Genomic DNA, 142,133 nt, shown 5'->3' on the forward strand with positions numbered 1-142,133 from the left:
TTTTATTTATTTATTTTGTAATTTTTACAGCTGTGGGAATTTTGATCTTGTATATACATACCGTTGTGAATAACTGTAACATGGTGGGGTTGATAAATACTGCAGAGGTGCATTCTTTCAAAAAAAAAAAAAAGTTACTTTCTAAGGTTATATTAGTTTTGAGATTGTCAGTGCAGAGAATCATGGTAATTTTAAAATGTACATCATATTTATAAACCAACACCTCTTGTCAATGAATGCCCTTCAATTTACGACTACATGGCACAGAAAACAACTGCAATTATTCTGATGCTCGAGGATTTTTAAACAGTCTTAAATAATCAGTTCTACTTTGCAGCTGGTCTTGTGAGACCAACAAGACCAAGAAAGCTACATGTAAAAGCAACAAGAACTCCTGAACTAACAATTTAAAGGTAAGAACGCTGAAGGCATCACCACAGCCTCTTCTCAACTGGTATCTGACTTAACGCTGTCTTCCAACAACAACAAAAGACCAAAGCCAGCCATGAGATGTAACTGTTGCAGCAGCTCATGGCAAGATTTTTAATGCATTAAAATTGAAAACTTGTGTTCCTTATGTATTTCTGCTAAACTTACCCAAGTGAAGAGAAGGGAAGATCTGAACTTGTTTGTCTCTCTGTATGATATACATACTGAGGCACAGTGTTAATTATATCAAGACACAGAGGTGGAACTCTAACAGAACAACACTGACACACTTGAAACTCCTTGCTCTTGTGCTGATTGTTCTACTACTTCATTCCAAAGGTATTAACAGGCAATGTATCCTGAGAAAAATTTCTGAGTAGAAACTGAGTACAGACTGAAAAATTATTCCTCTTCTTACATTACTGCCAAAGCAAATTACACAGTAAGTAAGGAATAATTTTGGTAAGTCTGAAGGAATGCATTTTCCATTAGTTTTGAAAGTTTAACTTTTAAGTTCAGTAAAAAAAAAAAGTCTTCATGCTCCACATGCACAAATGGAAAAAATAAGAACTCAAGTAGCCAAAAAAAATCCTGCTTACTTCACATGGCTTTGAACCATTGATTTTAAGGTTTACTGCATAACTGTCTTTCAGTTATTAACTCCTGATAGCACACACTAATTAAATCATCTGTAGTTCCTTTTCCTTTAGTATCAGACTATTGTTTTTAAAACAGTCCTCTTATCTCCGAAACACTGAGCATTTCATAAAATAAACAAAACATGCTACATATTCAAATACCTCTTTGCTGAATAAACCCAACATTAGTTTAGATCTAATGAAAAAAAAATCAAGAATAGAGAATAAATTGGAACAAGCTAGGAGTAAGTTATACACATTTTTACTACTCATTCCTAATGATTTTGTTGGAAATAGAGACAAGGCAGCTGTGGAAAATCTGCCTGCTGGTCAAAGTACTATTTTTGAGTTCCCTAGGGGTTTTGAAAAATCACAGGCCTTTTAGATTTTCAATTCACATAAGACAGAGTAGCTCTACTAATGCTACTGGACTGTGATTTACACCAGTTGATGTTCTGCCCTTTACAAAATCTCATACACAGAATAATCATCCTAACAGCTATTTCTTTCTCTCTTACCAGATAGCTTCAAACACAAGATCTTTTCCTTTGTTCTTATAGCACTTCTTTTCTTCCCCTGAACATTAAATGGTCATTTATATAGCAATCAATATGGTCATAACTTCAAAGAGCAAATATATAATTCATATAATCAGAGAAAAACTAAAACAGTTCCTTAACTGAGACAAATTTTAAACTGTCACAGCTATACCAAGAAAAGTCAATGATGATGCTTTCTCATAAGCCTCTTCCCCTATTGCAATGGCTTGCTAAGCCTGCACAGCTGCCGTGCTGCCTTCTCCAGCTTTTAGCTGCGCTGTAAGGATGAAGACCAACTGTTTTATAGATTCACAAGCACTATTAGAAGTGTAAGATGGGGGACTTTTTGCCAAGGAAAAACAAACTTGTGCACTACAAAACAGTGCTTTTTAGCATACTAAGCTGGTGAAGGGCCTGGAACACAAGTCCTGTGAGCAGTGGCTGAGGGAACTGGGGTTGTTTAGTCTGGAAAAGAGGAGGCTAAGGGTAGACCATATTGCTCTCTGTAACTACCTGAAAGGAAGGTGTGGGGAGCTGGGAGTCGGCCTCTTCTCTCAGATGAGTAGTGATGGCATCAGAGGGAATGGCTTCAAATTGTGCCATGGGAGGTTCAGGTTGGAAATTATAAAACATTTCTTCTCAGAAAGAGCAGTCAGGCATTGGAATGGGTTGCCTAGGAAGGTGGTGGTGTCACCGCCCCTGGGGGTGTTCAAGGACATGTTGGACGTGGTGCTTAGGGAAATGGTTTAGTGGGTGACATTGGTGGTAGGGGGATGGTCGGACCAGATGATCTTGGAGGTCTTTTTCAACTTTAACGATTGTGATTTGTGTTTGCCTTTTCTTTCCAGTTGCAAACAATTAAATATATCGGTTTGGAATGGCTATGATCATGGTATTATAAGCTGCTGGTATCACTGTATCAGTATGATACTGTCCTTAGGCTATATAATTGCATCTCCCAGTAAGGCTAATGAGTTCAGGTAAGCAAACAATTTCACGAGTATACTGGTTTTAAACTTGACTCATCTGAAGATAGAATGGATGGACAGAGTCTGTACAGCTCAGAGCTGTACATCATGTCTTATGTCTCCTATTCTTGGAGATCGTTTTTTTATTTCTGTCCCACCTGGGGAAATTGACAGTGAACATAATCATAGAATATCTTGACTTGGAAGACACCCACAAGGATCATCGAATCTAATTCCTGACTCCACAAAGAACTACGTAAAAATCAGACCATGTGTCTGAGAGCATTATGCAAACACTTGAACTCCAGCAAGCTTGGTGCCATGACCACTGCCTTGGGGAGCCTGTCCCAGTGCCCGACCACCCTCTGGGTGCAGAAACTTTTCCCAACACCCAGCCTGATCCTCCCCTGTCCCAGCTCCATGCCGTTCCCTCGGGTCCTGTTACTGTCCCCAGAGAGCAGAGCTCAGCGCCTGCCCCTCCACTCCCCTCGTGAGGGAGCTGCAGGCCGCCATGAGGCCCCCCCCCAAGCCTGCTCTGCTCGGAGCTCAACAAACCAAGGGTCCTCAGCCGTTCCTCCTGTCTTGCCGTCTGGACCCTTCACCATCTTTGTAGCCTTCCTTTGGATACTCTCTAACAGTTGTATGACTCTTATTATATGGTGCCCAAAATTGCACACAGTATACTGAACATGATGCTGCATCAGTGCAGAGTAGAGCAGCACAATCACTTCCCTTGACTAGCTAGCAGTGCTGTGCTTGATGCACCTCAGGATGTGCTTGGCCCTCCCTGTCATTTACCAAATTCCTTTCTGCAGAGCTGCCCTTCAGCCTTTGGCCCCCAGTCTGTACATACATCCAAGGTTGTCCCTTCCCAGGTGCAGAATCTGGCACTTCTCTTGTAAACTTCATATTGTTGGTGATTGCTCAGCCCTCTATGATATTTCAATGATATTTTGAGCAAAATGCATACGTGCAAGTGTGATCATCACTTACACTTGCAACTTCTTGACCTTCTTTGGGAGAAAACACCAGATCATTAATGTAATCTGAGTGGCCATCAAATGTCTGTCAACCAGAAAAAAAGAAATATTTTTAACTTTGAGCAGACTGTTCCACCATTAGTTAACAATATATTCAACAGAACCACTCAATGAAAGATTTGAGTGTACAATAAAGTTATCATTTCTACATGGAAGGGAAAAATATTCATTAGTAAAACCGGAGATATTTAAAACCTCTAACGCTTGTGTATATTTACACTGTAGGTGAACGGAACCCCACTGCCTCCTTGTCATTACCACAGAGGTCAGCTTGATGCTCTAGTAAGTGGATCACACCACAACTTCTTATTCTTTTTCAACCACTGAATTTTGAAGGTAGAAGATAATAAATCTCAGAAAAAAAGAGGAAAATCAACAGGAAGTCAATGTACACATAATTTATATATTTTAAAGAACTCCAATTATTCATAAGTAACTCATCTCTAAACAAGAGTTTTTAATAGGAATTCCTGCAAGCAGCAAGAGGGTTTTTTTTCCTGAAGGAGCAATAAGCCAATCACTTGTCCAGTATATTCCCTTTCCCAAGCAGTCAATATATAAATTCCTCAAGAGCAGATATCCACCAGAGATGGCAAAGGACCAAAAAACTACCTTTAGAATTGTGGTGGTTTTACCGTGCTGGGCAGCTAAACCCCACAACCGCTCTCTCACTCCCCCTCCTTTAGATGAGGAGGGGGAGAAGTAAAGCAAAGAACAACTCATGGGTTGAGATAAGGATAATTTAATTAAAGGGAAACAATTATAATAATTAAATAAAGACTACCATGAACTAAACAATTTAACTAAGGGGAAATAAAAAGGGAAAGGGGAAAAGGAAAAATAAAAAGAAGGGAGGAAAACAAACAAACAAAATAAATGAAGGCTATATGGAAGTGCAGAGGAAAGAAATTACTCTCTACTTCCCACAAATGAGCGATGATTGACCACGTCCTTGAAGCAAGGCCTCAACACACACAGCCAGTGTTGAGAGGAGGACCGATGTCTTCTCAACGAGAGCCCACCCCTCCCCTCTTCTTCCTGTTTCCACCTTTTATTGCTGAGTGTGACATCACATGGTATGGAATATCCCTTTGATTGCTTTAGGTCAGCTGCCCTAGTGATGTTTCCCTCCTCACTTTTTGCCCACCCCTTAGGAGGGTTAGAGAAAGGCCCAATGCTGTGCCACTGCTGCTCAGCAGTAGACACAACACTGGTGTGATGGCACTGCTGTTCCAGCTACAAGTACAGAGTACGGCACTGTATGGGCTGCTGCCGGGAAAGTTAACATTCCAGCCAGACCCAGTACAAGAATAAAAAGTGAAAAAAGTCTCAATGAAACAAGTAACAATGCATGCTGAAGGCTTCATGAAAACTAAAAGTGAGGAACAACAGCACGTGAAAAACAAGCTGGCCACACAATATCACAGCAGTTAATCACAGTTTCTGTTAAACATTTGAGAGAAACTAACATAGTACTTTATGCTCTTTGCTTTATATACTCTTGTACTGAAGAGTAAGGAAAATTGGGCATAGTGCACACTGTGAAAGTAATAGATCATCCATTTTCAAATAATAGGATATAATTACCCATGGTGTGAATGTACATATGAACTAGCAGTCAAAAGCAAACATTCACAGTTGTATCAGAAAGCATGAAGTCATTTCAAAGGGAACTATTACTATGTAATTGTCCTCAGCTGAAATGTATTAATCATGACATTTTTATTTCAAAGTACTGAGAATAATTTATCTATAATGAAAACCAACTTAGTAACATAGCTTCCCTGAACGAGAAGCAGAATCACAGTTTTCAGTAAAAGTTAAAAGGATATTTTTTACATATTCGGAAGGTTTTTCAGCTGTCTTAGCCATAAAATCACAACACCATTTTCTTCTCAATTCCGTTAAGTGTTTTGTACTTATCTACAGATATCAGCAATCTTTTGAGCTTTACAATATCTTCAAACATCTAAATTAAAGATCAAATGCACATTCAGCATTAAGCAAGCAGGCAAAACTCATCTCATTTAAGCTGAGTCTGAAGTACTTTCAACCCTGCTGAAATACTTTTTCAACCCTGCCCAGAGCAGGGGGGTTGAAACTACATGATTTTTAAGGTCCTTTTCAATCCAGGCCATTCTATGATGTTATGATTCAAATTCATTCACATGTTTGTTAGGTATGAGTACATCATCTCTGATCTCATTAGAAAATCTGTAGCTAGTAAGTATCAGTTTGTTCAATCTGAGGATTCGTGTGTGTTTTCTCTCACTATGGTCTTTATGCCAAAAAAATCAATTATAATTACTTAAATCACTTAAAATTTGAAGTCAATTATTTGAAGTCCATATGTAGATGCTGGATCTATTACTGTTTCATCCTCTTTACTCTCACTGAATAAGTCACTAGGCATAGATGCTATTGTTTTGCCCAAAGTATCATAAAAAGGACCCAAAAATATCCACTGGAGAATGGCATGACATGAAGAGATGGCAAGGAAAAAACAGGTTGAATGAAAACAATCACTTCTCAGCTTTCTGAGAGAACAAAATACTGTTCTCTGTGTTTGTTCCTCAGAACGAGCTATGCAACTGATCAAAAAGAAAAAAATAAATCTGTAAACCATGCACAATAATGAAGCTGCCCCTTTAAAAAGTTATGACTGTTCAATACATCAGTTCAATACAGAACCACTTTCAGCAGCCAAGTTATTTTTTTCCCCCAACAGCCCATAATTTCAATAAAACCTTGTGGATTTCACTAGAACTAATACATCCTAAGATGATGCCAAACTCTTTAGACAGAAATGCAAGTCTTTTGAAAATTTTCAGCATTCAGAATTCAAAAATCCTGCCTCATTTTACATACACAGTTTTGATGAAATATGCTTTTTATTAAGCAAAATCTGAAGCAGGAGAAGAAAGCCACAATTCATTTCCAAATGAAAACCTGAGAACAAGAAAAGATTTCACGAAGATCCATCAACTGTACTTTACCTTTTGTTTCTTGTTCTGGGCTTGATCCAGCCCATAAATTTTGTATTAGTTGTGTTGACAAAGTAATGGAAAACTCAGTATGCTTGAAGTTCCTTGTTGATAATTACATCAAGACAGTTTTTCCACTGGGAAAACAGAGCAAGATTATTCTGCCTATCCCTCCAGAAGCAACACATACTAATTGTTTAATATAAAAGACAAAATGTTCAGAGATTACATTTTGACTGTAATGACATACTTCCCTCAGCTTTTTTGCACATTTTGTACCTCTCTTGAAACCTCACGTGTAAAGTGTGCACTGTACAATGGATCAAAGTCTTCCATGTGTTCACTATGTATTCAACCTTAGGGTCATGAAATAATTTTTCTGAGGTTTTGATTGACTAATACTAAGAAACCATTCTATCAAACTGTTTAGAATTAACTCGGCATAGCTCATAGAATATTTGTGAACCTCTGAGATTTCCAAATACTTTAGATGGGAGTCAGGTGTTATTTTTTTTTTCAATCACAAGAAGTATATAGCTCAATGATCATCCAAGTATAAGAAACTATGATGACTACCTGGAGAAAGTATTTTCTCCACTTTTTGTCAAAGCAACAACAAAAACACACACACACAAAATCAATCAAACAAACAAAAGCCTGGAACGTGCTTAAAGACATTTTTACCAAAGAATCACATAATGTTAGGGATTGGAAGGGACCTTGAAAGATCATCTAGTCCAATCCCCCAATATAAGCACACTATTCCTTTTCACTAATGACATTCTCACTGTTAGGTAATAATCCACATTTTAGGCTGTTTTCTGATCATTTTAAGAGCAAGCCCGATCCAGTAAAAACAGGAATTTTTACTTCTTCCTCAGTCTCAGTATACCCTTGATGAAGTTCTTAGACTAAGTTCCAGTGGTGAAATTGGCATAAACAGTGCTAATAACTTCATTGCTAAACTGAAGCCAAAACTTCTCATTTGCATAGCATAAGCCCCAAATGGTCTTTAGTATTCTGTTGCGTCAAAAATAAACCATCTATTGTAGCTTCATCTGGCCACACAGTTGTATTGCCTCTTGTATTAATACATCCTCTGTGATCATTACACTCACAACTTGTCGTATTTTTTTTTCAGATGTGTTACGTAATTGACATACTTTTGCAGTAGAAGCTTGTAACTGCAGGTCAGCACAGTTTGTGTTAGAAAGAAGTCCTAAGGGTAGAAGAATCAGTTCTCCAAAGAATCTTTTTGTATGAAAAATAATTGCTATCTTAATAGAAATATAAGTGTGGCATTTTAAATTTATTTGTAGGCACCCAGACAAAGCTACTGTGTAATATATTCCGCTAAATTAGAAATACATGTTTTAAAGTTTAATTTGTGTTGGTCACATAGCAGAAAAAAAAACTTGTTAGACCTGGGAAAAACAGTAACCCACCACAGAAATTCTATTTTGAAAAAACAGCATTTTTTCAGAATAGAATAGAATAGTTGCACAGACTGTGCTACAGCATTGCCTCCTTTGCTTCTATGGTTTTAATATTGATCATGCATTGACAGTAAACTACAAAATAACTGTCTCATCAGATATATTCAAAATGATTATTTTAAGTGTGTTTTTTTTTTTTTTTTTTTGGTAATCTTATATAATTCAGTAATAAACAGCCTAATATAATTCTTCATTAGAATAAACTTGCTTATTTAAACTTCTATTTTTAAAAAAGTTTAAGTTCATAATGCATCAAAAATGCATTTGTGTGAAGTTGTAATGCTGAATATTTATCATATGTATTTATTTAACTGGAAGCAATGGGTTCCTATTGAGGAAAACAGCATATCCCATTGAGAATTCCTAGCGTTAGTCTGGAAGGAGTCCTAAATCAATGTGCAACAGTCTGAAAGCTAGTATAGACATGAAGTCTGCTCTGGAATGTATAAAAGAGCACCTTCAGCTAAAGACCAGATGATAAGAGACAGGAGACAAAAAGAGGTATGAAGGCTATGAACTATCACAGCTGTCACTTTTTCACAATTTTTGGCAAAAACACAAAAATTTGTTGGTTGTTAACACCCAATAATTAAAGCTTTCGTATTCATTACATAAGGAAAAAAAAAACACTCATTCATGCCTTGAACCATGCTGAAATGAAGAGACTAGTCACTGATTTTAGCAGACAGTCCGTCAGGCCCATTGTTAATCCAAAAAAAAAAAAAGAGAGAGACACTAGACAGCTGAATGTAGAGCCTGTGGTACCAGGTTCTTCTATGTGTTTGATTATTTCCACTAATTAACCATTCCATTGTCTATACTGTTATTAATGACTCTACCTATTCTCTTTCTTCCGCGTGCTTATAGACAATTCTATAAATTTCTCGAATTAAAACAGACACGTAATGAGTAAAGTAACTTTATATTCTGCTAAAAAAGTTAAAAGATTAACTCACACCATCAAAGCTGCTTGTCTACAATATCATAAAACTGACAGATATTATATAAAATGGTAACTTTGGTTAAGGAGTGACACACATCAACTTACAAGCAAACAACGTTAACAATTTCTAGAAATATTCTGCTAGAAGTGCCAGCCAAGCTCTTTGCAACCATGTCAGTTATCCTACTTCCTGGCTGACGAGGCCATACAAGGTGATGGACCAAGCACGAAGGAAGGAAAAAATGGGAAGGTGCATGCATGAAGTAACATAGAACATCTTTTCTGAAATTAAAATACTTTTTATTTTTTAGTAATGTCCATTTTTACTTATATATAGCTTTACTCACTCCATTATTATTTGACCAAGAGTGACATCTGCAATTAATTTACTTTCTGTATGACAAATATTGTCTTACTAATACATACTGCCAAACCACAAAGGAAAGCCAGTTCTTTTCCCCTGCATATTGAATACACAACTCTCAGAGGCATTATCATACTCCAAAGCACTAAAGAAGGAACCCTAACCCCTGATTTTTCAGCATTGATTAGCTTTGCTTGTTCTTGTCTGAAACCTCAACAAAACAAATTCAAACGAACATCTAATTAATATTAATATTTGGACTGGGGTATCGTTTCAAAGGCAAAATTTTGAAGAGTATGTACATACCCAAGTGACGTAGGAGTTACAAAGACAAGAATGCCTTACAAACAACAGAAATCTCTTAGACCCGACACCTCTTAACATCACCGGTGAAAGAACACTACACTGAAAGAACAGGAAGTGAAGACGTATTTGAAGGAGTCATTCCCTTTCTTTTTATTTTAGACATAAACAAGTACTGGCCCATGGCCATGTTTTATATAACTGTCTGCAGCTACGTACAAAATTCAATATTCTTTCTTTAAATCTTGTACTGTACAAAATGGTTTCATTGCAACTTTCCTGTTTCCCAAGGAAAGAGACAAAGCATTAAATTTGCTCTCCATAAAGACAAGTCTAATAAACAATACCACATAATATTTTACAGGTCTCTATGTAAAGGAACCTTTTCCAACACAGTACTTCAAATTCACCTGTAGAATATTTTTAGACCATGTTTTAGACCACAAATAAACCTCTACTTACTTTTTGTCAATTTGGCTGTTACATAAATACTTTTAAATCAAAATATAATATAGCTGATAATTAGTTATGCCCACTTTAAAGATATAAAGGTATATTCAATACACTGATCTTTGCTAGAGATGATGGGTCTGCCAGAGTTTAGTGTTCTACATCATACTGTACATTAAGAAAAGTGAAGCACAAGCTCAGTGAAAGATTAGACTCCATTAGAGACTAAAGAAATATTCAATATCAGCTCAGTTACCCTTACCTTATATTCATTCTTGTCCTGCAGGTCTGAAGTAAATAGCCTTAACTTCCTATCAGAAGCTGCTGTACAAAACCTACACTCAACAGAAAAAGAAAAGCCCTTCTGTCAGGTAGCACTGCAATTTATTTTTTTTTTAATGTTAAAACAACAACAACAACAACAAAACAAGAACAACAACAACAAACAAACAAACAAACAACAACAACAAACAAAACAAAACAAACAAACAACAACAACAACAACAACAAAAAAAAAAAAAAAAAAAAAAAAAAAAAAAAAAAAAACAGAAAAAAGAACAAACCAAACCAGATCAATCAAGAGTTTCACCCCATTTTAAACCTGCAAAATGACATGCAAAAGGAAATTTAGATTTTCAATCAAACGTATATTCTAATTTTTCTGCTTTGGCATCAACCATTCAGAGTTATAATTGGAACTTGCCTATAAAATACGGTGTATCAAGTGCCAAGAATACTTTTTAATGGAAAGTAATACAAAACATTTGACAAAGCTAAATCTGAATCAACTATGAATTACCTGAAATCTCTCTTATAACTGCCACAGAATTTACCTTGGAGGAAGTGGCTGATAGAAAAAACAGAACCCTCATCATCAGTGTTTTAAATTACCTAGGCATTAATTTATTAACCAGTCTCCAACTTATTTTAAACAAAAGACTGTAAAAATATGCAGCAGTAAGCAACCAGTATAGTTTTGAAGAGGCTTACAAGCAATTGAGAGCATCTGAATTCATGTTAAGTGCATATTTAATAATTGACCATTTTTCTAGACTTACAGCTTGACAGGTCTCACAAATAGCATCCGACTTACTCCTAAACATAGCCCATACTATGGAGAACATCCCGTGTAATTTTACAAAGCAGGCCATGATACTAGTATCATTCTTACAATGATACATACACATTATACAGATACATACAACAAAAAGACTAACTAGATTACAGGTCGATTAAAATCTAAAAATCTAGTGTCTACTGTGAATCTACTGTGGGGAGGAAAGAGTAAGGGGCTCAGGAAGCAGAACAAAATATATAAGGATGACTAAGAATTAAACTGTTGTTCCAATGGTGTTCACAGACTTCCAACAGCAATTTCTTCAGAGTTAGATTTCAGCTGTAAGCATTAAAGTTAGTTCAATACTAAGGACTTAGAGAAAACAGATATGAGAAAACAGATATGACACAAGGACTCATTATAGTAATTTATTCGAAATACCTTATCTGGGGAGGTAAAGCATCAAGTCTAGTTTCTGGACTCCTTGCTATGGCATCAACACTGATTCCATGACAAAATGTTCATAGTGTCTAATATAGCATGCCTTCCACTTCTGCATCCTCTTCCTACAGAAATACTGTAGTTAGCTAATTCAGAATAACAGGTTGATGACTTCTAACAAGTCAGATTGATATGAAGTTGAAAGTTAGATGTGTCTGCTGCGATAAAGAAAGTATTTACTTGAAATATGTAAGTAAGTAAAAATCCATGAAATGATTGCAGTTCCAAACCAAAGTCAACATAGCAAAAAAACAAACCTACACTGCACAAAAAGATTTGCCAGAGGGACATGCTGAGCCCATTCTTTGGGCTCAATATCAGCATAGATACAACTAGAACCACTGACAACAGCATGATAAGCACACACTGCAATGCAAAATAATGGGAACAACAGCAAGGAGGCCATGTAGTCTGTCCTCTCTCCCAGTTGAGTTTACTTTATGGAAAAATGCTAGAACAACCTGGTTGGTCTGGAAGAACAGCAGCAGGTAGAAAGGTACCCTTCATCATTTAACATGACCAAAATTACTACCTTGGCTATTCTTCCCAATGGTGAGGGAACTGGATGGTGACAAAGATGAAACAATTGCTGGGATTGTGGACTTAATGAATCAACTGATCTCCAAAAAGTTCTCAAAACATCCTGCGTACTACCTCAAAATGTAGGAAGGCTATTTTGATGAAATGTTCTCTATGGCACAATTCTGCTTTAAGGAAAAAAATCTTTCTGTATACACTCTGCATAATGTAGATGCTAGGAAGGACCTAGGTGATTTTCAGAAAATTTCCAACACTAAGACTTTGGGGAATAATAAAGACCAGTTATACTGTTTTCTATATTAGATAGTAAAGTATAAAAATAGTACCATGTAAAGGAGAAGTGAGCTCAAGAAAAAGAAAGTAAAAATAGATTCCAAAGATGAGAGTGTTCTACTATCAATTTTCAAGCACCCAGGGGAAAAAAAAAAAAAAAAAGGAAAAAAAAAAAGTATTACATATAAATATACACAGTATGCTCTCTTACTTTTTAAAAATTTTCACGATATGGTGACCGGAAATGATGTGAAGGTAAAAAAAACTATTTTACTGTTTCTAACAGTCTGTGAGAGAGATGTAAAATAATAACCTAGAAAGCAGATGTATATTAAGTAACTATTTGCCACTGTCCTTCCTTGAAACAAATGTCTCTAAACTTACTTTGGAAATTTTAATTATTCCTTTCTATTCCGGGAATTTGAAATCTTTGCTGCTTTGATAGATACCTGAAAGCCTTAAAAAAAAGCCTGGTGGAGTCTCCGCTCCACCAGGACGCACCCAGCACTGTTTGCTTACCTCTATTCTTTTATATTCTTTTCATAAATCATCTTTTTTATTTAATCCTATTTTGAAGATTGAGTCATTTCTAACAACACCATACAGCAAATGTTAAGTTACATATTTCCAAAGCTAACTGCTTAAGTTCCCAGGTAGTAGTCACAAATATTTGCAAGAAATACTGAACTGGGATTACTCTTCCAGTAGAGCACTCCTGTTTTCATTGCAGCCTACTCAAAAAGAACTTTACACCAGCAGGATGCTAATACCAATATGTATTTATATATACATTTTTTTCTCTTTAAGACCAAATATCCCAAAGTCATTAATGTAATAAAGGAGTAAAACACTTCCTGGCAAAATGGGGAAGGAAAGACGCAGGAAAGTGACTTTAGTCTTTGTCAGAAGACATGCTGTCAGTTTCAGGAAGCAACTAATAAAAGCAATAAACAAAAACTAACCTGAAATCTACGTGTCCCTGCAACTACATAGTTATTGCCACCATATGCAATGGGGGAACATGCATCTCCACTATTAAATGGATTGAATTTTATCATATGCACATAACCTTCACAGTCCACCGTGTAAGCAGCATTTCTAGTAGACTCTTGCTTCATTTCCAGGGGACTATGTCAAAGTATCGTGGAAGTGATGTCTTCTTCAGGATGGAGGTCAATGTTCCTATAGGGAAAGTATTAAAAAGCATGCATTATGTATTTGCATAAAGAAAAAAAAGTATTTGTGGCGCAACAACTCAAGATTTCTTGTAACACCATATTTATGGACACAAAAGGTCAACTTAAGCTCATTAGATCCAGATTTAACACCTAATTCCAACTATCAAGAGATTAACTAACCTAACTGACCTAATTCACTAACAGGCATTCAAAACTTTTTCTACAGACATCAGTAACAACTGCAGATTTTGTGCTACTGATGGCAATCTATCAAGACATGGGATTAAGTAACTCTACGTACCAGAAAAGTCACCCACGTAATTTTTAAAATTTCAACCAAATGACAACAACATATCTATTATTACCTTCAAATTCTCTTCCCTGGTGTACCTCTTTAAAGGACAATCGGTATCTAACTAAAAGCAGAATTAAAACCACCAAACTCTAAATGCAAACACGATTCTGCAGATTACTTGTCTCATGGCATAAGCCAGCCCAACTGCAGACAGTGCCTCTATGCCTCTGTACTTGCACAGAAAAAGTTCATTTTCAACTGGATCAAAAGTATACCGAAACATTAATGCTTTACTCCATTCAAGCACTTTCCAAGAAAATCAGACTCCTGTGCTTGCACACAGGACGCTGAGATACACAACTGATTTGGGGATCATTCCTGATTTGACATCAGCGTACACCTTTTGAGAAATGACCATTTTCTCCACGTGCAGCATGGAAAGATAGCTTCCAACTTCAGACCCTTGTCATATTTTGTTGCGTTAATGACCTGAAGGGCTCAGCACCGAGGCTGAACATCATGCCTGGGAGCCACCACAGTTTGATGGCGCTATCAGCGGGACTCAAAGAGGCTCTCCACGTTGGTAGCGTGCATTTATTAACCAACACAACAAACCACCACGTTGACAGAAGGACGTTAGCCACATAACTCGCATCGCCACGCTCCTAAGGCCAAACACAACTCCTCGCCACCTCGAAGGCTCCCCACCACGGCAGACCCCATGCCTTGGGGCAGCACCAGGGGGACAACCCGGCCGTGCGGCTCAGCCCCCCTCCCCGCACCCTTCACCTTCCCGCTCCCTCCTTTTCCCTTGGGGGCCCAGCAGCTGCCCCAAAGGAGCCCACACCACACCTTGCGGCCCCACAACGCTACCCCCTTTTGGGACCAGATGACCCTTGAGGTCTCTTCCGACCCGAACGACTGAGGACTCTAATTAGCAGAAGCCCCCCCATTCCCAGAGCCCCCCCATTCCCTGACACGGCCCCCCCAGAAGCCACGGGCAGCCATCTCCCCTCAGCCCCTCGGTGCTCCAGGAGGGAGCACAAAATGGCCGCCCTCCCTCAGGGCCCCTCAGCCTCCGTCCTGGGGCTGCGCCGGGAGGGGGGGGGGGTGAGGCTGGGCCCCCTTTTGGGGTCTTCTTGACCAACAAAATGGAAATGTTGAAGGACTGGGGTGGAAAAGGGGATTTTGTGGTTTTACAGCATGCGGGAACGTGCAAAATGTCAAGAAGTTGCATGGAAAAAGGAGGGATCACACCCCAGCCCCGTATGGAGAGAATAAAGTTTTAGTTTGGTATATTTTGTTTTGAGAGGATAAAGTTTTGAGAAGACATCCTTTTATTTCGGTCAAGATTGATTTTGGGAAAATCCAGCCTTTTCAGCCCAAAATCTCCCTTGGAGGTCAGAAAACCTCCTTAGACTGTGCCCGGAGCAGTTTAAAAGGTTTAGGGCTGCGCTTTCATGAGGCACTGCTCCAAATTACATGGAGAGATCTTTCCAACCTTCAAGATTTTAGAATTCCAGGCTCAAAAAACTCGTTTAACATCCAAACACCACTTTATTAAACCCACTCCTCCCTTTCCAGGACCCCAAAACCTCACTGCATGATTAAACCTCCTTTTTCACACCAAATCCCATTTCTCAGTGCGAGGGGACCCGGTTTTTAGGGTCCAAATCCTCATTTGTGGGTTTCAAAACCTTTTCTTTCAATTCTAAGCCCATTTCTGAGGGCTTAATGGGGAAACCCTGCACCCCATGGGGGGGATTCTGCTGCGTCAGGAGGCTTGGGGGAGATTGAGGGGTTTTGGGGTGTTCCGGGAGGCCGACGAGGCCGTGAGGTGGTGGGGCTGAGGCTGGGCCCCCATTTTGGGGTCCCGTATCCGGGTGGTGCCGTTGCCAGGGTCCCTTTGTGACGTAGGGGGGGGTCCCTTTGTGACATAGGGGGGGTCCCTTTGTGACGTAGGGGGGGTCTCACTTTAAAAGCCGTGGCAGCAGCTCCGTGCCCTCATTGCCTGTCACGACAGGGCAGGAGCGAGAAGGAGCGAGCCGGAGCGCCCTGAGAGCGTTGCTTGATCGCGTCCCTTCGCGCCCACCCCCCCTTGAGAGCCATGTCAGGCAAACCCCCCCGTCGGCCTCGCGTGGCCTGGGTGGACAGCTGGGCCACCCCCATCGACGAGTCCTCCTACATCACGCCCGAGGATGAGGAGGAGGAAGAGGTGGCGGTGCCGCGTGGCCGTGAGTGCAGGACCCCCTCCCTTTCACAAAGGCACCCGGCTCCCCCCCACCCCCCGGGGGGGTCGCCAGCACCCCCCCTGATCGCCCCCCTTGCTCTCTGCCCGCAGCCTTCGACGACCTGGAGGTGTACGTGCTGGAGGAGGAGGCCGTGCACACCATCGACGAGTTCGTCAAGACCTGGATGGAGGTAAAAGCTGGGTGCTGGGGGGCTGTGTGTGGGGTGGGGGGGGTGCTCCCAGCTCTGGGGGCCCCCCCTGACCACTGGGGGTTTGTGGCGCAGATCCCGCAGGGCGAGGAGCAGAAGATGAAGTTCCTGGAGAGCATCTGCAGCGTCTGCACCACCGCCCGCGAGTCGGGGCTGTCCGGCGGCTTCGCCGACTTCTGCAACCGCTGCAACTTGTGCAGACATCTGCAGGTGAGCTGGGGGGGGGTGAGACAAGGCGGGGGGGCACCCGAGGGGACCGCCGCACCCTTGGGTGCCAGCTCCCACCCCCTCTCTCTCTCCCCCCGCAGCGGCTGATAGAGAAGGAGCCCCTGGACCAGCTGGAGACGGCGGTGCGGGAGCAGGCCATGCTGGCTGTCGCTGCCCTCAGGTAGGCGCAGGGCGCCAAGGGGGGGGATTTTGGGGACGGAGGGGGGATTTTGGGGACAGAGGGGGGATTTTGGGGTTGGGAGGGGGATTCTGGGGAGGGCCTGGCCCTGGGGGCCACGCCTCAGCCCCTCTGTGCCCCCCCCGCAGCTCGCTGCAGGTGATCTCTGAGGACAGCATGCAGCGGCTGCTCACCGCCTGCTTCAGGAGCGTCTTCATGCTGCCCCCCAAGGAGAAGCTCAGCGCGCGCAACTTCGTCATGGTGGGTGCTGCGCCCCCTCCTCGTGCCCCCCCCCATGCAGGGTGTGTGTGGGGGGGTCCCCGGGGTCCTTCCCGGGGGCTCACCCGTTGGTTTCCCCCCCACACAGACGATGCACGCCATGGACAGCATGCTGCAGCTGCTGCTGCTCAGCCCGCCCACCACCAGCTTCCCCTCCAAGCTGCAGAGCATCGTGAAGGTCTGGCCCGTGCCGGGGGGGCTTCTCCTCACCTGGGGGGGGTCTCCTCACCTGGGGAGGGTTCTCCTCACCTGGGGAGGTTGTCATCACCTGGGGGGGGTCTCATCACCTGGGGGCGGGTCTCCTTATCTGGGGGGTTCTCGTCACCTGGGGGGGGTCGCATAACCCCGGGGGGCTTCTCATCATCCTGAGGGTCTCCCCACCCCCCCCAAGTTGCCCCCCTGCTTTCTGAGGGTCTCCCCAGCCCCCCAAGTTGCCCCCCTGCTTTCCGAGGGTCTCCCCAGCCCCCCGAGGGTCCCCCCCCCGACCCCCAGCCCTCATCTCCCGTCGTGTCCCCGCAGGCACTGCTGCGTTTCTGCACCTCGACCAGCGCACTGCCCCGCCGCCGCGCCATGATGCGGCTCCACAAGATCGGCGACTTCCTGGGCAAGTGCTCCTCACTGGAGGTCAGTGGCTTCTCCCCTTTCCCCGTGCCCCTCCCCGCAGCCCCGTGGCCCCCCCTGGCTGAGCTGTGTCCCCCCCTTTTCGCAGCCCTTCGGCAGGTACCTGCTGGAGCAGCAGCGCACGGACCTGATGCTGACCTGCCTGGAGGTGGTGTCACATGAGGTGCCTGAGGAGGACGAGCAGTGGGTCTCCTTCTTGCTGAACGCGGCGCGGGAGGACCCCATCAGCTGGTTTGCGTCGGTGAGTGCCCCCCCAAACCCTAAACGAGGCCGGGGAAGGAGAGGAGAGGCCACTTCTCACCCCCCGTGTGTGTGTGTGTTTGTCCTCTTTGCCGCCAGGTCCCGCACTTCGTCATCTTCTTCCGCAAGAAGCTGGTGGAGGAGCTGACGCCCGCCGTGCGCCAGAAGCTGCTGGAGGTGCTGGTCCTCATGACACGGTGCTATCCCCACTCCGCCACCATGTCCATACTCTTCATCTGCCCCTCAAGACTGAGGTACCGGCCCCCCAGCCTCCCGAAAACCCCACAGGGCCCCCGACACCCCGCAGGGCCCCTCAACAGCCCCTGTCTGTGCCCGCAGATCCTCAATGGAGATGTGGGAGGAGATTTTCAGCACGCCTGGCATGCCGAAGAAGCTCCTGAACGAGATTTGCATGCTGCTGCGCGACAATACCATACGTGCGCACTTTGGGATGACCGAGGACTACGAAATCCTCCAGCTCGGCCTCATGCAGACCCTGAGCCCCGAGGACCCCATCCCCGCCGTGCTACAGGACGTGGAGTGCCTGAAGAGATGCATCAGGAACACCAACTTCCACCTGCTCTGGATCGCACTCAAAGGGCTGGCGGCGATGCTGGAGAGGCCCAAGATGGTGAGCGCACCCCCCCATACCCTCCCCCACACACCCTGCCCTTCCCCATCCCCATCCCCATCCCCATCCCCATCCCCATCCCCATCCCCGGCGGCCTCCTCACGCCCTGGGCTCGCTGCTGTCATTGCAGGGGCTAACGGGGATTATCCTGCTGCCTGACGTCCTGAAAACCCTGCGGTTCGGCAACCCCCACATCACGGCGGCGGCGCTGGCGGTGTGCTGCAGGGTCCTGCGCGCCCTGATGAAGAAGTCGGCCAGCATCACTTCCCTGCGGCTGGTCGATCTGCTCACGCCTTACTTGGACAACGTAAGGGGGGGGGCGAGGCTCCTGCGGCACCCACCCCGTGCCACGGCTGGGCGGGCGAGGATCGCTCAGCCTCCATCCTCCTCTTCCTCTTCCAGGAGGCCGACATGGTACGGGAGAATGCCATGAAGCTCTTCAGCGCGTGCATGGAGCGTGTGCTGTGGAAGCACCGCAGAAAGATGTGGAAGAAAGTGCACAACGTCCTGCTGACCCTCTACCTCCGCATGAGCGAGGAGAACCCGAGCGTGGCCAAGGTGAGTGGCGCCCATGGGGTGGGGGGGGGCTCGCGGCAGGGCCGGAGGCAGGCGGCGAGGAGCCGGCGCCAATTCCCTGCCTCTGCTGCCCCGCAGGCTGCCCAGGAAGCCCTGATGGCCGGGTCCGAGCTGCTGTGGTGGGACGAGCTGCAAGAAGTGGCCCACATGAACCAGACCTGGAGGATCAGAGCCTGCCTGGTGAGGGCGGCCTCCGCGCTGAGGCTGGAAGGGGGGTGGCCGGGGGGAAAGGAATGAGGCCGGGGGAGGCTGACGGAGCCCCGCGGCCTCTCCAGCTTCAGCAGGACCGAAAACGGGTGGAGGAGCGTCTGCAGAGGTGCCGGGCCTACCTGTCGGATCCCCAGGCGTCGGTGCGCAAGGAGGCCGTCAGATTCATCGGTGAGCTGCCCCCCGCCTGTCCCCCCCTGCCCCCACAATGGCCCCGGGGCCTCCCCTCGCCCTCCCTGGGGCGGAGGCTGACGGGCGGCTTCTGATCCTAGGGCTCGCGGCAGAACATCACCGGGACCAGAGTGAAGAGAAAGTGTACGAAATAATTGCAAGTGAGTGAGGGGGGACGGGGTGGAGGCCAGGCCTCGGGGAGGCTGGGGGGGGGGTGCTCACAGCAGCTCTCCCCGCCTTCCTCCCGGCCAGGGGGCTCCTGGAGGGGTCTCCCCCGGCCCAAGCAGAGGCTGCAGCCTCTTTCTGTCCTCCCGCAGTCCTGGAGCCCATGATGAATGACGCGGAGCCCTCGGTGCGTGAAGAGACCACCCGCACCATCCGGACCGTGAGGCAGCATCTCCACTGGCTGCAACGCCCGCGGGATCCCTGGTACATGCTGGCGGTGCAATGCTGCTTGCCTCGAAGATTGTGGCAGGCGCCAAAGCGGAAGCCAGAGCCAGAGCCCGAGCCCCAGAAGAATCCCGAAGAAACTTCGGGATCCGAAGACTCCTCCCTGGATTCATCTCCGTGCCAGAGCACGGACAGCTAGTGGGCCTCCAGCCCACAGGGGTTTTGGATGCCTCCAGGAAAGGAGCCTCCAGAACCCCCCCCCACCACCACAAAGAAATTAAAGAAATTCCATCTGTTTATCCAGAGCCTCCTGGGGTCACTCCTCAGCGTCCTCCACAGCCCCCCGCATCCTCCCAGCTCCGCACCCGCCTCCCTCGAGCAGCTCCCGTCCTCCTGGAGCTCAGGGCCCAGACCGGGACGCCATATCCCCCTCACAGCCCCACAGGGGCAGAGTAGAGGAGGACGAGGACCTCTCCCCACCTCCTGAGCACCCCCAGGAGGAGGAAGGCCCCGCTGCTCTCCTTCCTCACCTTGCTGCCTGCTGGGACGCTGCGAGCTCGGGAGGAGCCATCCCCGAATCCCTCCCGACTCCCCCGACCCCCTTGTCCTTCGAGCGCCTCGTCCCACATCCTCGCGTTCACGGCCCCCATCCTTCAACTCCGTCCCAGGACGTGGTCAGGGAGTCGCAGGGAGCCAGGAGGTCTCCCCGGAGCCTTCTCCAGACCAAACAAAGCCCGGTTCCCTCGGCCGCTCCTCACAGGACATGTTCCAGAACCTTCCCCGGCTCTGTTGCCCTGCTCTGGGCATGCTGCGGGGGCTCCATGTCCTTCTGGGAGCGAGGGGCCCAAAGCTGAATGCAGTGCTCCGAGGCAGGACGCGGTGTCACCTGCAAACCTCCTGAGGGCAATTCCCTCAATTCCCGCATCCAAACAATTAATGAAGATCTTAACGAGGATGGGCCCCAGCACTGGGCAAACACCACTGCCGACCAGCTCGATTTCACCACCGCTCTCTGGGCCTGGCCACCTGGCCAGTTTTGAACCACATTTTGAAAGAAAAACATGCTTTTTTTTGGTGAAGCGGGTACTTGTCACAGCCCTGGGCTGCAGCTTCTCCAGGAGAATACTGGGGCAGGCCGCACCAAAGGCTAAGCAGAGGGCATCAGCAGCCCTTCCCTCAGCCAGCAGGGACACGGATTGGACTAGATGATCTTCTGAGGCCCCTCCCGATCCCCCAAATTCTGTCATTCTGTGACATTTTGCCATTCTGTGTCAGTCGGTGGCAGCCGGGCCGTGGCGGCTCCGTCAGCTGCCTTAAGCGGCCTCGCTGCAGGAAAAGCCCCGCACGCCTCGATCCCCCGCTCTGCAGCATTACACAACTGCCTGGGAGGGTAATTGGGGTGGGGAGAGGGTAATTAAGGGGGTGCTAATTGGGGGGGGGGCGGTATTTAATTTATTCTCGCCTCACAAAAATAAGATTTAGCAATCTCTCCACAAATATCCCTTTTACATCCCAAGCCAAAATAGTAACACCATTAAAACACGATGATTTTACATTAACTTCAAATAAGCTAAAGACTTTCAACACCTCACCAGCACCAGCTTGGATTCACTAATTTTTCCCTGTTGGTTCCCTGGGATTTCAATAACAGAAGTCCCACTGATTAAAGTTTTCAGGTTTATATTAAATTACAATGCAGCTCTACCCTTATATCCAAAAATATAAAATTAGAATTACTTATATTGCAGTTCAGGATCCTATAAGAACAAAATTCTCAGAATTTAAGAATTGATAGTTTTGTCATAAGCAAAGAAAGCAAAGACAAGAAAAGGCCATTAAGAAAAGGAAAGATATAAAGCTTTGGTAGCTGTGGAATTTCTTCTTATTCAACAGGAAATATGACAAATGTAAGCAGTCAAAAAGAAGGGGCCAAGAATATTTTTATCATACATGTCACAATCAGAGCACCAAGTGAACCTATTGGTAGAAGTGCTATCTAGGGCATAAAGTCAGTAACAAAGAGAAAAGCACCCAAGGGAATTTTACTGAAACACTCTTATCCTGATGTCAGATTGCTGGGAAGATGCTTGCTCACTTGTTGGGAACTATGTTGAGTTGTACCCAAATATTGTACTGAAACTGACACTCAAGGAGGAAAGCAACCTTGGAAATGACTTAAGCTTCACCATTTCAAACACTGTTAGACTGATACTGTTTAGGTGGTTGAATCCAGTATCCCAACAAAGTCCTCAGTTGTCTACTCCAACAGATCGGCATTGTCTGCATTTCTACAGCTACCACTACAGTTGGTGCTCAGATTTCTTCTGAAAGTAAATAAGCGTTACTTAAGTTGAAAAGTTAAACCTAAATTTCTCTCTTACCATTTCACTTTGCAGCATCAGGCAAATTCTTTAACTCTCAGTCAAGACAGTATTTGAATGATAATATACTTGCAAAAAATATGTATTCCCTACTGTTTAAAGGCAGATTAAATCTACGTCAAGTCCCTGCCATAAAAGGACTGTCTCCCAGGGAATAAATTTGTGCACTTGCCCCATGCACACGCTCATACCAAAGAGATACAGAGCTTGAATATACTTTAAAAAAACAATATCTTAATAGAAATAACTGGAAAAGGAAACCTGTATTTCATCTTCCATTAAATTTTCCATATCTAAAAAGCATTGAAAAAGAATTTATTATATTTATATACATATATATATGTATATATATATTTTTTTTTACCTTCGCATTGCTCTGGTCCTGTGAAGGCACACAGCCTCTATTTTCTGGTACATTCATTATGCCAGTAATAAATTCTGGCAGTTGAACCTTTAATAAAAAGAAGTGAATAAATTTAAATACAAAGATGACTGAAACACAAAAGTAGTACTAACACCAAGTAAAGCTACGATTTTCTCCAGCTTGCTAATGTTTTGAACACCAAAAGCTACTTTTTCTTTAGTCTTTAGAAATACAACTGTTCTAAGAGAGAAATGACATGCAAGACTCAAATTAACTCAGGACAACCTTTACAGTTACTGCCCTAAAAGCAGCTGCCTTTTTTTTTTTTTTTTTAAATAATGGCCTCATGTGTAGTGTTTTTTGTTTGTTTTTTTTTTTTTTTAAAAAAAAAAAGTTAGCACTATGCCATAATTATAAAGAACTCATTAATCCTCCAAAGTTTTCTACCTTCCCCATGGAAGTAGGAAAAAAATAAAAGAAAAGCAATTGCATCTTCCTGAATTTTAGTCCTCCTTTATGTCTTTTGTAGAACTGTTTGAGTGCAGATTCTCTAAACTTAAGTAGGCAAGTTTGTTACAAGCATACCTGTCAGACTCATACAACAATTTAGGTTAGAAGGGATCTTTTGAGATCACCTAGTCCAGTTACTTGCTTGAAGCAAGACAAGTTAGACCAAGTTGCTCAGTAATGTCTTATCCCTACAAGACAAATCCCTTACCCCAAGCCAAAGTTAATATCTCTAAAGGCAAGATTCCACATCTTCTCCGGGCAACCTGTTCCAGTATTTGACTACTTTTTCATGGACACAGCTTTATTCCCAACTCAGGAGGAAGAGTTACTCCAAGCAATTGAAATATCCTGTCCTTTACTGACTAATTTTTCCTCTAATAATGCATGTTACCTTCCTGCAAGCAGACAGATAACTCCTCTCTGTAATTTTTGTTACAAGCTAGAAATAGGTGCAGCTAATTCCAATGTTTACTATTTTTTCATTATAAGTTTCCTTTGTCTTTTAATCTTCCCATGCTCTAGAGAGCACAGAATCAAATACAATCATGTGGCATGCTTGTATTTTAAACTTCCTTTAATTGCTACTAATACACAACCATCAGACCCAGCAACACGGGTTCAGGAAAGTCCATCTCACTAATTTGATATCCTTTTATGATAAGATCACACTCTTAGTAGAGGAAGGGAAAGCAGTGGATGTAGTTTTCCTGGATTTTCACATGGTTTTTGATTTTGTCCCTCATGGTCCTTCTAGACAGATTGCCTAACTGTGAGGAAAACAGACTCACAGTAGGACATTTGGACTCAATTTTTGCAGGTCCCTTCCAACTGCATCCATCTTATTCTGATCTTTGTTACCAGATCAAAATATACAACCAAATTTTTGTTATTTCCATAGTCAGACTGCAATATGTACTACAACTTCTCTAGCCTGGAGCATGGCCTCATGTGTAGCGTTATAACATCTGAAGCACAAGAAACTGCAACAGATGCTTGACTGAGGAGCTGAAGTGGAACCTCTTGCGGTCTCTGGAAAAATCTAACATGAAGATACATGAAGAATATGGAGATCTTTTTTTGCCATTAAGAGCGAGGTATTTTTCAAAATGAAAACCAAAACTATTTGGACTGCCTATCAACATATATCCAAAACTCCATGACACATTAATCACTAAGCTTTGATCCATCTACATCAAGTCTCTACAATTCAGTTTTCAGTTCTGTTTGTGAGAAAGAACAAGATACTCAGTGGAGCTGTGATCTACCCATCCAGCAAGACAGCAGAAATATGCAATTTTTGAATGGATCTAAGATCTCTTAAAGATTTAATAATTTAAAGTCATCTGTTCCTCCAGAGAAAAGGAAAGTCATTTGTGACTAATTCAAGACTTCCGTATATATTTTAGATGCACTGTAAATCCATAACTGGAATCAGAAATATGGTAAAACAGAGATCAAACAAACAAAATACTTACAGGGGCTATGCTTTCCTCTTCAGATACAAGTGCAAGAGCATAGCACTTCTGACATATATCTATGATATCTAACATATTGCTGCTTGCTAAGAAGGTATCTGTTAGAGGATGCACGGCCGAAAGCACGACAGACACCAGTAGAGTCAGATCATGCTGCTCCCATTTATTGCCCGAATAGCCTCGCTTTTATAGTGAACTTAACAGGGGCGGATAGTGTCTCACACAAGATTATTGGTCAAAAGCACTCAGACAAACTACAAGAAAACAACCCCACCTGCAAGAAAACAACCCCCTTGTGATTAGCAGTCACATAGACCTTGTCCTTGAAGCCAGCTACTGGTAACAATATTTTTCTGAATTCCTCAATTGGGCGATGTGGGAACACTGTCATGGGAACTTCTCATAGTTGCCCTGGTAGCTTGGTTTGCTCAGCTACAGCAGGCCATGAGATTTTCTAAGGCCTACTCCTGGTTGCTTAAGGCAAGCTCAGATCGAACAATTGTTCCACGGACTCACGTCCACGCCCTGTATGCCAATTCCCAACAGGTATCATAGGCTTTTTTAACGCCAGCATAATTTTCTGGCTTTTCCATGTTTTCATGTGATAATCCTAGTTTGTCATGTAACAAATATTTCCAAGTTTCCATCACATCATTAAGTAATACCGTGAAATCTCCGTGGTGCTAATAGGACAGAAAAAACAAACAAACAAACAATGTTTTATGTTCAGCATAGCTTTAAAAGTTACTTTAAAACAAGATACATATATATATATCTTACAGAACAAAATTATAAAGTAAATATTTGCATTTGTAACGAACAAAGTAGTACTTATAATTGAAGTTATTCCGGTGCTTTGGTCTTAGAGCTAACTTTTTGAAATAAAGTCCTTTATCCTGATCTTTAAAATGCCAGGCATATATTTTGAACTTTACTCATAAGAAAATAAATTGATTTTCACAGGACTACTGCATAAATACAGTTAATTATTTGCAGAAATAGCGTTCATCACAGCAGACATTTACCTTCCAAAAGCAGTAAATAATATTAACATGGTTCAAGTAGTGATCTGGGAAAACATACACCATCTCCCAACCAAAATGAACATTTTTCCCCCCTCCCACGTTAATACTTTACTATAATGTTGATAGCACTGCTACACAGATCTAACAAATGCATTAAAGCAACACACACCTAATTATATCCATATATCCCTTACTAGTATCATAAATAACATCAACCATATGACACTATCTTACACCCAGCTTTGGGCCCACACTCCCTTACAGAATGATTAGATTACATTCCCATGCACCCATCTGCCTCCTTCCCTTTAGTCCTTCCCCCCCCCCCCAAATGAAAGAGAACTATAACTTGACAGTCAATTAGAAGATTTAATAGCAATTAATAAAGTGCAAATAAAGTAGGCAAAAAAATGACATAATGTGGGTAGCACAATAACTACCAGCATGTTTTCAGCAACTGAAGAATCTTTCCCTATTCTAGGCAAAAAATAAAATTTATTTTATTTTTTGTATCCAAGTAATGTAATGTATCCAAGTAATGTAAGAGGCTGGTTTCACAGCTGCAGTCCCTTTCCTTTTTCTACTCTCGAGAGAAGTGCACTCCGTTGACCTTTGATAGACAGAAACAGAAAATACATCAAGAGGAAGGACTAAAATCACATTTGATTTATCTATCAGTTACTTTCCCCCTCCCCTCCCCCCAAAGGATTTACATCAAAATAAGGTCATCTGCTATAAATGCATTTATAAATAGGGGTGCGTCCAATAATGATCCCTAAGCACTTCTGAGATGTGCAAACGCTTGACTGTAAAGCAATAGCTTGCAGTTTTATTATGCAGAAGCCAAAAGGGAAAATATAGAAAATGCTTCTTATTAAGTCTTTACACGGAAGAACCGAAGAGACTAAAAATAAAAGACTAAACATGGGATTATGGACCGCATACAATCTTGTAAATAAGTGGAAAACTTAAGGACCAAAGTTGTTAGCAAAGGTGCCATAGTCGGGGCACATAGACGATCTCTTATTTAAAGGAGATGAGTATTGTCAGTGGTTAAAGACTGCAATAATGAGGAAGCCATAAAATAAGTTCAATCCCTTTAAGCAAAACTACATTCACAAAGAATTACAGTCAGAACCTGACTGTAAGTTAAAATACATAGCAAAGGCTTCTGCTACTCTTCTGTCCCCCCCCCCCCCATCACAAGAAGGGCATAGACCTATTACAATGAGTCCAGAGGAAGGCCACAAAGACAATCAAGGGGTTGGAGCACCTCACCTACAAAGACAGGGTGTGGGAGTTGAGACTGTTCAGAAGAGAAGGCTCCAGAGACCTTAAGGGGTCCTACAGCAAAGCTGGGGAGGGACTCTATCAGACAATGTAGGGATAAGACAAGGGGGAATGGCTTTACCCCAAAAGAGGGTCGATTTAGATTAGACCTTAGGAAGACATTCTTTGCTGTGAGGGTGGTGAGGCACTGGAACAGGCTGTCCAGAGAAGCTGTGGATGCCCCATCCCTGGAAATGTTCCAGGCTGGGTTGGATGGGGCTTTGGACAACTGGGCTGGTGGGAGGTATCCCTGCCTGCTGCCAGGGGAAGTTGGAAATAAATGGCCTTTAAGGTCTCTTCCAACACAAACCATTCTATGATATGAACTCTTTCCACTTCAGCCCCTCCAAAAATTAAATATATAATATTATAAGCACAACTCAAAGAGATTAGCAGTTGGTCAGAGAAAAAAAAGAGTCTCATTTTAGCTTGGTACTTGTGGAAGAATTTGTTTCAAAACAAAGTAGAACTTCAATATAGTATTTAGTAAACCAAAGCCATTCCTTGCAAGACAAAGGACATGCAGAGATTAGCAAAGTTTAAAATATTTTTGCAGCACTAATATAAGTAAAATTGCACTCCAGGTATTAACTTTCACGATCAGGTGCTCACTGTGGCAGTGTATTCTATTACTTACACAGTCAATTGTCGCAAGTCCGATGTTAAATGAAAAAATAAGTGCGTGATGGTTTCCAACAAGCATATGCCAGCTAACTAATGTCTAAAGGAAGTTCAAAAAGTTCTGGACTTTCATTCCATGATAGACATTGCAAATATTGTGTTTCATGGGCATAGAAAAAACATGTTATAAAGCATCTTCACTTCCTGTGCTTCTTGATAATGTAGCACATTAAATCTCCTTGGACTCCTATTTTAGCATGTTTGAAATCCAGTAGCAACATTTCATGCCTAAATACACCTTTTTAGTATCGCCTAGGTATTGTGAACTTTCTAGGGCTAACTACATAGCAAAGCCATTTCTATTTTGCCATAGAGTTGTTAAAAAAAACCAAAAAACAAAAAACACACAAACATGATGCATATTCCAGCAATACTATGGTCTCTCCTACCTTCCCTAAATTAATGGTCATTAACCACTTTTCAAACATGTGCTTTCAAGGTTGCTGTGTTTAACCACCATCGCGGTGTTGTCTCTAATTCTAGTTTTTCAGGCATACTCCTAGATTGCAGTATTCCTGTCCGGCACTCTTCCTGATTTGTGAGATTCTGCAATCTGGCAGTCTCCAACCCTCCACTGAGCTTTTAGTGCTTGCATGTGCTCTCTTCTAAGAGGGAGGCTCCCAAACTGTGGCCTATAAAGCACATTATGCAATATAAAGCAACACTTCAAATGGGTTTCCTATTCCAGGAAATGTTGATAGGGCTGCATGCAGGTTTAGAAACCCATCCGTGTAAGAGCAAATCTAGAGACATAAGCATCTGATAGCTGTGACAGTGAAGTCTGGCAGAAGCAAAGGCAATGAACTTTCAGGCCAAGATCCCAGGCTTAGAAAAGCCAGTATAACTTGCACAGCTAATGGTTTGGGACTGCACAATGTTTTAGAGGGTAGTCCTCAGTACAAGAGGCACACTGACATACTGAAGAGACCCCAGTGATGAGCCACAAAGATGATCAAAGCACCCCTCCTCTGAAGAGGGGCTGAGAGAGCCAGGGCTGTTCAGCCCTGAGAAGAGAAGGCTCAGCAGGGAATGTGTCAATGAGTACAAAGAGCTGAACAGAGGGTGCAAGGAAGGGAGCCAGGCTCCTTGCAGTAGTGCCCCACTGACATGAGAAGATATAACAGGCACAAACACAGGAGGGTCCATCTGATCATCAGGAAAGTCTGTGAGGGTCACTGAGCTCTGGCACAGCTTGCCTAGAAAGGCTGTTATAAATGGCTCAGGATTCAAATTAGGATTAAATAAAAAATAGGATTTATTAAAAGAATAGAATAAAAAAATAGGATTTATTAAAAGAATATAAAGGAATACCTCTATCGGTGGGATAAGAACATCCCAAATGCTACTTACCTCACTCTGCTCTACAGAGAATGAGAAACCCTCAGCAGAAATACACTGAAGTTGCACAAGCAAACAAAATACACTAGTATTTAAAGCTGAAGACTCGCATACATACTTAAAACACTTCTATCCTCAGCTTGATTTAAGTTATGAAAGCTTTATTTAAGTCATGAAAGTGATCAGTTAGTTAACTTTTAACCTATTCTCCCTTGTCTTATCATCACACTCCTTGATGAACAGTCCCTCCTTCTCTTTCTTGCAGGCCCCCTCCAGGGGAGTGAAGTTGCTTTATTTTACCCCATTTTACTTTGACATGAGCAAAAAGCAGGAGCCATCGCAAACAAAACTGTTGGATAGGTCCAAATCAGCCTAGGGCAGGCATAACAATCTCTCGAGAAGGGGTTGCTACCCCCTCACTCTCCTCAGCGGGAGATGCTTCTGAGGAACAATACAAGTCACTGGGAGCCAGCAGCCACCCTAAGAACCCCAAAAAGCCCGCAGGACAAGCCCTGGACCCTATACCCGGCATTACGAGCCGGCATCGCCGCCAGCACCCGGGACCCACCCCGAGCTCCGAGGGTCCCCCCGCTTCCCCACCGCCCGGCTCCCCGGGCACGCCGCGAGGCCCCAGCGGGCTGAGGCTGCCCCCGCTCACCCAGCTCCGGCCGTCGGGAGGCCGCGGCTGCCGGCAGGGCTCCGGTCCTTTCCGCCGCTTGGAATTGAAATCCTCCGCTGCCGCCCAATGAGGGAGCGCAGGGCCGCTGCCCCGGACGGACAGGGGGTGGCCCGGGGCTGGGAGGCGCTGCCGGGAAGCGCGGCCGTGCGGGGCCGGAGAGGTGCGTGGGGAGGGCCCGGGGGAGCCGCAGAGGGCTCGGGGCTTTCCCCCGGGCCCGAGCAGGAGCGGGGCTGCGCCGGGGGTTGGGCCCGGGCCCGGGCCCTTGCTGGTAGCGTTGTGGGGCCGCACGGTGTGGGGTGGGCTCCTTTGGGGCAGCCGCTGGGCCCCCAAGGGAAAAGGAGGGAGCGGGAAGGTGAAGGGTGCGGGGAGGGGGGCTGAGCCGCACGGCCGGGTTGTCCCCCTGGTGCTGCCCCAAGGCATGGGGTCTGCCGTGGTGGGGAGCCTTCGAGGTGGCGAGGAGTTGTGTTTGGCCTTAGGAGCGTGGCGATGCGAGTTATGTGGCTGACGTCCTTCTGTCAACGTGGTGGTTTGTTGTGTTGGTTAATAAATGCACGCTACCAACGTGGAGAGCCTCTTTGAGTCCCGCTGATAGCGCCATCAAACTGTGGTGGCTCCCAGGCATGATGTTCAGCCTCGGTGCTGAGCCCTTCAGGTCATTAACGCAACAAAATATGACAAGGGTCTGAAGTTGGAAGCTATCTTTCCATGCTGCACGTGGAGAACATGGTCATTTCTCAAAAGGTGTACGCTGATGTCAAATCAGGGATGATCCCCAAATCAGTTGTGTATCTCAGCGTCCTGTGTGCAAGCACGGGAGTCTGATTTTCTTGGAAAGTGCTTGAATGGAGTAAAGCATTAATGTTTCGGTATACTTTTGATCCAGTTGAAAATGAACTTTTTCTGTGCAAGTACAGAGGCATAGAGGCACTGTCTGCAGTTGGGCTGGCTTATGCCATGAGACAAGTAATCTGCAGAATCGTGTTTGCATTTAGAGTTTGGTGGTTTTAATTCTGCTTTTAGTTAGATTCCGATTGTCCTTTAAAGAGGTACACCAGGGAAGAGAATTTGAAGGTAATAATAGATATGTTGTTGTCATTTGGTTGAAATTTTTAAAATTACGTGGGTGACTTTTCTGGTACGTAGAGTTACTTAATCCCATGTCTTGATAGGTTGCCATCAGTAGCACAAAACCTGCAGTTGTTACTGATGTCTGTAGAAAAAGTTTTGAATGCCTGTTAGTGAATTAGGTCAGTTAGGTTAGTTAATCTCTTGATAGTTGGAATTAGGTGTTAAATCTGGATCTAATGAGCTTAAGTTGACCTTTTGTGTCCATAAATATGGTGTTACAAGAAATCTTGAGTTGTTGCGCCACAAATACTTTTTTTTCTTTATGCAAATACATAATGCATGCTTTTTAATACTTTCCCTATAGGAACATTGACCTCCATCCTGAAGAAGACATCACTTCCACGATACTTGGACATAGTCCCCTGGAAATGAAGCAAGAGTCTACTAGAAATGCTGCTTACACGGTGGACTGTGAAGGTTATGTGCATATGATAAAATTCAATCCATTTAATAGTGGAGATGCATGTTCCCTCATTGCATATGGTGACAATAACTATGTAGTTGCGGGGACACGTAGATTTCGGTTTATTTTTTTGTTTATTGCTTTTATTAGTTGCTTCCTGAAACTGACAGCATGTCTTCTGACAAAGACTAAAGTCACTTTCCTGCGTCTTTCCTTCCCCATTTTTCCAGGAAGTGTTTTACTCCTTTATTACATTAATGACTTTGGGATATTTGGTTTAAAGAGAAAAAAATGTATATATAAATACATAATGGTATTAGCATCCTGCTGGTGTAAAGTTCTTTTTGAGTAGGCTGCAATGAAAACAGGAGTGCTCTACTGGAAGAGTAATCCCAGTTCAGTATTTCTTGCAAATGTTTGTGACTACTACCTGGGAACTTAAGCAGTTAGCTTTGGAAATATGTAACTTAACATTTGCTGTATGGTGTTGTTAGAAATGACTCAATCTTCAAAATAGGATTAAAGAAAAAAGATGATTTATGAAAAGAATATAAAAGAATAGAGGTAAGCAAACAGTGCTGGGTGCGTCCTGGTGGAGCGGAGACTCCACCAGGCTTTTTTTTAAGGCTTTCAGGTATCTATCAAAGCAGCAAAGATTTCAAATTCCCGGAATAGAAAGGAATAATTAAAATTTCCAAAGTAAGTTTAGAGACATTTGTTTCAAGGAAGGACAGTGGCAAATAGTTACTTAATATACATCTGCTTTCTAGGTTATTATTTTACATCTCTCTCACAGACTGTTAGAAACAGTAAAATAGTTTTTTTTACCTTCACATCATTTCCGGTCACCATATCGTGAAAATTTTTAAAAAGTAAAATAGCGTACTGTGTATATTTTTACGTAATGCTTTTTTTTTTTTTTTTTAACGAGGCACTTTGTTTTTCCCCCTGGATACCTGGCCTCCTTGCTTTTGTTCCCATTATTTCGCATTGCAGTGTGTGCTTATCATGCTGCTGTCAGTGGTTCTGGTTGTATCTATGCTGATATTGAGCCCAAAGAAAGGGCTCTGCATGTTCCTCTGGCAAATCTTCTTTTTGTGCAATGTAGGTTTGTTTCTGCATTTCTGGCGGCAGAACGCTGAGGACCAGAGCTGATGCAATAGAAGGTGTTTGGAGCAAATTTGCCAATGACACTAAACTTAGAGGAGCTGTGGACTCTGTTGAGGGTGGAAAGGCTGTGCAGAGAGATCTGGACACATTGGAGAGCTGGGCAATCACCAACCACATGAAGTTTAACAAGAGCAAGTACCGGCAAAGTACCAGCAAGTACCCTCCTTTATCCAGAAGTCTTTTGAGAGCTTCAGTATTCAGCCCCCAAGGTAACTCACTGAAGTGATAAATCAGAAGTCAGCTGTTTTCAGGAGAATGTCCAGTTAAGGTCTCAATATGCTTCCATGCTTCAACTTTTTTGGCAGTGCTGAACGGTTTGTTTTCGTAGTAGTAACAAGCAATTTCTTCCAAATGGATAGAATCCAGAATATCTGTAGATTAAACCTATAAGCAACACCTTCAGTTTTCCTAGCTGATGTTTTAATATGAGAAAACAGTTCAAGAGTGCTATGATTTTACAAAGTTGGGTTGCAGTGGTTTTGTTCAGAGTTTTCTGTACAAGTCACCTTGACCAGATTGTAAGCAAGAAGGGATTATCTAGTGGAAGTCAATTGTAATATGTTGCTTGGAAACCCAGTTGTTTCTTCCATCTGCTTGCTTTTGCTATTGCTTTTGCTTCTTTCTTTTTTTTTTTTTTAATCTGAATGCAGGGCATTGCTTTGCCTTCCAGGTTTCTCACTTGCCATCAGCAATAGATGGTCTGAGAGACCAAGCCCAGGAACTTAACGCTTTTGAAGGGAGAATTAAATGCTTTGCTGTCGGATTCTGCCTTTTGTGAAAGCAAGCCTATGTGGCTTGTGACTGAACAGTGAGCTGGTGATTCACCGTTGAGGCCATTCTGAGATTCTGTGCTGACCTTTGCTCGTTTGGCTCCATTTTGCTGTAATCCCCCGTTTTGTCAGCAGTTTTGGAAGTGTCCTTCTGGGACAGTACGCTCTTGTTTGAAGGTTTTGTACACTGGAGTGATCCCCCTTTTTCATTCCTCTGGCTGAAAAAAACAAGTTTTCCTGTGAAATCTTGTGGGAATGCAGAACTTGTGTCTGTTTGGACTCTACCTACACTTCAGCTATTATTGCTGTCTTAGGCATAACGTGTTTTGGTTAGGAAAGACGAGTTGTTTGTTCTAGAGACTATGATTGTAAGAGGTACTCCTCACGATGTTTTTTTCCTCTCTGAATCTTTCTTCTTACGGAGGCTGTTTATTCTACGGCTCCTCAGGAACGGGAAAGACGCTGGTTGTTCGTGCTCTTGCTAACGAATGTGGCCGAGGTGAGAGAAAAATATCATTTTTTATGAGAAAAGCTTTGGACTGCCTGAGCCAATGAGTGGGGGAATCAGAATGTCAGCTTTGCTCATTATTTGAACAGGTAAGGTTGAAATGTGGAATGTATTCTGTCAGAGTTGAAACCGTCATTTTTAAAGGCCAACATTTTTAAGTAGAACTTGCTTTTTTTTTATCTATTTTTTTTATCTTCTTAGTTTATTTTCCACTGAAATGGAAATGTGAGTGGTTCCTTTCTCAGTGCCTCTGTACTTTGGACCAGGGGCTTGAAAGTGAGTTGTGTGGGGAAGGAACAAAAGGAGAAAACCTTGCAAAGGGAGGTTTTTCAAAGAGCGGCTCCAGCTCAGAGCTGTTGGGGCGAGCCCTGCCTCCAAGGGATGCTTTTAGTGTATTTTAGGTATTTGGGTATTTCTCTTATCTCCTTGAGCTGTTAGATCATAATGCAGGAAATGAAAGTGCTGCATGCTTAAACAGGGTAATAAAACATATGCACCTGAGGAAGAGAATTAGGACGGAATAGTTTTTTTGAACGGTTAGAGTTTTACATGAATGGCCTGAAAACACCTTAGAGAAAGGTGTGGATTGTTTTCACTTTTCCAAACAAGAAGTAACTGGAGTAAGCTCCCTCCTGCGTGGAACAGAAGTTGCACATTTGTTTTTGTCAGACTAGCTTTCAGTCTATGAAGAAGTTTCTCTACAGGTGACGCTTTGAAGTGGATAGTTTGAAGTGGATAGCAGAATGATAAACAAGAGGAATGCAGTGGTCATGACAAGGACTTGTGATTTGGTATGGAAAGAAAAATGAATCCGCTTTGGGGTGTCTTTTGTTTGTTGGTTTGTTTCCATTTTACAAGAGCAATGGTGCAATCAAGATAATCCCATCTTTACTGTCTCAAAAGATTGTATTTGTTTCTGCATTTCAGTTGGCGGAACGCTGAGGACCAGAGCTGATGCAATAGCTGCAAGGCAAGTGCGTGGAGAAAATGGGAATTTGGAGCCGAAGCTGCAGACTTTGAGGAAGTCGCTACCCTACTACAAATCCATCCTTTCTGTTTGACAGCCTTAGAAGAAAGTAAGTCACCTGTTCTTGCAAAGCTACTCAAATGATCTTTCTTAGCAAGCCTTTGTGCTATGGTATGATATTGGCCTCGACTCGCGCTTTCTTTTGCCAGCAGAGAGGTATTGTCAGTCCTGGCATTGGTAGTTGAGTATATTCGGGGGTAGGCTGAGACTTCCTTAGGTGCCCCCGTGCATGCGATGCGTTGCTACTGGTAACTACTGGCCACCAGTGACCGTTAGTGGTCATGTGTCACAGGCTTTCGGAATGTTTGGTCCGAGCACTGCAGTGCCTAGCAGTTTTCGTGGTTGGTGAGCGTGGGTGGTGCTCTCTTCGTTGCTCTACTAACAGTGGGCTCTTGGCCTCCACAGGTATGTCCTGCTGTCCTTGTTAATAGATCGATTCCTTGAAGTTGTGGTCCTTTGTAGCTTATTGCCCCACTGTTGAAGCTGACTTCTTTGGGATTGGGTAGTCATGGCTGGTTATGTCTGCCTGGCCTGAGAGGGTGTGGGAGAGGATGAACTTGGCAGGTGCTTCATGTCTAAAGAATTTGGGCCCAATTGGTTTAATTTCCGCTGAGGTTGTAGCTGTGGGATTGCCGTTTGAAGAGAGATCTTCATCCTGAGCATCTTTTCTATGTGGGCCTAGTGGGTTTCTGGGTTGTCTTCTGAACCAAAACGCTTACTTTCCCTGTGACTTTCATTAGATTTAACCTTCCCCGCTCCATTTTTAAATTCATATAGGAAGCTTGCGTCCCGAACCTGTAATTGAATTAAGTTCGGACCCCTACCCCCTTTTTTTCTTGTTTGTTCATTTTTTATGGTAGCCAAAACGCTGTAGCAAGTACTGGTATGATTTGTTTCCAAATCATAAACTTCAGGTGATTTGAAAGGATCATTGAAAACAATACTCCAACCCTGATATCAGCACCCGGTGTGTGTTAATGCACCTATTTTTTTATGTCTTAAAATGAGTCTTGTCCTTAAATGCTTTTCCTTTCTGACTACTCATGGAAGAAAGTCATATGGAATGGAAAAAAATGTACCTAACTTGCAAGTATAATCTATGTTTTTCTACTAGTGCCATTGTCTCAACACTTCTGGATGGCATAGACAACAGAGGGGAGATTGTGGTAATCAGAGCCACCAACAGACCAGGTTCTATAGATCCTGCTTTACGGAGACCAGGACGCTTTGACAGAGAGTTCCTCTTCAACTTGCGAAATAAAGAGGTGAGAACTTCAATTCAATGTTAATGCTAATGTGGCAAAGTCCAACTTTCTAGGAAAAAAAAAAATTACAACGTGAATAAAAGAGTGATATGTGGAGACACTGTGTCGTCCCGTGGAGGGCAAGTCTGGTACTGGATATATATGGTCAAGATGATAGCATCAAGTAGTTAGTTCTAGAATCAACTCTTTGATTCCCAAAGTTTGCTTAATTAATTAATCCGCGTAGGCGCTTTCATCTTGACATTGTGTTCTTGGTCTCAGTACTCCTGTATGAATGGATAGGGGATGTATTTGCATTTGATTGTTTCCCGGATCAAAGGTAGTAGTTTGAGTCATAATTATTTTCTTCTTTCTAGTAATTGTAGCAGCTTGAAACATCGTGCTCGAAGTGCTTTCTGCAAATTTACTGACTGAAAAGCAGATTTGATGAACTAATGAGACTGCCACAACGCAAGTTTGCTCAATTTTTGAGATTTTTTTGGAGAAAAAAAGATCTGTTTCTGGATCAATTTTTCGTTACAGTATTTTACTCTGGGTCATTAGGTCTCATATTTTGGAAGCTTATTGCAGAAGCTATAAATGCCTTTTCTTTCATTGCAGGTCCCTAGAAAAAGTTTGGTGTAACAAATTAAGAAATACTGGATTTCCAGGTTGAAAATGCAGAGTGTATATTACATAACTGTACAATACTGGAAAGTTTTGCAAATAAGAAAAGTGTATTACTGTATGAGGGGTTTTGAGGCCCCTTCAGAAAGAAGGGGCCTTATTTTAATAGCTATTCATCAGCTACAGAATTTGTTCCTCATTTTCTTTATTCTAAGGGGGGAAAAAAATCACCAACAGAGTAGCGTACCTTATACATACACATCAGTGGGACCTAAGACAGCTTTATAGAGACTTGTGCCGTCTCCTTAGATCTGTGGTGGGATGAACTGTAGGAAATAGCATTCAGTGTGTGCCCTCAAATGAAGAAAGGGTTTTGGCACAGATTTAGAAGCTGTCTTAATGCAAGAGAAAGAGGCACAGGCTATTCAGGAAAGTTAAGAAACCTCTTTTGTCTTTCAGGAAATGTAAATCCTATTTTACAAGCTGATATACTTGACAGTGATGCCGACGCATCCTTAATGTCTGGAGATGAACTACCAGGTAAAATGCCTGACAGACCAGAGGAAAAGTTCCTCTGTTTCAGCAGGCAAAGAAAGATGGGTCGCCATTATGTTTACATTGTCAGGACTGCTGAGTCTTTGTAAACAGTTTCAGCTGTTAGAAGTGTGAGGGGTGGCAGATGAAAGGGGAACATCAAGTTTGTGTGTTGAAGGGTGCTCGCTATTCTCAAGAAGAAAGTGAAGGGACTAAAGTTCTAATGAAGTGGGTTGCTCTAAATGATCCAAGTGAAAAGCCCAGGCTTCTCCTCCTAAGCCAAAGTGATCCACAGACTACTAGAAAAATCCATGGCATTCTTTGAAAGACTCAAGACCACATAAATGTGCCGTCTGTCCTTTTAGCTAAAAATAACCAACTTCCTGGGTTTGCGTTGCCACCTTTTGCCCTTCTGTTACCCAGGACTGTTAAAATGAGTAGCGAACTCTGTAGCAGAAAGCAAACTGAGAAATGGCTTGTTAAAACACCTGGAGAAAAATTCAAAGTGTTTTTATTTGTTACCATTAAACCACCAAATTGTGTTATCTTTTGGTATTTTAATGTGGAAGTCACATAAGCCCACGGTTGGAAAGTTAGATTATGTTGTCACAGTCGGGTCAGTTATTTTTCTCACTTCCTGTTGCTGTGCTGTCCAGAAAATGTGCTGACCCTTTGAGCAAGGTTAACTCTCTAGCATCTTGGATTTAAGGCAGTAAAGGTACAACCTTAGTGTAGTGGGAAAAAAGCAAATGCTTCTTGGGAATGTATTTCCTAGTAGGAAATCAAGATTGCCAGGCTATTAATTCGCAATCTTGGGTTAGTAAAGAATAGGAAACATAAGGGAAGAAGATGAAACAATTAGAATGACTATGAGAATAAATTAACTGGAAATCTTACATGTGTTTCATGTATTGCTGTCATTGAACCAATCCAGTTATGCCCTGCTTTAGATATGGCCCACATCCATTTTTTTTCTAGAAAAGCTGTTCTGCTCCTTTCTTGCTACCTTCTTCAGTAACGAGGGCCACATTTCAGCTAAATTTGACAGATGTAGAGATCTCTCGGGTACTTAAACTTGAGACCTTCTGAAGATTGGTGTATATAGGAAGCGATGAGATGCAGAGTGGTGTGTGCTGAGAGAGAAAGTTGCTGTGCTCTCCAATATCAGGTAGCAGACCGGGTGTCATCTGTGTATTCGGCTAGACAGTCCACGTGTACACTTGAGGAGTCATTACTTAGCCCAGCCAAATGAATAGCAGACGCGGTAGAGATGGGCAGGATTTCTCAGGGGGAGGTATGGTGCAAGATTGTAAGAAAACGGGCTTTAATGGTCTTCCTGATCACAGAACAGCTTATTACTTGCTGGAATATGGAGATTATTTGGGGCGGGAGGGGGAAAGTATCTAGGAAAAGTACTTGGAACATCTGTGTGTCTATTCAGCACCTCATTTCTAAACTTGTTTTCTTATGACTCTTGTTCTAGGAGTGCTTACTAGAAACCGACATCATGTGAGCCTCATCTGCTAATAACAGGAGAAGAGGGATATGGCCAGGTTTCTTATTTGGCACCCGCGGTGTTGCATGCTTGGGAGAAGTCTCCATTCACACCCTGACCCTATCCATTCTGTTCACAAACGTTGCACCGCCAGAAGAAATATGCGGAGAGGTCTCTTTTTTCTTTTTATTCTCATAGGATTTGTTGACTGTATGTAAAGGATCAATTGAGTTGCAAGTAAGGTAAGCAAAATTCATTGGTAATGGAGGTGGCCTTGTTTTCATGTGCTGTTACATTTGCACTGAACTACCACGGTCAGGGATTCACCAATAACGTATAACCAGAAAAGAAAAGAAAGGAAAGAAGGGAGAAGCCAAGTATTTCTCAGTGAAGATGGTAACAGTGCTGTCTCTGTATTTGTAGAAAGAGATTGTTTTGCAGGTACAGGATACTTCACTGAGACTGTATTCTACATAAACCGGAAACCTGACTGAAGAAATTTGTGTCATTCCAGATTCTTACAAGCTTCAAATGGCTCCTACTGGGCATTCCCAGGTAGAACAGCACCAGATGAGTGTTGAGACCACCGTGGAAGCTTCTACAGAGCCAGACAATGTAGTTATTGTGCAGCACTATGAGCTCAAAGTATGTCAAATTCCAACTTTTTTAAATGCTCAAATAGGACATATTCTTGTGACCTGTACAATTACAACTTAAGTCAGTTGTTAAGCAATGCCAATTAAAACAATTAATTGGAAGGACATACAGATTGTGAAGTAATTCAACCTATAATGCACTGTGGCTGTTTAGTTTCCACACCTTGTGTAGATTTCTGTAGGCCACCGTTTGCTTTTGGTCAACTGTAGTTGAGGAGACAGATTCCTTGCCTAATTTTTAAGGTAAAAGGCCTTGTTGAATTTTAAAATACCTCACTGATGACCTGCTAGTACTATTGGTTATGATTGTTGTTTTAACAATTTTTATGATGGGCTTTTATTTGGGGATGTTTATTATGAGTTGTTGTTTTTCTGTTTGTTTGTTTGTTTGTTTGTTTTTTATGCTTTGATGTATTAGGAACATGAAAAGGATCTTTATTTCTTTCAGAGATGATTTTAAACCTGAAGTTAGCAGGTTGACATAAACAGGGTAGCCATGGATAAGTGACTACTTTTCTGAAATTGCTTCCAAATGCAGTATTAGAATTTCCCATCCATACTATTGCAGTGTACTGAGGGTTTGCCAGTCTCTCCTGGGAGGAAAGTGGTTATCCTAGGCTCCAGCGGGGGAAGTGGGTAAGACTGGCACTAGGTACGTGAAGAAGAACGTTCCTTTGCAGGAGTTGGAGAGGGCATAAGTAAGGACCGTTGTTATAAATGGCTCAGGATTCAAATTAGGATTAAATAAAAAAATAGGATTTATTAAAAGAATATAAAGGAATAGAGGTAAGCAAACAGTGCTGGGTGCACCGGGAGTCTCTGCTCCACCAGGACGCACACCAGTTACATCAAGCAGCTGATTTTTATGCACCTAGACTAATACATATTCATTACTACTTCTAAAAAAAATAGATTATTATAATTAGCTTCCGGGGTCCAGTTCCTCCTACTGGAGCATGCGCATCAGTCTCCTCTGGGGGTCTCTAGGGGTCTTTCATGCTGAAGGCTCGTAGTCTTCCTCTCACCCTTTGTACTTACTCGGCACTATTCCAAGTTTATGGAATACTCTCTGTACACTCTCCACAGGTCTTGTCTCCCAACCGTCCTTCAGCTTCTTTTTTCTTCCTCTTAATCTCTTGGCCCCCCCTGGCCAGATACCAAGGATCCACATAGTATCTCATAACAGTCACCAGCAGTCACCAGTTATTATCAGTTGTTCTGAAACTCCCAAACAGCTTGACGACGCACGAGCAATTAAAACATTCTTTCCCAGCTATTCACAGTCATCTATATAACATCTATAGCAGTGTTAAATCAATCTCGAAGAAGATAGAAAAAAAACTGTAACTGTTAGAACTAGAAGTCAGGAATAACAAAAGCAAACAGGTTCATAAATTTAAGGAGTGTTTTCTGAAGACGTGATAAATTGACTGGAATGAGGGGGAGACTGGGACACACTGCATCTGTGGTTCAAGAATTAAATTGCCAGTGCAGGGCCCAGAGGCAGACAGGATTCAAACAGAATTATTCTTTATGGACACAAATTTATGGACACAAATTGGAATTGTTAAAACATTCCTCACAAGATGACAGAGCATGTTAAAAGAAAATTGTTATCAGCATTACATCAATTTAAGAGTTGCTTATCACAATGTTAATTTTTTTGATCTTGGGTCTGTTGTGCTTGTTTTCAGAATAGTGTTGTATAGCACATTATTAAATGTATGTGTTCCCTGTCATGTTGTTTACCATTTCTGGGTGTGGGTTTAAGGTTATTCTTTTGCTGTATTGGATAACACTGACTTATAATAGGATACAATTATTGGTCATGAGACTAATCTCATACTTGTACCGGGCATTGCCATCACCTCCATACCTTGGGAACCATATATCGGAAGCTATTCAGAATTACACTCTTGACCTTTTTTCCTCAGGGTGTCAATCGGGGTGGGCAGTGGTGGGAAGGGAACAACAATGGGCATCACTTCTTCACTCCCTCCTTCTCCTTCACCTCCTCCTTCTCCTCCAGGCTACTTACAATAGCTCTGCAAAGCTTTGAATATACTTGGGATGGTCAAACCAGCATGTTCATATTGTGATGTCAAGTGAATGTGTTTCAGCTTTTGTTTAAACAAGTGCTTAAGAATGTCATTAAGGGATCTGTCCCCAGGCAAGAGAGTTAGGAATAGCAGGAAGTGTGGGAGAATATGGGCAGGCACCTAGAGCTGTGGTCACCTCCAGTGCTTTGGAACTTCTCCCCTAGGCAAGCACAGAATCCTAAAAAAAACTGTTGAAATGCTTGAAAAAGGTGTGTCATCACCCCGGCATTTCCAAAGAGACACAAATCGCTGGAACATGCTTGGTCTTGGCCTATGTTTACCAAGTCTCAATCAACACCACTCCAAAACCTGTGAGAGATCCTGCAGCCACTCCAGCACCTGTGACTGGCCCTGCAGCCTCTCCAACACCTGTGATAGTCCCTGTGGCTACTCCAACTCCCGTGACAAGCCCTGCAGCCCCTCAAACACCTGCAAGGGGCCCTGCAGCTATTCCAACTCCTCTGAAAGGCCCTACATCCACAAAGATGAACCCTGCAGCCACTTCAACACCTATTACACACCCTGCAGACACTCCAACTTACTGTCACAGCCCCTGCAGTCACTCCAGTCCCTGTGAGATATCCTGCAGGCACTCCAACTCCTGTGATAGTCCATGAGGCCACTCCAACTCCTGTGACAGGCCCTGCAGACACAATAACTCCTGTGACAGGCCCTGCAGCCACAGCAACTCCTGACATGGGCCCCACAGTTACACCAGCCCTCGTGACAGCCCCTACAGAAACTTCAAAACCTGTGACAGTCCCTACAGACACTCCAACTCTAGTAACAGACCCAGCAGCCGCTCCAACCCTGTGACAGACCATGCACACTCTCCACCTCTTACCACAGGCCCTACAGACACTCCAACATCTGTGACAAAAACTGCAACCCCTCCACACCCTGTGGTGGGCCCCATGGCTGAACCAGAAAACCAACCCGCTCCACTATCAGTTGCTCCTATATGCATGAGAAAATAATGGATGTGATAGTCAGATTTTTTTGTTGTTGTTGTTGTTTTTTTGATTTTTTTTTTTGTTTGTTTTTTAATGGAAGGAAACTCCTACCCAGACAAGAAAGGAGGAAGAAGATGAAGCAGGCTACTCTAAATCTGGGCTATAAAGGTAGGAGGAGGATGAAGAAGAAGAAATTAACCACATGATTTCTATACCAGAGTGAGCTATGAGATATGTGAAAAGATTTCAGCCATCAAGCTGTGTCATGGTTTAACCCGGTTGGCAGCTAAACACCACACAGCCATTCGCTCACCCTCTCCCCTCCCTCTTTGGGATGGGGAAAAAAATCAGGAAAATGAAGCCTGTGGGTTGAGATAGAGTCAGTTTATTAGGACAGAATAATAATGATAATGATAATAATAGTAATAATAATAATAATGTATACGAAACAAGTGATGCACAATGCAATTGCTCGCCACCCACTGACCGATGCCCAGCCTATCCCTGAGCACCCAGTCCACCCACCCCGGCTAGCCACCCCTATATATCGTTTAGCATAACCCCAGATAGTATGGAATACCCCTTTGGCCACTTTGGGTCAGCTGTCCTGGGTCTGTCCCCTCCCAGCTCCTGCTGCACCCCCAGCCTGCCTGCTGGCAGGACAGAGTGCGAAGCTGCAAAGTCCTTGGCTTGGTGTAAGCACTGCTCTGTGACAATTAAAACACCAGTGTGCTATTAATATTATTCTCATCCTAAATCCCAAACACAGCACTATAGCAGCTACTAGGAGGAAAATTAACTCTAGCCTAGCCAAAACCAGGATATTCAGCACAGGGGGAGGATGCCTGGTCCTGCAGGTCACTGTCAGAAGAGGGAACCCTCAATGATCTGCAAGCAATTCTTGGTGGCACATGCTTTAGTCAGGGGCTGTGCTCGTCCCCAGCACAGGGCTCTTGGAGCACCCAGATCTATCAGTGTGACAGAGTTAAGTCCTTCCAGACTGCTGAGCCCAGAAGACATCCCACAAGATTCCAGAGGAGCAGAGTGAGGACAAGGCCCTACCAAAGTGAAGTCCTGTTTGAAGTGTAGCAGTTCATAAACATTTATTTGGGTTTCCACAGAACTAAAGGTTTATGTCCTCATGAAATAGAATTATTTAAGTATACAGATCTTTACTGCAAATATTTTTACAAATGAAATATACGTATTTTTTTTCTTTTTAAATGGCTCTAAAGAGAACGATATTTGTGAATCAGTTGATTCATTTTTCATATAGGGGAGATAATGAAGCTCGGTCCTCTCTTTAGATTTCGGTTGAATGCATGTCATGATATGATCACTACTCAGCCCGCAATCAGCTTGGATCTTTTGATCGCAGTAAGATGTAAAACCCTTGAGCGTGCATTAACTTCTCCCATTTTCCTTGGCTCCTAAAAAAATAGCATCAACTGCAAGACAATATTAAAATTTATGGAGCCATTTCCTGGGCCTGCATGCAAGAGCAGCCCTGAGAAGAGCTGAGAACAAGGGAGGGCCCTGAGCCAGCATCACCCAGCCGGGGGCATGACATCACAGGAGGACCCTTTGTGACACAGGCCAGTGTCATCTGGCAATAGCCGGTGCTGGCACAACGGCCCCTCCAGTGTCCGTCAGGACAGTGAGGGGATAGGACAGGAGCGAGTGGGACTGGTGAGGTGCCCCCAAGTGCAGCCCACGTCTTTCCGCACTGCCTGTGGCTGTCCCGAGCCTGCGCCCTCCTGACTCTCTCATCACTCGCAATGGAGGAGAGACCCCCCAGCCGCCCCAGGGTGGCCTGGGAAGCGAATGAGAGCTCCCAGGAGAGCAGCTCTGTATTGGAGCCCTTTGCGGTGTGCGAGGTGGAGCCGCTGCAGTCTGGTGAGTGAGGGTCTACGCTGGGGTGGGCAGGGCTGGGGCCAGCCGTGCCCCCTGCTTGAAGCCAGTGCCCCCTTCCCTTGCTTCATCCTGAAGCCCCTCTACAGTAATCCTTGCTCTCCTTCTGTCTTAGATGCTAGCTGGCTACCTGTGTACGAAGAGGAAGAGGAAGCTGTGGACTTCATCAAGGCCTTCGTCAAAAACCCAGAAAGGGTAAGAGCAACCCTTTCCATGGCGGCTGTGCCTGCATGTCCTGGCCATGCCCCGGCTCTGCTGCCAGGCTGCTGGAGGGCTGCTGGCTGGGCAGAGCTGCTGCCCTCCAGGCGTCCCGCACAGCTCCGCACCCCACAGTGCTGCGGTCCTGCTGGCTGTGGCTCCCCCCTCACGCTCCCTCTTGGTATCTCTGTGGCTGCCAGGATGACGTGCAGAAGATGAAGTTCCTGAGGAACATCGTCACTGTGTTCACAACCGCACAAGAGAAGGGCTTGTTAGAGGGCCTGGACACCTTCTGCCGTGAAAATAAGCTGACAGCAAACATCCAGGTGAGGGGACGTCTGGCGGGCTGGGGAAGGTGGCGAGGCTCCCTGGGCATTGGGCAGGGGTGTTTGGGAGCAAACATACATGGACACCCAGCTACCCCGAGTGGGATCTCGGGTGCTGCTGGGACCTCAGCACTGCAAGGTGCAGGGGGGCACTTTTGGCTGGGGATACCAGGACTCTGCCAACCCTGCCAACAGTGCTGGCTCTGCTGGCGCTGTGTGCCTGTGGCTGCCAGGTTCCATCTAATTTGTGCTCTCCAGGCGCTGTTGGAAGAGAAGCCTATTGATTACCCGTGCACAGACTTGTGGGAGGAAGCCTTACTTGCTACTTCTGCCTTGAGGTATGTGCCCAACCCCATCGGTGGCTTGGCTAGCACAACCCCAGGGCATGAGCCAGGTGACCCTGACCCTGGCAAGCACACATCCTCCATCCGGGCAGGCCTTTGCTTTTCCATGCTCGGGACTTGTCCAGAGGGAAGAGGGAGCCTTGCAGCTTCCTGACTCATCTCAGCCTTTGCCCCAAAGCAGGAGGTGTCATGACTGTCCTCTGGCCCAGGCCAGCCTTGCAGAAGAGGATACATCCCCCAGCTGGGCTCCCCATCCCTCCCACAAAGTCCTGCCCATGGGAGGATGTGGCGCGGAGAGGATCTGGAATCTGTTTGCTTTCCTGTACAACTGTTGCAGTGAAGAGGTAAGGAGCCAGGCACCCACCAGCCAGGCCATCTCCCTTTCCCTTCTCACGGATTCCTGCGAGGCAAACCTGGGCCTAGCACAGGTGGGGGCCATGAGCACGGCTCTGCCCTGAAGGGTCTTTGTTCCTCCTTTCCCCTGACTGAATGTGTCATATCTTCCTTCCTTCTTTCCATAGCCATTTGGAAAATACCTCCAGCCTTCTCAGAGGACAGCCATCATCCTCAAGACTCTTGACACAATGAGTAGCTACAGCACCGAAGATGATGAGCATTTTTGGGCCGAATTCATGGTGGACATAGCAGTTGAAGACCCTGCCACCTGGCTGATGGATGTAAGCAGCCTGTGGCTGGATTGCCCTGCCCTTGAGCCCTTTCATCCCTCACTCATCCTGCCTCGAATTCCCAGCTCTTGGGCAGCAGTTTCAGTGGTCCCTGGGCAACTGGCTGCAGTCCAGTGGCAGCTACATTCTCTCCCACATCTCCTCCAGGTGCCAAAGATTCTGAGGTTCATCCATGAAAGCCTGAGCAACTGCAGAGATTCAGACCACCAGAAACTCTTCTCAGTACTTTCCACAATGGCCAACCAGTTTCCTAGGGAAGTGCTCCTAAGCATCTTGACAGACCTCCCGACACTTGACAGGTACCAGCCCCAGAAGCCCTGGGGGCTTTTTCTATGTGGGGAGAAGGACCTGGAGAATCTCTGGCCCCTCCATCGCATGGTGCGCATCCTCCCAGTGGAGTGGGCCCCTCCATCGCACGGTGCTCGCCAGCCCTGTTGGGGCAGCCAGGGTCTCAGCATCCAGACCAGACCAAGGCAGCCCAGAGACCCCATCACACTCCCTCCTGCCCCACAGGGAGCACCACCTCAGGCCCCTCCTGCCTGCCCAGCCTGGTCCCCCAGGGCTCCCTAAGCACGGGGTGGCGAGGTCCAGGGCTGCAGGACAGCCCGGGGCCTGTGGGGTTGGTCTGGGTCATGGCGCTGTGACCAGGGCAGCCCTGCCAACAGTGTGTTCTGGGCTTGCAGCACTACGCTGGACATCTGGAAGGCGATGCTTTCCCTTCCAGTGACTTCAGAGAAGATCTTGCAGGAGCTACGGAATGTTCTCCAGGACAACGAAGTGTGCAGCTTCTTTGCAGTCAGCGCCGCGGACTTAAGCATCTTTCACTTTGCTGTGAGTAACCAGACAACACACCTTGTTCCCCTTTGGGGCTATGTGTGCTCCTCCAGGAAAACAGGCACAGTCCTCTCCCCATCCCATCTTCTCCAACCTGTCACCTCTTCCAGGACACAAGGACACAGCCCCTTAGGGCCAGCACCAGCCCCCCTCCACCAGCCATGCGGGGTCCGTGTGCTCAGACATGAAGCCTGCCCCTTTCCTGGCAGTGCTGTCTTTCCCCCGGCTCCTGGCAATGACTGGGGCAGAGTCAGGACAATGTCTGGGGCTGGGGCAGAGCCATGGCCTCTGCACGGGCTGAGCAAGCTGTGAGGCCAGGGACTAGTAGCACCTGTAGCCACCTGCTTCCAGTGCCTGCTTTGTGCCAGATGGTGCTGGTCAGTCGCTCCTCAGAGGTGTGAGACCAAGAGGCTGCGGATGGCCAGAGGGAAGGAAGAGCAGGCAAAGAAAGGATGCTCTGTGTTGCCAGGCGCAGGGCACACAGGAGCCACACACTCCTCCGCAGGCATGGCTGCTCCAGGAAGGGCTGCGTGTCCCTCATGCCCTGCCCTGAGCTGCCAGGGGAGCCAGGAGCTGCAGGGCGCAGCCCGTAGGCTCTGCCCATTTCTCATGGCTGTGTTCGTTTCAGATGATGAACCCCATGGATCAGCTACTAGTGGATTTATGTGTCCCTGAGACGCTTAGCATGTGTCTGAGGCTTCAAAGCCTGCCAATGCTCTGGATGATGCTCAGAGCCCTCGACATCTTGTCAGAGAGACCTGAGATGGTGAGTGAGATATTGCCAAGTGAACCTTTTGGCAACCTGGTGCTGGGGCAGGAGGCAACGCCATGGCTTGGCCTTGGCTGGGAGGCAGGAGGTGGGGTGGGTTGTGGTGTGGTGGGTTGTGGTGGGGCCTGGTGGCTGCCAGCTGAGCTTTCCAGAAGCTTTCCCAATGGGTTCCCTGGAAGCAGGTGGCAAAGAGGGTGACTCAGCAGGGGATACAGGATCTTTGCTCTCTTGAAGTCCCTTCCCTGTGCCCTTCTGTCCCCACAACACAGTCTGTGCTACCAGGAAACAGGGCAGGAGTCTGGTGCTCCGTAATCAGATTATTTTGGCCAGGATGGCCCTTCCCCTCTTGACTAAAAGCAAATGGTGTCATTCTGTACAGAGAGGAAAATTGTTGGTCCTGCTGCCGGACGTGATGAATACACTGCAGTATGACAACACGCACATCACCATGAAGGCCCTGACTATCTTCAAAAATGTGATTCGTCATCTGGAGAAGAAGGAGGCCAGCCCCATCGCTCTGGCACTGGCTGGGAGACTCCTGCCTCTGTTTAACGATGTAAGACTGCTGTTGGTGACTGAGCCCCGCAGATGGGCACCCTGCAATGGCACTGCCCTTTGGCCCAGGGCTGTGGGCAGCACTCACGCCGGGCCTTCCCCTCTCTCTGCTCCTCTGGGTTATGGTGGGCTGTCTTCTGGGCTCTGCAGTGCAGCAGGGCTTCTCCTTGTCGAGTTGAGAGCTCTGGACAGCCAAGGGCTTCTGTTCTGGGGGCAGGAAGATGAAGGCTGAGTAGTCTTAGAATGCCCCAGAGGAATTATCAAAGGCCAGCTATGTCTCCTCCTCAGCCCGTTCCCAGTAGAGCTTTGCTTTGACATGGCTGGTACAGCTACTAGTAAAAGTGGGCCAGCTGGGACTGCACTCTGAGACACAGGCACCCCGTGCAGGAAACCTGTTGCTTTGCCTTGTGCAGGCCTTTAGCTCCTTTGTTCCGAACACAAGGCTTCACCCTTCACATCAGCCACTCTAAGGCCCTTGCTCCCCATGGACAGGTCACTGGCTCCCCACTAACGGTCACTGGTGGCCAGTAGTTACCAGAAGCACGGGGGCACCTAAGGAAGTCTCAGCCTACCCCCGAATATACTCAACTCCCAATGCCAGGACTGACAATACCTCTCTGTTGGCAAAAGAAAGCGCGAGTCGAGGCCAATATCATACCATAGCACAAAGGCTTGCTAAGAAAGATCATTCGAGTAGCTTTGCAAGAACAGGTGACTTACTTTCTTCTAAGGTTGTCAAACAGAAAGGATGGATTTGTAGTAGGGTAGCGACTTCCTCAAAGTCTGCAGCTTCGGCTCCAAATTCCCATTTTCTCCACGCACTTGCCTTGCAGCTATTGCATCAGCTCTGGTCCTCAGCGTTCTGCTGACTGAAATGCAGAAACAAACCTACATTGCACAAAAAGAAGATTTGCAAGAGGAACATGCTGAGCCCATTCTTTGGGCTCAATATCAGCATAGATAGAACCAGAACCACTGACAACAGCATGATAAGCACACACTGCAATGTGAAATAATGGGAACAACAGCAAGGAGGCCATGTAGTCTATCCTCTCTCCCAGTTGGTTTTACTTTATGGAAAAATGCTAGAACAACCTGGTTGGTCTGGAAGAACAGCAGCAGGTAGAAAGGTACCCTTCATCATTTAACATGACCAAAATTACTACCTTGGCTATTCTTCCCAATAGTGAGGGAACTGGATGGTGACAAAGATGAAACAATTGCTGGGATTGTGGACTTAATGAATCAACTGATCTCCAAAAAGTTCTCAAAACATCCAGCGTACTACCTCAAAATATAGGAAGGCTATTTTGATGAAATGTTCTCTATGGCACAATTCTGCTTTAAGGAAAAAAATCTTTCTGTATACACACTGCATAATATAGAAGCTAGGAAGGACCTAGGTGATTTTCAGAAAATTTCCAACACTAAGACTTTGGGGAATAATAAAGACCAGTTATACTGTTTTCTATATTAGATAGTAAAGTATAAAAATAGTACCATGTAAGAGAGAAGTCAGCTCAAGATAAAAAAAAGTAAAAATAGATTCCAAAGATGAGAGTGTTCTACTATCGATTTTCAAGTATCCAGGGAAAAAAAAAAAGTGCCTCATTAAAAAAAAAAAAAAAAAAGTATTACGTAAAAATATACACAGTACGCTATTTTACTTTTTAAAAATTTTCACGATATGGTGACTGGAAATGATGTCAAGGTAAAAAACCATATTTTACTGCTTCTAACAGTCTGTCAGAGAGATGTAAAATAATAACCTAGAAAGCAGATGTATATTAAGTAACTATTTGCCACTGTCCTTCCTAGAAAGAAATGTCTCTAAACTTACTTTGGAAATTTTAATTATTCCTTTCTTATTTCGGGTATTTGAAATCTTTGCTGCTTTAATAGCTACCTGAAAGCCTTAAAAAAATAGAACACCATACAGCAAATGTTAAGTTACATATTTCCAAAGCTACCTGCTTAAGTTCCCAGGTAGTAGTCACAAACATTTGCAAGAAATACTGAACTGGGATTACTCTTCCAGTAGAGCACTCCTGTTTTCATTGCAGCCTACTCAAAAAGAACTTTACACCAGCAGGATGCTAATACCATTATGTATTTATATATACGTTTTTTTCTCTTTAAGACCAAATATCCCAAAGTCATTAATGTAATAAAGGAGTAAAACACTTCCTGGCAAAATGGGGTGGGAAAGACGCAGGAAAGTGACTTTAGTCTTTGTCAGAAGACATGCTGTCAGTTTCAGGAAGCAACTAATAAAAGCAATAAACAAAAACTAACCTGAAATCTACCTGTCCCTGCAACTACATAGTTATTGCCACCACATGCAATGGGGGAACATGCATATCCACTATCAAATGGATTGAATTTTATCACATGCACATAATCTTCACAGTCCACCGTGTAAGCAGCATTTCTAGTAGACTCTTGCTTCATTTCCAGGGGACTATGTCAAAGTATCGTGGAAGTGATGTCTTCTTCAGGATGGAGGTCAATGTTCCTATAGGGAAAGTATTAAAAAGCATGCATTATGTATTTGCATAAAGAAAAAAAAGTATTTGTGGCGCAACAAATCAAGATTTCTTGTAACACCATATTTATGGACACAAAAGGTCAACTTAAGCTCATTAGATCCAGATTTAACACCTAATTCCAACTATCAAGAGATTAACTAACCTAACTGACCTAATTCACTAACAGGCATTCAAAACTTTTTCTACAGACATCAGTAACAACTGCAGGTTTTGTGCTACTGATGGCAACCTATCAAGACATGGGATTAAGTAACTCTACGTACCAGAAAAGTCACCCACGTAATTTTAAAAATTTCAACCAAATGACAACAACATATCTATTATTACCTTCAAATTCTCTTCCCTGGTGTACCTCTTTAAAGGACAATCGGTATCTAACTAAAAGCAGAATTAAAACCACCCAACTCTAAATGCAAACACGATTCTGCAGATTACTTGTCTCATGGCATAAGCCAGCCCAACTGCAGACAGTGCCTCTATGCCTCTGTACTTGCACAGAAAAAGTTCATTTTCAACTGGATCAAAAGTATACCGAAACATTAATGCTTTACTCCATTCAAGCACTTTCCAAGAAAATCAGACTCCCGTGCTTGCACACAGGACGCTGAGATACACAACTGATTTGGGGATCATCCCTGATTTGACATCAGCGTACACCTTTTGAGAAATGACCATGTTCTCCACGTGCAGCATGGAAAGATAGCTTCCAACTTCAGACCCTTGTCATATTTTGTTGCGTTAATGACCTGAAGGGCTCAGCACCGAGGCTGAACATCATGCCTGGGAGCCACCACAGTTTGATGGCGCTATCAGCGGGACTCAAAGAGGCTCTCCACGTTGGTAGCGTGCATTTATTAACCAACACAACAAACCACCACGTTGACAGAAGGACGTTAGCCACATAACTCGCATCGCCACGCTCCTAAGGCCAAACACAACTCCTCGCCACCTCGAAGGCTCCCCACCACGGCAGACCCCATGCCTTGGGGCAGCACCAGGGGGACAACCCGGCCGTGCGGCTCAGCCCCCCTCCCCGCACCCTTCACCTTCCCGCTCCCTCCTTTTCCCTTGGGGGCCCAGCGGCTGCCCCAAAGGAGCCCACCCCACACCGTGCGGCCCCACAACGCTACCAGCAAGGGCCCGGGCCCGGGCCCAACCCCCGGCGCAGCCCCGCTCCTGCTCGGGCCCGGGGGAAAGCCCCGAGCCCTCTGCGGCTCCCCCGGGCCCTCCCCACGCACCTCTCCGGCCCCGCACGGCCGCGCTTCCCGGCAGCGCCTCCCAGCCCCGGGCCACCCCCTGTCCGTCCGGGGCAGCGGCCCTGCGCTCCCTCATTGGGCGGCAGCGGAGGATTTCAATTCCAAGCGGCGGAAAGGACCGGAGCCCTGCCGGCAGCCGCGGCCTCCCGACGGCCGGAGCTGGGTGAGCGGGGGCAGCCTCAGCCCGCTGGGGCCTCGCGGCGTGCCCGGGGAGCCGGGCGGTGGGGAAGCGGGGGGACCCTCGGAGCTCGGGGTGGGTCCCGGGTGCTGGCGGCGATGCCGGCTCGTAATGCCGGGTATAGGGTCCAGGGCTTGTCCTGCGGGCTTTTTGGGGTTCTTAGGGTGGCTGCTGGCTCCCAGTGACTTGTATTGTTCCTCAGAAGCATCTCCCGCTGAGGAGAGTGAGGGGGTAGCAACCCCTTCTCGAGAGATTGTTATGCCTGCCCTAGGCTGATTTGGACCTATCCAACAGTTTTGTTTGCGATGGCTCCTGCTTTTTGCTCATGTCAAAGTAAAATGGGGTAAAATAAAGCAACTTCACTCCCCTGGAGGGGGCCTGCAAGAAAGAGAAGGAGGGACTGTTCATCAAGGAGTGTAATGATAAGACAAGGGAGAATAGGTTAAAAGTTAACTAACTGATCACTTTCATGACTTAAATAAAGCTTTCATAACTTAAATCAAGCTGAGGATAGAAGTGTTTTAAGTATGTATGCGAGTCTTCAGCTTTAAATACTAGTGTATTTTGTTTGCTTGTGCAACTTCAGTGTATTTCTGCTGAGGGTTTCTCATTCTCTGTAGAGCAGAGTGAGGTAAGTAGCATTTGGGATGTTCTTATCCCACCGATAGAGGTATTCCTTTATATTCTTTTAATAAATCCTATTTTTTTATTCTATTCTTTTAATAAATCCTATTTTTTTATTTAATCCTAATTTGAATCCTGAGCCATTTATAACAGCCTTTCTAGGCAAGCTGTGCCAGAGCTCAGTGACCCTCACAGACTTTCCTGATGATCAGATGGACCCTCCTGTGTTTGTGCCTGTTATATCTTCTCATGTCAGTGGGGCACTACTGCAAGGAGCCTGGCTCCCTTCCTTGCACCCTCTGTTCAGCTCTTTGTACTCATTGACACATTCCCTGCTGAGCCTTCTCTTCTCAGGGCTGAACAGCCCTGGCTCTCTCAGCCCCTCTTCAGAGGAGGGGTGCTTTGATCATCTTTGTGGCTCATCACTGGGGTCTCTTCAGTATGTCAGTGTGCCTCTTGTACTGAGGACTACCCTCTAAAACATTGTGCAGTCCCAAACCATTAGCTGTGCAAGTTATACTGGCTTTTCTAAGCCTGGGATCTTGGCCTGAAAGTTCATTGCCTTTGCTTCTGCCAGACTTCAATGTCACAGCTATCAGATGCTTATGTCTCTAGATTTGCTCTTACACGGATGGGTTTCTAAATCTGCATGCAGCCCTATCAACATTTCCTGGAATAGGAAACCCATTTGAAGTGTTGCTTTATATTGCATAATGTGCTTTATAGGCCACAGTTTGGGAGCCTCCCTCTTAGAAGAGAGCACATGCAAGCACTAAAAGCTCAGTGGAGGGTTGGAGACTGCCAGATTGCAGAATCTCACAAATCAGGAAGAGTGCCGGACAGGAATACTGCAATCTAGGAGTATGCCTGAAAAACTAGAATTAGAGACAACACCGCGATGGTGGTTAAACACAGCAACCTTGAAAGCACATGTTTGAAAAGTGGTTAATGACCATTAATTTAGGGAAGGTAGGAGAGACCATAGTATTGCTGGAATATGCATCATGTTTGTGTGTTTTTTGTTTTTTGGTTTTTTTTAACAACTCTATGGCAAAATAGAAATGGCTTTGCTATGTAGTTAGCCCTAGAAAGTTCACAATACCTAGACGATACTAAAAAGGTGTATTTAGGCATGAAATGTTGCTACTGGATTTCAAACATGCTAAAATAGGAGTCCAAGGAGATTTAATGTGCTACATTATCAAGAAGCACAGGAAGTGAAGATGCTTTATAACATGTTTTTTCTATGCCCATGAAACACAATATTTGCAATGTCTATCATGGAATGAAAGTCCAGAACTTTTTGAACTTCCTTTAGACATTAGTTAGCTGGCATATGCTTGTTGGAAACCATCACGCACTTATTTTTTCATTTAACATCGGACTTGCGACAATTGACTGTGTAAGTAATAGAATACACTGCCACAGTGAGCACCTGATCGTGAAAGTTAATACCTGGAGTGCAATTTTACTTATATTAGTGCTGCAAAAATATTTTAAACTTTGCTAATCTCTGCATGTCCTTTGTCTTGCAAGGAATGGCTTTGGTTTACTAAATACTATACTGAAGTTCTACTTTGTTTTGAAACAAATTCTTCCACAAGTACCAAGCTAAAATGAGACTCTTTTTGTTCTCTGACCAACTGCTAATCTCTTTGAGTTGTGCTTATAATATTATATATTTAATTTTTGGAGGGGCTGAAGTGGAAAGAGTTCATATCATAGAATGGTTTGTGTTGGAAGAGACCTTAAAGGCCATTTATTTCCAACTTCCCCTGGCAGCAGGCAGGGATACCTCCCACCAGCCCAGTTGTCCAAAGCCCCATCCAACCCAGCCTGGAACATTTCCAGGGATGGGGCATCCACAGCTTCTCTGGACAGCCTGTTCCAGTGCCTCACCACCCTCACAGCAAAGAATGTCTTCCTAAGGTCTAATCTAAATCGACCCTCTTTTGGTGTAAAGCCATTCCCCCTTGTCTTATCCCTACATTGTCTGATAGAGTCCCTCCCCAGCTTTGCTGTAGGACCCCTGAAGGTCTCTGGAGCCTTCTCTTCTGAACAGTCTCAACTCCCACACCCTGTCTTTGTAGGTGAGGTGCTCCAACCCCTTGATTGTCTTTGTGGCCTTCCTCTGGACTCATTGTAATAGGTCTATGCCCTTCTTGTGATGGGGGGGGGGAGGGGGACAGAAGAGTAGCAGAAGCCTTTGCTATGTATTTTAACTTACAGTCAGGTTCTGACTGTAATTCTTTGTGAATGTAGTTTTGCTTAAAGGGATTGAACTTATTTTATGGCTTCCTCATTATTGCAGTCTTTAACCACTGACAATACTCATCTCCTTTAAATAAGAGATCCTCTAAGTAGTGTTATATACTGGACCCAAGTGCAGCATTTCCTAAACTCTCCCGTCTTCTTGCTGACAATGAAGGTTGTAGGCTGCAATCCAGTTAAGACCTCATTCAGTTTTACTCAAATAAGAGGGATGTGTCACTTACTCTTTCTGATTTAGAACTGTGAATTCCATCCTTATTTGTTCCTGCCTTCTGTGACTTTTACCTTTTTGCTTTTCACTTGTGCCCTGCTGTTGTTCTTGTAAACCCCGACTATGGCACCTTTGCTAACAACTTTGGTCCTTAAGTTTTCCACTTATTTACAAGATTGTATGCAGTCCATAATCCCATGTTTAGTCTTTTATTTTTAGTCTCTTCGGTTCTTCCGTGTAAAGACTTAATAAGAAGCATTTTCTATATTTTCCCTTTTGGCTTCTGCATAATAAAACTGCAAGCTATTGCTTTACAGTCAAGCGTTTGCACATCTCAGAAGTGCTTAGGGATCATTATTGGACGCACCCCTATTTATAAATGCATTTATAGCAGATGACCTTATTTTGATGTAAATCCTTTGGGGGGAGGGGAGGGGGAAAGTAACTGATAGATAAATCAAATGTGATTTTAGTCCTTCCTCTTGATGTATTTTCTGTTTCTGTCTATCAAAGGTCAACGGAGTGCACTTCTCTCGAGAGTAGAAAAAGGAAAGGGACTGCAGCTGTGAAACCAGCCTCTTACATTACTTGGATACATTACATTACTTGGATACAAAAAATAAAATAAATTTTATTTTTTGCCTAGAATAGGGAAAGATTCTTCAGTTGCTGAAAACATGCTGGTAGTTATTGTGCTACCCACATTATGTCATTTTTTTGCCTACTTGATTTGCACTTTAACTCTATTAATTGCTATTAAATCTTCTAATTGACTGTCAAGTTATAGTTCTCTTTCATTTGGGGGGGGCGGGGGAGGAAGGACTAAAGGGAAGGAGGCAGATGGGTGCATGGGAATGTAATCTAATCATTCTGTAAGGGAGTGTGGGCCCAAAGCTGGGTGTAAGATAGTGTCATATGGTTGATGTTATTTATGATACTAGTAAGGGATATATGGATATAATTAGGTGTGTGTTGCTTTAATGCATTTGTTAGATCTGTGTAGCAGTGCTATCAACATTATAGTAAAGTATTAACGTGGGAGGGGGGAAAAATGTTCATTTTGGTTGGGAGATGGTGTATGTTTTCCCAGATCACTACTTGAACCATGTTAATATTATTTACTGCTTTTGGAAGGTAAATGTCTGCTGTGATGAACGCTATTTCTGCAAATAATTAACTGTATTTATGCGGTAGTCCTGTGAAAATCAATTTATTTTCTTATGAGTAAAGTTCAAAATATATGCCTGGCATTTTAAAGATCAGGATAAAGGACTTTATTTCAAAAAGTTAGCTCTAAGACCAAAGCACCGGAATAACTTCAATTATAAGTACTACTTTGTTCGTTACAAATGCAAATATTTAGTTTATAATTTTGTTCTGTAAGATATATATATATGTATCTTGTTTTAAAGTAACTTTTAAAGCTATGCTGAACATAAAACATTGTTTGTTTGTTTGTTTTTTCTGTCCTATTAGCACCACGGAGATTTCACGGTATTACTTAATGATGTGATGGAAACTTGGAAATATTTGTTACATGACAAACTAGGATTATCACATGAAAACATGGAAAAGCCAGAAAATTATGCTGACGTTAAAAAAGCCTATGATACCTGTTGGGAATTGGCATACAGGGCGTGGACGTGAGTCCGTGGAACAATTGTTTGATCTGAGCTTGCCTTAAGCAACCAGGAGTAGGCCTTAGAAAATCTCATGGCCTGCTGTAGCTGAGCAAACCAAGCTACCAGGGCAACTATGAGAAGTTCCCATGACAGTGTTCCCACATCGCCCAATTGAGGAATTCAGAAAAATATTGTTACCAGCAGCTGGCTTCAAGGACAAGGTCTATGTGACTGCTAATCACAAGGGGGTTGTTTTCTTGCAGGTGGGGTTGTTTTCTTGTAGTTGTTTGTCCGAGTGCTTTTGACCAATAATCTTGTGTGAGACACTATCCGCCCCTGTTAAGTTCACTATAAAAGCGAGGCTATTCGGGCAATAAATGGGAGCAGCATGATCTGACTCTACCGGTGTCTGTCGTGCTTTCGGCCGTGCATCCTCTAACAGATACCTTCTTAGCAAGCAGCAATATGTTAGATATCATAGATATATGTCAGAAGTGCTATGCTCTTGCGCTTGTATCTGAAGAGGAAAGCATAGCCCCTGTAAGTATTTTGTTTGTTTGATCTCTGTTTTACCATATTTCTGATTCCAGTTATGGATTTACAGTGCATCTAAAATATATACGGAAGTCTTGAATTAGTCACAAATGACTTTCCTTTTCTCTGGAGGAACAGATGACTTTAAATTATTAAATCTTTAAGAGATCTTAGATCCATTCAAAAATTGCATATTTCTGCTGTCTTGCTGGATGGGTAGATCACAGCTCCACTGAGTATCTTGTTCTTTCTCACAAACAGAACTGAAAACTGAATTGTAGAGACTTGATGTAGATGGATCAAAGCTTAGTGATTAATGTGTCATGGAGTTTTGGATATATGTTGATAGGCAGTCCAAATAGTTTTGGTTTTCATTTTGAAAAATACCTCGCTCTTAATGGCAAAAAAAGATCTCCATATTCTTCATGTATCTTCATGTTAGATTTTTCCAGAGACCGCAAGAGGTTCCACTTCAGCTCCTCAGTCAAGCATCTGTTGCAGTTTCTTGTGCTTCAGATGTTATAACGCTACACATGAGGCCATGCTCCAGGCTAGAGAAGTTGTAGTACATATTGCAGTCTGACTATGGAAATAACAAAAATTTGGTTGTATATTTTGATCTGGTAACAAAGATCAGAATAAGATGGATGCAGTTGGAAGGGACCTGCAAAAATTGAGTCCAAATGTCCTACTGTGAGTCTGTTTTCCTCACAGTTAGGCAATCTGTCTAGAAGGACCATGAGGGACAAAATCAAAAACCATGTGAAAATCCAGGAAAACTACATCCACTGCTTTCCCTTCCTCTACTAAGAGTGTGATCTTATCATAAAAGGATATCAAATTAGTGAGATGGACTTTCCTGAACCCGTGTTGCTGGGTCTGATGGTTGTGTATTAGTAGCAATTAAAGGAAGTTTAAAATACAAGCATGCCACATGATTGTATTTGATTCTGTGCTCTCTAGAGCATGGGAAGATTAAAAGACAAAGGAAACTTATAATGAAAAAATAGTAAACATTGGAATTAGCTGCACCTATTTCTAGCTTGTAACAAAAATTACAGAGAGGAGTTATCTGTCTGCTTGCAGGAAGGTAACATGCATTATTAGAGGAAAAATTAGTCAGTAAAGGACAGGATATTTCAATTGCTTGGAGTAACTCTTCCTCCTGAGTTGGGAATAAAGCTGTGTCCATGAAAAAGTAGTCAAATACTGGAACAGGTTGCCCGGAGAAGATGTGGAATCTTGCCTTTAGAGATATTAACTTTGGCTTGGGGTAAGGGATATGTCTTGTAGGGATAAGACATCACTGAGCAACTTGGTCTAACTTGTCTTGCTTCAAGCAAGTAACTGGACTAGGTGATCTCAAAAGATCCCTTCTAACCTAAATTGTTGTATGAGTCTGACAGGTATGCTTGTAACAAACTTGCCTACTTAAGTTTAGAGAATCTGCACTCAAACAGTTCTACAAAAGACATAAAGGAGGACTAAAATTCAGGAAGATGCAATTGCTTTTCTTAACTTTTTTTTTTTTTTAAAAAAAAAAAACACTACACATGAGGCAATTTTTTTTTTTTTTTTAAAAAAAAAAGGCAGCTGCTTTTAGGGCAGTAACTGTAAAGGTTGTCCTGAGTTAATTTGAGTCTTACATGTCATTTCTCTCTTAGAACAGTTGTATTTCTAAAGACTAAAGAAAAAGTAGCTTTTGGTGTTCAAAACATTAGCAAGCTGGAGAAAATCATAGCTTTACTTGGTGTTAGTACTACTTTTGTGTTTCAGTCATCTTTGTATTTAAATTTATTCAATTATTTTTATTAAAGGTTCAACTGCCAGAATTTATTACTGGCATAATGAATGTACCAGAAAATAGAGGCTGTGTGCCTTCACAGGACCAGAGCAATGCGAAGGTAAAAAAAAAATAAATATATATATATATACATATATATATGTATATAAATATAATAAATTCTTTTTCAATGCTTTTTAGATATGGAAAATTTAATGGAAGATGAAATACAGGTTTCCTTTTCCAGTTATTTCTATTAAGATATTGTTTTTTTAAAGTATATTCAAGCTCTGTATCTCTTTGGTATGAGCGTGTGCATGGGGCAAGTGCACAAATTTATTCCCTGGGAGACAGTCCTTTTATGGCAGGGACTTGACGTAGATTTAATCTGCCTTTAAACAGTAGGGAATACATATTTTTTGCAAGTATATTATCATTCAAATACTGTCTTGACTGAGAGTTAAAGAATTTGCCTGATGCTGCAAAGTGAAATGGTAAGAGAGAAATTTAGGTTTTACTTTTCAACTTAAGTAACGCTTATTTACTTTCAGAAGAAATCTGAGCACCAACTGTAGTGGTAGCTGTAGAAATGCAGACAATGCCGATCTGTTGCAGTAGACAACTGAGGACTTTGTGGGGATACTGGATTCAACCACCTAAACAGTATCAGTCTAACAGTGTTTGAAATGGTGAAGCTTAAGTCATTTCCAAGCTTGCTTTCCTCCTTGAGTGTCAGTTTCAGTACAATATTTGGGTACAACTCAACATAGTTCCCAACAAGTGAGCAAGCATCTTCCCAGCAATCTGACATCAGGATAAGAGTGTTTCAGTAAAATGCACTTGGGTGCTTTTCTCTTTGTTACTGACTTTATGCCCTAGATAGCACTTCTACCAATAGGTTCACTTGGTGCTCTGATTGTGACATGTATGATAAAAATATTCTTGGCCCCTTCTTTTTGACTGCTTACATTTGTCATATTTCCTGTTGAATAAGAAGAAATTCCACAGCTACCAAAGCTTTATATCTTTCCTTTTCTTAATGGCCTTTTCTCCTCTTTGCTTTCTTTGCTTATGACAAAACTATCAATTCTTAAATTCTGAGAATTTTGTTCTTATAGGATCCTGAACTGCAATATAAGTAATTCTAATTTTATATTTTTGGATATAAGGGCAGAGCTGCATTGTAATTTAATATAAACCTGAAAACTTTAATCAGTGGGACTTCTGTTATTGAAATCCCAGGGAACCAACAGGGAAAAATTAGTGGATCCGAGCTGGAGCTGGTGAGGTGTTGAAAGTCTTTACTTATTTGAAGTTAATGTAAAATCATCGTGTTTTAATGGTGTTACTATTTTGGCTTGGGATGTAAAAGGGATATTTGTGGAGAGATTGCTAAATAGAAATAGCCAACTTTAATAGCTGGAGATACAGTTCTCAAATATTTTGTGAATACTCAAGTATAGTATAAGTAGTGGTATGCCGAGTACTGCGTGCAGTTTTGGGCACCATAGTATAAGACACAAAACTACTGTAGAGCCTCCAAAGGAAGGCTACAAACATGGTCTAGAGGGCAAGACAGATGAGGAGCAGCTGAGGTCCCTTGGTTTGTTCAGCCCAGAGCAGAGCAGGCTTGTGGGGGGGGGGGGACCATGGCGGCCTGCAGCTCCCTCACAAGGGGAGTGGAGGGGCAGGCGCTGAGCTCTGCTCTCTGGGGACAGCGACAGGACCCGAGGGAACAGCATGGAGCTGCGACAGGGGAGGATGAGGCTGGGTGTTAGGAACTGCACAGTAAGGTTCTGCACCCACAGGGTGGTCAGGCACTGGGACAGGCTCCCCAAGTGTCATGGCACCAAGCTTACTGGAGTTCAGGTGTTTGGGTAATGCGCTCAGACATGGTCTGAATTTTGGTGGTTCTATGTGGAGCCAGGATTTGGACTCAATGATCCTTGTGGGTCCCTTCAACTCTGGATATTTTGTAATTCTAATTTTAACATATTAATCACGCTTGCCTTTGTCAATGCTTCCATAATCGCATCCATAATTATTTTTCGTGTGTGTGTCTTGGGGCTGGGGGGGGATTGAAAGAAGATCTAATCATTTCCTTATTTCAGAGTAAGTGTCTAAACTTTAAACATTTTTCTTAAAAAAGTTTAATTTTGAAAAGCAAGTGGGGTAAGCTTTTAGATTTTGAGGGTGTTCCTTGTATCCCAAGGATATTTAGTACCTTGGAGAGCTATTGTAACAAGTTTGGAGGATAAGAGGGTGGTGAAGGAGAAAGGGAGAGTGATCGAGTAAGAAAAAATATCTTCCCCTTTCCCCTCCACAGATTGGATCCCTGATGAAAAAAGGCAACAGGTATAATTGCTAATAGTTTCCGAGATACGGTTTCCAAAATAGAGAGTCGACGACGTTACTGAGTACAAATACCAAGTTAGAGTCATGACCAGATATTTCATCTTCTCATAAGCCACTGTTACAACACACAGTACCATAATGATCTGAAACCAGGGCCCGGAGAGGATAAACAACATGACAGAGAGCACATACGGAAAATAATGTGCTATAATACTCAATTTGGAAAACAGGAGCGGCAGACAGAATTTCTAGGTTGGAAGAGACCTCAAGATCATCGAGTCCAACCTCTGACCTAACACTAACAGTCCCCACTAAACCATATCCCTAAGTTCTACATCTAAACGTCTTTTAAAGACCTCCAGGGATGGTGACTCCACCACTTCCCTGGGCAGCCCGTTCCAATGTCTAACAACCCTTTCGGTAAAGAAGTTCTTCCTAACATCCAACCTAAAACTCCCCAGGTGCCTGTCAGCAGGCACGTGGGAGGACAGACCAACCCCCACCGCGCTACAGCCTCCTTTAAGATACCTGTAGAGAGCAATAAGGTTGCCCCTGAACCTCCTTTTCTCCAGGCTGAACAAGCGCAGCTCCCTCAGCCGCTCCTCGTAGGACTTGTTCTCCAGACCCCTCACCAGCTTCGTCGCCCTTCTCTGGACTTGAGATTAAAGCAATCAGCATTATGACAAGTAACTATTAAGCAGATCTAATACTGATACCAATTTTAGTTTAACACTCTCTGGTCAGATCTGCCGTTATCTCAACCTTTCAGGCCCCATGTTGGGTGCCCAAAAGACTGTCATGGTTTAACCCGGCTGGCAGCTAAATACCACACAGCCGTTCGCTCACCCTCCCCCCTCCCTCTCTGGGACGGGGGAGAGAAATGGAAAGTGAAGCCCGTGGGTTGAGATAAAGACAGTTTAATAAGACAGGAAAATAATAATACTAATAATAACAACAATAAAAATAATACAATGGTGATAATAGTACTACTACTAATAATGTGTACAAACAAGTGATGCACAATGCAATTGCTCACCACCCGCTGACCAATGCCCAGCCTAACCCCAAGCAGTCTGGCCCCACTCCCCCGGCTGGCCACCCCTGCATATTGTTTAGCATGATGTCAGATGGGATGGAATACCCCTTTGGCTAGTTTGGGTCACCTGTCCTGGGTCTGTCCCCTCCCAGCTCTTACTGCACCCCCAGCCTGCCCGTTGGCAGGACAGAGCAAAAGGCTGAGATGTCCTTGGCTTGGTATAAGCACTGCTCTGCAACAATTAAAACATTGGGGTGTTATCAGCACTCTTCTCATCCTAAGCCAGAACACAGCATTCTACCAGCTACTAGGAAGAAAATTAAATCTGTTCTAACTGAAACCAGGACAGGGGCACACAAGTATCTCATTGGAGATGGGAAGCATCTCCCTTGGAACCCCAGAGCTTCTGCAGGGGGCAGGAGCCCCTCCCTGGGTCACTCAAGTATGTCAGCAGGGCACCCAATCATATCCCCAGGGGACGTAAGCATTTTCCTGGTGGACCCATGCATCTCCTATTGGCACTCAAGCATCTCACTGTGGATGCACTGAAAAATTCTCCCACACCACAAAAACATCTCCTTGGAGAAGTTAGGATTCTACCTAGAGCACCAAATCATCTCCCTTGGGCACCCAAGTACATCCTTCAAGTATCTCCTGTTGCATCCCAGAACCTCTTTGCGTTACCCAAAAGCATTTCCCCTTAGAAAAGAAGCATCTCCTTGGAGGGAGGACCCAAGCACCTCCCTGGGAAAGAGCAGCATCATCTGTGGGCATCCAACTGTGTAAAAGGGGCACCCAAGAACATCCTTGTATCACCCAGGCATCTCCCTAAGGTAAACCAGCATGGGGCAGCCAAACACCTTGCTGGAGAACGCAATCACCTCCCTTGAAGACCAAGGATCTCCCTGGTGTACCCAAGCATTTTCCTAGGGCACGCTGGCATCTCCTCAGGGCATCCAAGCACCTTGCAGGAGCATACCATCTTCTCCTGGAGGCACACAAGAACATGCCCAGAGTGCCCAAGCCTAGATTTGGGGCAAGGAAGCACAACACAGGGGCACCCCGGCATGTCTCTGGAGCATGCAAGCATCTCCTTTGTGCAATGTAACAGCTCCTCAAGGTATGCAAGCACGACGTCCAAGGGCATCCAGGCATTTTCCTGGGGACCCGCAGCACTTCCCTGTGGTCCACAAACACCTCCCAGGGGGACACGAGTTTGTTTCCAGTGAACCGGTGCTTCTCATCTGAGGAAACATGTATCTCCCCAAAGCACCCAAACATCGTTCTCTTTGTTCCTGTCAATAACAAACTCGAGCAGTGAGAATCGAAAACAAACGAGAAACACCTTCCTCGCTTACACACTCTTCTACCTCCTTCCCACAAGCAGCACAGGAGAATAGGGAAGGGGGGCCAGGGCCTCCTGCTCCACTGTGGGCTGCTCTCCACAGGCAGCAGCTCCACTCCAGAGTCTGCTTCTGTGGGGCCTCTCCATGGACTGCAGCCTCCTTCAGGACAGATCTACCTCCTCCTCCATGGGCTTCTCTGGCGGCAAGTCCTTTTTGGAGCCCTCTGGGGATGGTCTTCGCTTGCCTTGCAGTATCCCCTGGGCTCTTCTCACACAAGCTGCCCCTGCAGAACCCCCCTATCAAAACCTGGCCACATAAGACAAATACTGAAGGATACCAAGGGACTGGTCGTGTAGTTGCAGTTTTATTCAGAGAGATCTTCCCCAGGGAAGCTTTGCGGCTCCCTATCTTTTCACGGCCAGCAGCGCAGTGCTTTTAGCCTAGCCCATCTTGATGCGGGTTGCTGCTGTACTTGACGTTGCAGGATCTCTATGGTCCCAGCTGCCAGGATACGGATCGATGGATGGGTGTCACATTGCATTCGGAGGACTGCGACAGAAAGACACAGAGCAGAGATGCAACCTGTTGACCTACAGAGACCATCCAGCATCACTCTGGACCATGCCAACCCCATCATATACTTCTAGGGCCAGCAGGAACAGGTCCGGCTAGCATGTCCCTTTGCCCCTGCAGCATTTCCCTGGAGCAGGACAAGGCTGCAGACTGCATGGGCTCTGCCCCCTGTCACTTGGTCCCAGCACCCCCAGCACTGCCCTCACTCACAGGTGATGATCACATGCAGGTCTTCTTTGTCTAGGTCCCTGGAGTGCATTGCAGCAAACGCTAGGAAAAGAGCACCAGTCAGATCCTGCTCCCCATCACAGCCCCTGGTATAGACAGGCGCTGCCCCCCGCCCCCAGCCCCCCTGCAAGCACAGTGCCCAAGGAGGAACCTGAGCAAGGCACACCCCAGGCCCACCTGCATGGGCAGGGGGCTGAGGGAGACACAGGGCTCCTGGGGGTACAATCAGGGGCTTCAGGGCCCACAGGGCTGGGCCTTGCTGCCAGGGCAGGGCCCAGACAAGGCAAAGCAACAGGTTTCCCGCACGGGGTGCCTGTACCATGGAGTGTGCTACAAGCCAGCCCACTTTTACTGGTAGCTGCACCAGCCACGTCAAAGCAGAGCTCCCCTGGGAAAGGGCTTCGGTAAGGCTTCTGGGGCACACTCTGTCTCCTCAGCTTCTGCCTTAGCACAGAGAACTTTTGGCTGTGCTGAGTTGGATACCTGACAGCAAGAAGCCCTGCTGGACTGCGGAGCCCAGAAGACAGCCCACCATAACCCAGAGGAGCAGAGAGAGGAGAAGGCCTTGCCCGAGTGCTGCCCACAGGCCTGGACCAAAGCGCAATGCCATTTCAGGGTGCCCGTCTGCGGGGCTCAGTCACCAACAGCAGTCTTACATCGTTAAACAGAGGCAGGAGTCTCCCAGCCAGTGTCAGAGCGATGGGGCTGGCCTCCTTCTTCTCCAGATGACGAATCACATTTTTGAAGATAGTCAGGGCCTTCATGTTGATGTGCGTGTTTTCATACTGCAGAGTCTCCATGACTTCTGGCAGCAGGACCTGCACGTCCGTCACCTGTACAGAAAGACACCGTATGTTTTTAGTCAAGAGGTGGACAGCCACCCTGGCCAGGATGCTCTGGTTCCAGAGCACCAGCCTCCTGCTCACTTCCTGGCAGCTGCCATGGGAATCTCACCAGCAACCTTCCATCAGGCAATGGCCACGAATGTGGTGATTAAGTAGCTGGGAGAGCAGGGCATGGGGAAGGGAGGTGATGAGAGCAAGGGCTCCGTTTCTCCCCTGAGTCGCCCGCTTTGCACATGTCCCCCAGGGAATCCATCTGGAAAGCTCCTGGGACGCTGCACAGGCAGCCACCAGGCCCCACCGCCACCATCACCCCACCTCCTGACTCCCAGCTAATGACAAGCCATGGTGTTGCCTCCTGTCCCAGCACCAGGCTGCCAACAGGGCTTTGTTTGGCAAAGTCCGACTCACCATCTGAGATGTCTCCGACAGCATGACGAGGGCTCTGAGCACCAGCCAGAGGATCGGCAGGCTGTTAAGACTCAGAAGCGTCAGGAGCTTTTTTGGGTCACGTAAATTCGATAGTACATGTTCAGTTGGATGCATCATCTGAAAAGACCACAGCTGTGAGAGATGGGCAGAGCCTGCAGCATGCCCATCACCACGCAGCTCCTGGCTCCCCTGGCAGCTCAGGGCAGGGTGCGGGGGACATGCACCCAGGTGCCTGTCCAGATGCTCATCCTGGGGCAGCTGTGCCTGCAGAAGAAAACAGGGCCCCTCTGTGCCCTGTGCATGGCACCACGCGGCACCTTTTCTTTGCCTGCTCCTCCTGCCCTCTGGCTGTCCGCAGCCTCTTGCTGCCATGCCTCTGAGGAGCAACAGAGCAGCATGAACTGGCACAAAGCAGGCTACAGGTGCTACTTGTCCCCGGCCTCACAGCCTGCCCAGGCTGTGCAAAGACCACGGCTCTGTCCCAGCCTCAGCCATTGCTGTGATAATACCCCTGGCCCTGCCACTGCTGCAGGTTTCCATTCTGAAGGGCAAGGTAGGGGGATGCCGGAGATGGAGAAAAGTGAGCACTGCCTGTAAAGGGGTAGGCTTCGTCTTTGTGCACAAGGACCCCGTATGGCTGATGTAGGGGGGCTGGTGCTGGCCCTAAGGGGCTGTGTCTATGAGTCCTGGAAGAGGCGACAGGTTGGGGAGGATGGGGCAGGGAGAGGACTGTGCCTCTCCTGGAGGAGCGCACACAGCCCTGAAGAGGAGCAAGGTGTGTTCTCTGGTTACTCACAGCGAACTTAAGAAGGCTGGTGTGCACAGGCCGGGCTTGCAGAGACCCGCACACCCGTTTGTCCTGGAGAACATTCTGTAGCTCCTCCAAGATCTTCTCTGAAGTCATTGGAAAGGAAAGCATCACCTTCCACATGTCCAGCGTAGTGCTGCAAGCCCAGAACACTCTGTTGGCAGGGCTGCCCTGGCCACAAAGCTGTGACCCAGACAAGCCCCGCAGGTCCCAGGCTATCCTGCAGCCCTGGCCCTGACCCGCTGTGTGCTTAGGGAGCTGTTGGGGTGGTACCTGTCAAGTGGCGGAAGGTTGGTCAGCACGCTTAAGAGAGCTTCCCTGGGAAACTGGTTAGTCATTGCCTTCAGTACTAAGAAGAAGCTCTGCCGGAGTAAAGATGTGCTGTCGCTCCTTTTCAGGTTTTCATGGAGGAATCTCAGAATCCTTTCCACCTGGAAGGGACACAGGAGAGAATGTGGCTGCCGCTGGACTGCAGCCAGTTGCCCAGCTGCCACTGGAACTGCTGCTGGGTATGAGAGGCAGGATGTGAGCAAGGGATGAAAGGGCTCAAGGGCAGGGCAATCCGCTGCTTACATCCATCAGCCAGGAGGCAGAGTCTCTCGCGGCCACTTCCAGCGTGAACTTGGCCCACTGATTCTTGTTGTCGTCGGTGCAGCAGTCTCTAATGGTCTCAAGTGTCCTGAGGACAATGGTTGTCCTCTGAGAAGACTGGAAGTATTTTCCAATTGGCTATGGAAGGAAACAAAGGATGAAAGGGAGGAAGGGAGAAGGGAAGGGAGGGAGGAAAGACAGGACACAATAAGTCAGAGAGCAGCACCTGGGGAGGGAAGATCAGGGGGAAGGAGAAAGAAAGACCCTCCCTTCAGGGCAGAGCTGTGCTGGCGGCCCCCACCTGTGGCCAGCTTTGCCTCACAGGCACCCCTGAGCTGCAGGCTGCTCTGGAACATAGGGAAGGGCAGACGGCGTGGCTGGAGGGTGCCTGTGTCCTTACCTCGTGATGAAAACGGGTAGAAATGAAACCAGTCAGCCTCCAGATCCTCTCCGTGGCTCTCTCCTTTCCAACTTTGTTCTGAGAGCTCGTGAAGCATAGCAGCACCTGCAGGAAGCAAAGCTGCTGGTGTGCTCTGGGAGCTGACAACTGCTCCAGCAGAAGCAGCACTGCTGAACTCCTGGCTGGAGTCACAACGTTCATTAGGGATTCCCAGAGCTGGAGCAAAGCCCTCAGTGGGTCACTGAGCCATGGGGTCCCTTCACACAAATCCCAAGGCCAACCCTGTAGCCAGGCAAGTAGGCAGATGCCATCCCAGGGAAGGCCTGGCTCCTTCCCATTGCCGCCCCCAGAACACAGTTCTCTGTCCCCTCTCCATGAAGGCTGGCTTTTGGAGCAGTGTCCTGGTTTCAGCTAGGATAGAGTTAATTTTCCTCCTCCTAGCTGGTGTGGTGCTGTGTTTTGCATTTAGGCTGAGAATAATGTTGATAACACGCTGATGTTTTAATTGTCGCAGAGCAGTGCTTACACTAAGCCAAGGACTTTGCAGCTTCGCGCTCTGTCCTGCCAGCGGGCAGGCTGGGGGTGCAGCAGGAGCTGGGAGGGGACAGAGCCAGGACAGCTGACCCAAAGTGGCCAAAGGGGAATTCCATCCCATCTGGCGTTATGCTGAACAATTATAGGGGGGGCTGGCTGGGGTGGGGGGAGCGGGTGCTCAGCGATAGGCTGGGCATTGGTCAGCAGGTGGGAAGCAATTGCATTGTGTATTATTGGTAGTGTAATACACCAGAAATGTTTGTTCATTGTCTTTTGTATTATAAAAACTAGGAGTTCCGTTTGAGGAGCGGGAGTTGCGAGAGCTCCCTGCTGAAGTAAGGAGCTGTATAACGCTTGGCTAGACGCTAGTCTACAGGCAGTTAATTTACAGTGGTCTGATTTTACTTGTGTATCTATATATTGTGGATTTTGGAGGGATTGGGATTGACTAGTAAAGAGCTTCTAGGAAAACGGTGGAATATTGACCACTGTAGATTACAATAGGAAAAGTTCAAAGCAAAGAAATCCCGAGGAAAAGCCCCCTAGGATGTATACTAACACATTGGAGGGATATAGTGGGGTGAGAGGGTACCGAGAGTAAAAGAACCCTTATCAAATATTGTAATCAGTGGTGGCCACTTTATAAACTAGAGGATGGAGCGGAGTGGCCCCTAAATGGAACTACCAATTATAACACCATATTACAGTCAATGTTGTTTTGTGGAAAGAAGGAAAACAGGATGAAATGTTGTATATTGATGTTGTTTCAGCATCTTGGAGGGAAAAGGTACGGAATTAAGTTGGCCCCTGACTGAGCCTTTGATGTCGGCATTAGAAAAGTAAAGGCTAGAGAAAGATAAAGGAAGTGTTAAAAGGTTTGTTGAAAGTGTTAAAGGTATTCGAAGTTGAATGAGCAGGGAAAGGTGATGTAGGCATTATCTAAGTAACAGTCTAGAAGTTTTGGTATATTTGCATATTTGCTGTGGTGTTTGTTCAGTTTCCCAAGCATCGGGGAGGGGGCAACAGCCTGCTCCACCAGGGGCCTCTCCAGCGGCCGCAGGGGGGCTTCGGCTCCAGCGCCTGGAGCGCCTCCTCCCCCTCCTTCTGCACTGACTTTGGTGTCTGTGGGGGGGTTTCTCGCTCTCCCAGCTGCTGTTGAGCAGCAGGTTTTTGTTTGTTTCTTTGTTTGTTTGTTTTTGTGGATGTGCTCTCACAGAGGCACGGACTGTGTTGCTATGGCTTGGCTCTGGGCAGCAGTGGGCCCCTTTAGGGCCAGATGAACTTGTCCCTTATCTACCACGGGGAGGTTTCTGTGTGTTTGTTTGTTTGTTTTTCCACGGGGGCTGCCACTGCAGTTTCCCACCCCCACACCCCTTGAACCTTGCCATCAAACCCAATACACTGGGACAGCTAAGTCCTTACTGACTTGTAAAGTATCAGGGATTAAATTAACTAATGAAACCCTAAATGTGATGGGGGTAGAAGGGACTGGGATAACAGTGCCACTTTGGGGGGATACCAAGCTGAGACTAGGGGATAAAATGATCACTGGGTAATTATTGTATGTATCCAAGGCAGAGACTAACTTGTTGGGAAGGGATTTGATGATTAAATTGGGCATTCAACTAGTAAATTGTTAGACTGGAATAACAGTGTTATTAATGGAGTGCTCTCTGGCCCTGAGAGCAAACATACATGGATATTCACCTCTGACTGGAAAGACCCTGAAATGGGGGTGGAAGCGACAGTATAGGTGGACAATTTTACCTCAGGGGTTTACAGGGCCACCTATCTATTTGGGTAAATTCTAAAGATTTTGGAGCAATTACAACCTCCCAAGGAGGTATCAATGTTACAAATATGTGGATCATTTTAAGGAAAATCGATACTCCCTAATGGGAGAGAAATGCTGAATAAAGTGATAATGAGGCAAATATTAAGTGTTTTCCATCAGAAGAGTCATTGGGAGGTGCAAGCAATGTGTGATGTTGTTCTAAGAAAGCATGTCTGTGTAGGAATTTAGGGAAGCAGACATGCAGAGGATGTACTACTATATGTCGAAGGGTAAATAAAAAGGTCTTCTGTAACCTATCTAGAGGGGGACGGGAGCCAGGGCTTTGACCTTTCCAAAGTATACAGGTAGACTTTACTGAGTTACTTGTTTGTCCTAATTGACCACGTGACTGAATGGGTGTAAAGCTTTACTGCAAGGATTAAAGCAGGCCTTAGCGATTGAGTGGGATTTTCACAGCCCCTGGCACCCCTCCTCTTCTGGAAAGGTAGAGCGAATGAATGGTGAAATTAAGAAACAACTAACAAAACTTGTGCTGGAAACTAAGGCTTCTTGGGTAAAATGCTTACCCCTTGCACTGTTAAACATATGGACGCAGCCCAGAACTGATGTAGGAACTTCTCCTTTTGAAAAGCTATATGGTATGCCCTATGACTTGGAATTGCCACTTGATCACCCTCAATTCTAATTAAGATTTGGAAAGAGACTTCTTTAACACCACGATGGGGAAGGCTCCTATGTTGTTTTGCTTACCACAGAAACGGCTATTCGAACTGCAGAGAAAGGATGGACGCATGCCAGCCGTGTGAAAGGACCAATCCGGGAAGGTAAATGGGAGGCAGCTCCAGGCCCTGACGACTTGAAGCTGACACTAAGACGGACTCGATAAGTATTGTATATTATCTGTGTATTGTGGGAAGGTGAGGAGGCCCTGTTTCAAAGGCTCCCTAGTAGGTTCCCCTGAAGAACACTGCTGCTGGCAAGAAGAACCAATACCTTGTAGTTCGCTGCAACCGAACTGACAAGCGAGGCAGAGAAGTGAAAACGGTGGGGGACTGAGGGGCCGACGATTTAGATGGGCTCCGACCACCTCCTACGATACATGGGAGTCAGTATCATCGTTTTGGTCAGCTATGGGTCTGCGCATCCCCATCAGCCTTTTAAATGGAGCTTGATCAGATGGGAGGATCAATTCGTCATCCAGCAAGCAACGACAGTGGGTGCTCCCAGTTTCTGCATCACATTATGTGACCTGGTGTCAGTGCAGCCATGCTTAAACCGATCAGGATTTTATTTCTGCCCAAGTTCTAACCCAGAAAAGGGGTACTGTAAATGCCCGAACGTGTATTATCGTGCATACCGGGGGTGTGAAACCATTGCTACGGACTGGACACTCAGGGCTGGTCGGGATACATTTTTACAAGTGGGATATGGGCCGCAAGGTTGTAACCGACAAGCAGATCCGCTTTACGGGTGGCGAGGGCATGGTATAGGGTATCCAGGAACCTTCCACGGAAATAAAGAAATTTGCAAGGTTCTATATATAAATATAACAAACTTGGACGATACTAGCTGGGTACTAGGAAAAATGTGAGGTGTCAGATTTTACAAACACCGAACAGATAGGGGAGGCCCCATACTAATAAAAAGGAGGATGCTGATAGGCCCCAGGCAGTAGGACCAGATGAGGTATTGTCAGAAAGTGTCCAGGGAATCCAGCCTGCAGAAAATACTACAGTGCCAACCCTCGGCAGCCCTACGAGCTCAGGTAAAGCTGAGAATGATAACATAGCTGAGAATAACATATGGGGGGCTCATGAATGCCAGCTACCAATTATTAAACAAAACAAACCCAAATGTAACAAAACACTGTTGATTATGCTTTAGTATAAGGCCTTCATATTATGATGCTATCGGGAATCCTGGGGAGCCCTCCCGCACAAATGAGAACAGCCCTCTACATTGCAGTTGGGGAAAAGACATAAGGGTAACACTAACACAAGTCACTGGAGGTGGTAGGTGTGTGGGCACGGTTCCCAGTGGGAAGTGTCACCTATGTAATATCACGGAGAATGGAAAACAATCAACCGAGTGGCTAATCCCAGCCAGCAACGCTAGGTGGGTTTGTTCGTCAGTGGGCGTAACTCCTTGTCTATCACTAAAACTCTTCAATGCGTCTCGTGATTTTTGTATACAGGTGATAATTATACCAAGGATTCTATACCACCCTGAGGATTGTATGTACACCCAGCACACAGTGGCAAGGCATCATCTGGAAAGACGGGAACTGTTCACGGCTCTAACTTTGGCCACCCTAATAATCCTGGGAGGAGCTAGAGTGGGGACCAGGGTAGCCTCATTGGTTAAACAAAATCAAGAATTTACTTCCTTACGCATTGCTGTGGACGAGGACCTGACCCAAACTGAACAATCCATCTCGGCCCTGGAAAATCTATCAGGCCGTTTTCAGAGGTAGTGTTACAAAATCGTAGGGGATTAGATTTGGTATTTTTTACAACAGGGCGGGCTGTGTGCAGCCCTGAAAGAGGAATGCTGTGTGTATGCTGATCACACTGGAGTGGTAAGAGATACAATGGCAAGACCCAGGGAAGGGTTGGAAAAAAAAAAAAGGAAACGGGAGAATGAAGCCCAACAGAGGTGGTATGAATCTTGGTTTAATTATTCACCTTAGCTTACTACTTTATTATCAACAATAACAGGACCTTTGTTGTTCTTAATAATAGCACTAACTTTTGGACCATGTATTTTTAATAAATTGATTGCGATTGTAGAGGGACGTTTAGAAGCGGCACATTTAATGCTCATACATGCCAAATAAGAGCCATTAAGTACCAGCGAAGGAATCGAGGAAACATTAGTTCTTAGTAGCCAGGCATTGCAGAACTTCAATGAACAAAATGAGTAACTAAAAGAAAAAGGAGGGATTGTAATACACCATAAATGTTTGTTCATTGTCTTTTGTATTATAAAAACTAGGAGTTCCGTTTGAGGAGCGGGAGTTGTGAGAGCTCCCTGCTGAAGTAAGGAGCTGTATAAGGCTTGGCTAGACACTATGAAAATTCTTTTGCTTAATGTAACAAAAAAGAGAAGCCCCTCCCCTTCTCTCCTTCTGCATCTCAGTTGCCTCTTTTGTTCAAAGACACTGTTGCAAAGCTCATGTAACATCTCCTGGTAAATTGTTAACCTAGTGTATCAACATCCTGCCTTCCTGTCTCACGCTGGGCCAACATGACCAAATATAAAAAAGAAGAAGTTGAACCACAACGCCGAGGAAGACTATGGCCTTCATCTTCACGACCACCAGAGGGACAGAGACAGCCCCCCGGCAACAGTGCGCGCAGCCGCAGAATATACCAGGATGTGCTGCGTAATCCCGGAATTACCAAGATATAAAAAGGGACCCTGGCGGGGGTGAGGTGCGCACTGTTGGCGGAGCCGGGACTCCCCGGCCGCCCAGGGCTGTTTTGCTTGCTGTTGGCTTACTCGATAAATTCCTTTCTATTATTAATGCAATGCTCTCTGAAAATTAATTAAGGGGGCAACTTATAACACTGGGATGAAAAAAGGGTTTTGTGGTTGTAGAGTACGTGGTAAACACAAAATTTCAAGGATATGTGTGGAAAAATAAGGGATCAAACCCCAGCCCCGTTTGGAGAGAATAAAGTTTTAGTTTGGTATATTTTGTTTTGAGACGATAAAGTTTTGAGAGGATAAAGTTTTGAGAAGACATCCTTTTACTTCGGTCAAGATTGATTTGGGGAAAATCCAGCCTTTTCACCTCAAAAGCTCCCTTGGAGGTCAGAAAACCTCCTTAGACCGTGCCCGGAGGAGTTTAAAAGGTTTAGGGGTGCGCTTTCATGAGGCGCTGCTCCAAACTAGGGGGAGAGATCTTTCCAACCTTCAAGATTTTATTTTTTCAGGCTAAAAATACTCTTTGCTTAAGGGACTATAAAATGGCTGCCCTTCCTCAGGGCCCCTCAGCCTCCCTCCTGCACCGGGAGGGGGGACCAAGGCTGGGCCCTCCTTTTCGGGGTCTCCTGGGCCGGGTGTTGCCATTGTTGGGGTCCCGTCATCGGGATCCCTTTGTGACTGGGAGTTCCCTTTGTGACAGGCAGCTCTGCTCCTGGGGCTCACTGCAGAACATCACCGGGAGTGAGGGGAAAATTAGAAAGATCATTGAAAGTGAGTGAGGGGGGATGGGACGGAGGCCAGGGGGGCACAGCGGGGGGCTGTGGGGCGCTCGCAGCGGCTCTCCCTGTGTTCCTCCCAGCCGGGGGGCTCCTGGAGGGGTCTCCCCGGCCTGAGCAGAGGCTGCAGCCTCTCTGCGTCCTCCCGCAGTCCTGGAGCCCATGATGGACGACGTGGAGCCCTTGGTGCGTGAAGAGACCGCCTGCTGCAACATCACCACTGGCTCCGGCGGCTGCTGGCCTCAGAGGCACAGGTGGAGGCTGAAGCTGGAGCCACAGCCTCCAGAGAGGCCCAAAAGCTCCGGATCTGAAGGGACCTTCAAGGATCCCCCACCTCATTTCTGGGGGGGGGGGGGGCTATCTCTCACCCCAGGGGGCTCCCCAGCACTCCGGGTATCTCCCCGTCAGTCTGAGGGGCTCAAACCATCCCGAGGAGCTCCGCAACACCCCGAGGGGCCCCCCTGCATTCAGCTTTTGGGACCAGATGACCCTGGAGGTCTCTTCCGACCCTAACGACTGAGGACTCTAATTAGCAGAAGCCCCCCCCGTTCCCAGAGCCCCCCATTCCCTGACACGGCCCCCCCAGAAGCCACGGGCAGCCATCTCCCCTCAGCCCCTCGGTGCTCCAGGAGGGAGCACAAAATGGCCGCCCTCCCTCAGGGCCCCTCAGCCTCCGTCCTGGGGCTGTGCCGGGAGGGGGGGGGGGTGAGGCCTGGGCCCCCTTTTGGGGTCTTCTTGACCAAAAAAATGGATATTGAAGGACTGGGGTGGAAAAGGGGATTTTGTGGTTTTACAGCATGCAGGAACACGCAAAATGTCAAGACGTTGCATGGAAAAAGGAGGGATCACACCCCAGCCCCGTATGGAGAGAACAAAGTTTAGTTTGGTAAATTTTCCTTTGAGAGGATAAAGTTTTGAGAAGACATCCTTTTATTTCAGTCAAGATTGATTTTGGGAAAATCCAGCCTTTTCACCTCAAAATCTCCCTTGGAGGTCAGAAAACCTCCTTAGACCGTGCCCGGAGCAGTTTAAAAGGTTTTAGGGCTACGCTTTCATGAGGCACTGCTCCAAATTACGTGGAGAGGTCTTTCCAACCTTCAAGATTTTAGAATTCCAGGCTCAAAAACTCGCTTTTTTGATATCCAAACACCACTTTTTAAAATCCAAGCCTCCCTTTCCAGGACCCCAAAACCTCACTGCATGCTTAAACCCTCCTTTTTCACACCAAATCCCATTTCCCAGTGCGAGGGGACCAAGTGTTAGGGTCCGAAGCCTCATTTGTAGGTTTCAAAACCTTTTCTTTCAATTCTAAGCCCATTTCTGAGGGCTCAAGGCCGAGCCTGGGGGAAAACCTGAGGGGGGGGGGGGGGGAGGGGTTGGGGGATTTTGCTGCCTTGGGGGATTTGGGGGATATTTAGGGGTTTTCAGGTGTTCTGGGAGGCTGACGAGGGCGTGAGGTGGGGGGGCTGAGGCTGTGCCCCCGTGTTTGGGGTCTCCTGGCCGGGTGGTGCCGTCATTGGGGTTCCTTTGTGAGCAGGGGTTCCCTTTGTGACAGGCGCTCTGCTCCCAGATCTCCTCAGGATCTGAAGGGACCTGCAAGGATCCCCCACCCCAGGCTTGGGGGACCCTCACCCCGGGGCCCACACCCTCACCCTGAGGGTCCCCCCCACAACCATGGGGGTCTCCCCATCACTCTGAGGGGCTCCTGACCATTCTGAGGGGCCACCTGTCACCCTGGGGGGCTCCCCACCACTCCCAGGGAAGCCCCAAGACCCCAGAGCAAAGCTCGAAGGGAGCACAAAATGGCCGCCCTCCCTCAAGGCCCCCTCAGCCATTTTGTGTGGTGCAGCCACCTTTTTGTGAGGCGAGGCCGCCATTTTGTGAGGCAAGGCCGACATCTCGTGTGGTGCTGCCGCCGTTTCGTGAGGCGAGGCCGCCATTTTGCATCCCAATTCCACCCCCCTCATTAAATACCGACCCCCCCCCAATTAGCACCCCCTTAATTACCCTCTCCCCACCCCAATTACCCTCCCAGGCAGTTGGGTAATGCCACAGAGCAGGAGATTGAGGCGTGCGGGGCTTTTCCTGCAGCGAGGCCGCTTGAGGCAGCTGAGAAAGCCGCCAGGGCCCGGCTGCCACCGACTGACACGGAATGACAAAATGTCACAGAATGACAGAATTTGGGGGATCGGGAGGGGCCTCAGAAGATCATCTAGTCCAATCCGTGTCCCTGCTGGCTGAGGGAAGGGCTGCTGATGCCCTCTGCTTAGCCTTTGGTGCGGCCTGCCCCAGTATTCTCCTGGAGAAGCTGCAGCCCAGGGCTGTGACAAGTACCCGCTTCACCAAAAAAAAGCATGTTTTTCTTTCAAAATGTGGTTCAAAACTGGCCAGGTGGCCAGGCCCAGAGAGCGGTGGTGAAATCGAGCTGGTCGGGAGTGGTGTTTGCCCAGTGGTGGGGCCCATTCTCGTTAAGATCTTCATTAATTGTTTAATTAATTGGATGGTTTGAGCCCCTCAGACTGACGGGGAGATACCCGGAGTGCTGGGGAGCCCCCTGGGGTGAGAGATAGCCCCCCCCCCCCCCAGAAATGAGGTGGGGGATCCTTGAAGGTCCCTTCAGATCCGGAGCTTTTGGGCCTCTCTGGAGGCTGTGGCTCCAGCTTCAGCCTCCACCTGTGCCTCTGAGGCCAGCAGCCGCCGGAGCCAGTGGTGATGTTGCAGCAGGCGGTCTCTTCACGCACCAAGGGCTCCACGTCGTCCATCATGGGCTCCAGGACTGCGGGAGGACGCAGAGAGGCTGCAGCCTCTGCTCAGGCCGGGGAGACCCCTCCAGGAGCCCCCCGGCTGGGAGGAACACAGGGAGAGCCGCTGCGAGCGCCCCACAGCCCCCCGCTGTGCCCCCCTGGCCTCCGTCCCATCCCCCCTCACTCACTTTCAATGATCTTTCTAATTTTCCCCTCACTCCCGGTGATGTTCTGCAGTGAGCCCCAGGAGCAGAGCTGCCTGTCACAAAGGGAACTCCCAGTCACAAAGGGATCCCGATGACGGGACCCCAACAATGGCAACACCCGGCCCAGGAGACCCCGAAAAGGAGGGCCCAGCCTTGGTCCCCCCTCCCGGTGCAGGAGGGAGGCTGAGGGGCCCTGAGGAAGGGCAGCCATTTTATAGTCCCTTAAGCAAAGAGTATTTTTAGCCTGAAAAAATAAAATCTTGAAGGTTGGAAAGATCTCTCCCCCTAGTTTGGAGCAGCGCCTCATGAAAGCGCACCCCTAAACCTTTTAAACTCCTCCGGGCACGGTCTAAGGAGGTTTTCTGACCTCCAAGGGAGCTTTTGAGGTGAAAAGGCTGGATTTTCCCCAAATCAATCTTGACCGAAGTAAAAGGATGTCTTCTCAAAACTTTATCCTCTCAAAACTTTATCGTCTCAAAACAAAATATACCAAACTAAAACTTTATTCTCTCCAAACGGGGCTGGGGTTTGATCCCTTATTTTTCCACACATATCCTTGAAATTTTGTGTTTACCACGTACTCTACAACCACAAAACCCTTTTTTCATCCCAGTGTTATAAGTTGCCCCCTTAATTAATTTTCAGAGAGCATTGCATTAATAATAGAAAGGAATTTATCGAGTAAGCCAACAGCAAGCAAAACAGCCCTGGGCGGCCGGGGAGTCCCGGCTCCGCCAACAGTGCGCACCTCACCCCCGCCAGGGTCCCTTTTTATATCTTGGTAATTCCGGGATTACGCAGCACATCCTGGTATATTCTGCGACTGCGCGCACTGTTGCCGGGGGGCTGTCTCTGTCCCTCTGGTGGTCGTGAAGATGAAGGCCATAGTCTTCCTCGGCGTTGTGGTTCAACTTCTTTTTTTTTGTATTTGGTCATGTTGGCCCAGCGTGAGACAGGAAGGCAGGATGTTGATACACTAGGTTAACAATTTAGCAGGAGATGGTTACATGAGCTTTGCAACAGTGTCTGTGAACAAAAGAGGCAACTGAGATGCAGAAGGAGAGAAGGGGAGGGGCTTCTCTTTTTTGTTACATTAAGCAAAAGAATTTTCATAGTGTCTAGCCAAGCCTTATACAGCTCCTTACTTCAGCAGGGAGCTCTCACAACTCCCGCTCCTCAAACGGAACTCCTAGTTTTTATAATACAAAAGACAATGAACAAACATTTATGGTGTATTACAATCCCTCCTTTTTCTTTTAGTTACTCATTTTGTTCATTGAAGTTCTGCAATGCCTGGCTACTAAGAACTAATGTTTCCTCGATTCCTTCGCTGGTACTTAATGGCTCTTATTTGGCATGTATGAGCATTAAATGTGCCGCTTCTAAACGTCCCTCTACAATCGCAATCAATTTATTAAAAATACATGGTCCAAAAGTTAGTGCTATTATTAAGAACAACAAAGGTCCTGTTATTGTTGATAATAAAGTAGTAAGCTAAGGTGAATAATTAAACCAAGATTCATACCACCTCTGTTGGGCTTCATTCTCCCGTTTCCTTTTTTTTTTTTCCAACCCTTCCCTGGGTCTTGCCATTGTATCTCTTACCACTCCAGTGTGATCAGCATACACACAGCATTCCTCTTTCAGGGCTGCACACAGCCCGCCCTGTTGTAAAAAATACCAAATCTAATCCCCTACGATTTTGTAACACTACCTCTGAAAACGGCCTGATAGATTTTCCAGGGCCGAGATGGATTGTTCAGTTTGGGTCAGGTCCTCGTCCACAGCAATGCGTAAGGAAGTAAATTCTTGATTTTGTTTAACCAATGAGGCTACCCTGGTCCCCACTCTAGCTCCTCCCAGGATTATTAGGGTGGCCAAAGTTAGAGCCGTGAACAGTTCCCGTCTTTCCAGATGATGCCTTGCCACTGTGTGCTGGGTGTACATACAATCCTCAGGGTGGTATAGAATCCTTGGTATAATTATCACCTGTATACAAAAATCACGAGACGCATTGAAGAGTTTTAGTGATAGACAAGGAGTTACGCCCACTGACGAACAAACCCACCTAGCGTTGTTGGCTGGGATTAGCCACTCGGTTGATTGTTTTCCATTCTCCGTGATATTACATAGGTGACACTTCCCACTAGGAACCATGCCCACACACCTACCACCTCCAGTGACTTGTGTTAGTGTTACCCTTATGTCTTTTCCCCAACTGCAATGTAGAGGGCTGTTCTCATTTGTGCGGGAGGGCTCCCCAGGATTCCCGATGGCATCATAATATGAAGGCCTTATACTAAAGCATAATCAACAGTGTTTTGTTACATTTGGGTTTGTTTTGTTTAATAATTGGTAGCTGGCATTCGTGACCCCCCCCCATATGTTATTCTCAGCTATGTTATCATTCTCAGCTTTACCTGAGCTCGTAGGGCTGCCGAGGGTTGGCACTGTAGTATTTTCTGCAGGCTGGATTCCCTGGACACTTTCTGACAATACCTCATTTGGTCCTACTGCCTGGGGCCTATCAGCATCCTCCTTTTTATTAGTATGAGGCCTCCCCTATCTGTTCGGTGTTTGTAAAATCTGACACCTCACATTTTTCCTAGTACCCAGCTAGTATCATCCAAGTTTGTTATATTTATATATAGAACCTTGCAAATTTCTTTATTTCCGTGGAAGGTTCCTGGATACCCTATACCATGCCCTCGCCACCCAGAACGGGGATCTGCTTGTCGGTTACAACCTTGCGGCCCATATCACAGAATTTCACAGAATTTCACAGAATTTTCTAGGTTGGAAGAGACCTCAAGATCATCGAGTCCAACCTCTGACCTAAAACTAACAGTCCCCACTAAACCATATCCCTAAGCTCTACATCTAAACGTCTTTTGAAGACTTCCAGGGATGGTGACTCCACCACCTCCCTGGGCAGCCCGTTCCAATGCCTCACAACCCTTTCAGTAAAGAAGCTCTTCCTAACATCTAACCTAAAACTCCCCTGGCGTAACTTTAGCCCATTCCCCCTCGTCCTGTCACCAGACACATGGGAGAACAGGCCAACCCCCACCTCGCTACAGCCTCCTTTAATGTACTTATACAGAGCAATAAGGTCACCCCTGAGCCTCCTCTTCTCTAGGCTGAACAAGCCCAGCTCCTTCAGCCGCTCCTCGTAGGACTTGCTCTCCAGGCCCCTCACCAGCTTCGTCGCCCTTCTTTGGACCCGCTCAAGCACCTCGATGTCCTTCTTGTAGCGAGGGGCCCAAAACTGAACACAGTACTCGAGGTGCGGCCTCACCAGAGCCGAGTACAGGGGGACGATCACCTCCCTAGCCCTGCTGGTCACAGTGTTTCTGATACAAGCCAGGATGCCGTTGGCCTTCTTGGCCACCAGAGCACACTGCTGGCTCATATTCAGCCGACTGTCCACCATCACTCCCAGGTCCTTCTCTGCCTGGCAGCTCTCCAACCATTCCTCTCCCAGCCTGTAGTTCTGCTTGGGGTTATTGCACCCCAGGTGCAGGACCCGGCACTTGGCCTTGTTGAACATCATACAGTTGACCTCAGCCCATCGGTGCAGCCTATCCAGATCCTCCTGCAGAGCCTTCCTACCCTCGAGCAGATCGACACACGCACCTAGCTTGGTGTCATCTGCAAACTTACTGAGGGTGCACTCAATGCCCTCATCCAGATCATTGATGAAGATGTTAAAGAGGACCGGCCCCAGCACCGAGCCCTGGGGGACGCCACTAGTGACTGGCCTCCAACTGGACTTGGCTCCATTCACCACAACTCTTTGGGCCCGGCTATCCAGCCAGTTTCTAACCCAACGAAGCGTGCGCCAGTCCAAGCCAAGAGCAGCCAGTTTCTTGAGGAGAATGCTGTGGGAGACGGTGTCAAAAGCCTTGCTGAAGTCAAGGTAGACCACATCCACAGCCTTTCCCTCGTCCACCCAGCGCGTCACTTTGTCGTAGAAGGAGATCAGGTTCGTCAAGCAGGACCTGCCTTCCATAAACCCATGCTGGCTGGGCCTGATCGCCTGCTTGCCCTTCAAGTGCCGCATGATGACTCCCAAGAGGATCCCAAGAGGATCTGCTCCATGATCCCACTTGTAAAAATGTATCCCGACCAGCCCTGAGTGTCCAGTCCGTAGCAATGGTTTCACACCCCCGGTATGCACGATAATACACGTTCGGGCATTTACAGTACCCCTTTTCTGGGTTAGAACTTGGGCAGAAATAAAATCCTGATCGGTTTAAGCATGGCTGCACTGACACCAGGTCACTTAATGTGATGCAGAAACTGGGAGCACCCACTGTCGTTGTTTGCTGGATGACGAATTGATCCTCCCATCTGATCAAGCTCCATTTAAAAGGCTGATGGGGATGCGCAGACCCATAGCTGACCAAAACAATGATACTGACTCCCATGTATCGTAGGAGGTGGTCGGAGCCCATCTAAATCGTCGGCCCCTCAGTCCCCCACCGTTTTCACTTCTCTGCCTCGCTTGTCAGTTCGGTTGCAGCGAACTACAAGGTATCGGTTCTTCTTGCCAGCAGCAGTGTTCTTCAGGGGAACCTACTAGGGAGCCTTTGAAACAGGGCCTCCTCCCCTTCCCACGATACACAGATAATATACAATACTTATCGAGTCCGTCTTAGTGTCAGCTTCAAGTCGTCAGGGCCTGGAGCTGCCTCCCATTTACCTTCCCGGATTGGTCCTTTCACACGGCTGGCATGCGTCCATCCTTTCTCTGCAGTTCGAATAGCCGTTTCTGTGGTAAGCAAAACAACATAGGGGCCTTCCCCATCGTGGTGTTAAAGAAGTCTCTTTCCAAATCCTAATTAGAATTGAGGGTGATCAAGTGGCAATTCCAAGTCATAGGGCATACCATATAGCTTTTCAAAAGGAGAAGTTCCTACATCAGTTCTGGGCTGCATCCATATGTTTAACAGTGCAAGGGGTAAGCATTTTACCCAAGAAGCCTTAGTTTCCAGCACAAGTTTTGTTAGTTGTTTCTTAATTTCACCATTCATTCGCTCTACCTTTCCAGAAGAGGAGGGGTGCCAGGGGCTGTGAAAATCCCACTCAATCGCTAAGGCCTGCTTTAATCCTTGCAGTAAAGCTTTACACCCATCCAGTCACGTGGTCAATTAGGACAAACAAGTAACTCAGTAAAGTCTACCTGTATACTTTGGAAAGGTCAAAGCCCTGGCTCCCGTCCCCCTCTAGATAGGTTACAGAAGACCTTTTTATTTACCCTTCGACATATAGTAGTACATCCTCTGCATGTGTGCTTCCCTAAAGTATATATTCCTACACAGACATGCTTTCTTAGAACAACATCACACATTGCTTGCACCTCCCAATGACTCTTCTGATGGAAAACACTTAATATTTGCCTCATTATCACTTTATTCAGCATTTCTCTCCCATCAGGGAGTATCGATTTTCCTTAAAATGATCCACATATTTGTAACATTGATACCTCCTTGGGAGGTTGTAATTGCTCCAAAATCTTTAGAATTTACCCAAATAGATAGGTGGCCCTGTAAACCCCTGAGGTAAAATTGTCCACCTATACTGTCGCTTCCACCCCCATTTCAGGGTCTTTCCAGTCAGAGGTGAATATCCATGTATGTTTGCTCTCAGGGCCAGAGAGCACTCCATTAATAACACTGTTATTCCAGTCTAACAATTTACTAGTTGAATGCCCAATTTAATCATCAAATCCCTTCCCAACAAGTTAGCCTCTGCCTTGGATACATACAATAATTACCCAGTGATCATTTTATCCCCTAGTCTCAGCTTGGTATCCCCCCAAAGTGGCACTGTTATCCCAGTCCCTTCTACCCCCATCACATTTAGGGTTTCATTAGTTAATTTAATCCCTGATACTTTACAAGTCAGTAAGGACTTAGCTGTCCCAGTGTATTGGGTTTGATGGCAAGGTTCAAGGGGTGTGGGGGTGGGAAACTGCAGTGGCAGCCCCCGTGGAAAAACAAACAAACAAACACACAGAAACCTCCCCGTGGTAGATAAGGGACAAGTTCATCTGGCCCTAAAGGGGCCCACTGCTGCCCAGAGCCAAGCCATAGCAACACAGTCCGTGCCTCTGTGAGAGCACATCCACAAAAACAAACAAACAAAGAAACAAACAAAAACCTGCTGCTCAACAGCAGCTGGGAGAGCGAGAAACCCCCCCGCAGACACCAAAGTCAGTGCAGAAGGAGGGGGAGGAGGCGCTCCAGGCGCTGGAGCCGAAGCCCCCCTGCGGCCGCTGGAGAGGCCCCTGGTGGAGCAGGCTGTTGCCCCCTCCCCGATGCTTGGGAAACTGAACAAACACCACAGCAAATATGCAAATATACCAAAACTTCTAGACTGTTACTTAGATAATGCCTACATCACCTTTCCCTGCTCATTCAACTTCGAATACCTTTAACACTTTCAACAAACCTTTTAACACTTCCTTTATCTTTCTCTAGCCTTTACTTTTCTAATGCCGACATCAAAGGCTCAGTCAGGGGCCAACTTAATTCCGTACCTTTTCCCTCCAAGATGCTGAAACAACATCAATATACAACATTTCATCCTGTTTTCCTTCTTTCCACAAAACAACATTGACTGTAATATGGTGTTATAATTGGTAGTTCCATTTAGGGGCCACTCCGCTCCATCCTCTAGTTTATAAAGTGGCCACCACTGATTACAATATTTGATAAGGGTTCTTTTACTCTCGGTACCCTCTCACCCCACTATATCCCTCCAATGTGTTAGTATACATCCTAGGGGGCTTTTCCTCGGGATTTCTTTGCTTTGAACTTTTCCTATTGTAATCTACAGTGGTCAATATTCCACCGTTTTCCTAGAGGCTCTTTACTAGTCAATCCCAATCCCTCCAAAATCCACAATATATAGATACACAAGTAAAATCAGACCACTGTAAATTAACTGCCTGTAGACTAGCGTCTAGCCAAGCGTTATACAGCTCCTTACTTCAGCAGGGAGCTCTCGCAACTCCCGCTCCTCAAACGGAACTCCTAGTTTTTATAATACAAAAGACAATGAACAAACATTTCTGGTGTATTACACTACCAATAATACACAATGCAATTGCTTCCCACCTGCTGACCAATGCCCAGCCTATCGCTGAGCACCCGCTCCCCCCACCCCAGCCAGCCCCCCCTATAATTGTTCAGCATAACGCCAGATGGGATGGAATTCCCCTTTGGCCACTTTGGGTCAGCTGTCCTGGCTCTGTCCCCTCCCAGCTCCTGCTGCACCCCCAGCCTGCCCGCTGGCAGGACAGAGCGCGAAGCTGCAAAGTCCTTGGCTTAGTGTAAGCACTGCTCTGCGACAATTAAAACATCAGCGTGTTATCAACATTATTCTCAGCCTAAATGCAAAACACAGCACCACACCAGCTAGGAGGAGGAAAATTAACTCTATCCTAGCTGAAACCAGGACACTGCTCCAAAAGCCAGCCTTCATGGAGAGGGGACAGAGAACTGTGTTCTGGGGGATAGGCCTTCCCTGGGATGGCATCTGCCTACTTGCCTGGCTACAGGGTTGGCCTTGGGATTTGTGTGAAGGGACCCCATGGCTCAGTGACCCACTGAGGGCTTTGCTCCAGCTCTGGGAATCCCTAATGAACGTTGTGACTCCAGCCAGGAGTTCAGCAGTGCTGCTTCTGCTGGAGCAGTTGTCAGCTCCCAGAGCACACCAGCAGCTTTGCTTCCTGCAGGTGCTGCTATGCTTCACGAGCTCTCAGAACAAAGTTGGAAAGGAGAGAGCCATGGAGAGGATCTGGAGGCTGATTGGTTTCATTTCTACCCGTTTTCATCACGAGGTAAGGACACAGGCACCCTCCAGCCAGGCCGTCTGCCCTTCCCTATGTTCCAGGGCAGCCTGCAGCTCAGGGGTGCCTGTGAGGCAAAGCTGGCCACAGGTGGGGGCCGCCAGCACAGCTCTGCCCTGAAGGGAGGGTCTTTCTTTCTCATTCCCCCTGATCTTCCCTCCCCAGGTGCTGCTCTCTGACTTATTGTGTCCTGTCTTTCCTCCCTCCCTTCCCTTCTCCCTTCCTCCCTTCCTCCCTTCCTCCCACAGTTCCAGTGGCAGCTGGGCAACTGGCTGCAGTCCAGCGGCAGCCACATTCTCTCCTGTGTCCCTTCCAGGTGGAAAGGATTCTGAGATTCCTCCATGAAAACCTGAAAAGGAGCGACAGCACATCTTTACTCCGGCAGAGCTTCTTCTTAGTACTGAAGGCACTGACTAACCAGTTTCCCAGGGAAGCTCTCTTAAGCGTGCTGACCAACCTTCCGCCACTTGACAGGTACCACCCCAACAGCTCCCTAAGCACACAGCGGGTCAGGGCCAGGGCTGCAGGATAGCCTGGGACCTGCGGGGCTTGTCTGGGTCACAGCTTTGTGGCCAGGGCAGCCCTGCCAACAGAGTGTTCTGGGCTTGCAGCACTACGCTGGACATGTGGAAGGTGATGCTTTCCTTTCCAATGACTTCAGAGAAGATCTTGGAGGAGCTACAGAATGTTCTCGAGGACAAACGGGTGTGCAGGTCTCTGCAAGCCCAGCCTGTGCACACCAGCCTTCTTAAGTTCGCTGTGAGTAACCAGAGAACACACCTTGCTCCTCTTCAGGGCTGTGTGCGCTCCTCCGGGAGAGGCACAGTCCTCTCCCTGCCCCATCCTCCCCAACCTGTCGCCTCTTCCAGGACTCATAGACACAGCCCCTTAGGGCCAGCACCAGCGCCCCTACATCAGCCATACGGGGTCCCTGTGCACAAAGACGAAGCCTACCCCTTTACAGGCAGTGCTCACTTTTCTCCATCTCCGGCATCCCCCTACCTTGCCCTTCAGAATGGAAACCTGCAGCAGTGGCAGGGCCAGGGGTATTATCACAGCAATGGCTGAGGCTGGGACAGAGCCGTGGTCTTTGCACAGCCTGGGCAGGCTGTGAGGCCGGGGACAAGTAGCACCTGTAGCCTGCTTTGTGACAGTTCATGCTGCTCTGTTGCTCCTCAGAGGCATGGCAGCAAGAGGCTGCGGACAGCCAGAGGGCAGGAGGAGCAGGCAAAGAAAAGGTGCCGCGTGGTGCCATGCACAGGGCACAGAGGGGCCCTGTTTTCTTCTGCAGGCACAGCTGCCCCGGGATGAGCATCTGGACAGGCACCTGGGTGCATGTCCCCCGCAGCCTGCCCTGAGCTGCCAGGGGAGCCAGGAGCTGCGTGGTGATGGGCATGCTGCAGGCTCTGCCCATCTCTCACGGCTGTGGTCTTTTCAGATGATGCATCCAACTGAACATGTACTATCGAATTTACGTGACCCAAAAAAGCTCCTGACGCTTCTGAGTCTTAACAGCCTGCCGATCCTCTGGCTGGTGCTCAGAGCCCTCGCCATGCTGTCGGAGACATCTCAGATGCTGAGTCGGACTTTGCCAAACAAAGCCCTGTTGGCAGCCTGGTGCTGGGACAGGAGGCAACACCATGGCTTGTCATTAGCTGGGAGTCAGGAGGTGGGGTGATGGTGGCGGTGGGGCCTGGTGGCTGCCTGTGCAGCGTCCCAGGAGCTTTCCAGATGGATTCCCTGGGGGACATGTGCAAAGCAGGTGACTAAGGGGGAGAAACGGAGCCCTTGCTCTCATCACCTCCCTTCCCCATGCCCTGCTCTCCCAGCTACTTAATCACCACATTCGTGGCCATTGCCTGATGGAAGGTTGCTGGTGAGATTCCCATGGCAGCTGCCAGGAAGTGAGCAGGAGGCTGGTGCTCTGGAACCAGAGCATCCTGGCCAGGGTGGCTGTCCACCTCTTGACTAAAAACATACGGTGTCTTTCTGTACAGGTGACGGACGTGCAGGTCCTGCTGCCAGAAGTCATGGAGACTCTGCAGTATGAAAACACGCACATCAACATGAAGGCCCTGACTATCTTCAAAAATGTGATTCGTCATCTGGAGAAGAAGGAGGCCAGCCCCATCGCTCTGGCACTGGCTGGGAGACTCCTGCCTCTGTTTAACGATGTAAGACTGCTGTTGGTGACTGAGCCCCGCAGACGGGCACCCTGAAATGGCATTGCCCTTTGGTCCAGGCCTGTGGGCAGCACTCACGCCGGGCCTTCTCCTCTCTCTGCTCCTCTGGGTTATGGTGGGCTGTCTTCTGGGCTCCGCAGTCCAGCAGGGCTTCTTGCTGTCAGGTATCCAACTCAGCACAGCCAAAAGTTCCCTATGCTAAGGCAGAAGCTGAGGAGAAAGAGTGTGCCCCAGAAGCCTTACCGAAGCCCTTTCCCAGGGGAGCTCTGCTTTGACGTGGCTGGTGCAGCTACCAGTAAAAGTGGGCTGGCTTGTAGCACACTCCATGGTACAGGCACCCCGTGCGGGAAACCTGTTGCTTTGCCTTGTCTGGGCCCTGCCCTGGCAGCAAGGCCCAGCCCTGTGGGCCCTGTAGCCCCTGATTGTACCCCCAGGAGCCCTGTGCCTCCCTCAGCCCCCTGCCCATGCAGGTGGGCCTGGGGTGTGCCTTGCTCAGGTTCCTCCTTGGGCACTGTGCTTGCAGGGGGCTGGGGGCGGGGGGCAGCGCCTGTCTATACCAGGGGCTGTGATGGGGAGCAGGATCTGACTGGTGCTCTTTTCCTAGCGTTTGCTGCAATGCACTCCAGGGACCTAGACAAAGAAGACCTGCATGTGATCATCACCTGTGAGTGAGGGCAGTGCTGGGGGTGCTGGGACCAAGTGACAGGGGGCAGAGCCCATGCAGTCTGCAGCCTTGTCCTGCTCCAGGGAAATGCTGCAGGGGCAAAGGGACATGCTAGCCGGACCTGTTCCTGCTGGCCCTAGAAGTATACGATGGGGTTGGCATGGTCCAGAGTGATGCTGGATGGTCTCTGTAGGTCAACAGGTTGCATCTCTGCTCTGTGTCTTTCTGTCGCAGTCCTCCGAATGCAATGTGACACCCATCCATCGATCCGTATCCTGGCAGCTGGGACCATAGAGATCCTGCAACGTCAAGTACAGCAGCAACCCGCATCATCAAGATGGGCTAGGCTAAAAGCACTGCGCTGCTGGCCGTGAAAAGCCAGGGAGCTGCAAAGCTTCCCTGGGGAAGAGCTCTCTGAATAAAACTGCAACTACACGACCAGTCCCTCGGTATCCTTCAGTATTTGTCTTATGTGGCCAGGTTTTGATAGGGGGGTTCTGCAGGGGCAGCTTGTGTGAGAAGAGCCCAGGGGATCACAGAATCACAGAATTTCTAGGTTGGAAGAGACCTCAAGATCATCGAGTCCAACCTCTGACCTAACGCTAACAGTCCCCACTAAACCATATCCCTAAGCTCTACATCTAAACATCTTTTAAAGACTTCCAGGGATGGTGACTCCACCACCTCCCTGGGCAGCCTGTTCCAGTGTCTAACAACCCTTTCGGTAAAGTAGTTCTTCCTAACATCTAACCTAAAACTCCCCTGGTGCAACTTAAGCCCATTCCCCCTCGTCCTGTCACCAGGCACGTGGGAGAATAGGCCAACCCCCACCTCACTACAGCCTCCTTTAAGGTATCTGTAGAGAGCAAAACTTGACTCAATGTAATGTAAAACTGGCACAGGCAGAAATCTCCCAAATTACAGATGTTCAAGCATATCAGATAGAGATTAGAGTGTGACTAGAGAGAAGTCTCAAACTCTTGTTATATACTTCAGTTTCTCTCCAAGGATTGAACGACTACCAAGTATTACCATGCCCGACTGGCTATAGAGGGAGAGAGAGGAAGCAAAAGACTTAGAAAAGCACCTTCCCTTCATAGCCCTCCCGCTCCCAAACTGGTGCTCAAGAAAAACTACTGACGGACCAAGGTTAACTGCTTTGGAAGGGCTGTCTGGGTGAACACATTGTCTTCAAGGTCAAGCTTTTTCCTGCTGAAACTGCCAACAATTATGCCAAATATAGCAATGCTTTTGCAATACGGATAGATGTCTTCCAGACTGAAAGAAAAAAGTCTGACTTTTGTTTTTGCCTGTGCACAGACAACTAAGCAGGAAAGAGCAACGCTAAACAACCATGAGAGCCAGAATGCACACATACTGAAATAACGGTGACAGAAAGTGCTATAAGACAAAACAGAAATTACCTCCACTGAATCGGTTTTGTCACAGTCTTCCCAATGTTCGTAAATATATCGCTTAATCATTACATATACTTTCTCCAAGTGAAATACGTCAAATCCCTTAGTTAGCTCAAGGACAGTGTGCAACAGTTTCTAAAGAAAACAATGGGAAAAGAAAAAAAAACACTTTACAAGAGCACGAGATCTACTGAATACGCTCTTTATGTTTCCAGAGGTTAAACAGTAACAATACAAGTGACATCCTACTTTTCTTACACTATTAAATAAAATGTGACACTGCAGAGAACAGATTAAATATCCCACGCGATTTCAGTGGAGAAAATGAGTTCACTCTTCATACTTCAGAGAAAGGAAAGGCTTACACTTCAGACAATCTTTTATTACTTATCAGTCTACCACATCTGTGCTCACAATCGCAAGTCGGCTGCTTCCAAAGCAGCAGGGAATGACACGATCCTCTTTGTGGGATAGTTGTTGCCACAGCAAAGCCACTGTTGCATTTCACTACAGAAGTTGTTGCAGCAGCGCAGCGCGCTGTAAAAAGCACGTTTTGAAGCTGGGCTACAGATCTTGTAGGTACAGCTGTGCCAGCCGGAGAAGGAAGCATCCTTAGGTGATTCCCTTTACCCATTTAGGTGATTCCCATTTACCCATTAGTCAAACTTGTACCATGCCTACAACTCTGCTGGCAGAACAGGTTGCTCAAGCACGCAGAGCAAAGTTAGATTAGTTAGCTCAATCCTACCTTTCCATTCAGGGGTGGATAAATAGTAAAGAGACTGCTTGTAGCAATTACCAATCTCCCATACAGGCATTTGTATTACCAAAATGATCATCTCTGGCACGGCAACAGTGACAAGCTAGTGGCAGCACCTTCTTCCACTGACACGGCTGTTCGTTATCACGGTGAGACTGTGAGTATGTAGCTTTAGAGAGCAGCCGTGGCAAAGGGAAATACTACTGCCCCCTGGAAATACTGCTGCTTAGCATCTTACCATCAAACTCTGCCTCTGCCTCCCTCACGCCAGCTAGCACAAAACTGGAGTATTCTCCTCAATTTCGTTCTATACAACATGGACATAAAACACACAAAAAACACCCAGAGCACTTTCAGCTGCAGTAAACAGAAAAGGAAAATCTGAGAAGGCTCGAGGTCCCACGTGAAACTGTACCTAACTGCTACCATATGGATGGCTGCACACTGATCAAGAAGTTCATCAACTTCCAGGCCGAAGGAGCAAACAGCAACAACAGAAATCCAACTACTTCTTGAGGTTTACCTAGCCGACTCTGTGAAAAACCTCTATCGCTTTTCCGTATCTACTGGCAGACACGAACAACAAAGAAACCTGGAATCTGCTTCCTTAGCAAGACACCTTTGAAAAGTTAGTATCGCCTCTACAAATTAGGTCACAGCTTAAGGATTTGACAAAAATCGTGTTGACAAGCCCTTTTACCCAAGAGGATTCTTATCTGGTCATATTCTCCCCACACAGGACTCTCGCAGCACATAAACAGCAGCCCTTATCTGCTTTGGGCCAACCTCCAGGACTCCTAGCAATTTGCCTCAATTCTAATTGCCTCATTCTAATTTCCCTCATTCTGCTCTCCCCTCAAGACGGTCCTTACTTATGCCCTCTCCAACTCCTGCAAAGGAACGTTCTTCTTCACGTACCTAGTGCCAGTCTTACCCACTTCCCCCGCTGGAGCCTAGGATAACCACTTTCCTCCCACGAGAGACTGGCAAACCCTCAGTACACTGCAATAGTATGGATGGGAAATTCTAATACTGCATTTGGAAGCAATTTCAGAAAAGTAGTCACTTATCCATGGCTACCCTGTTTATGTCAACCTGCTAACTTCAGGTTTAAAATCATCTCTGAAAGAAATAAAGATCCTTTTCATGTTCCTAATACATCAAAGCATAAAAAACAAACAAACAAACAAACAACAACTCATAATAAACATCCCCAAATAAAAGCCCATCATAAAAATTGTTAAAACAACAATCATAACCAATAGTACTAGCAGGTCATCAGTGAGGTATTTTAAAATTCAACAAGGCCTTTTACCTTAAAAATTAGGCAAGGAATCTGTCTCCTCAACTACAGTTGACCAAAAGCAAACGGTGGCCTACAGAAATCTACACACGGTGTGGAAACTAAACAGCCACAGTGCATTATAGGTTGAATTACTTCACAATCTGTATGTCCTTCCAATTAATTGTTTTAATTGGCATTGCTTAACAACTGACTTAAGTTGTAATTGTACAGGTCACAAGAATATGTCCTATTTGAGCATTTAAAAAAGTTGGAATTTGACATACTTTGAGCTCATAGTGCTGCACAATAACTACATTGTCTGGCTCTGTAGAAGCTTCCACGGTGGTCTCAACACTCATCTGGTGCTGTTCTACCTGGGAATGCCCAGTAGGAGCCATTTGAAGCTTGTAAGAATCTGGAATGACACAAATTTCTTCAGTCAGGTTTCCGGTTTATGTAGAATACAGTCTCAGTGAAGTATCCTGTACCTGCAAAACAATCTCTTTCTACAAATACAGAGACAGCACTGTTACCATCTTCACTGAGAAATACTTGGCTTCTCCCTTCTTTCCAGCTAATGTCACTGCTCCATTAAACTTTGAAACTGCGACAAAAAAAAACAAACACCCCCTCCCCCCAATCAAACCAAAAGCACTAGAGAAAAGGGTAATAGAGGGAAAAAAACAGTCATGTTGCCAATTCACGTTAGGAAACGCATCTTACACTGCAATGTTAGGGCATAAATCTCCTATTCCACATGTTACTCTGGATCCACACATCTTGAAGTGCAGCTTTTTAACCTAAACTGCTGTGGTATACTTGCCTGAAGTAACTAGGAAAAGAAGACTAACATTCACATTTTTTAAGGAAAATCTACAGCACTGAAGAGGCTTTCAGGGTAGGGCGTAGCTGCATTACCTGAGCGTTCCCTAGGCTCCCAACCTTAGATGCTATCGCACTAGGGGAACCTGGTGTGCTAGCTCTAAGGAACAGTACGGAGCGTAGAGTGGAGTGCAGACACCACGGCTAGGCTCTGTGACCAGGTGGGGACTCGATTGTTCTTGTGCACACCGAGACCGATATGCCGCACTTTTTGCTACCCTGAGCCAAGGACCTGTCATGTTTTGACAAATGCTGTACCCTAGTGTACTTTTTGCTCATTACAATATCATTAGAATACCAACACACACTCCAGCCCAAAAACTACCCGCCTCCAAGGTGCGACCCCCCCTCACTGAGCTTGAGCCCTGAATTTCTCGGAGCCTATTGCTTTAAACGGAGACGGGAGAACTTTTCACCAATCGTAATTAAGATATGCTTGACTAGAGCCACTCAAGCTCCACCAAAAAGATAGAAAATAATATAAATTGGCCCAAGAGAGAGGGGATGTCAGGGAAGATATCACCGTTAGGGAAGATATCATCGCTAGGGAAGATATCATCGTTGGGGAAGATATCATCGTTAGGACCATCCCGAGGGAATGCACCATCCCGAGAACCTCCTGACCCCTGGGATCAGTGGACGAGCTGAGCCTCTCTTCCCCCGCCCCACTGAGACGCCTTTGGGTGAGATTTGAACACTTGGTTATACTGTGTGTCTCCACGGAAACTTAGAAATCTCTAGAGTCTTTGTGCCTGTTAGCATGTTAATTTCCAGGCTGTGCACCTGTGTCACCTGTGTATTTCATGCATGCTAGCTTGCTTTTGCAGACAGCAACTATCGCCGGCAATCCAAAGACCCTGTGTACCGGTTGCTGTCATAAATTGCACTTGATTGCATTGTTCCTAGCCATGATAGTTCTCATTAAACACGCCTAGAGTAAGGGTGGTTATATGTTATTGGTGAATCCCTGACCATGGTAGTTCAGTGCAAACGTAACAGCACATGAAAACAAGGCCACCACCATTACCAATGAATTTTGCTTACCTTACTTGCAACTCAATTGATCCTTTACATACAGTCAACAAATCCTATGAGAATAAAAAGAAAAAAGAGACCTCTCCGCATATTTCTTCTGGCGGTGCAACATTTGTGAACAGAATGGATAGGGTCAGGGTGTGAATGGAGACTTCTCCCAAGCATGCAACACCGCGGGTGCCAAATAAGAAACCTGGCCATATCCCTCTTTTCCTGTTATTAGCAGATGAGGCTCACATGATGTCGGTTTCTAGTAAGCACTCCTAGAACAAGAGTCATAAGAAAACAAGTTTAGAAATGAGGTGCTGAATAGACACACAGATGTTCCAAGTACTTTTCCTAGATACTTTCCCCCTCCCGCCCCAAATAATCTCCATATTCCAGCAAGTAATAAGCTGTTCTGTGATCAGGAAGACCATTAAAGCCCGTTTTCTTACAATCTTGCACCATACCTCCCCCTGAGAAATCCTGCCCATCTCTACCGCGTCTGCTATTCATCTGGCTGGGCTAAGTAATGACTCCTCAAGTGTACACGTGGACTGTCTAGCCGAATACACAGATGACACCCGGTCTGCTACCTGATATTGGAGAGCACAGCAACTTTCTCTCTCAGCACACACCACTCTGCATCTCATCGCTTCCTATATACACCAATCTTCAGAAGGTCTCAAGTTTAAGTACCCGAGAGATCTCTACATCTGTCAAATTTAGCTGAAATGTGGCCCTCATTACTGAAGAAGGTAGCAAGAAAGGAGCAGAACAGCTTTTCTAGAAAAAAAATGGATGTGGGCCATATCTAAAGCAGGGCATAACTGGATTGGTTCAATGACAGCAATACATGAAACACATGTAAGATTTCCAGTTAATTTATTCTCACAGTCATTCTAATTGTTTCATCTTCTTCCCTTACGTTTCCTATTCTTTACTAACCCAAGATTGCGAATTAATAGCCTGGCAATCTTGATTTCCTACTAGGAAATACATTCCCAAGAAGCATTTGCTTTTTTCCACTACACTAAGGTTGTACCTTTACTGCCTTAAATCCAAGATGCTAGAGAGTTAACCTTGCTCAAAGGGTCAGCACATTTTCTGGACAGCACAGCAACAGGAAGTGAGAAAAATAACTGACCCGACTCTGACAACATAATCTAACTTTCCAACCGTGGGCTTACGTGACTTCCACATTAAAATACCAAAAGATAACACAATTTGGTGGTTTAATGGTAACAAATAAAAACACTTTGAATTTTTCTCCAGGTGTTTTAACAAGCCATTTCTCAGTTTGCTTTCTGCTACAGAGTTCGCTACTCATTTTAACAGTCCTGGATAACAGAAGGGCAAAAGGTGGCAACGCAAACCCAGGAAGTTGGTTATTTTTAGCTAAAAGGACAGACGGCACATTTATGTGGTCTTGAGTCTTTCAAAGAATGCCATGGATTAAGCCAACATGTTCTAGTAGTCTGCGGATCACTTTGGCTTAGGAGGAGAAGCCTGGGCTTTTCACTTGGATCATTTAGAGCAACCCACTTCATTAGAACTTTAGTCCCTTCACTTTCTTCTTGAGAATAGCGAGCACCCTTCAACACACAAACTTGATGTTCCCCTTTCATCTGCCACCCCTCACACTTCTAACAGATGAAACTGTTTACAAAGACTCAGCAGTCCTGACAATGTAAACATAATGGCGACCCATCTTTCTTTGCCTGCTGAAACAGAGGAACTTTTCCTCTGGTCTGTCAGGCATTTTACCTGGGAGTTCATCTCCAGACATTAAGGATGCGTCGGCATCACTGTCAAGTATATCAGCTTGTAAAATAGGATTTACATTTCCTGAAAGACAAAAGAGGTTTCTTAACTTTCCTGAATAGCCTGTGCCTCTTTCTCTTGCATTAAGACAGCTTCTAAATCTGTGCCAAAACCCTTTCTTCATTTGAGGGCACACACTGAATGCTATTTCCTACAGTTCATCCCACCACAGATCTAAGGAGACGGCACAAGTCTCTATAAAGCTGTCTTAGGTCTCACTGATGTGTATGTATAAGGTACGCTACTCTGTTGGTGATTTTTTCCCCCCTTAGAATAAAGAAAATGAGGAACAAATTCTGTAGCTGATGAATAGCTATTAAAATAAGGCCCCTTCTTTCTGAAGGGGCCTCAAAACCCCTCATATAGTAATACACTTTTCTTATTTGCAAAACTTTCCAGTATTGTACAGTTATGTAATATACACTCTGCATTTTCAACCTGGAAATCCAGTATTTCTTAATTTGTTACACCAAACTTTTTCTAGGAACCCGCAATGAAAGAAAAGGCATTTATAGCTTCTGCAATAAGCTTCCAAAATATGAGACCTAATGACCCAGAGTAAAATACTGTAATGAAAAATTGATCCAGAAACAGATCTTTTTTTCTCCAAAAATTTCTCAAAAATTGAGCAAACTTGCGTTGTGGCAGTCTCATTAGTTCATCAAATCTGCTTTTCAGTCAGTAAATTTGCAGAAAGCACTTCGAGCACTATGTTTCAAGCTGCTACAATTACTAGAAAGAAGAAAATAATTATGACTCAAACTACTACCTTTGATCCGGGAAACAATCAAATGCAAATACATCCCCTATCCATTCATACAGGAGTACTGAGACCAAGAACACCATGTCAAGATGAAAGCGCCTACACGGATTAATTAATTAAGCAAACTTGGGAATCAAAGAGTTGATTCTAGAACTAACTACTTGATGCTATCATCTTGACCATATATATCCAGTACCAGACTTGCCCTCCACGGGACGACACAGTGTCTCCACATATCACTCTTTTATTCACGTTGTAATTTTTTTTTTCTAGAAAGTTGGACTTTGCCACATTAGCATTAACACTGAATTGAAGTTCTCACCTCTTTATTTCGCAAGTTGAAGAGGAACTCTCTGTCAAAGCGTCCTGGTCTCCGTAAAGCAGGATCTATAGAACCTGGTCTGTTGGTGGCTCCGATTACCACAATCTCCCCTCTGTTGTCTATGCCATCCAGAAGTGTTGAGACAATGGCACTAGTAGAAAAACATAGATTATACGTACAAGGTAGGTACATTTTTTTCCATTCCATATGACTTTCTTCCATGAGTATTCAGAAAGGAAAAGCATTTAAGGACAAGACTCATTTTAAGACATAAAAAAATAGGTGCATTAACACAAACCGGGTGCTGATATCAGGGTTGGAGTATTGTTTTCAACGATCCTTTCAAATCACCTGAAATTTATGAGTTATGATTTGGAAACAAATCATACCAGTACTTGCTACAGCGTTTTGGCTACCATAAAAAACGAACAAACAAGAAAAAAAAGGGGGTAGGGGTCAGAACTTAATTCCATTACAGGTTCGGGACGCAAGCTTCCTATATGAATTTAAAAATGGAGCGGGGTAAGTTAAGTCTCATGAAAGTCACAGGGAAAGTAAGCGTTTTGGTTCAGAAGACAACCCAGAAACCCACTAGGCCCACATAGAAAAGATGCTCAGGATGAAGATCTCTCATCAAACGGCAATCCCACAGCTACAACCTCAGCGGAAATTAAACCAATTGGCCCCAAATTCTTTAGACATGAAGCACCTGCCAAGTTCATCCTCTCCCACACCCTCTCAGGCCAGGCAGACATAACCAGCCATGACTACCCAATCCCAAAGAAGTCAGCTTCAACAGTGGGGCAATAAGCTACAAAGGACCACAACTTCAAGGAATCGATCTATTAACAAGGACAGCAGGACATACCTGTGGAGGCCAAGAGCCCACTGTTAGTAGAGCAACGAAGAGAGCACCACCCACGCTCACCAACCACAAAAACTGCTAGGCACTGCAGTGCTCGGACCAAACATTCCGAAAGCCTGTGACACATGACCACTAACGGTCACTGGTGGCCAGTAGTTACCAGTAGCAACGCATCGCATGCACGGGGGCACCTAAGGAAGTCTCAGCCTACCCCCGAATATACTCAACTCCCAATGCCAGGACTGATAATACCTCTCTGTGGCAAAAGAAAGCGCGAGTCGAGGCCAATGTCATACCATAGCACAAAGGCTTGCTAAGAAAGATCATTTGAGTAGCTTTGCAAGAACAGGTGACTTACTTTCTTCTAAGGCTGTCAAACAGAAAGGATGGATTTGTAGTAGGGTAGCGACTTCCTCAAAGTCTGCAGCTTCGGCTCCAAATTCCCATTTTCTCCACGCACTTGCCTTGCAGCTATTGCATCAGCTCTGGTCCTCAGCGTTCCGCCAACTGAAATGCAGAAACAAATACAATCTTTTGAGACAGTAAAGATGGGATTATCTTGATTGCACCATTGCTCTTGTAAAATGGAAACAAACCAACAAACAAAAGACACCCCAAAGCGGATTCATTTTTCTTTCCATACCAAATCACAAGTCCTTGTCATGACCACTGCATTCCTCTTGTTTATCGTTCTGCTATCCACTTCAAACTATCCACTTCAAAGCGTCACCTGTAGAGAAACTTCTTCATAGACTGAAAGCTAGTCTGACAAAAACAAATGTGCAACTTCTGTTCCACGCAGGAGGGAGCTTACTGCAGTTACTTCTTGTTTGGAAAAGTGAAAACAATCCACACCTTTCTCTAAGGTGTTTTCAGGCCATTCATGTAAAACTCTAACCGTTCAAAAAAACTATTCCGTCCTAAGTCTCTTCCTCAGGTGCATACGTTTTATTACCCTGTTTAAGCATGCAGCACTTTCATTTCCTGCATTATGATCTAACAGCTCAAGGAGATAAGAGAAATACCCAAATACCTAAAATACACTCAAAGCATCCCTTGGAGGCAGGGCTCGCCCCAACAGCTCTGAGCTGGAGCCGCTCTTTGAAAAACCTCCCTTTGCAAGGTTTTCTCCTTTTGTTCCTTCCCCACACAACTCACTTTCAAGCCCCTGATCCAAAGTACAGAGGCACTGAGAAAGGAACCACTCACATTTCCATTTCAGTGGAAAATAAACTAAGAAGATAAAAAAATAGATAAAAAAAAGCAAGTTCTACTTAAAAATGTTGGCCATTAAAAATGACGGTTTCAACTCTGACAGAATACATTCCACATTTCAACCTTACCTGTTCAAATAACGAGCAAAGCTGACACTCTGATTCCCCCACTCATTGGCTCAGGCAGTCCAAAGCTTTTCTCATAAAAAATGATATTTTTCTCTCACCTCGGCCACATTCGTTAGCAAGAGCACAAACAACCAGCGTCTTTCCCCTTCCTGAGGAGCCGTAGAATAAACAGCCTCCGTAAGAAGAAAGATTCAGAGAGGAAAAAAACATCGTGAGGAGTACCTCTTACAATCATAGTCTCTAGAACAAACAACTCGTCTTTCCTAACCAAAACACGTTATGCCTAAGACAGCAATAATAGCTCAAGTGTAGGTAGAGTCCAAACAGACACAAGTTCTGCATTCCCACAAGATTTCACAGGAAAACTTGTTTTTTTCAGCCAGAGGAATGAATAAGGGGGATCACTCCAGTGTACAAAACCTTCAAACAAGAGCGTACTGTCCCAGAAGGACACTTCCAAAACTGCTGACAAAACGGGGGATTACAGCAAAATGGAGCCAAATGAGCAAAGGTCAGCACAGAATCTCAGAATGGCCTCAACGGTGAATCACCAGCTCACTGTTCAGTCACAAGCCACATAGGCTTGCTTTCACAAAAGGCAGAATCCGACAGCAAAGCATTTAATTCTCCCTTCAAAAGCGTTAAGTTCCTGGGCTTGGTCTCTCAGACCATCTATTGCTGATGGCAAGTGAGAAAGCTGGAAGGCAAAGCAATGCCCTGCATTCAGATTAAAAAAAAAAAAGAAGAAGAAAGAAGCAAAAGCAATAGCAAAAGCAAGCAGATGGAAGAAACAACTGGGTTTCCAAGCAACATATTACAATTGACTTCCACTAGATAATCCCTTCTTGCTTACAAACTGGTCAAGCTGACTTGTACAGAAAACTCTGAACAAAACCACTGCAACCCAACTTTGTAAAATCATAGCACTCTTGAACTGTTTTCTCATATTAAAACATCAGCTAGGAAAACTGAAGGTGTTGCTTATAGGTTTAATCTACAGATATTCTGGATTCTATCCATTTGGAAGAAATTGCTTGTTACTACTACGAAAACAAACCGTTCAGCACTGCCAAAAAAGTTGAAGCATGGAAGCATATTGAGACCTTAACTGGACATTCTCCTGAAAACAGCCGACTTCTGATTTATCACTTCAGTGAGTTACCTTGGGGGCTGAATACTGAAGCTCTCAAAAGACTTCTGGATAAAGGAGGGTACTTGCTGGTACTTTGCCGGTACTTGCTCTTGTTAAACTTCCCCTGGTTGGTGATTGCCCAGCTCTCCAATGTGTCCAGATCTCTCTGCACAGCCTTTCCACCCTCAACAGAGTCCACAGCTCCTCTAAGTTTAGTGTCATTGGCAAATTTGCTCCAAACATCTTCTATTGCATCAGCTCTGGTCCTCAGCGTTCTGCCGCCTGAAATGCAGAAACAAACCTACATTGCACAAAAAGAAGATTTGCCAGAGGAACATGCAGAGCCCTTTCTTTGGGCTCAATATCAGCATAGATACAACCAGAACCACTGACAGCAGCATGATAAGCACACACTGCAATGCGAAATAATGGGAACAAAAGCAAGGAGGCCAGGTATCCAGGGGAAAAAACAAAGTGCCTCGTTAAAAAAAAAAAAAAAAAGCATTACGTAAAAATATACACAGTACGCTATTTTACTTTTTAAAAATTTTCACGATATGGTGACCGGAAATGATGTGAAGGTAAAAAAAACTATTTTACTGTTTCTAACAGTCTGTGAGAGAGATGTAAAATAATAACCTAGAAAGCAGATGTATATTAAGTAACTATTTGCCACTGTCCTTCCTTGAAACAAATGTCTCTAAACTTACTTTGGAAATTTTAATTATTCCTTTCTATTCCGGGAATTTGAAATCTTTGCTGCTTTGATAGATACCTGAAAGCCTTAAAAAAAAGCCTGGTGGAGTCTCCGCTCCACCAGGACGCACCCAGCACTGTTTGCTTACCTCTATTCTTTTATATTCTTTTCATAAATCATCTTTTTTATTTAATCCTATTTTGAAGATTGAGTCATTTCTAACAACACCATACAGCAAATGTTAAGTTACGTATTTCCAAAGCTAACTGCTTAAGTTCCCAGGTAGTAGTCACAAACATTTGCAAGAAATACTGAACTGGGATTACTCTTCCAGTAGAGCACTCCTGTTTTCATTGCAGCCTACTCAAAAAGAACTTTACACCAGCAGGATGCTAATACCATTATGTATTTATATATACATTTTTTTCTCTTTAAGACCAAATATCCCGAAGTCATTAATGTAATAAAGGAGTAAAACACTTCCTGGAAAAATGGGGAAGGAAAGACGCAGGAAAGTGACTTTAGTCTTTGTCAGAAGACATGCTGTCAGTTTCAGGAAGCAACTAATAAAAGCAATAAACAAAAAAATAAACCGAAATCTACGTGTCCCCGCAACTACATAGTTATTGTCACCGTATGCAATGAGGGAACATGCATCTCCACTATTAAATGGATTGAATTTTATCATATGCACATAACCTTCACAGTCCACCGTGTAAGCAGCATTTCTAGTAGACTCTTGCTTCATTTCCAGGGGACTATGTCAAAGTATCGTGGAAGTGATGTCTTCTTCAGGATGGAGGTCAATGTTCCTATAGGGAAAGTATTAAAAAGCATGCATTATGTATTTGCATAAAGAAAAAAAAGTATTTGTGGCGCAACAACTCAAGATTTCTTGTAACACCATATTTATGGACACAAAAGGTCAACTTCAGCTCATTAGATCCAGATTTAACACCTAATTCCAACTATCAAGAGATTAACTAACCTAACTGACCTAATTCACTAACAGGCATTCAAAACTTTTTCTACAGACATCAGTAACAACTGCAGGTTTTGTGCTACTGATGGCAACCTATCAAGACATGGGATTAAGTAACTCTACGTACCAGAAAAGTCACCCACGTAATTTTAAAAATTTCAACCAAATGACAACAACATATCTATTATTACCTTCAAATTCTCTTCCCTGGTGTACCTCTTTAAAGGACAATCGGTATCTAACTAAAAGCAGAATTAAAACCACCCAACTCTAAATGCAAACACGATTCTGCAGATTACTTGTCTCATGGCATAAGCCAGCCCAACTGCAGACAGTGCCTCTATGCCTCTGTACTTGCACAGAAAAAGTTCATTTTCAACTGGATCAAAAGTATACCGAAACATTAATGCTTTACTCCATTCAAGCACTTTCCAAGAAAATCAGACTCCTGTGCTTGCACACAACTGATTTGGGGATCATCCCTGATTTGACATCAGCGTACACCTTTTGAGAAATGACCATGTTCTCCACGTGCAGCATGGAAAGATAGCTTCCAACTTCAGACCCTTGTCATATTTTGTTGCGTTAATGACCTGAAGGGCTCAGCACCGAGGCTGAACATCATGCCTGGGAGCCACCACAGTTTGATGGCGCTATCAGCGGGACTCAAAGAGGCTCTCCACGTTGGTAGCGTGCATTTATTAACCAACACAACAAACCACCACGTTGACAGAAGGACGTCAGCCACATAACTCGCATCGCCACGCTCCTAAGGCCAAACACAACTCCTCGCCACCTCGAAGGCTCCCCACCACGGCAGACCCCATGCCTTGGGGCAGCACCAGGGGGACAACCCGGCCGTGCGGCTCAGCCCCCCTCCCCGCACCCTTCACCTTCCCGCTCCCTCCTTTTCCCTTGGGGGCCCAGCGGCTGCCCCAAAGGAGCCCACCCCACACCGTGCGGCCCCACAACGCTACCAGCAAGGGCCCGGGCCCGGGCCCAACCCCCGGCGCAGCCCCGCTCCTGCTCGGGCCCGGGGGAAAGCCCCGAGCCCTCTGCGGCTCCCCCGGGCCCTCCCCACGCACCTCTCCGGCCCCGCACGGCCGCGCTTCCCGGCAGCGCCTCCCAGCCCCGGGCCACCCCCTGGCCGTCCGGGGCAGCGGCCCTGCGCTCCCTCATTGGGCGGCAGCGGAGGATTTCAATTCCAAGCGGCGGAAAGGACCGGAGCCCTGCCGGCAGCCGCGGCCTCCCGACGGCCGGAGCTGGGTGAGCGGGGGCAGCCTCAGCCCGCTGGGGCCTCGCGGCGTGCCCGGGGAGCCGGGCGGTGGGGAAGCGGGGGGACCCTCGGAGCTCGGGGTGGGTCCCGGGTGCTGGCGGCGATGCCGGCTCGTAATGCCGGGTATAGGGTCCAGGGCTTGTCCTGCGGGCTTTTTGGGGTTCTTAGGGTGGCTGCTGGCTCCCAGTGACTTGTATTGTTCCTCAGAAGCATCTCCCGCTGAGGAGAGTGAGGGGGTAGCAACCCCTTCTCGAGAGATTGTTATGCCTGCCCTAGGCTGATTTGGACCTATCCAACAGTTTTGTTTGCGATGGCTCCTGCTTTTTGCTCATGTCAAAGTAAAATGGGGTAAAATAAAGCAACTTCACTCCCCTGGAGGGGGCCTGCAAGAAAGAGAAGGAGGGACTGTTCATCAAGGAGTGTAATGATAAGACAAGGGAGAATAGGTTAAAAGTTAACTAACTGATCACTTTCATGACTTAAATAAAGCTTTCATAACTTAAATCAAGCTGAGGATAGAAGTGTTTTAAGTATGTATGCGAGTCTTCAGCTTTAAATACTAGTGTATTTTGTTTGCTTGTGCAACTTCAGTGTATTTCTGCTGAGGGTTTCTCATTCTCTGTAGAGCAGAGTGAGGTAAGTAGCATTTGGGATGTTCTTATCCCACCGATAGAGGTATTCCTTTATATTCTTTTAATAAATCCTATTTTTTTATTCTATTCTTTTAATAAATCCTATTTTTTTATTTAATCCTAATTTGAATCCTGAGCCATTTATAACAGCCTTTCTAGGCAAGCTGTGCCAGAGCTCAGTGACCCTCACAGACTTTCCTGATGATCAGATGGACCCTCCTGTGTTTGTGCCTGTTATATCTTCTCATGTCAGTGGGGCACTACTGCAAGGAGCCTGGCTCCCTTCCTTGCACCCTCTGTTCAGCTCTTTGTACTCATTGACACATTCCCTGCTGAGCCTTCTCTTCTCAGGGCTGAACAGCCCTGGCTCTCTCAGCCCCTCTTCAGAGGAGGGGTGCTTTGATCATCTTTGTGGCTCATCACTGGGGTCTCTTCAGTATGTCAGTGTGCCTCTTGTACTGAGGACTACCCTCTAAAACATTGTGCAGTCCCAAACCATTAGCTGTGCAAGTTATACTGGCTTTTCTAAGCCTGGGATCTTGGCCTGAAAGTTCATTGCCTTTGCTTCTGCCAGACTTCAATGTCACAGCTATCAGATGCTTATGTCTCTAGATTTGCTCTTACACGGATGGGTTTCTAAATCTGCATGCAGCCCTGTCAACATTTCCTGGAATAGGAAACCCATTTGAAGTGTTGCTTTATATTGCATAATGTGCTTTATAGGCCACAGTTTGGGAGCCTCCCTCTTAGAAGAGAGCACATGCAAGCACTAAAAGCTCAGTGGAGGGTTGGAGACTGCCAGATTGCAGAATCTCACAAATCAGGAAGAGTGCCGGACAGGAATACTGCAATCTAGGAGTATGCCTGAAAAACTAGAATTAGAGACAACACCGCGATGGTGGTTAAACACAGCAACCTTGAAAGCACATGTTTGAAAAGTGGTTAATGACCATTAATTTAGGGAAGGTAGGAGAGACCATAGTATTGCTGGAATGTGCATCATGTTTGTGTGTTTTTTGTTTTTTGTTTTTTTTTTAACAACTCCATGGCAAAATAGAAATGGCTTTGCTATGTAGTTAGCCCTAGAAAGTTCACAATACCTAGGCGATACTAAAAAGGTGTATTTAGGCATGAAATGTTGCTACTGGATTTCAAACATGCTAAAATAGGAGTCCAAGGAGATTTAATGTGCTACATTATCAAGAAGCACAGGAAGTGAAGATGCTTTATAACATGTTTTTTCTATGCCCATGAAACACAATATTTGCAATGTCTATCATGGAATGAAAGTCCAGAACTTTTTGAACTTCCTTTAGACATTAGTTAGCTGGCATATGCTTGTTGGAAACCATCACGCACTTATTTTTTCATTTAACATCGGACTTGCGACAATTGACTGTGTAAGTAATAGAATACACTGCCACAGTGAGCACCTGATCGTGAAAGTTAATACCTGGAGTGCAATTTTACTTATATTAGTGCTGCAAAAATATTTTCAACTTTGCTAATCTCTGCATGTCCTTTGTCTTGCAAGGAATGGCTTTGGTTTACTAAATACTATATTGAAGTTCTACTTTGTTCTGAAACAAATTCTTCCACAAGTACCAAGCTAAAATGAGACTCTTTTTTTTCTCTGACCAACTGCTAATCTCTTTGAGTTGTGCTTATAATATTATATATTTAATTTTTGGAGGGGCTGAAGTGGAAAGAGTTCATATCATAGAACGGTTTGTGTTGGAAGAGACCTTAAAGGCCATTTATTTCCAACTTCCCCTGGCAGCAGGCAGGGATACCTCCCATCAGCCCAGTTGTCCAAAGCCCCATCCAACCCAGCCTGGAACATTTCCAGGGATGGGGCATCCACAGCTTCTCTGGACAGCCTGTTCCAGTGCCTCACCACCCTCACAGCAAAGAATGTCTTCCTAAGGTCTAATCTAAATCGACCCTCTTTTGGTGTAAAGCCATTCCCCCTTGTCTTATCCCTACATTGTCTGATAGAGTCCCTCCCCAGCTTTGCTGTAGGACCCCTTAAGGTCTCTGGAGCCTTCTCTTCTGAACAGTCTCAACTCCCACACCCTGTCTTTGTAGGTGAGGTTCTCCAACCCCTTGATTGTCTTTGTGGCCTTCCTCTGGACTCATTGTAATAGGTCTATGCCCTTCTTGTGATGGGGAGGGGGAGGGGGACAGAAGAGTAGCAGAAGCCTTTGCTATGTATTTTAACTTACAGTCAGGTTCTGACTGTAATTCTTTGTGAATGTAGTTTTGCTTAAAGGGATTGAACTTATTTTATGGCTTTCTCATTATTGCAGTCTTTAACCACTGACAATACTCATCTCCTTTAAATAAGAGATCGTCTAAGTAGTGTTATATACTGTACCCAAGTGCAGCATTTCCTAAACTCTCCCGTCTTCTTGCTGACAATGAAGGTTGTAGGCTGCAATCCAGTTAAGACCTCATTCAGTTTTACTCAAATAAGAGGGATGTGTCACTTACTCTTTTTGATTTAGAACTGTGAATTCCATCCTTATTTGTTCCTGCCTTCTGTGACTTTTACCTTTTTGCTTTTCACTTGTGCCCTGCTGTTGTTCTTGTAAACCCCGACTATGGCACCTTTGCTAACAACTTTGGTCCTTAAGTTTTCCACTTATTTACAAGATTGTATGCGGTCCATAATCCCATGTTTAGTCTTTTATTTTTAGTCTCTTCGGCTCTTCCGTGTAAAGACTTAATAAGAAGCATTTTCTATATTTTCCCTTTTGGTTTCTGCATAATAAAACTGCAAGCTATTGCTTTACAGTCAAGCGTTTGCACATCTCAGAAGTGCTTAGGGATCATTATTGGACGCACCCCTATTTATAAATGCATTTATAGCAGATGACCTTATTTTGATGTAAATCCTTTGGGGGGAGGGGAGGGGGAAAGTAACTGATAGATAAATCAAATGTGATTTTAGTCCTTCCTCTTGATGTATTTTCTGTTTCTGTCTATCAAAGGTCAACGGAGTGCACTTCTCTCGAGAGTAGAAAAAGGAAAGGGACTGCAGCTGTGAAACCAGCCTCTTACATTACTTGGATACATTATATTACTTGGATACAAAAAATAAAATAAATTTTATTTTTTGCCTAGAATAGGGAAAGATTCTTCAGTTGCTGAAAACATGCTGGTAGTTATTGTGCTACCCACATTATGTCATTTTTTTGCCTACTTTATTTGCACTTTAACTCTATTAATTGCTATTAAATCTTCTAATTGACTGTCAAGTTATAGTTCTCTTTCATTGGGGGGGGGAGGAAGGACTAAAGGGAAGGAGGCAGATGGGTGCATGGGAATGTAATCTAATCATTCTGTAAGGGAGTGTGGGCCCAAAGGTGGGTGTAAGATAGTGTCATATGGTTGATGTTATTTATGATACTAGTAAGGGATATATGGATATAATTAGGTGTGTGTTGCTTTAATACATTTGTTAGATCTGTGTAGCAGTGCTATCAACATTATAGTAAAGTATTAACGTGGGAGGGGGGAAAAATGTTCATTTTGGTTGGGAGATGGTGTATGTTTTCCCAGATCACTACTTGAACCATGTTAATATTATTTACTGCTTTTGGAAGGTAAATGTCTGCTGTGATGAACTCTATTTCTGCAAATAATTAACTGTATTTATACAGTAGTCCTGTGAAAATCAATTTATTTTCTTATGAGTAAAGTTGAAAATATATGCCTGGCATTTTAAAGATCAGGATAAAGGACTTTATTTCAAAAAGTTAGCTCTAAGACCAAAGCACCGGAATAACTTCAATTATAAGTACTACTTTGTTCGTTACAAATGCAAATATTTAGTTTATAATTTTGTTCTGTAAGATATATATATATATATGTATCTTGTTTTAAAGTAACTTTTAAAGCTATGCTGAACATAAAACATTGTTTGTTTGTTTGTTTTTTCTGTCCTATTAGCACCACGGAGATTTCACGGTATTACTTAATGATGTGATGGAAACTTGGAAATATTTGTTACATGACAAACTAGGATTATCACATGAAAACATGGAAAAGCCAGAAAATTATGCTGACGTTAAAAAAGCCTATGATACCTGTTGGGAATTGGCAATTGGCGTACAGGGCGTGGACGTGAGTCCGTGGAACAATTGTTCGATCTGAGCTTGCCTTAAGCAACCAGGAGTAGGCCTTAGAAAATCCCATGGCCTGCTGTAGCTGAGCAAACCAAGCTACCAGGGCAGCTATGAGAAGTTCCCATGACAGTGTTCCCACATCGCCCAATTGAGGAATTCAGAAAAATATTGTTACCAGTAGCTGGCTTCAAGGACAAGGTCTATGTGACTGCTAATCACAAGGGGGTTGTTTTCTTGCAGGTGGGGTTGTTTTCTTGTAGTTGTTTGTCCGAGTGCTTTTGACCAATAATCTTGTGTGAGACACTATCCGCCCCTGTTAAGTTCACTATAAAAGCGAGGCTATTCGGGCAATAAATGGGAGCAGCATGATCTGACTCTACTGGTGTCTGTCGTGCTTTCGGCCGTGCATCCTCTAACAGATACCTTCTTAGCAAGCAGCAATATGTTAGATATCATAGATATATGTCAGAAGTGCTATGCTCTTGCACTTGTATCTGAAGAGGAAAGCATAGCCCCTGTAAGTATTTTGTTTGTTTGATCTCTGTTTTACCATATTTCTGATTCCAGTTATGGATTTACAGTGCATCTAAAATATATACGGAAGTCTTGAATTAGTCACAAATGACTTTCCTTTTCTCTGGAGGAACAGATGACTTTAAATTATTAAATCTTTAAGAGATCTTAGATCCATTCAAAAATTGCATATTTCTGCTGTCTTGCTGGATGGGTAGATCACAGCTCCACTGAGTATCTTGTTCTTTCTCACAAACAGAACTGAAAACTGAATTGTAGAGACTTGATGTAGATGGATCAAAGCTTAGTGATTAATGTGTCATGGAGTTTTGGATATATGTTGATAGGCAGTCCAAATAGTTTTGGTTTTCATTTTGAAAAATACCTCGCTCTTAATGGCAAAAAAAGATCTCCATATTCTTCATGTATCTTCATGTTAGATTTTTCCAGAGACCGCAAGAGGTTCCACTTCAGCTACTCAGTCAAGCATCTGTTGCAGTTTCTTGTGCTTCAGATGTTATAACGCTACACATGAGGCCATGCTCCAGGCTAGAGAAGTTGTAGTACATATTGCAGTCTGACTATGGAAATAACAAAAATTTGGTTGTATATTTTGATCTGGTAACAAAGATCAGAATAAGATGGATGCAGTTGGAAGGGACCTGCAAAAATTGAGTCCAAATGTCCTACTGTGAGTCTGTTTTCCTCACAGTTAGGCAATCTGTCTAGAAGGACCATGAGGGACAAAATCAAAAACCATGTGAAAATCCAGGAAAACTACATCCACTGCTTTCCCTTCCTCTACTAAGAGTGTGATCTTATCATAAAAGGATATCAAATTAGTGAGATGGACTTTCCTGAACCCGTGTTGCTGGGTCTGATGGTTGTGTATTAGTAGCAATTAAAGGAAGTTTAAAATACAAGCATGCCACATGATTGTATTTGATTCTGTGCTCTCTAGAGCATGGGAAGATTAAAAGACAAAGGAAACTTATAATGAAAAAATAGTAAACATTGGAATTAGCTGCACCTATTTCTAGCTTGTAACAAAAATTACAGAGAGGAGTTATCTGTCTGCTTGCAGGAAGGTAACATGCATTATTAGAGGAAAAATTAGTCAGTAAAGGACAGGATATTTCAATTGCTTGGAGTAACTCTTCCTCCTGAGTTGGGAATAAAGCTGTGTCCATGAAAAAGTAGTCAAATACTGGAACAGGTTGCCCGGAGAAGATGTGGAATCTTGCCTTTAGAGATATTAACTTTGGCTTGGGGTAAGGGATATGTCTTGTAGGGATAAGACATCACTGAGCAACTTGGTCTAACTTGTCTTGCTTCAAGCAAGTAACTGGACTAGGTGATCTCAAAAGATCCCTTCTAACCTAAATTGTTGTATGAGTCTGACAGGTATGCTTGTAACAAACTTGCCTACTTAAGTTTAGAGAATCTGCACTCAAACAGTTCTACAAAAGACATAAAGGAGGACTAAAATTCAGGAAGATGCAATTGCTTTTCTTAACTTTTTTTTTTTTTTAAAAAAAAAAAACACTACACATGAGGCCATTTTTTTTTTTAAAAAAAAAAAAGGCAGCTGCTTTTAGGGCAGTAACTGTAAAGGTTGTCCTGAGTTAATTTGAGTCTTACATGTCATTTGTCTCTTAGAACAGTTGTATTTCTAAAGACTAAAGAAAAAGTAGCTTTTGGTGTTCAAAACATTAGCAAGCTGGAGAAAATCGTAGCTTTACTTGGTGTTAGTACTACTTTTGTGTTTCAGTCATCTTTGTATTTAAATTTATTCACTTCTTTTTATTAAAGGTTCAACTGCCAGAATTTATTACTGGCATAATGAATGTACCAGAAAATAGAGGCTGTGTGCCTTCACAGGACCAGAGCAATGCGAAGGTAAAAAAAAAATATATATATATATATATACATATATATATGTATATAAATATAATAAATTCTTTTTCAATGCTTTTTAGATATGGAAAATTTAATGGAAGATGAAATACAGGTTTCCTTTTCCAGTTATTTCTATTAAGATATTGTTTTTTTAAAGTATATTCAAGCTCTGTATCTCTTTGGTATGAGCGTGTGCATGGGGCAAGTGCACAAATTTATTCCCTGGGAGACAGTCCTTTTATGGCAGGGACTTGACGTAGATTTAATCTGCCTTTAAACAGTAGGGAATACATATTTTTTGCAAGTATATTATCATTCAAATACTGTCTTGACTGAGAGTTAAAGAATTTGCCTGATGCTGCAAAGTGAAATGGTAAGAGAGAAATTTAGGTTTTACTTTTCAATTTAAGTAACGCTTATTTACTTTCAGAAGAAATCTGAGCACCAACTGTAGTGGTAGCTGTAGAAATGCAGACAATGCCGATCTGTTGCAGTAGACAACTGAGGACTTTGTGGGGATACTGGATTCAACCACCTAAACAGTATCAGTCTAACAGTGTTTGAAATGGTGAAGCTTAAGTCATTTCCAAGGTTGCTTTCCTCCTTGAGTGTCAGTTTCAGTACAATATTTGGGTACAACTCAACATAGTTCCCAACAAGTGAGCAAGCATCTTCCCAGCAATCTGACATCAGGATAAGAGTGTTTCAGTAAAAAGCACTTGGGTGCTTTTCTCTTTGTTACTGACTTTATGCCCTAGATAGCACTTCTACCAATAGGTTCACTTGGTGCTCTGATTGTGACATGTATGATAAAAATATTCTTGGCCCCTTCTTTTTGACTGCTTACATTTGTCATATTTCCTGTTGAATAAGAAGAAATTCCACAGCTACCAAAGCTTTATATCTTTCCTTTTCTTAATGGCCTTTTCTCCTCTTTGCTTTCTTTGCTTATGACAAAACTATAAATTCTTAAATTCTGAGAATTTTGTTCTTATAGGATCCTGAACTGCAATATAAGTAATTCTAATTTTATATTTTTGGATATAAGGGCAGAGCTGCATTGTAATTTAATATAAACCTGAAAACTTTAATCAGTGGGACTTCTGTTATTGAAATCCCAGGGAACCAACAGGGAAAAATTAGTGGATCCGAGCTGGAGCTGGTGAGGTGTTGAAAGTCTTTAGCTTATTTGAAGTTAATGTAAAATCATCGTGTTTTAATGGTGTTACTATTTTGGCTTGGGATGTAAAAGGGATATATTTGTGGAGAGATTGCTAAATAGAAATAGAAAGCCAACTTTAATAGCTGGAGATACAGTTCTCAAATATTTTGTGAATACTCAAGTATAGTATAAGTAGTGGTATGCCGAGTACTGCGTGCAGTTTTGGGCACCATAGTATAAGACACAAAACTACTGTAGAGCCTCCAAAGGAAGGCTACAAACATGGGGAAAGGTCTAGAGGGCAAGACAGATGAGGAGCAGCTGAGGTCCCTTGGTTTGTTCAGCCCAGAGCAGAGCAGGCTTGGGGGGGGGGACGGACCATGGTGGCCTGCAGCTCCCTCACAAGGGGAGTGGAGGGGCAGGCGCTGAGCTCTGCTCTCTGGGGACAGCGACAGGACCCGAGGGAACAGCATGGAGCTGCGACAGGGGAGGATGAGGCTGGGTGTTAGGAACTGCACAGTAAGGTTCTGCACCCACAGGGTGGTCAGGCACTGGGACAGGCTCCCCAAGTGTCATGGCACCAAGCTTACTGGAGTTCAGGTGTTTGGGTAATGCGCTCAGACATGGTCTGAATTTTGGTGGTTCTATGTGGAGCCAGGATTTGGACTCAATGATCCTTGTGGGTCCCTTCAACTCTGGATATTTTGTAATTCTAATTTTAACATATTAATCACGCTTGCCTTTGTCAATGCTTCCATAATCGCATCCATAATTATTTTTCGTGTGTGTGTCTTGGGGCTGGGGGGGGGATTGAAAGAAGATCTAATCATTTCCTTATTTCAGAGTAAGTGTCTAAACTTTAAACATTTTTCTTAAAAAAGTTTAATTTTGAAAAGCAAGTGGGGTAAGCTTTTAGATTTTGAGGGTGTTCCTTGTATCCCAAGGATATTTAGTACCTTGGAGAGCTATTGTAACAAGTTTGGAGGATAAGAGGGTGGTGAAGGAGAAAGGGAGAGTGATCGAGTAAGAAAAAATATCTTCCCCTTTCCCCTCCACAGATTGGATCCCTGATGAGAAAAGGCAACAGGTATAATTGCTAATAGTTTCCGAGATACGGTTTGCAAAGTATAGAGTCGACGATGTTACTGAGTACAAATACCAAGTTAGAGTCATGACCAGATATTTCATCTTCTCATAAGCCACTGTTACAACACACAGTACCATAATGATCTGAAACCAGGGCCCGGAGAGGATAAACAACATGACAGAGAGCACATACGGAAAATAATGTGCTATAATACTCAATTTGGAAAACAGGAGCGGCAGACAGAATTTCTAGGTTGGAAGAGACCTCAAGATCATCGAGTCCAACCTCTGACCTAACACTAACAGTCCCCACTAAACCATATCCCTAAGTTCTACATCTAAACGTCTTTTAAAGACCTCCAGGGATGGTGACTCCACCACTTCCCTGGGCAGCCCGTTCCAATGTCTAACAACCCTTTCGGTAAAGAAGTTCTTCCTAACATCCAACCTAAAACTCCCCAGGTGCCTGTCAGCAGGCACGTGGGAGGACAGACCAACCCCCACCGCGCTACAGCCTCCTTTAAGATACCTGTAGAGAGCAATAAGGTTGCCCCTGAACCTCCTTTTCTCCAGGCTGAACAAGCGCAGCTCCCTCAGCCGCTCCTCGTAGGACTTGTTCTCCAGACCCCTCACCAGCTTCGTCGCCCTTCTCTGGACTTGAGATTAAAGCAATCAGCATTATGACAAGTAACTATTAAGCAGATCTAATACTTATACCAATTTTAGTTTAACACTCTCTGGTCAGATCTGCCGTTATCTCAACCTTTCAGGCCCCATGTTGGGCGCCCAAAAGACTGTCATGGTTTAACCCGGCTGGCAGCTAAATACCACACAGCCGTTCGCTCACCCTCCCCCCTCCCTCTCTGGGACGGGGGAGAGAAATGGAAAGTGAAGCCCGTGGGTTGAGATAAAGACAGTTTAATAAGACAGGAAAATAATAATACTAATAATAACAACAATAAAAATAATACAATGGTGATAATAGTACTACTACTAATAATGTGTACAAACAAGTGATGCACAATGCAATTGCTCACCACCCGCTGACCAATGCCCAGCCTAACCCCACGCAGTCTGGCCCCACTCCCCCGGCTGGCCACCCCTACATATTGTTTAGCATGATGTCAGATGGGATGGAATACCCCTTTGGCTAGTTTGGGTCACCTGTCCTGGCTCTGTCCCCTCCCAGCTCTTACTGCACCCCCAGCCAGCCCGTTGGCAGGACAGAGCAAGAAGCTGAGATGTCCTTGGCTTGGTATAAGCACTGCTCTGCAACAATTAAAACATTGGGGTGTTATCAGCACTCTTCTCATCCTAAGCCAGAACACAGCATTCTACCAGCTACTAGGAAGAAAATTAAATCTGTTCTAACTGAAACCAGGACAGGGGCACACAAGTATCTCATTGGAGATGGGAAGCATCTCCCTTGGAACCCCAGAGCTTCTGCAGGGGGCAGGAGCCCCTCCCTGGGTCACTCAAGTATGTCAGCAGGGCACCCAAGCATATCCCCAGGGGACGTAAGCATTTTCCTGGTGGACCCATGCATCTCCTATTGGCACTCAAGCATCTCACTGTGGATGCACTGAAAAATTCTCCCACACCACAAAAACATCTCCTTGGAGAAGTTAGGATTCTACCTAGAGCACCAAATCATCTCCCTTGGGCACCCAAGTACATCCTTCAAGTATCTCCTGTTGCATCCCAGAACCTCTTTGCGTTACCCAAAAGCATTTCCCCTTAGAAAAGAAGCATCTCCTTGGAGGGAGGACCCAAGCACCTCCCTGGGAAAGAGCAGCATCATCTGTGGGCATCCAACTGTGTAAAAGGGGCACCCAAGAACATCCTTGTATCACCCAGGCATCTCCCTAAGGTAAACCAGCATGGGGCAGCCAAACACCTTGCTGGAGAACGCAATCACCTCCCTTGAAGACCAAGGATCTCCCTGGTGTACCCAAGCATTTTCCTAGGGCACGCTGGCATCTCCTCAGGGCATCCAAGCACCTTGCAGGAGCACACCATCTTCTCCTGGAGGCACACAAGAACATGCCCAGAGTGCCCAAGCCTAGATTTGGGGCAAGGAAGCACAACACAGGGGCACCCCGGCATGTCTCTGGAGCATGCAAGCATCTCCTTTGTGCAATGTAACAGCTCCTCAAGGTATGCAAGCACGACGTCCAAGGGCATCCAGGCATTTTCCTGGGGACCCGCAGCACTTCCCTGTGGTCCACAAACACCTCCCAGGGGGACACGAGTTTGTTTCCAGTGAACCGGTGCTTCTCATCTGAGGAAACATGTATCTCCCCAAAGCACCCAAACATCGTTCTCTTTGTTCCTGTCAATAACGAACTCCAGCAGTGAGAATCGAAAACAAATGAGAAACACCTTCCTCGCTTACACACTCTTCTACCTCCTTCCCACAAGCAGCACAGGAGAATGGGGAAGGGGGGCCCAGGCCTCCTGCTCCACTGTGGGCTGCTCTCCACAGGCAGCAGCTCCACTCCAGAGTCTGCTTCTGTGGGGCCTCTCCATGGACTGCAGCCTCCTTCAGGACAGATCCACCTCCTCCTCCATGGGCTCCTCTGGCGGCGAGTCCTTTTTGGAGCCCTCTGGGGATGGTCCTCGCTTGCCTTGCAGTATCCCCTGGGCTCTTCTCACACAAGCTGCCCCTGCAGAACCCCCCTATCAAAACCTGGCCACATAAGACAAATACTGAAGGATACCAAGGGACTGGTCGTGTAGTTGCAGTTTTATTCAGAGAGCTCTTCCCCAGGGAAGCTTTGCGGCTCCCTATCTTTTCACGGCCAGCAGCGCAGTGCTTTTAGCCTAGCCCATCTTGATGCGGGTTGCTGCTGTACTTGACGTTGCAGGATCTCTATGGTCCCAGCTGCCAGGATACGGATCGATGGATGGGTGTCACATTGCATTCGGAGGACTGCGACAGAAAGACACAGAGCAGAGATGCAACCTGTTGACCTACAGAGACCATCCAGCATCACTCTGGACCATGCCAACCCCATCGTATACTTCTAGGGCCAGCAGGAACAGGTCCGGCTAGCATGTCCCTTTGCCCCTGCAGCATTTCCCTGGAGCAGGACAAGGCTGCAGACTGCATGGGCTCTGCCCCCTGTCACTTGGTCCCAGCACCCCCAGCACTGCCCTCACTCACAGGTGATGATCACATGCAGGTCTTCTTTGTCTAGGTCCCTGGAGTGCATTGCAGCAAACGCTAGGAAAAGAGCACCAGTCAGATCCTGCTCCCCATCACAGCCCCTGGTATAGACAGGCGCTGCCCCCCGCCCCCAGCCCCCCTGCAAGCACAGTGCCCAAGGAGGAACCTGAGCAAGGCACACCCCAGGCCCACCTGCATGGGCAGGGGTCTGAGGGAGGCACAGGGCTCCTGGGGGTACAATCAGGGGCTTCAGGGCCCACAGGGCTGGGCCTTGCTGCCACGGCAGGGCCCAGACAGGGAAGCAGGGCCTTGGCTCACCGACGAATTTGACAGCCTTCTGTCGCAAGCTGGTCTGATCATCCCACAGGTATGGCAGGCTCTGCTGCAGGTATCCTTCCACCCTGCTCCTCTTCTGCTTGAGCTGGAGAAAGAACAAGGGCACAGAGCTCACAGACCCTCCCCAGCCAGACAGACAACTCCCTCCTGCCAGCACCCCCCTTCCCCTTTCCCCCAGGCCATCCCCAGCTCCCAGCCAGGAGCTCTGTGGGGCTGAGGTTTGGAAAGAGTTAGGAGACTGTTCTGTCCCGCTGCCAAGGCCCAGATGGGCTAGGGTCTCCTCCCGCATCCTGGGGGTGGGGAAGGCAGAGGGGCCTGCAGAGGAGCCCTTGGGGCTCTGTGCTGGAGGGAACGGAGCCACGATGCAGCTGCAGGCGGGGGACTCTGGGCTGGAGCAGCCTGGGCATGTCAGACAGGCTTGTCCATATGGGGCCTGGGGCTGTGTGGTTCTCCTTACCAAGTACTCCCCAATCTTCCAGATGTCCTCAGTCTGAGCCAGCTGCTCAAGCTGTTTCCACTTCAGGAACTTTGCACAAGCAAGTAGGATTACTGCAGAGACCTGTGGAGAAGCAGAGGCAGGGAGATGGCACCGCACACACATACCTAAAGTGTCTGATTGCCTGCTGCCCTGGCCCCCCCATGCCCAGAATACCCCTCTGGTGTCAGCACACCCAGTGCCCACGTCAATGGCCAGGTCTGAAATCTGTACCTTGGCCACACTCTCAGTGTTGTCACTCATCCGGAAAAGCAGTGGAATAATGGCCCTGTGCACCGTCTTCTTCATTTCTCCTTTTTTCCACCACAGCACAGACTCCATCAAGTCTTTGAAGAGGAGCATGGAGCATTCTCGCACCTCACTGGACACCTGTTAGGGAGGGCAAAAGGAGGATTTCACCAACTGCCAGCCTCCCCCTGTCCATGGGGATCAAGGGCCGTAGGGTGGCTGATGTGAAGGGTGAAGCCTCATGTTTGGAACAAAGGAGCTGGAGGCCTGCACAAGGCAAAGCAACAGGTTTCCTGCACGGGGTGCCTGTACCATGGAGTGTGCTACAAGCCAGCCCACTTTTGCTAGTAGCTGCACCAGCCATGTCAAAGCAGAGCTCCCCTGGGAAAGGGCTTCGGTAAGGCTTCTGGGGCACACTCTGTCTCCTCAGCTTCTGCCTTTCTGCCTCAGCACAGGGAACTTTTGGCTGTGCTGAGTTGGATACCTGACAGCGAGAAGCCCTGCTGGACTGCAGAGCCCAGAAGACAGCCCACCATAACCCAGAAGAGCAGAGAGAGGAGAAGGCCCTGCCCGAGTGCTGCCCACAGGCCTGGCACGAAGGGCAGTGCCATTGCAGGGTGCCCATCTGCGGGGCTCAGTCACCAACAGCAGTCTTACATCGTTAAACAGAGGCAGGAGTCTCCCAGCCAGTGCCAGAGCGATGTGGCTGGCCTCCTTCTTCTCCAGATGACGAATCACATTTTTGAAGATAGTCAGGGCCTTCATGTTGATGTGCGTGTTTTCATACTGCAGAGTCTCCATGACTTCTGGCAGCAGGACCTGCACGTCCGTCACCTGTACGGAAAGACACCGTATGTATTTAGTCAAGAGGTGGACAGCCACCCTGGCCAGGATGCTCTGGTTCCAGAGCACCAGCCTCCTGCTCACTTCCTGGCAGCTGCCATGGGAATCTCACCAGCAACCTTCCATCAGGCAATGGCCACGAATGTGGTGATTAAGTAGCTGGGAGAGCAGGGCATGGGGAAGGGAGGTGATGAGAGCAAGGGCTCCGTTTCTCCCCCTTAGTCACCTGCTTTGCACATGTCCCCCAGGGAATCCATCTGGAAAGCTCCTGGGACGCTGCACAGGCAGCCACCAGGCCCCACCGCCACCATCACCCCACCTCCTGACTCCCAGCTAATGACAAGCCATGGTGTTGCCTCCTGTCCCAGCACCAGGCTGCCAACAGGGCTTTGTTTGGCAAAGTCCGACTCACCATCTGAGATGTCTCCGACAGCATGACGAGGGCTCTGAGCACCAGCCAGAGGATCGGCAGGCTGTTAAGACTCAGAAGCGTCAGGAGCTTTTTTGGGTCACGTAAATTCGATAGTACATGTTCAGTTGGATGCATCATCTGAAAAGACCACAGCCGTGAGAGATGGGCAGAGCCTGCAGCATGCCCATCACCACGCAGCTCCTGGCTCCCCTGGCAGCTCAGGGCAGGGTGCGGGGGAAATGCACCCAGGTGCCTGTCCAGATGCTCATCCTGGGGCAGCTGTGCCTGCAGAAGAAAACAGGGCCCCTCTGTGCCCTGTGCATGGCACCACGCGGCACCTTTTCTTTGCCTGCTCCTCCTGCCCTCTGGCTGTCCGCAGCCTCTTGCTGCCATGCCTCTGAGGAGCAACAGAGCAGCATGAACTGGCACAAAGCAGGCTACAGGTGCTACTTGTCCCCGGCCTCACAGCCTGCCCAGGCTGTGCAAAGACCACGGCTCTGTCCCAGCCTCAGCCATTGCTGTGATAATACCCCTGGCCCTGCCACTGCTGCAGGTTTCCATTCTGAAGGGCAAGGTAGGGGGATGCCAGAGATGGAGAAAAGTGAGCACTGCCTGTAAAGGGGTAGGCTTCGTCTTTGTGCACAGGGACCCCATATGGCTGATGTAGGGGGGCTGGTGCTGGCCCTAAGGGGCTGTGTCTATGAGTCCTGGAAGAGGCGACAGGTTGGGGAAGATGGGGCAGGGAGAGGACTGTGCCTCTCCCGGAGGAGCGCACACAGCCCTGAAGAGGAGCAAGGTGTGTTCTCTGGTTACTCACAGCGAACTTAAGAAGGCTGGTGTGCACAGGCTGGGCTTGCAGAGACCTGCACACCCGTTTGTCCTCGAGAACATTCTGTAGCTCCTCCAAGATCTTCTCTGAAGTCATTGGAAAGGAAAGCATCACCTTCCACATGTCCAGCGTAGTGCTGCAAGCCCAGAACACTCTGTTGGCAGGGCTGCCCTGGCCACAAAGCTGTGACCCAGACAAGCCCCGCAGGTCCCAGGCTATCCTACAGCCCTGGCCCTGACCCGCTGTGTGCTTAGGGAGCTGTTGGGGTGGTACCTGTCAAGTGGCGGAAGGTTGGTCAGCACGCTTAAGAGAGCTTCCCTGGGAAACTGGTTAGTCAGTGCCTTCAGTACTAAGAAGAAGCTCTGCCGGAGTAAAGATGTGCTGTCGCTCCTTTTCAGGTTTTCATGGAGGAATCTCAGAATCCTTTCCACCTGGAAGGGACACAGGAGAGAATGTGGCTGCCGCTGGACTGCAGCCAGTTGCCCAGCTGCCACTGGAACTGCTGCTGGGTATGAGAGGCAGGATGTGAGCAAGGGATGAAAGGGCTCAAGGGCAGGGCAATCCGCTGCTTACATCCATCAGCCAGGAGGCAGAGTCTCTCGCGGCCACTTCCAGCGTGAACTTGGCCCACTGATTCTTGTTGTCGTCGATGCAGCAGTCTCTAATGGTCTCAAGTGTCCTGAGGACAATGGTTGTCCTCTGAGAAGACTGGAAGTATTTTCCAATTGGCTATGGAAGGAAACAAAGGATGAAAGGGAGGAAGGGAGAAGGGAAGGGAGGGAGGAAAGACAGGACACAATAAGTCAGAGAGCAGCACCTGGGGAGGGAAGATCAGGGGGAAGGAGAAAGAAAGACCCTCCCTTCAGGGCAGAGCTGTGCTGACGGCCCCCACCTGTGGCCAGCTTTGCCTCACAGGCACCCCTGAGCTGCAGGCTGCCCTGGAACATAGGGAAGGGCAGACGGCCTGGCTGGAGGGTGCCTGTGTCCTTACCTCGTGATGAAAACGGGTAGAAATGAAACCAGTCAGCCTCCAGATCCTCTCCATGGCTCTCTCCTTTCCATCTTTGTTCTGAGAGCTCGTGAAGCATAGCAGCACCTGCAGGAAGCAAAGCTGCTGGTGTGCTCTGGGAGCTGACAACTGCTCCAGCAGAAGCAGCACTGCTGAACTCCTGGCTGGAGTCACAACGTTCATTAGGGATTCCCAGAGCTGGAGCAAAGCCCTCAGTGGGTCACTGAGCCATGGGGTCCCTTCACACAAATCCCAAGGCCAACCCCGTAGCCAGGCAAGTAGGCAGATGCCATCCCAGGGAAGGCCTGGCTCCTTCCCATTCCCGCCCCCAGAACACAGTTCTCTGTCCCCTCTCCATGAAGGCTGGCTTTTGGAGCAGTGTCCTGGTTTCAGCTAGGATAGAGTTAATTTTCCTCCTCCTAGCTGGTGTGGTGCTGTGTTTTGCATTTAGGCTGAGAATAATGTTGATAACACGCTGATGTTTTAATTGTCGCAGAGCAGTGCTTACACTAAGCCAAGGACTTTGCAGCTTCGCGCTCTGTCCTGCCAGCGGGCAGGCTGGGGGTGCAGCAGGAGCTGGGAGGGGACAGAGCCAGGACAGCTGACCCAAAGTGGCCAAAGGGGAATTCCATCCCATCTGGCGTTATGCTGAACAATTATAGGGGGGGCTGGCTGGGGTGGGGGGAGCGGGTGCTCAGCGATAGGCTGGGCATTGGTTAGCAGGTGGGAAGCAATTGCATTGTGTATTATTAGTAGTACTATAATCATTATTATGATTATTTTCCCTTCTTTTCTGTCCTAATAAACTGGCTTTATCTCAACCCTCTGGCCAGGTTAAACCACTGCAGGCAGAAACGGCCTGGGTTTATGCAGTGCCACAGGGATACGTCTACTTGGAGGACAGGAGAACAGAGTTTCAGGGCTGGGCTCCTGTGCAGGATGGGCAGGTCCCAGGAGAACTCTACCCCATTCACACCTGGCAAGGAAAACACAGGGGACAAGGAAAGCAGGGCGATAGCTCCAGATGCTGCCAGTGTGGTGCACAAGGGCAGGGCTCAAATTCTCTCAAATCCACCACTGCTTTGGTGCAAGGAGAGCTCTGCGGGCAGAGGAGGCCCAGGAGTGCTGCGGGGAAGCTGTGCTGTGACACAGGAAGGACGTGTGGAGGGCAAGGGATGTTGACAGCAGCCAGGGGACACCGGGGCCCTAGAAGAGCTTGGTGGACAGACCCTGGCTCCCCTGAGTGTGCTGGGCACAGGCCTGGCAGGCGCTATGGTCTGTGTGCATGGCACAGGGGGCACTCTTCACTACTATATGTCACCTCACTCTAGGGTGAGGAACAGCCACTGTGAAAACTACCAACCTGCAAGATCCTGTACAAATTCTCCGGGAAGCTGGAGGCAGGAGGTCTGATCAGCAACGTCTGCAGCATGATGTCCATACTTTTCAGGGTCTGCAAGAAGGACAAATCTTTGTGTTGTCAGGCTTTCAGTGGTCCTTCACAGCTCTAAGAGAATGTGCTAAACTCCCCCTTGTACTGGGTTTACATAGCACGGTTTTGGGGGTCTGCAGGGGTGGCCTCTGTGAGTAGGAGAAGCAGGAGCAGTTGGTTTGGGGGCATCTGCTACCTATGGGAGACACATGTTGGAACAGTTTGCTCCCGACAGATGGACCCCATGGTACGGAGCCATATTGGAGCAGTTTTTGAAGAGCCTGTGGGACGCCCACACAGGATCACTTTGTGAAGGATGGCATCCCGTGGGAGGGACCCCACATCAGAGAAGGGGCAGAGAGGGACCGTGAAGGAGCAGTGGAGACAAAGTGTTATAGACTGACTGCAACCCCCATTCCCCCGCTCCTCTGGGGGGGGGAGGACGTAGAAGAGGGTGGATGGGGGAAGGCATTTCCGGTTTTTTTTGAGTTACTGCTCTAGCTTGTTAGAAATAGGTAATACATTTTATTAATCTTCCTACTCTGAGCCCGTTTTGCCCTTGATGATAGTTGTTGAGGGATGTCCCTTTCCTTAGCTCAACCCTTGAGCCCTTTCCATCGTATTTTCTCCACTTTTCCCTTTGTGGAGAGGAAATGAGAGAGCAGTTGTGGTGGAACTCAGATGCCCTGCAGGGTAAAACCACCACATTCCTTACTGCCAAGGAAGGACAGCTGCAGCTCTGCGCGCTGCCCGGTGGAGGCCTCAGGGCAGAAAAGGTGCTGTGTGCAGACCAGGCCTCAAGCGCTGGATACAGCCAGGCAGACGGAAAGGGTGAGAGGGATGTGATGGGGTGAAGCAAGGCTGAGACCCTGCCCAGCAAGGATCTTCAGCCATCTGTAAATACAGGCAAGCCAGGAGGTAGCTCAAAGAGATATGGGGGCTCCTGTAGCTCACCCAGCACGTACCATATCGTAGAGGCAAATGTCCAGTTCCTCTTTCGGAGGAAGAAAGAACACGCTCTTGAAGGATGCAAGTAACAGAGACATCATTTCATCCTCCAGCACCACCTTCACTGTGCTGCAAAGAGAGGGACACTGGTGTTGGCAGCAGTGCCTCCATGACAAAGGGAGGAGGACACAGACCTCCCATGGGCAGAACTCCAAGGGAGGGATGGGGAGCCCTGCTGGGATCAGTGTCCTTCTCCATGAGGCTGGCCGGGGCAAGAGGGTAGACCTCAGACCTCCCAGCAGAGAGCTTCAGTACTCCCTTTGTCCTCTGGACAAGCCCTGAGCAGGGGAGAGCAGAGGCGCTGCCTGGATGGCGAATGCCTCCTTGCCAGGGTCAGATCTGCCAGGACCATGCGCTAGGGATATGCCAGCTGAGCCAAGGACAGGGCACATACCTCAAGGCAGAGATAGCAAGCATGGCTTGCTGCCGCACCACTGTGCACAGCTTGTCCCTGGGCTCCTCGTCCAGCAGCACCTGCAGAGCAAAACCGGGATGGGACCTGGCAGCCGTTGATACCCAGCGCCAGCAGAGCCAGCACTGCTGGGCAGGACGAGAGGAGCCCTGGGGTCCCCAGCCCAGCACCGGCACCCAGAGTGCCCCCTGCACCTTCCAACACTGAGGTCCCAGCAGCATCCACAATCTCACAGGGAGCAACTCAACATCCATGCATTTTGTCCCCAGTCACCCCTGCCCAATGCCCAGGGAGCCTCGCCACCTTCCCCAGCCTGCCAGACGTCCCCTCACCTGGATGTTTGCTGCCAGCTTATTTTCACGGCAGAAGGTGTCCAGGCCCTCTAACAAGCCCTTCTCTTGTGCGGTTGTGAACACAGTGACGATATTCCTCAGGAACATAATCTTCTGCACATCATCCTGGCAGCCACAGAGATACCAAGAGGGAGCGTGAGGGGAGAGCCACAGCCAGCAGGACCGCAGCACTGTGGGGTGCGGAGCTGTGTGGGACGCCTGGAGGGCAGCAGCTCTGCCCAGCCAGCAGCCCTCCAGCAGCCTGGCAGCAGAGCTGGGGCACGGCCAGGACATGCAGGCACAGCCGCCATGGAAAGGGTTGCTCTTACCCTTTCTTTGTTTTTGATGTAGACCTTGATGAAGTCCACAGCTTCCTCTTCCTCTTCGTATACAGGTAGCCAGCTATCATCTAAGACAGAAGGAGAGCAAGGATTACTGTAGAGGGGCTTCAGGATGAAGCAAGGGAAGGGGGCACTGGCTTCAAGCAGGGGGCACGGCTGGCCCCAGCCCTGCCCACCCCAGCGTAGACCCTCACTCACCAGACTGCAGCGACTCCACCTCGCACACCTCAAAGAGCTCCAATACAGAGCTGCTCTCATCGGAGCTCTCACTCTCTTCCCAGGCCACCCTGGGGCAGCTGGGGGGTCTCTCCTCCATTGCGAGTGATGAGAGAGTCAGGAGGGGGCAGGCTCAGGACAGCCACAGGCAGTGAGGAAAGACGTGGGCTGCACTTGGGGGCACCTCACCAGTCCCACTCGCTCCTGTCCTATCCCCTCGCTGTCCTGACGGACACTGGAGGGGCCGTTGTGCCAGCACCAGCTATTGCCAGATGACACTGGCCTGTGTCACAAAGGGTCCTCCTGTGATGTCATGCCCCCGGCTGGGTGATGCTGGCTCAGGGCCCTCCCTTGTTCTCAGCTCTTCTCAGGGCTGCTTTTGCATGCAGGCCCAGGAAATGGCTCCATAAATTTTAATATTGTCTTGCAGTTGATGCTATTTTTTTAGGAGCCAAGGAAAATGGGAGAAGTTAATGCACGCTCAAGGGTTTTACATCTTACTGCGATCAAAAGATCCAAGCTGATTGCGGGCTGAGTAGTGATCATATCATGACATGCATTCAACCGAAATCTAAAGAGAGGACCGAGCTTCATTATCTCCCCTATATGAAAAATGATGCAACTGATTCACAAATATCGTTCTCTTTAGAGCCATTTAAAAAGAAAAAAAATCCGTATATTTCATTTGTAAAAATATTTGCAGTAAAGATCTGTGTACTTAAATAATTCTATTTCATGAGGACGTAAACCTTTAGTTCTATAAAGAACTTTTAGTTCTTTAGTGTTATTTCATGCTGCTTACGTTCTGGAAGAGGTTACATTTTAAATACCTGCTTTCTGAACCGAGTTATATAGCACATTACTTACTGTATGTGTTTCCTGTCGTGTTGTTTATCACTTCTGGGGGTTGGTACCTTTTCATTTTTTCCCCTATAGTTAAATTGTTTAGTTAATAATAATCTTTCCCTAATATTTTTTCCCCTTTAATTAAATTATCCTTATCTCAACCCATGAGTTGTTCCATACTTTACTTCTTCCCCTGCTCCTCTAGGGACGGGGAGTGAGAGAGTGGTTGTGGTATTTAGCTGCCTAGCGCAGTAAAACCACCACAGTCCACTTTGGCGCCTAACGTGGGGTTCAAAGGGTTGAGATAAAAGAACTGATTAAAACACTTACAACTAGCACACTTACTTGCTAGTCACCATGTTCAGTGTCATGTTAATATTGGCTTGTTTGATCATATGTCATGCAATCTGTGTCATGTTCTCATTTCTCCTCTATATCCAATCTGAGAATGTGCTACAATCTGTGTTCATTTTTTATTTTTTTTAATTCACTGTGCTGCCAAGCGCTGGCCTTGAGTTTTATCTGTCATTCAGGCTCTGCACTGTTATCATTTGGGTCTCATGGAAACTATCTTTTAGAGAATATTCAGAACTACACTGCCTTCTTTTCCTCATCTGGATGTCAGTTTATGAATAATATCAGGAATGGTACCTCCTCCTTCTTTCACAGTGGGCTAATTACAACAGTTTTGGAGTATTCTGAATATCCGTGTGTAACCCGTATATTGCTATTTCTAATTCTGAATAACGGGTTTCCTCTCTAAGATTAGTCGATTGTTTAGGAAGCTTACCTGGGAATCTGTCTTGAAACAGTCTTGTGACAGGTGGCAACATGTGTGGGAGGATATAGGCAGGTACCTGTCATGGGTGTCTCCTCCAATAGTTTTGAACTTCACCCCTGAACAAATGCAAAATCCTAAAAACCTGATGGAATGTTTGAGAGTCACATGTCCTGACCCTGATAGTGCTGGAGAACGACAGCTTGCAGCATTGTCCTGGGTTTTGGCTTACTCCTATCAAACACCGTTTAACATCATCCAGCACCTTGAAGAGAGGGAGCAAGTCTCTGAGTCTGATGACCAGATAACACATGCTGTGGCTGACCCAGAGGACCAACCATGGTATCAGTCGCCCCCATAGTCAAGTCAAAACAACGGAAACAGAGGTCAGCTTGTTTAGTAAGGAAAGAAGCCTCTCCTAAGAAGGAGGGAGAAGGGGAAAAGGCAGGCATCTCTAAAGCAGAGCCATGACAAAAACAGCAGGAAGATGGAAATCATAAAGGAAACAGAAACCACTTGATCCCTATCCCTGAGTGAGTTGTGAGAAATACGAAAGGATTATAGTTGACGCCCAGGTGAACACATTCTCACCTGGCTGCTTCGATGCTGGGGCCAATAGCCAACAATTAGAAGGCAATGAAGCCAAGCAGCTGGGATCCCTCTCTAAATTGAAATGGTAATTGACAAAGCAATTGGGAGAGGGACACAGGTTCTCAGCCTTTGGAGGTGGCTCCTGGCAGCTGTGAAAGAAAAGTATACCCACAAGGAAGATATGGTATATCAAATAGGCAAGTGGACCACTATGCATAAAGGTCTCCAGCATCTGCAGGAATTAGATGTGCTGGAGATGATTTATAGTGATTTGGACAATGCCCAGACACCTCAAGATACCGATGAAGTCCAATGCACAACATCCATGTCGCGTAAATTGGTGTAGAGTGCACCACCAGCACGTGCCAGTACGCTGGCAGTAATTCAGTGGGATGAGGGGATGGGACCAACAGTGCACAATCTGTCCTGTCAGCTTCAAAAATATGAAGACTCTCTCTCTGCTCCTCTATGGGCCTGTGTCTCAGCTGTGGAGAAACTGTCTGAATGACTTGACCACCTCGTAGAACGAGAATATCCCATCCTCATCCAGACAGAGTGATATTTCAGCCACTAAGAATCAGTATTTTCCTGCTCAAGAGAGAGAGTATCTAAGACGCACACCACGTGGCACCTTGTGGTTTTATCTGTGTGACCATGGGGAAGATATGAGGAAATGGGATGGTGTACCTACTTCAACCCTAGCTGCTCGGGTATGTGAACTGAAAGGAAATACAACAGCAAGAACAGGGGCTCCTAAGAAAAATGCTGCTCCAGTTTCTGTTGGGCAGTTCCCCAGAGGCAGAAGAAGAGCTGATGTTATTCTTGACTCTGATGGAGGGACCTCTGCTTCTCATTTGCAAGAATTAAGTGGTAGACACTCCAACCAGGACTAGAGGGGCCCTGCCTCTGGCCAGGTAGAGGAGAGAGATAATTGGATTTATTGGACTGTGTAGATCCAATGGCCTGGCACAGTGGAACCACAAGAATACAAAGCTCTAGTGGACACTGGTGCACAATGTACCTTAATGCCATCAGGCTACCAAGGGACAGAACTCATCTGTATCTCTGGAGTGACAGGGGGATCCCAACAACTATCTGTACTGGAAGCTGAAGTGAGTCTAACTGGGAATGAGTGGCAAAAGCATCCCATTGTGACTGGCACAGAGGCTCCTTGCATCCTTGGCATAGACCGCCTCAAGAGAGGGTACTTCAAGGATCCAAAAGGGTACCGGTGGGCTTTTGGCATAGCTGCTTTAAGCACAGAGAAGATTAGGCAGCTGTCTACCCTGCCTGGCCTTTCAGAAGACCTTTCCATTGTAGGATTGCTGAAGGTTGAAGAACAGCAGGTACCAATTGCAGCCACAACAGTGCACTGATGGCAACATTGCACCAACTGAGACTCCCTGATTCCCATCCATGAGTTGGTTCACGGCTGGAGAGTCAAGGAGTGGTCAGCAAGACTCACTCACCCTTTAGTAGTCCTATATGGCCAGTACGAAAGTCTAATGGCGAGTGGAGACTAACAGTGGACTATCGTGGCCTGAACGAAGCCACGTCACCACTGAGTGCTGCAGTGCCAGACATGCTAGAACTTCCGTACGAACTAGAGTCAAAGGCAGCCAAGTGGTACGCCACAATTGATATTGCTAATGCATTTTTCTCCATCCCTTTGGCAGCAGCATGCAGGCCGCAGTTTGCTTTCACTTGGAGGGGCATCCAATACACCTGGAATCGGCTGCCCCAGGGGTGGAAACACAGCCCTACCATTTGCCATGGACTGATCCAGTCTGCACTGGAACAAAGGGGAGCTCCTGAGCACCTTCAGTACATTGACGACATCCTCATGTGGGACAACACAGCAGAAGAAGTTTCTGAGAACGGGAAGAAAGTAATCCAAATTCTCCTGAAAGCTGGTTTTGCCATTAAACAGAGTAAGGTCAAGGGACCTGCACAGGAAGTCCAGTTCTTGGGGGCAAAATGGCAGGATGGACGTTGCCATATTCCGATGGATGTGATCAATAAAATAACGGCAATGTCTCCACCAACTAGCAATAAAGAAACACAAGCTTTCCTAGGCCTTGTGGGATTCTGGAGAATGCATGTTCCAGGCTATAGTCAGCTTGTGAGTCCTTTATATCGAGTGACTCGAAAGAGAAACTATTTTGAGTGGGGCCCTGAGCAACAACAGGCCTTTGAACAAAACAAGAAATAGCTCGTGCGGTAGCCCTTGGGCCTGTCTGTACCGGACCAGCTGTGCCAGACATACTTTACACTGCAGCTGCAGAGCATGGCCTCACCTGGAGCCTCTGGCAGAAAACCCCAGAAGAAACTCGACCTCTTGGTTTCTGGAGCTGGGGTGATTGAGGATCAGAAGCCAATTACACCCCAACTGAAAAAGAGATATGGCATATGAGGGTGTTCGAGCTGCTTCAGAAGTTGTAGGTACAGAAGCACAGCTCCTGTTGGCACCACAGCTACCAGTGTTACATTTGATGTTCAAAGGGAAAATTCCCACTACACACCATGCGACTGATGCTACGTGGAGTAAGTGAATAGCATTAATTACACAGCGGACTTGAATGAGAAAAGCTAATTGCCCAGGAATGAGTTGCCAGAAGACAGAAAGCAGGATGTCTTTTTACTGACAGATCCTGCCATGTGGTAGGGAGCCATTGGAAATGGAAAGCTGCTGTGTGGAGTCCCACACGACAAGTTGTGGAGGCCATGGAAGGGGAAGGCGAGTCGAGTCAGTATGCAGAAGTAAAAGCCATGCAACTAGCCCTAGACATTGCTGAAAGAGAAAGATGGCCCGTACTATATCTCTACACTGACTCATGGATGGTGCAAATGCTCTGTGGAGGTGGCTGCAGCAATGGAAACGGAGCAACTGGCAGCGCAGAGGTAAACCTACCTGGGCTGCTACCCTGTGGCAAGATATTGCTGCTGGGGTAGAAAACCTGTATGTATGTCATGTAGATGCCCACATGCCCAAAAGTCGTGCTACTGAAGAACATCAGAACAATGAAGAAGTGGATCAAGCTTCAAAAATTGAAGTGGCTCAGGTGGACCTGGACTGGGAACGTAAGGGTGAACTGTTTGTAGCTTGATGGGCCCATGAAACATCAGGACATCTGGGGAGGGATGCCACTTACAAATGGGCTTGTGATCAAGGGGTAGACCTGACCACTGAGGTCATAACACAGGTTACCCATGAGTGTGAGACTTGTGCTGCGACCAAGAAAGCCGTGAAGGTAAAATCTTCCTGGAACAGGGGGAGGTGGCTAGGGTTTCAATATGGTGAGGCCTGGCAAATTGACTATATCAGACCACTCCCACAAACCCACCAAGGCAAACAGTACGTACTCACCATGATAGAAGCAACTACTGTGTGACTGGAAACATACCCCGTAAACCATGCCACAGCCTGAAACACTATCTTGGGCCTAGAAAGGCAAGTGCTGTGGTGTCACGGTAGACCAGAGAGAATCGAGCCTGACAATGGGAGTCATTTCCGAAACAATCTTGTCACTTTCTGGGCCAAGAGGCATGGTACTGAGTGGGTGTATCACATCCCTTATCATCCACAAGCCTCTGGGAAGGTTGAGAGGCACAATGGACTGTTAAAGACTATGTTAGGAGCATTGGGTACTGGGACATGGAAACAATGGGACATAAATCTACCAGAAGCCACTTGTAAGGAATATTTCAGCAATTTGTGTCAATAGAGGGCTTGAAGGGTAAACCTTGAGTCTCTGATATCTGGGGGTGTTTCAAAATAACTGCTAACTATTGTGACTATTACACAGAACACTACTCAAGTCTCTGATATCCGCCAAGAGATTAAGGAGAAGGGAAAAGCTGAAGGACGACTAAAAGACAAAGCTTGCAGGGGACGCTGCACAAGTCTCTGGCATCCGGCCAACACGGACAAAGGAGAAGGACAAGAAAAAAAGCCTGGGAGGAAGACTACAAGCCTTCAGCACAAGAGACCCCCAGAGGGACCACCGGAGACTGATACGCATGCACCAGTGAGAGGGTTTGGATTCTGGGAACTAATTATACTAACCCTGTTTTTTTTAGAAGTAGTAATGAATATGTATTAGCCTAGAAACATAAAAAACAACCACCTGCTGTAATTTGTGAGTGTGTTGGAGGAGCCCAGATTCCCCGCACACCCAGCGCTGTTTCCTTGCCTTTTATTGACCCCATAAATAAATCTTATAAAGCTAAATTGACTCAGAATTTATAACAATTTGGTGACCCCAATGTGATCCTTTTGGGTCCCAAGGCTGTGAACAGCTAAGGGAGGTGCCCCCACCCTTGTTTCGTTGTGGCCCTTTGCAGGAAGCAGTACGGAGCCCAGCAGGATTACGAACATAAGAAGCAAGTAAAGAACAAAGAGCTCTCTGGTTTAAACCCATAATTCTGCACGCGAAGATCCTGTTATAAATCGCTCAGTCCCAAAATAGGATTATAAACAAAGTTTACAGTTTATTAAAAGAATAGAGGTAAGCAAACAGCGCTGGGTGCGTCGGGAGTCTCCGCTCCACCTAAACGCACACCAGTTACACCAAGCAGCTGATTTTTATGCTCCTAGGCTGATACATATTCATTACTACTTCTAAAAAAAACCGGGTTATTATAATTAGTTTCCGGAATCCAAACCCTCCTACTGGAGCATGTGTATCAGTCTCTGGTGGTCCCTCTGGGGGTCTCCGGGGGTCTTTCATGCTGAAGGCTCATAGTCTTCCTCTCAGGTTTTTTTTCTTGTCCTTCCCCTTTGTACTCCTTGGCAGCATGTCAAAAGCTTACACAGCGTTCCCTGCAAGTTTTGCCTTCTAGCCGTCCTTCAGCTTCTTTCTTCTCCTTAATCTCCTGGCCAGATATCAGGGGCTTGCATAGTGTCCCATTCAGAAGTCATAACAGTTACTAATTGTTAGCAGTTGTTCTGAAACCCCCAGACATCAGAGACTTCAAAGAAAGAACATACAAATACAGATAGCTCTCTATTGACACTTCACGAATTGTTAAAACATTCCTCACAGGCCATTCACAGAGACACTCCAGTCACATCTATAGCAGTGCTAAATCAACCACAAAGAAGGCAAAAAAGCTGTAACTGTTAGGAATGAGTTTGGAATCAGTAACAAAAGCAAATAGGCTCATGGATTTGAGGAATATTTCTGAAGATTTGATAAATTGACTATAATGAAGGGGAGACTGGGACACGGGGAGGAAAGGGAAGAAACCACATCTGTGGAAGAACTAAATTGCCAGGGCAGGACTCAGAGACAGACAGACGAATCAGATGAACATATCTCACAATGTGAATGAAGATTTATCGTTTTGTGAGTATGCCGTTCAGTTGGGTGGATTCAGTTGTGTGACTGTGTGTAAGGGTGTGATTGAGATGGAACTTAGTTCCGAAGCGAGTGCGGAGGCCTTCTAACCACGGTTCCAATATCCCACAAGGGACTCAGCTGGTGAAGGACCAAAGTGATTGTTCTAGGTATTTGTGGTGGGATAACACTCACAAGACACCTTTACATACAGGCACAGCCATGAGTTTCAGAACTTTTTTTTTGTATAAAAAGAAGTTCCAGGAATGGGTCAGGGACAAAGCAGATCCTTAGACTCAGGAGGTTTGAGGAGTGGCCTCTGGTTTAAAAAGGGGGAAAAATTACCAGATACTCCACTGGGTAGTCCCTTAGGGCTAATGTTAAGATATTGGGATAGTTTTAGAAGCACTAAACATAAGGATAAGGCAAGAATGATTCATTTTGTATGGTTAAAAAGCCAAAAGAAACCTTAAGACCCCATGTACATGTATCTTAGTCGATATTTGGGTCCACAGAGGACTGGGTCTGTCAGGCATTGAACATTTATGTTAATAGTAGACTACCCATGGATGCAGAAGAGAACAAGTATGCTGCAGCCTAGTTGGGACTAACGGTATTGCCCACCACTCATGTATTTAATTTAATTACAAAAAGGAGGATGAAGAAGGTAAGGAGGGGAGGGACCCCCTTGATAATTTGCCTCCTCCATATGACTAACCTTAGAAAATATTTAAAGAAGATTAGGGGTGTCAGGGGCTATACCTTCTGGGGACCCAAACATCTACAGAGCCCTTGATAAAGTTATTAATAGGTCCCCACAAAGAAGTTTTATTTCTGGTAGATACGGGGGCTGAAAGATCGACTGTTCAGAATATACCAAGGGGACTGAAAAAAGGGAAAAAGCAAATGTCTGTGGTAGGGACAAAAGGGGAGTCCTTCCCTGTGTCAATATTAGAAAACGTTGAGGTGGAATCTGAGACCTATGTGGGTCTTAATGATCTCCTGCTTGTTCCAGAAGCAGAATATAACCTATTGGGAAGGGATTTGATTATCAAAATGGGCTTAAAGCTTATAGGGGAAAATGGGAAAGTCCGGTTATATGCATTAACAAAAGATGAGGGCGATATAGATCCCCGAGTATGGTATAAGGAAGGGGAACTGGGAAAGTTGGAAATGGAACCCCTAATGGTAGAAATAACAGAATCCCAGAAACCTATAAAACAGTATCCCAATCCATTAGAAGGAAGAAAGGGATTAAAACCAGTCATAGACCGGCTATTACAAGGACGGTCTTTAAAACGTATGTCCCACCATAATATGCCTATATTACCCATAAAGAAAGCTGATGGGACATACCATTTGGTCCAAGATCTAAGAGCTGTGAATTGAAGAACAGTGACTAAATTCCCGGTAGTAGCAAATCCTTATACACTATTAAATCATTTGATACCATGTTGTGGTTTAACCCAGCCGGCAGCTGAACATCACACAGTCGTTCATTCACCCTCCCCCCACCCTCTCTGGGATGAGGGAGAGAAATGGGAAAGTGAAGCTTGCGAGTTGAGATAGAGACAGTTTATTAAGACAGAGAAAATAATAGTAATAACAATAATGATGATAATAGTACTACTACTAATAATATGTACAAACAAGTGATGCACAATGCAATTGCTCACCACCTGCTGACCGATGCCCAGCCTAACCCCGAGCAGTCCGGCCCCCTCCCCCCGGCTAGCCACCCCCATATATTGTTTAGCATGACGTCAGATGGTATGGAATACCCCTTTGGCTAGTTTGAGTTACCTGTCCTGGGTCTGTCCCCTCCCAGCTCTTACTGCACCCCCAGCCTGCCCGTTGGCAGGACAGAGCAAAAGGCTGAGATGTCCTTGGCTTGGTATAAGCACTGCTCTGCAACAATTAAAACATCGGGGTGTTATCAGCACTCTTTTCATCCTAAGCCAAAACACAGCATTCCACCAGCTACTAGGAAGAAAATTAATTTTGTTCTAACTGAAACCAGGACAAACAATTAAAACATCAGCATGTTATCAGCACTCTTCTCATTCTAAGTCAAAAGGTAGCATTCTACCAGCTACCAGGAAGATAATTAACTCTGTCCAAACTGAAACCAGGTGTACTGGGTCTGGCTGGAATGTTAACTTTCCCGGCAGCAGCCCATACAGTGCCGTACTCTGTACTTGTAGCTGGAACAGCAGTGCTATCACACCAGTGTTGTGTCTACTGCTGAGCAGCAGTGGCACAGCATTGGGCCTTTCTCTAACCCTCCTAGGGGGTGGGCAAAAAGTGAGGAGGGAAACATCACTAGGGCAGCTGACCTAAAGCAATCAAAGGGATATTCCATACCATGTGATGTCACACTCAGCAATAAAAGGTGGAAACAGGAAGAAGAGGGGAGGGGTGGGCTCTCGTTGAGAAGACATCGGTCCTCCTCTCAAAACCGGCTGCGTGCGTTGAGGCCTTGCTTCAAGGACGTGGTCAATCATCGCTCATTTGTGGGAAGTAGAGAGTAATTTCTTTCCTCTGCACTTCCATATAGCCTTCATTTATTTTGTTTGTTTGTTTTCCTCCCTTCTTTTTATTTTTCCTTTTCCCCTCCCTTTTCCCCTTTCCCTTTTTATTTCCCCTTAGTTAAATTGTTTAGTTCATGGTAGTCTTTATTTAATTATTATAATTGTTTCCCTTTGATTAAATTATCCTTATCTCAACCCGTGAGTTGTTCTTTGCTTTACTTCTCCCCCTCCTCATCTAAAGGAGGGGGAGTGAGAGAGCGGTTGTGGGGTTTAGCTGCCCAGCACGGTAAAACCACCACACCAGGACACCCCACAACATATTTGGTATAGTGTAATAGACCTGAAGGATGGGGCATGTCCATTAGAAGAAAAATCTAGGGATTATTTTGCTTTTGAATGGGAGGACCTAGAAACAGGAAGGAGACAGCAGTTATGATAGACAGTACTACCACAGGGGTTTATTGAGTCTTCTAACCTGTTTGAACAAACTTTGGAAAAATTATTACAGTCTTTTGAGCAGTAGGGAGAAACGTGGATCCTACTGGATGGCAGAGAGATACTGCCTAAGAGTCAAGCAAAGAAGCTGCTATTTTGGATGCATTTGCAAACCCATTGGGGAACTCAATCAGTTTTTGAAATTTTACGGGTGCATTGGGATATATGAGATTGCTCGGCAAATTACTCAAGGGTGTCTAACATGTCAGAAAGTAAATAAGAGTAGTGTGAGGCAAGCACCTACTGGGGGAGGGAGGATCGCATATAAGCCATTTGAAAGAGTACAGGTTGATTTCACCAAGCGTTGCAGGAAGAACGGCCGAAAACACGACAGACACCAGTATGGTCAGATCATGCTCTTTTTATTACTCAAATAGCCTGACTTTTATAGCAAATTTAATAGGGGCGGATGGTGTCTCACACGAGATTATTGGTCAAAAGCACTCAGACAAACAACTACAAGAAAACAACCCCACCTGCAAGAAAACAACCCCCTTGTGATTAGCAGTCACATAGATCTTGTCCTTGAAGCCAGCTGCTGGCAACAATATTTTTTAATTCCTCAAACGGGCGATGTGGGAACATTGTCATGGGAACTTCTCGTAGTCATTCTGGTAGCTTGGTTTGCTCAGCTGAAGCAAGTCATGGCCTCCTTGCTGTTTCAAAAATCCCTCAACTTGTTGGTGGTAGTGGATCAACTAACCCATTGGGTAGAGGCCTACCCTGTTGACTCGCGGAAAGCTGACTCCACAATCAGTAAGATTGTGAAGTAGGTATGTTTATTCAGCACTGGGCAGCACGGGGGTAGTCCCACCAAAGTTGTGCGCACCTGACGCGGCAACTTGCTTTGGTTATATGCAGTAAAGAATTACATATGCATGAAGTTTCCCAATACAACTATACATATGCATAATCTGTCCCCGCTTAATATTAAAATTAGCTACAAGATGTCAGTTCCATACATTCTTCTTGTCTGCGCTTGCGCGGTGCCTTTTGGTGGTGGGCTCTGAGGGTCGTGGGGATGAAGTAAGATGTCTTCATCAGGGTTGAACTTTTCACCTCATCTCTTTGTGCATGCTCTCTGAGGCCTTGGTCACAATCTGGGCCATCAGGTTGTTTTGATCTGGTTCTTGGGGCCTGAGGGGCTCCTGTTATCTCGAGGCCTTGCACGTTTGACATTCTTTATCTTGTCCCTTTGTGACCAGTCCTCCTTATCTCAGACCCCTTGGTTAAAGTCCAAACCATGAGGTTGTTTTGATCTGGTTCTTGGGGTCCGAGGGGCTCCTGTTATCTGGAGGTCTAAGCGCAGCACAAGCACAGTACATCACAAATGTAGCAGATATTCATTCTTAATCAATCACTCTCTAATTTCTAATTCCATGTTTCAGTCCCCCCTTTTCTAGAAAATCTAGTAAATTCTTTTACCTAATACAAAATTCTTCCCAGTCTCTGTGATATGTATCCCTCAATGCCTTGCCATGTACTTTTATCAAGGAAGATAATATAGCCATTTGTTGTAACAATTTCCAATTCCAAACAAGTATTACAAAGGACAATATTAAACTTATACCAACTTATATTAATAAAACAATAATTGGGTGACACAATGTGTTCAAAATCCCAGTTGCAGTTGGTGACCATCCAAAGAGTGTGTCCCACCAGTTGTGATTTGTGTCTTGTTTTACTCTTTGCAAAACTCTGCTTATTTCCTTTGTATTATGATGGACAGTGATTAGAGACTGCTCTCCATTTTCCTGAACTAGTTCCTTCACCATCGTGAGGTTCATCCCAGTAGATGTAAGTAATAACTTGTGATACATTGTGTTGTTAGACTTGGTCAACTGGTGGGATACTACTGGTACCAAATATAGAAAATTACACCCGATGATTCTAACCAAGTTACAAATACAGAAATTAGAATAATTTTTGCTAGGGGGAGTTATGTTCTCCTTATCTATTTCTACAAAGGCACAAACAGTTCTTAAACACACACAGCCTTGACCAATATATACAAGCACAGTCTTTTGACTGGTAAGCAGCTGCACATTATGGGGAATCACACGTCCTTAGAAACAAAGACTGTCCTGAAACCTTACAGCTTATTCTCCTTATTAACAATCGGACAGTTTATGAGCCTGAAATATGGGACCAAACTGAGGTCAAGGTGTGGGACTCTGCAACTAAAAACGACAAGGTTGCAGTGGGATTGCTTGGCGCCTGGCGAGCAATCTCTGAGGCCTTAAATAGCCCTGTGGGACCACAATCACAAACGTGTGGTTTACCAGACAGTGAGGGAGCTGTGGGCCCCTTTACTGATCCAACTGCTACACCATGGGCCCCTCTGCTGCTACAGCCATCGAAGGCCTTTGCTGTTACGCTCCCTGTTGACCTGAACGTGCCTTTTGACCCAGGCCTCATAGGCCTTGAAAAGGAGATGGATATGTTTTTCTTCAATCTGGGAAGAACGGGATATATAAGGCCTGAAGACCGAGTTGCTTGACAACTTAAAGCGAGACATATTGTTCAAAAGGAACGGAAAATGGAGACTGTTGTTTGTAATCAAGAAAAGGAATGGAAAATGGAGACTGGTAAGTCATGGAACTTAAAGGATTGTTTGTTACCTTTTCTGATTGTACAAATGTGTAGGCATACTTGCGTTTAGTATGTAAAGCGATGTTCTATGTATTTAGAATGTTTGACGTTCGTTTGTGCGTGTTGGTGGAGCGTAGACTCCCCGCACACCCAGCGCTGTTTACTTGCCTTTTATACCTTTTATAAGTATAAATTTTACTAAATTCAGATTGAGTTGAGACGTCATTTATAACAAATCGGTGACCCCGACGTGATCCTCTTGGACTTTGGATCTGTGACCGGTAAAGGGAGGTGCCCCACATAGTGGCCCTTGCCGAGAGTGGTGCTGGAGTCCAACAAGATTTCAAACATAAGAGGCAAGTAAAGAACCAAGAGCTCTTATTTTGTGACCCGTAATTCTGCGCACGAAGACCTGAACGAAGATACCATTCGGTTGGGTGGATTCGTTTGTGTGACTGTGTGTAGGGGTGTAACTGAGATGGAATTTAGTTCTGAAGCTAAGAATTCGTGGGTGGGTTAACCACTTGCAAGACACCTCTAGACACAGCCAGGGATTCGGAACCTCTGAGGATTCCAGGGATTCGGAACCTCTTTGAGGGTTCCAGGGATTCAGAACCTCTTTGAGGTAGCGTTCCAGGGATTCAGAACTTATTTGAAGCTTCCAGGGATTTGGCCAGGGATTCGGAACCTCTTTGAGGGTTCCGGGGGTTCAGAACCTTTTTGAGGGAGGGTTCCAGGGATTCGGAACTTATTTGAAGGTTCCAGGGATTCAGAACTTATTTGAAGGTTCCAGGATGGGTCAGGTGAAAAGGGATCCATACAGAAACTTGAAGTATATCAGGGCATAGCTACCCCTGTTGGATGCTAATTGTAGTGATTGAAATAATAGGTGGGAAAATTTACCTAGATGGTTGGTTATTTGCTTTGAATCGAGCCCCCACTAACTCGTGGAAAAGTTGAATGCAAATAGGAGAACCATCGGGTGTGTAAGTCTGGACCATTTCCTAAGAAGCATCGGAGAGAGGGCAAAACCAGAGAAGGGACCAGTACTGCGGCTCAAGAAGGTTTACCAAGGGCTGCAAGCCTTTAGGGTAATAACCACTGGGTAACGTGGCCTTTACCGGACCGCTCCTAATTACATGCTATTGGTCTCAGAATTGCAGTGAATGTATTGTTAACACCCGGAGAGGAAGAATTCAGGAACAAACACTACTATGCCTGTTAAACCTATGCTATGGAAACTGGAGTATGCTCGATGTAATGAAAGTGATAAGATAACCAGTTATGAGCCAAAAGAGGTCCCCTATCAATGGTGGATAGAGGTAAGAACTAGTAATGAAGGAGGAGAGTTAATTGGGAAAAATCGCATCACCACAAATCTTAGTAAGCCCTTATCAATCGAATTTGATGTATGTGATTCTGCCAGTGATGATTATTATATACCTTGTGGAACAATGAGTTGGGTGAAATATTCTATATATGGGATTCCAACCATTGCTAAAAACTTGTTTATAAATCTTGCAGAGAATATTGCGAAAGCATTCTCTTGTGGTTCAATTGGCCTTTGCCAAATTTGAAGCCAAGACACAAATTAATGATATTCAAAAGAAGAGGAGAGATTGTTATATATGGAGTGGTAATTCGTGTCAAGAAAATGGTTGATATTAATAAAGAAGGGGGAGATTTGGAAGTGTGGCCATGGGGGTTGGAAAGCCCCGTGGTTGAGATAACATTAGACTCTTAATGATGAGGCCATCAGGAATGTAAAAGAGTTTAGAGGGAAAAAAGAAGGATGATTCAGGAGACTCCATGCAGTCTCCGGTTTCTTGTTCATCAACTTTAAGTGTTCCTTGCAGACGACCTTGTGAAACGCTGGGCTTTGGTGAATAAATCTCATTCTGTTTTCCAAGGAGAAGAGAGCCTCTCTTTCCCATCTTGTGATGCTCTGCTCTGCATCAGGGTCAGAACAGCTCCATACATCACAGCAGGCTTAGACCAGACTGCAGGAAGAGCAACCAGGAGGAGAGAGCTTGGGCACAACCAGGGATGCCATATGAGCCAGCAGTGTATACACGGATATGGTCACATCCACATTGGGATGCTCTAGGAGGAGTGTGTCCACCCGGGCAAGGGACTTCTCCTCTTCCATGACTCCACACTGGTGTGGCCCTAACTGGAAGAGGGCTTCCCAGTGTGAGGCTCCTTTTCTGAAGGACTAGGGAGGGATGGAGAGGGTTCAGAGGAGGTGTGCCAAGACAGGGCTAGGGGTCATGTGTGTGGAGGCTGAGAGCCCTGTGCTTTGTAGGCCTGGTGAAGCACAGGCTCAGGGCACCCTTGTAGGAGCTCCTGACAGATGGAAATCTGCTTTCAGAGATGATGGCACATTTTGGGTAAGGATAAAGAGCATGAGAAAGGAAATCCATCCACCATAATTTGGTTGTTTTGGAGGTCCAGAGTGGTGATGAGGAGAAAGAAATGCCACTCCAAGGGCAGTGCTGTGGTGACTCAGAGGGAGTCTGCCTCAGCCCATGGCTTGTGTTTCAAGTCAGAGGCAGTGAGCACAAGGAGTCCCTAGTATGGGTGGGGAGATGCTGTGGTGGGGAAGCAGGTTGGATGTCTCCAGGCTGCAGGGAAAATGGTTCATGCATGGGACAGGATAGGACAACCTGTGGGGAGATGTCCAAGGGCACTGACAGGGCTGGAAGGCCCTGACACAGCAGAAGTCTTTGTCCCCGTGGCTCTGGCTGTTGTCTCTGCCGCTGGGGCCTATGAGATGACACATGGTGCTCCTGGCACTGGAACCATGTGGCCTCCTTGCAGCCCTGTGCACTGGAGTTGTACTGTTGTCCTTTAGTTGCCATCACACACCCCAGATCCCACTGCCCCTTGAAGAGCAGTGTGAGGGACAGAAGCACTCTTCCCACAGCTGGGTGTCAGGCCTTGGTGCTTGCTTTGATAAAACACATCAAGGTTTCCTCAGCATCAGGGCCACCTTTACTTTGCCTTTGCCTGCCTATCATCACTGCCTCCCGTTTCCTTTGCTAACAAGTCCATGGGGGAGCTGTGGTGGTAATGGCCCCCAGTGGGACCAATTAACACTCCCAGAACCTTCAGCATTTCTCCTGGCCTTAACCTCTTGAACAGCCTGTGCTATCTCCTCTTAGCATCAGAGGTGCATGGACTCAGCGCCAAATACACCCTGGGGCTCGGCACAATGCAGAGAGCCCTCCTGTGCCCTCTTGCTGCCCAGCAGTTCCTTCAAGGCTTCAGGGCTTTTACGTCTAATTGGGGAGATTTCAGAAAGCTAGTGAATGAGGCACATTTCAATGGGCAGTTGGTAATAAGGAAGCTTTCCCTTCAAGCTGGATTCTTTATTGATTTATTTCAATTCCCTGCCCTCTTCCTTTGCTATTGATCCAGAGGGTCTCCTAAGGAGGCCTGGTCAGCTTGGAAAGGCAGTCCCTTGAGGCCAGGCACTCCGTGGGCAACCTTGCTCCTCACCTTCCCAGCCCCACCATTTCTCTCAGGAGCCATGGGGGACTTGCAGCACTTCTCCTCCCATCAGACTTCTCCAGTCAGGACTGCAGCTGCATGTTACAGCTCCTTTGCACCAACTCCCAGCCCTTTTCCCCACAGAACTGCCTGCACGCAGGCACAGAAGGACTGTTCCCCATTGAAAACCAACCAAAGTTAAGTGTGGTGCAGTTCAGTAAACAGTAAAACACTCTCCTCAGCTGTGTGCCCAGTGCAAGCTGCAGCTAATGAGGTTCACCTTCCCCAAGGGATGGCCATACTAGGACTGTTCTAGGCAGAGTGTTTGAAGTGATGAACACATGCTCTTTTATTTATATATTTATTTATTTTTATTTTCTTTCCTATGTTGGAATAATTTGTTCACCTTTCCAGGCAGACCTTGCTAGGTTCAGGGGCCCCTCTGTACTGGAGGTGTTTTTCTGGGGCTGGCAGCTGTCAAGAGGACCTGTGGGAGACCGGAGGCCCTCAGGAGCTGCAGGTGGAGGCTGGGCAGCGTGTCTCAAAGGATTGATACCGGCCATTAATAAATATGAAAACAAAGGAAAACAAAGTCACAAAAATCATAAAAGTGGAAATGTGCATCCATAAATTATCAATGCTTTAGAAGTTTGCCTTTATTTCTGTTTAGTTTTGTTTTCTTTCTTTTTTTTTTTTTTTTAAACGACATTTCAAAGCATTTCTAGTGTTGTTAGGCCAACACCATCAAGTAAGATCATTCTGCATCTTGTACAAAGCCCTGTGCCCCCCGGAAGAATCTTATCATATCCATGACAATTCACAGTCTTTGCAAAAAAGTACATAACACTGAGATGTGGACCTTGCTGCACAGATGGAGGAAAGCAGGGCCACGAACATGCACGCAATATTCACTTTTCCAGGTGACAGATCCAGGAGATGTGGAAGTGTGGCAAAAGTAGAAAACATGCTCAGCTTTATGGCCAGGACAGAGTATGCATTTCCCTCCAGGTAGGAAAGAAAGTGAAAAATGAGACCGTCTCTGAGAGGAGCAGCGTGCAGAGGGAGAGAACTAACACCCCAGAAAAGCCCAGATCTCTTCCCACACCTCAGAGCACATCCAGGCAATGGACTTTCAGGTGCTTACAGCTGGAAGACAGGAGCTGGAGGTGTAATGCAGAGATGGCTGAGGCAGTGCCTCCCAGGCTACAGTAACAGCCAAGAGAGAAGAGGAGATGTTCACCTGCCTGGCGTTAGATGGTCCCCTACAGCACAGGAGGATTCAGGCTCCACAGCATCTCCTCTGGCAGCACCAGAAACTGGGCCTGAGGTCAAAGGACTATAAGGCATGTTGGCAGGGACCTCAGGAGGCCTGCAGCCCAAGCTGTCACAAGCATGGTCAGAACAGGCTGTTCAAGGCTTGATCCTGTTGCATTTTGCAAAACCAGCAAAGACGGAGACTGCACAGCCTCTGGGTGACGCCTGGCTGAGCTCATGGTGAGAAGGCTTTTTGCCTTCTTTTTCGCCTGAAGCTCTCCTCTTTCACCTTCACAGCTGTTGTCTTTTGTTCTCCCACCCTGAACCCAGCTGAAGATCCTGGCTCCACATCCTCCACAACCCCCCCAGAGATACAGCCAGAGGAGGTCCCCCTCGCCCTGCCCTTCCCCAGGCTGGACAAGCCCAGCAACCTCAGCCTCTCCTCACAGGCAGAGTTCTCCAGAGCATCTTGGGGACCCTGTGCTAAACCTGCTGCAGCTTGCTGACATCCCTCCTGTCCTGGAGACCCGAAAATCAGGAGCCGTCTTCTGGATCATGCCTACCCTGCATTCCCTGGCCATTCCCAGCTCACACAGCCCAGTACACTGCTGGCTGTCCTTGCTGGTTACAATTCCTTTGTTATCATCCTCCCTTCCTTTTCTGTCCTCTTCAACTGTTTTTACCTTAACCGACAATTTCTTTCCATTTTCTGATTCTCTCCCGTATCCCCGAGCACAGAGGAGAGGGAGATTTTTGGCAAAGACTGAGGAAAAAGAAGGCACGGAGTCCCTCAGCCCCATCTGTGCCCGCTGCTATGAAATGACCTCTTTGGCACTGAGGAGACACGGGGGGATGCCTCCCATGACTGGCGTGTTGGAATGGAAGGACGTGGGCCCTTTAGGAAGGACAGGCTGGGGACACGAGGAGGGGGCATTGCCTTCCCTGTCAAGGAGCAGCAAGTAGCATCCATCCCTGCAGCTCTGCCTGGGGATGGATGTGTTCATTTCTCAAATGAGTTCATTTTTCATACTTCAGAGAAAGGAAAGGCTTATGTTTCAGACAATCTTTTATTACAAATCATTCTATCGCATCTATGGTCATAATTGCAAGTCGGCTGCCTCCAAAGCAGCAGGGAAGGACACGATCCTCTTTGTAGCATAGTTGCTGCCACAAACAAAGCCACTGATGCATTTCATTAGAGAAGCTGTTGCAGCAGTGCACGGCCCTCTAAAAAGCATGTTTGCAAGCTAGGCTGCAGATCTTGTAGGTACAGCTGTATCAGATGGAGAAGGAAGCATCCTGTGGTGATTCCCTTCACCCATTAGCCGAATGGGTACCATGCCCAAAACTCTGCTGGCAGAACAAGCACCCAAAGCAAAG

At 46.2% G+C, this 142,133-nt stretch overlaps 4 protein-coding genes and 5 long non-coding RNA genes across 10 annotated transcripts; 5 read left to right on the top strand and 4 right to left on the bottom strand.

Moving 5' to 3' along the window:
* Positions 1 to 18,193: 18,193 nt before the first annotated feature.
* Positions 18,194 to 20,813, top strand: LOC137846982 (uncharacterized). The gene is made up of 5 exons (XM_068665134.1): positions 18,194 to 18,593; positions 18,724 to 18,900; positions 18,996 to 19,151; positions 19,649 to 19,708; positions 19,865 to 20,813. Exons 1-4 carry the CDS (start codon positions 18,309 to 18,311, stop codon positions 19,700 to 19,702), a joined length of 672 nt encoding a protein of 223 aa, XP_068521235.1. The 5' UTR covers positions 18,194 to 18,308; the 3' UTR covers positions 19,703 to 19,708; positions 19,865 to 20,813.
* An 8,467-nt stretch (positions 20,814 to 29,280) lies between these two features.
* On the top strand, positions 29,281 to 41,017 carry LOC137847260 (uncharacterized). Of its 2 annotated transcripts, none has more exons than XR_011090892.1 (9): positions 29,281 to 29,987; positions 31,152 to 31,264; positions 32,359 to 32,629; positions 33,639 to 33,787; positions 34,626 to 34,774; positions 35,840 to 35,990; positions 37,056 to 37,136; positions 38,614 to 38,867; positions 39,140 to 41,017. It is a non-coding gene; the product is annotated as an uncharacterized lncRNA (long non-coding RNA). The 2 variants fall into 2 exon arrangements; XR_011090893.1 differs by having other exon boundaries at positions 29,281 to 29,879.
* Positions 41,018 to 45,589: 4,572 nt separating this feature from the next.
* LOC137847459 (uncharacterized) lies at positions 45,590 to 58,011 on the top strand. The gene is made up of 6 exons (XM_068665729.1): positions 45,590 to 45,789; positions 45,946 to 46,097; positions 46,482 to 46,629; positions 47,261 to 47,398; positions 47,781 to 47,972; positions 57,916 to 58,011. Exons 1-6 carry the CDS (start codon positions 45,697 to 45,699, stop codon positions 58,009 to 58,011), a joined length of 819 nt encoding a protein of 272 aa, XP_068521830.1. The 5' UTR covers positions 45,590 to 45,696.
* Positions 58,012 to 64,146: 6,135 nt separating this feature from the next.
* Positions 64,147 to 67,411, bottom strand: LOC137847205 (uncharacterized). The gene is made up of 7 exons (XM_068665488.1): positions 67,178 to 67,411; positions 66,878 to 67,035; positions 66,593 to 66,740; positions 65,776 to 65,913; positions 65,179 to 65,355; positions 64,505 to 64,564; positions 64,147 to 64,270 (listed from the first exon to the last, which is right to left on the bottom strand). The coding sequence occupies exons 1-6, from the start codon at positions 67,181 to 67,183 to the stop codon at positions 64,535 to 64,537; spliced, it is 657 nt and encodes a 218-aa protein (XP_068521589.1). The 5' UTR covers positions 67,184 to 67,411; the 3' UTR covers positions 64,147 to 64,270; positions 64,505 to 64,534.
* Positions 67,412 to 71,612: 4,201 nt separating this feature from the next.
* On the top strand, positions 71,613 to 72,794 carry LOC137847313 (uncharacterized). The gene is made up of 2 exons (XR_011090922.1): positions 71,613 to 71,689; positions 72,119 to 72,794. It is a non-coding gene; the product is annotated as an uncharacterized lncRNA (long non-coding RNA).
* Positions 72,795 to 78,630: 5,836 nt separating this feature from the next.
* Positions 78,631 to 79,818, bottom strand: LOC137847305 (uncharacterized). The gene is made up of 2 exons (XR_011090918.1): positions 79,500 to 79,818; positions 78,631 to 79,068 (listed from the first exon to the last, which is right to left on the bottom strand). It is a non-coding gene; the product is annotated as an uncharacterized lncRNA (long non-coding RNA).
* Positions 79,819 to 85,192: 5,374 nt separating this feature from the next.
* Positions 85,193 to 89,022, top strand: LOC137847187 (uncharacterized). Its single transcript, XR_011090843.1, has 5 exons — positions 85,193 to 85,411; positions 85,549 to 85,696; positions 86,376 to 87,111; positions 87,725 to 87,784; positions 88,019 to 89,022. It is a non-coding gene; the product is annotated as an uncharacterized lncRNA (long non-coding RNA).
* Positions 89,023 to 94,915: 5,893 nt separating this feature from the next.
* Positions 94,916 to 100,348, bottom strand: LOC137846983 (uncharacterized). Its single transcript, XR_011090694.1, has 4 exons — positions 99,426 to 100,348; positions 97,279 to 97,427; positions 96,056 to 96,206; positions 94,916 to 94,994 (listed from the first exon to the last, which is right to left on the bottom strand). It is a non-coding gene; the product is annotated as an uncharacterized lncRNA (long non-coding RNA).
* A 14,219-nt stretch (positions 100,349 to 114,567) lies between these two features.
* Positions 114,568 to 119,074, bottom strand: LOC137847460 (maestro heat-like repeat-containing protein family member 6). Its single transcript, XM_068665730.1, has 10 exons — positions 118,659 to 119,074; positions 118,359 to 118,516; positions 118,074 to 118,221; positions 117,257 to 117,394; positions 116,659 to 116,835; positions 115,987 to 116,142; positions 115,735 to 115,836; positions 115,260 to 115,362; positions 114,939 to 114,998; positions 114,568 to 114,704 (listed from the first exon to the last, which is right to left on the bottom strand). The coding sequence occupies exons 1-10, from the start codon at positions 118,662 to 118,664 to the stop codon at positions 114,568 to 114,570; spliced, it is 1,185 nt and encodes a 394-aa protein (XP_068521831.1). The 5' UTR covers positions 118,665 to 119,074.
* Between the last annotated feature and the right edge of the window lie 23,059 nt (positions 119,075 to 142,133).

This window comes from Anas acuta, chromosome W (assembly GCF_963932015.1).
Source record: "Anas acuta chromosome W, bAnaAcu1.1, whole genome shotgun sequence".
NCBI classification, from domain to species: Eukaryota; Metazoa; Chordata; class Aves; order Anseriformes; family Anatidae; genus Anas; species Anas acuta.

What these genes read in the sequence shown, in the direction of transcription:
- LOC137847460 (XM_068665730.1), bottom strand. An exon ending in GAAGGCTGTCAAATTCGTCG is followed by an intron (nt 114,999 to 115,259) that starts GTGAGCCAAGGC and finishes CTCTTTTCCTAG; the next exon opens with CGTTTGCTGCAATGCACTCC. An exon ending in CCTGCATGTGATCATCACCT is followed by an intron (nt 114,705 to 114,938) that starts GTGAGTGAGGGC and finishes TTTCTGTCGCAG; the next exon opens with TCCTCCGAATGCAATGTGAC.
- LOC137847205 (XM_068665488.1), bottom strand. An exon ending in CCAGCCTTCTTAAGTTCGCT is followed by an intron (nt 65,914 to 66,592) that starts GTGAGTAACCAG and finishes TGGTCTTTTCAG; the next exon opens with ATGATGCATCCAACTGAACA. An exon ending in TGTCGGAGACATCTCAGATG is followed by an intron (nt 65,356 to 65,775) that starts GTGAGTCGGACT and finishes CTTTCTGTACAG; the next exon opens with GTGACGGACGTGCAGGTCCT.
- LOC137846982 (XM_068665134.1), top strand. Translation starts at nt 18,309, where the DNA reads ATGGAGATGTGGGAGGAGATTTTCAGCACGCCTGGCATGCCGAAGAAG. An exon ending in TGCTGGAGAGGCCCAAGATG is followed by an intron (nt 18,594 to 18,723) that starts GTGAGCGCACCC and finishes CTGTCATTGCAG; the next exon opens with GGGCTAACGGGGATTATCCT. An exon ending in AGAACCCGAGCGTGGCCAAG is followed by an intron (nt 19,152 to 19,648) that starts GTGAGTGGCGCC and finishes TTCTGATCCTAG; the next exon opens with GGCTCGCGGCAGAACATCAC.
- LOC137847459 (XM_068665729.1), top strand. Translation starts at nt 45,697, where the DNA reads ATGAGTAGCTACAGCACCGAAGATGATGAGCATTTTTGGGCCGAATTC. An exon ending in CTGCCACCTGGCTGATGGAT is followed by an intron (nt 45,790 to 45,945) that starts GTAAGCAGCCTG and finishes CATCTCCTCCAG; the next exon opens with GTGCCAAAGATTCTGAGGTT. An exon ending in TAAGCATCTTTCACTTTGCT is followed by an intron (nt 46,630 to 47,260) that starts GTGAGTAACCAG and finishes TGTTCGTTTCAG; the next exon opens with ATGATGAACCCCATGGATCA.